Source organism: Lithobates pipiens, unplaced genomic scaffold (genome assembly GCF_037356315.1).
Source record: "Lithobates pipiens isolate NorthernLeopardFrog02 unplaced genomic scaffold, aLitPip1_a1.2 Scaffold_30, whole genome shotgun sequence".
In the NCBI taxonomy this organism is placed as follows: Eukaryota; Metazoa; Chordata; class Amphibia; order Anura; family Ranidae; genus Lithobates; species Lithobates pipiens.
The window spans coordinates 20,061,815-20,205,993 of record NW_027507791.1 but is presented as its reverse complement, the minus strand read 5'-3'; the positions used below and the strand labels follow the sequence as shown (position 1 = coordinate 20,205,993).

Here is a 144,179-nt window from a genome sequence, read left to right as displayed (position 1 = left end):
TGGGGTCACTGGAAGCACTCCTGCATCTGAGCACCACAAACCAAAAACACTATTTAATTAATTTTAATATGCAAAGCAAACTCCCTCATCCATCCATGTCACACTTTATTTCGTTGAGAAATCACCTTGATACCCCCTCTAGCATTTTTGGCCATTACTAGCTTGTGTAGGGGCAGATGATTCATGCAAAATTGACTTCTTGGAATCCATCTGCCCTTATCTCAGCCATGCTGGCAGGAGGGTGTGTTTACCTGAGATTACCCCTCTTCCCCCCCTCCCTCCTGAAGACTCTTGGGATGTATGACATCATTTTGCCTAAGCATGGAAACCAGAAAGTAACTGAAGAAATCTCATGCAAAATGTTTAAAACAAGTAAATCTGATCCACTTTCCTATCTATTTACTAATGCTAGCAGCATAAGGAGTACAAATAGTGTGGGGGTTGATTTACTAAAGGCAAAAATACTCTGCAGTTGCTCCAGAGCTTAGTAAATTAGGTAAAGCTTCACTTTGCGAAGAGTACCCAATCACGTGCAAGGAAAATAAAAAGACAGCATTTTTGCTTGCACATGATTGGATGATGGAAGTCAGCAGAGCCTCTACTCATTTACTAATTTCTGGAGCATATGCTCTTGCAGAGTGCACAGTCTATTTGACTTTAGTAAATCAACCCCATATGTTTATTTAGAGAATAACATTCCACTTTAAGTCACGGATATACAATTGTTGCGTCGCGTCTGATGGCGTCACGTCTGAGGATATCACTATGTATTGCTAGACTGTAGACAGATTATATTGTGAAGGTTTTGCCTTCCCATGTGTCGCGGTAGTCTCGTTCTTCATTGGTTAGAGACGGAAAATTTCCCGCACCCTCTGATAAGCCTAATAAGAATTTCAATTACCGAGCACTTTACTCCATCAGGGAGATGGCAGATACGGCAGGACTTATAATCGCACACATTTTAACACCTGAATTGTGTTTCGGCACGACTCATAAAAATACTGGAGGCATGAGCTGGCGGTCCTTATCTGCGTTCCGCCTCGTAACAAGTAAATATGCCACTGATATCTGCTGGCACGGCTTCAGCTTCAGCTTCAGCTTCCGCCGCCACACACATTAAGCGTCGGACAAACACTTTAGATCAATTTACTGGGGACAGCGTCACGGCTCTCCACTGAATATTTCATACATAGTTCAGCTCATAGCAACATGGAATATTATCCAAATATTTCATTTGAGGACATTTGTGTTGCAATGGATTGAGGTCGGATCACGGAGCGCGGCTGATTAGTTCTCAGCGTTTCTCTACTGAGGTGCCATTTGGGTTCATCTAGGGGGCCACTGATATGGACTCGGTTTGTCTCATATTTCTGCACTGCTTAATGGGCTGCCACAGGAGGGCCAGCAACCAATGATGGGGCCAAGGCGCATGGCATCATTTATCGCTATGGCGCTGTTAGCTGGCCTATCCGCACTAGGGCAACGCGTGTTACTAATCAGGGGCAAAGGAGAGGACAGAAGTGCACCTGCATCCAGACCTGCTCCAGCTCCACCCTCTGCCATGCATCTGCGGCTGCAAAGTGGAGCTCTGATGGTAAAAGGGGGCTCTGGAATGGGGGAGGGGGACTTTGTCATAGAGGTCTTTTTGATGGCTGGTCTCTGAAGTGATGGGGGAGGGGTCTTTGTGAATAGGGGGACACGTATGTGATGGGGAGGGATTCTATGAAGTGGGGTTCTCACATATAGGGAAATGCTGTCATGATAAAAGGCTCTGATATGATGGGGGGGGGGGCTTCTGTTGTGATGGGGGGACTCTGATTTGATGTTGGGTGGGCTTTGATGTGATTGGGGGAATCTCTGATGTGATTGAGGGGGGCTTTCATGTAAGGGGGGGGGCTTTGGGATTGGGGAGAAACTCTATTGGGAGAGATTTTATGAAGGAGGGCTCTTGTGTATAAAAGACTCTGATGTGTTTGGGGGAGGGGGGGGGTCAGACTTGACTGGGGCATCCTGTGATGTGTTGAGGGGATCCTCTGATTGGTGTGGACTCTGATGTGATTAGGGGAATCTCTGATGTGATGATCATGTAATGGGGGGGGGGGGCTTTGCAATTGGGGGATGCCTATGTGATGGGGGAGACTTTATGAAGGGAGGCTTTCATGTATAAGGGGCTCTAATGTGATTTGGGGGGGGGTTCTGATTTGACGGGGACATCCTCTCATGTAATGAATGGATCCTCTGGGGGAATCTCTGATGTGATTGGGGGGGGGGGGTCTCTGATTTGACAGGGGTGTCCTCTGATGTGATGAGGGGATCCTCTGATTGGGGAAATCCCTGATGTGATTTTATATGATGGGGACTCTGACTGGTTAATGTACCTTGTTCTATAATTATCAAAGATATTAGGATTCGTATTGGAGTTCAATGACCATGAACTGAGGTCAACTCTATATCAGCACCAAAAGCCCAATCCCAACTGTGAAGCATAGTGGAGAGATTATAACAGAGAATTATCTTTATAGTGGGGGGTATCAAGATGATATGGTGGTATATATTTTGATGACTGATCACAATCGAACATTGGGCAGTGGCGGTATATAAGGAATTTAGAAAAGTGTCAGTTGTAGAAGACATATTGATCATACGATTCCCTGCTTGCCCGGAAAAGGCTGTTTTTTTTTTTTTTTTTTCCATGATTTTTTTTTTCCATGGAATGTTATCGATATGTTTTTTGGAGTATGAGGCAATTAAAGTCTGCAAGTGTGTGCATTTTTTTTATGTTTTAACCGATTATCCCAAGTTTGTATAAGTAGGATCAAATGATTAAAAAACATTTTTCTTTTTGTCTATTGAGGGACGCAGAAATTCAGATACTGTTGGGTTACGCTGATCCCCACTGGAGCACTGGACACTGACAAACAGAGAAATTGTGGGCTTGTCCAGGAAAACCTTCCTCTACCCAGCATGCTTCTCTTTTTATTTTTATTTTTTGTGGAGAGGTCTTGGTCTCATCCTTCTCAATGTTAGGTGTTGGTCCTCATTGAGCTCCTTAAAGGACCAACACCTGACATTGAAAAGGATGAGGCCAAGTCCTTTCCACAACAGTCCCTAGTTCTGTTTTTTTTTTTTTTTTTTTTATCTTGGGTCCAATGGCTGTTGTTTGCTTTGTTGCCCAATTGTCAGTTGAACTGCTGTTGGGGTGACCCATGGTAAAAGACTTAATGTTCTTTAATGGACAGGAATGAAAATCGGACTGTAAAATTATTTTCTTGGACCCCTTTGAAGGACACAGCTCCTGGTATGATAATGCTCTTGGTAGGGCTTTGCTACACATGCTGGATAGAGGAGGGTTATCATGGACTGGTCTATAAGTTTTCTCTTTGCCGGTGTCCATTTCTCCTTCTAGGCGGAAGTATAACCCATCAGTATCGGCGTTCTTGTGTCCCTCAATGGACTCCAAAAAAAGGATTGTATGGGGAGTACAAAATCTTCTCATTACTTCACTTGTGATTATGCCTAACAAGAATTTGAATGATAATTGAAATATCGGACATGAATGGGCCACTGAAATGTTACCAGTTTCTTGTCTCCTTATGCTGAAGGTGATAATCTTGTTCCTTCCCCCATATTCTAGGTACGTTTTTGCAGTTTTCTGGGAAGGGGTTTGCTGGCTATTTAAGGTTCTCTCTTTGTATGTTGCAGTTCCTCCTGGTGTGATTCAGAATGGAACCCGCATGCTGAACAGAGGGATCTTCCAAGGAGTCAGACCTCTACCCATCAATCCCATCGGCACCATGGCCATGAGGTATGCCGCACACGGTGATGATGGCAATGTGGCTCTGGATAAAACTGGAGTGTTTTGGCACTTACAGAGGAAATGGAATGAGGTCATTGTAAATAGTATGCACTGCCTGTTTACCTTGTGTACAGGCTCGTGAAGTACCCACCATTGGGCAGAATGTGTCAGGAACTAGGCAGAAGGGATGGCCAAATCTGTGTGGCTATACTTAGGAAACTGAGACCAGACCAGTTATATTTAAAGTAAGATTTATTTAGATATAAAATAGCCAGTGTGTGTAATGCATGAATGTCTCTCTGTCCCTATGTGTATATTAGAATCCAGAACAAGAGTGCACAAGGGACTTTGAGAGACACAATAAAAAAAAAAAAAAATTATATATATATATATATATATATATATATATATATATATATATATATAATTTTTATTCAGATACAATATCTAAAAGATTTTTTCACATTTAAAATCTGCAGACAATTTTCCAGATATGTACACATAAGATATCCATAGTTACGTAAATTATGACATGACTGGTAATCCAAGGATTCAATTAAATATTTCCTCAAAATTCTACAAATAATACCCCATCATGACAATGTGTTAGAAGTTTGTTTGAAATATTTGCAAATTTATTAAAAATAAAAATGAAAAAACAATCCCATGTACAAAAGTATTCACAACCTTTGCTCAATACTTTGGTGGCAGCAATTACAGCCTCAAGTCTTATAATCAAGTATGATGCTACAAGCTTGGCATACCTATTATTGGCCAGTTTCTCCCATTCTTTTTTGCAGGACCTCTCAAGCTCCATCAGATTGGATGGGGAGTGTCGGTGCACAGCCATTTTCACATCTCTCCAGAGATATTCAATCGGGTTCAAGTCTGGGCTCTGGCTGGGCTACTCAAGTACATTCACAAAGTTGTCCCATAGCCACTCCTTTGTTATACTGGCTGTGCGCTTAGGGTCGTTGTCCTATTGAAAGATGAACCTTTGCCCTAGTCTGAGGTCCACAGCACTCTGGAGCAGGTTTTCATTAAGGATGTCTCTGTACATTGCTGCAATTATCTTTCCCTCAATCCTGACTAGTCTCCCAGTTCCTGCTGCTGAAAAACATCCACACAGCATGATGCTGCCACCACCGTGCTTCACTGTAGGGATGGTATTGCCAAGGTGACGAGCGGTGCCTGGTTTCCTCCAGACATGACTCTTGTCATTCAGGCCAAAGAGTTCAATCTTTGTTTCATCAGACCAGAGAATGTTGTTTCTCATGGTCTGAGAGTCCTTCAGGTGCCTTTTGGCAAACTCCATGTGGGCTGTCATGTGCCTTTTACTGAGGAGTGGTTTCTGTCTGGCCCCTCTACCATATAGGCCTGATTGGACTGCTGCAGAGATGGTTATTCTTCTGGAAAATTCTCCTCTTTCCACAGAGAAATATTTGAGCTCTGTCAGAGTGACCATCGGGTTCTTGGTCACCTCCCTGACTAAGACCCTTCTCCCTGATCGCTCAGTTTGGCAGCCTGCCCAGAGTCCTGGTGGTTCCAAACTGCTTCCATTTACAAATGATTGAGGCCACTACTGTGCTCATTGGGACCTTTAATGCTGCAGAAATATTTCTGTACCCTTCCCCCGATCTGTGCCTCCATACAATCCTGTCTCGGGGGTCTACAGAAAATTCCTTGGACTTCATGGCTTGGTTTGTGCTCTGACATGCACTGTTAACTGTGGGACCTTTATATAGACAGGTGTGTGCCTTTCCAGATCATGTCCAATCAACAGGTGGACTCCAATCAAGTTGTAGAAACATCTCCAGGATGATCAGTGGAAACAGGATGCACCTGAGCTCAATATTGAGTGTCATGGCAAAGGCTGTGACTGCTTATGTACATGGGATTTTTTTCATCTTTTTTTATTTTTAATAAAGTTGCAAAGATTTCAAACAAACTTCTTTCATGTTGGCATTATGGGGCATTGTTTGTAGAATTCTGAGGAAAATCATGAATTTAATCCATCTTGGAATAAGGCTGTAACTTAACAAAATAAGGAAAAAGTGAAGCGCTGTGAATACTTTCCAGATGCACTTTTTTTTTCTCTTTGCCTGTCCAAACAATGGCTATGTATTTATTTTTTTATTTAACTTCTAACAACCTGGTCTCTGCTTTCATTTAAGTGTATTTAATTGTTTTAATTGTGTCTCTCAAAGTCCCTTGGGCACTCTTATTCTGTATTTAAGCTTTATTTACAGCGAAACCAAAATCCATCCAAACACCAGCAAGCGGGAAACACCGCAAGATACAAGTAAACCATAACCCAGGAACAAACTACCTAACAAACAACCTAACTAACAGAAATCTTTACTAGCAAGTCAACTAACTATATACAAATTGGGGAACACAGAGAAACAGGGCAATACCAGAGATAAAAGGAGGGGTGGGAGAGGCAGGACTAGAATCCGTAACAAAGAGAGCAGGTACAATTAGTCCCAGGACAAGGTAATCCAGTGCCCAGGGCAAAGATGCCAAACTGCCCCCCCCCCCCCCCCCCCCCACACACACACACACACCCACCCTGTTCATGATGTGCAAGCTTGGGGGATCCTATGCCCAGCAGTCTGTCGCTTGTCAAAATCACTACTCCAGTTGGCCTTGTAACAGAAAGAAGGCACCAATCCCTACAGTTGCCCTTCCGGCCCACCCCTTGTCCTGGCCCTGGGTACAAGACAGTAGGATGCAAGATGTAGGTGCAAGGCAGGATCAGGCTCAGGATTTAACAGCAAGCATGCATCTTGCTGGCAGGCAAAACACTGAAGCAATGTGTTATAGTAGAGGAGGGACTAAATACCCTCCCAGCAGCCATCATCAGGTGAAGACACCTGGAGGACACAGGAACTACAACCTCATGCTCTGGGAAGTACAGTGCCACCAGTGACCCAGGTCCTGACAGAATGTTTTATAAATTTCACATGTAGATAGTAATCCTACAGAAATTCTATGTAGCACTCCGTAGACTTCTGCGGACAGCCAAAGATCATCATGGCAAGCATTTCAATTTTCTTCCTTTTTAAAGTAGTGGTTGGTTGTCAACTTAGAAGGTATAGAGGGGGGTTCAAATGTGCCCCCTAATATCTCCATTGGGCTGCATATGTAATTCAACAGGATTCATAGATGATCATAGACTGAAGATAACTGAGACAGCTGATCTCATTAGGGGAATCCCGAATGGCTGGCGCGATAGGGTTAAAGAGGAACTTTTTTTTTTTTTTTTTTTCTACGGAAAGTCACCACGTGAATTGGCAATGTCGATTTGGGCTCTCATTTTAATTATGGGTCTGCTTTATATTAAACCCATCAATGTTAAATTTCCATACACCTTTGCGGAAATAGTTGAAGAAAAGTATATTTTGGATTGCTTCTAAATATGTCTATTACAACCTTCTCTTTAGGTCCCGGAGTTTGTTACAAAGTAATAATTATTTGCCTGGTATAATTGCCAAAGTTGGGTCAAAAATGTTATTTCTGTTTCATGATTTCATTTTCTCTCCAGTTGTTCTACACTTTAAAGAGGAATTAAACCCTGATGAGTTTACTTCCTCTTTCATTCCCTGCAAAGACAAAGCATAATGGACTACTATGCATCGCATAGTAGTCCATTATGTGTCACTTACCTGACACAGGAGCCAGCGAAGTCGCCGCTGTCCCCTGTAGTCCGCCGCATGCATTTTCTTGGTGGGGTCTCGCAGCTCCGCCGCTGTCATTCGGCGAAGCCGCGATGACGTCACTTCCGCGCATGCGCACGGGAGCCGACACACGCGGCAGCTCCGTCGTTGAGAATGCTGCGCTCAGTGCGCCTGCGCGCCGCTATCTACGGCGCATGCGCCGTAGACAACGGTGCCTGTTTTCGGGCAAATATCTTCTAAACCATATAGGTTTAGGAGATATTTCTTGGACCTACAGGTAAGCCTTAATCTAGGCTTACCTGTAGGTCAAAGTGGTTTGTAAGGGTTTACAACCATTTTAAATTCAGAATAAAATAAGACAATAGCCTACATAAATGTCAGGAAAAAAGTAATTTGTATATATATATATATATATATATATATATGTGTGTGTGTGTTGTATTTCTATACCGTATCTAATTTTTTTATTTTTTTTTTGCAACATTTGTCAGCACATGCCTATATAATAATATTCCCCCCCCCCCCCCCAAATGTCTTTAATGATTTACTACAAAGCCTCCATGTATCATCACACTGCCTGTTGGTGATGTTTATTAGTGGCTCTGGGTGACACAGGACCATCTTCCTGGTGTTTGGATGGGCCAAGGTCACTCCACATAATGATCACCCATTAATTGTGAGTGTCATTTCTCTGACCCTGCCAAGTCCTCCATGTTATTTGTTGGTTCATAAATCTCTGACTGTAAATCTATGTAAAGAGACAATGTCCCACCAGGCTTTAACCCTTTCAGTGATGCGCCCACCACATATATTAATGTCTTATTTTCTGGCTGACTACCTGTAGTATATATGAGGGGATGTTTCTATAATGCAGCCTACATGCAGCCCTCTTCTGTCACTAGGTGTTGCGTGTTTAGGCTTCAAGTGGTTCTGCAAACAGAATGCATTCTTCTATAGACAGAAGGATTTAATTTTAATGCAGTCCCTGCATTCAGGTTAAAAAAAAACTTCTGTAAGCAGCCCCCTCTAAATACTTACCTGAGCCCGATTGTGATCCAGCGATGTGCACAAGGGCAATGGCTCTCTCCCTCCTCATTGGCTCAGACACAACAGCAGGAGCTATTGGCTCCTATTGCTGTCAATCACTGCCAGTGTGGTGGGGGGGCAGGGCCGAGACAGGCTCTGTGTCTTGGCCCTGAGACACAGAGCGTGTGACACACCCACGAGTGCCCGCATAGCAAGCCACATAAAAGGTGCAGAAAAGGTTAACGTGTAAAAAAAAAAAAAAAAAAAAAAAAAAACACATCTGCTCCCCATTCACACCTGAGACCTCATAGCACTAATGAGTCATGATACCGGGGAGGGAAAATGGCAAATTTTGCCCAATTTGCACATTTTCAGTTAGGGGTGTGCTCACTTTTGTTGCCAGCGGTTTAGACATTAATGGCTGTGTGTTGAGAAAAGATTAAAATATTTAAAAAATGTGAGGGGTGTACTCACTTTTGTGAGATACTGTATGTTGCCCTCCAATGCTCCTCGCTGCAAAGGCCAGTGGCTAAATTTTTTTTCCGTGTAACCTTGGTTGGGAATGACTGCTTTGACCATTTTCAGAGTCTATATACAATATTTTGGGATGTGGCTCTTTTGTATAATTGGAGTTAATGAGTGCCCATAGTGCCAGCCAATGCCTCCTCGATTGATCTGTTTCTAATCCTGTGCTTTGCATGAACAGTCCAGATTTTCACCCCCCTCCAATTTTGTCTTTTTTCAGGAATGGGATTGTCAACTGCCGAATGCGGACGGAGAGCGAACCGTCTTGTGGCTCCCCGGTAGTCAGCAGTGACCCCAAGGAGGACCACAACTACAGCAGTGCCAAGTCTGCCAACAAGCGGAGCTCGTCATCTGCCAGCGACTCCGTGTCCTCTTCCTCCGCCGACGACCACTACGAGTTCACGGCCAAGGTCTGCCACGACGGTAGCGACGTCAGCTTCCAGAGCCACGAAAGCCACAGTGAGACAGAGGAGGAGGACAAAAAACAGAAGAAAGAAGCCAAGGATATGTTAGCCGACAGCGGCTACTCCTTGCAACACAAGAAAAAGCAGCACTTGTTGAAAGTTCGGCGGATCCCCAGCGACACCCTGCCGCTGAAAAAGAGACGCACAGAAAAGCCACCAGAAAGCGACGACGAGGAAATGAAAGAGGCGGCGGGTTCACTTCTGCACTTAGCAGGAATCCGATCATGTTTGAATAACATCACCAATCGGACGGCAAAGGGGCAGAAAGAGCAAAAGGACAAAGAAACCACAAAAAATTAGAGCAAATCTTCTTTTTTTTTTTTTTTGATTTGTTTGAACTCGGAACAGTGTCTTTACGCACGTCAGGTGAACTTAAAAAAAAAAAAAAAAAAAAGAAAGAAAAAAAAAAGATTTTGTGGCAATATCAACCATTTTCTTCTTTCCCCTTTTCTTATTTTATTTTTTTATTTCTATTTTCTTTGGGGGTGGGGGGACCCTTAAAGTGTTTATTTTATAAAGGATATTGAAGCCATAGAACTTAGCCAACTCGCAAATGCTTTTTTTTCATTTGCCGACTTAAAATAAAAATATATATATATTTCAAAAGCCAAAATCACCCACTCACTCTGCAACATACATCAGGATGTTGAGATGACATTGGGATGATCCTGGGATGGATATTGGTGCCACCTAAAAAGTTACAGAAGGTTTCCGACCTTCCGCCAACGTTCATTTGTGCAATTTACAACCCTTTAGTTTGGTTGAAAGCGGTTGTACAACTCGCCTAATATCACGAAGAGTCACTATGATACAAGAAAAGCGTGTGCCATAATTCTCACAAGGTCTCCTTCCGATGGGCCTACACCCAAGTGATGGAAGGGAAACTCTACAATTTTCCTGTTTTGCAACCCTTAGGAGTCAGCAGCACAAACCTGGAATGGCCAAGTAGATGACAGATTACTCCTTTCTTTCAAAAATACTTCAACTGCCATTTTGAAAAGGATCGTTTGACCAACCACACCTAGCACGTCTTTCTGGAAAAAAAAAAACAGAAAAGGAAAAAAAACAACATTCACAGCGCTACATAACCTGCCACAAGTTTTATGCATAGAAACACACAAGTAAAATAATTAAAAGGAAAAAAAAAAGTCACCGTATTAATCACTTGGAGCGGTGTATGGGTTCAAAATGAAACACAAGTTTTTTCGGGTCTTTTTTTTGTTTTGTTTTTTGTTTTTAATTCACCATCAGTTTCTTGTAAATTAAAAAAATAATAATAATGTATTTAGCATGGAGCATGAATTATTTTCATATAAATATAGAAAATAGAGAAAAAAGGCACCGCCTCTAATTGGAAGGCCAAGGGCCTGGACTTCATTTCCCCCCTCTTTAATTTTATTTTATTTTTGTTTTGTTTTTTTTTGTTTTGTTTTTGGAAGCAGGTTTTTAAGGTCTAACCTTCTTCAGGGACAAACATTTGACTGTTGGGGAACTTTTTCTCTCTCGCTCTGCAATATTCTGATGATTACAATTGCCATTCTCTGGTAGGGCCCCTGGGTGGTGGAAATGTGCACCATCCTGGCCCCCCCCCCCCCCTCCCGCACCCTTACTGTGCTTCTCTGTTAATATATAGAAAAGAGTTTGTCTTTCTCCTGTCTACTTGGCTAACACGAGGCAATAATTTTGTTGGTGAACGGAGTAGAGATCGTGGTTGGCGGACGTTGAACGTATTCACTGGGTCATAGAGTCTGCAGTAAATACTGTAGCCTCTTCATGTGGGACATGTTATGTACTTTGGATATAAAATACTCTTCTGTTTGCCCTTAACCCACCACAATACTGCCATTTTGCATTGATTAGGATTTACGTCTTTTTGCAGATTTTTGTTATTTATAATTATTTTTTTTTATTTTTTAGGGTTGTTAAAGGGTAATTCCACTTTTGCTAAAATGAAAAAAAAAAAAAAAAAAAAAAAATATATATATATATATATATATATATATATATATATATATAATGCTATTGATATAAAAATATATCAAATAAAGAAAATGTATATATAAATATATACTTTTTTTTGTAGCCAAAAAAATCTTTATTCGATATAACTTTTATATAAGTAATATTACTTTTTTTTTTTTTTTTTTTTGCTGAACAGACATTTTATGTTATCAAATTGGCAGCTGTTTTACCTGTTAAAAAAAATAAATAAATAAATAAAAACCTTGCCAGCTGTAAAGGTCAGCAGGTGGGACTGTGCATTAAAGTTTGGTAACCTCTATACAATATGTATAAGGGTTTGTTTTTCTCAGCAAAAGTGGAATTAAACTTTGAAATACCTGGGGAAAAAAATGTGTATGTATGGATGTGTATGTATGTATGTATATATATATATATATATATATATATATATATATATATATATATATATATATATATATATATAAAAATTAATTTGGTTTTGCTATTGACTGTGATATATATAAAATCAGTCAATAGCAAAACCATATGGATAAATGAAAAACATATACACACAGTGTATGTGTGTATATATATATATATATATATATATGTATGTGTATATATTTTTGACTTAATATCCTATATCTGCTGCTCATATGCTCACTTTACTGCCATCAAGTCACTGCCCAAGTCCCTTACAAAGTGCAATATAAATACACTGCCAGAAGAGGGAACTCTGCTGGGAAAATTATTTTTATTTAAGGTGGTGCCAAGGTTGTGAACTGAACAAAGAAGATCACTGCCCGGGACTTTGTTGTAAGGTGCCCACTGCAAAAAAAAGACTGACGGCAGTTATTTCTAATCATTTGGGAAGGTGGGCAGTAAATTCTGAAAGTCTTCCTAATTTTCTGTTAAGAGAGCTTTAATTTCTGCATCTTTCACTACATTGTTTTTTTCTGACAGTTTTCTGGACTTTTCAGCAATGTGTTGGCGTCATCGGGCACAGCCGTGTATAATAACCCCCCCCCCTCTCTATCGCCCTCTGCTGTCTACATTGTTTTGTACCTAGAAAGCAGCTTTGTGATCTCTTCCACAGCAGCATTAATAAACCAATGCGAATGTGAAAAGCTCAGAATGATACAGAAGTTTTGCAGCAATTTACAAAATAAAGCTTTAGAGGGAGGAGGGGGAGGGGGTAGAATTTTAAAAGCGTGAGTCATTTTTTTGAAATAAAATGTCTGTCCTAAATGCATTAAAAATGCAATAAGAGTTGCAAGTTTCATAGTTTTATTTTCCAGATCACTGCTCGCTCCTCATTGCTCCCCGTCTGATTATTGTGATTGTGAATAGGGATCCTCCAGGGTGGTTAGAGAATGGATATGTAGTGCTGAAACCATAGGAGGGTCCTGTTGGTGTTTCTGCTCCAGTGTTTGTAGTCTTTCTGAATTCTGGACTGGCAGCCTCTACATGGCAAAGGATCACCAGTGTTTGTTTTTTTAGTTTTTTTGGTTTCTGATGCAAATAAAATAACCTGAGTATATAAAGATCCACACCATAGGATAATAAATAGTCCAGATATACATTTATTCCAATGTAAGATCAAGATGAACACTTTATGAAGAAGCCTGTGCTTATCAAGGGCCAAAATATCCCCCTATTTCAGGGCTGTAACAATATAACAAAATATATATATATATAAATAAGCCTAGTGTCTGATATAACATTGAAAATATATAAATGCAATCAATAAATGGAAAAAATAATCTCAATGCTTTAACTAACTATTAATGAGTAACAATCAATAAAGTAATTGATGATCGTTCCTTTATGCATTGATTGCTTTATGAATAAGTTCAATGTGATACCGCACACTAGATTTGGTATATATCCCTTTTTGTTATATTGTTATAGCCCTGATGAAGGGATGCATTCTAGCCACTGTAGCATGTTGGCTCTTTTCTACTTTCATTGGAATACATATACTGTATATCTTGGATTATTAACCACTTAAGCCCCCCGGACCAATTTTCAGCTAAAGGACCAGGCCCCTTTTTGCGATTCGGCACTGCGTCGCTTTAACTGACAATTGCGCAGTTTGGCGACGTGGCTCCCAAACAAAATTGGCACCCTTTTTTTTCCCCATAAATGGAGCTTTCTTTTGGTGGTATTTGATCACCTCTGCGCTTTTTATTTTTTGCGTTATAAACAAAAATAGAGCGACAATTTTGAAAAAAAATTAATATTTTTTTTACTTTTTGTTCTAATAAATATCCCCAAAAAATATATAAAAACATGTTTTCCCTCAGTTTAGGCCGATACGTATTCTACATATTTTTGGTAAAAAAAATCACAATAAGTCTTTATTGATTGGTTTGCGCAAAAGTTATATCGTCTACAAAATGGGATTATGCCATTTTTATTAATATTTTTTTTTTTTACTAGTAATGGTGGTGATCAGCAATTTTTATTGTGACTACGACATTATGGCGGACAAGTCGGACAATTTTGACACGTTTTTGGGACCATTGTCATTAATACAGCGATCAGTGCGATTAAAATGCATTGATCACTGTAAAAATGTCACTGGCAGTGAAGGGGTTAACACTATGGGGACAGTGTAGGGGTTAAGTGTGACCTAATGTGTGTTTTTTTTATTGTAGGGGGCGTGGCTTGGTGTGTGACATCACTAATCGTCGTTCCCTATGACAGGGAACAGACGATCAGTGACAAGCTCACTCGGAAGCACGGGAAGAGGTTTGTTTACACTTGCCTTTCCCCGTTCTTCAGCTCTGTGACCCGATCGGGTCCGCGGGTCCCGCGGCCACGGAGCTCAGGACCGGGTTACGAGTTCGCCAGCAGCGGCTCGCGCACGACCCACGGCTCAGCTCTTACAGGGCAACGTACCTTTACGTTTTTGTGCCCAGCCGTGCCATCCTGCCGACGTATATCTATGTGAGGCGGTCCTTAAGTGGTTAAAGGAGTTGTTCTCTGCATTAACATAAAAAGCATTCTGTGTGTAGCAGCCTCCTCAGTACCCCCTAATTACTTACCTGAGCCCCTTCTCTCTCCAGCGATGTCCACGAGTGTCTTAGACATCTGAGACACAGCAGTGGCGCCATTGGCTCCCGTGGCTGTCAGACATTTAGCCAATCAAAAAGCGAGGGGATGGGGTCGGGGCTCCGTGTCTGAATGGACACAGGGAGCTTTGACTCGGCTCAGGTGCCCCCCATAGCAAGCTGTGTGCTGTGGGGGCACTAGACAGGAAAGAGGGGCCGAGAGCAGGGAAGAGGGACCCGAGAAGAGGAGGATCCAGGCTGCGCTGTGTAAAACCAACTGCAACTTGTTTTTGTTTTGTTTTTTTATTGAGACTTTACAATCACCTTATCCTGTGTTGTGGCTCTTCAGTCTTAGATCCTTTTGTTTGACTACAGGAAGGTGATCTAGCCATCTAGGTGATGGTCACCAGTGGCCCTCGTACCAGGGGATTGTGGGTAGTGAGCCTCCAGTGAGGTGACCTGGCCATGGTGCTTATCTGGAGTGCTTCTTGCAGATAGTTACCTTGTGGCCCTCTTCTTAGCAAAGGATTATGGGTAGTGAGCCAGGAAGGTGACCTAGCTGTTCTACTGATCTGATGCGCTGCTTTGATCGTTAGCAGTGACCCTCGTACTGCCCAGCAGGAGATTGTAACTAGTGACCCCCCCTAGGAAGGCGACCTGTCATGCTACTGGCAGATGGAGTCACCCATGGCCCTCATAATACCTTCCCATCTACAATTAGTGCAGATAAATAAAAAAAAAACACACACACATACTGCCAAAACTTGGGGCGAATACCTAAAGAGCACTCCAAATGTTGCTGCTGTTTATAAACCTGTAAATCCCGAAGCGGAATCCTCTTCTCATACCATGTTGCTGCTTCTTGGCCGTGGCGTTTACTTGGATTCAATTAATGTTTTTGTTTACATTTTATGTTTCTGTAAACAGAATTTTAATCACTGCCAACATCCCGATGTGATGGGTCCCGTGCCAGCGCCGCTTCCTCAAAACACATGGTTGTAGCTCTATCGGTTAGGCTAGGCCAAGACGCAGAAATTATATTCCTAAATTCGCTGTAGAGCTCCCATTCTCAACCAGGGTTCCTAAAGAGGTGTCCATAGGGTACACAAGCCAAAGCTGATTGACCTCCCATCTCATGGGGCCTGCATAGTCCCAGGGCCAATGACACCTAGCAGAGCCAGCGACAGGACACCAATGATCTTTTTTAGCCATCTGGCCACAAATGTGAGGAGCATTCTTCCCAGTGTTAGGTTATTCTTCCCTTTGACCACCAATGTAAGGATCATTCTTCTCACTGACCACCAATGTAAGGAACATTCTTCTCACTGACCACCAATGTAAGGAACATTCTTCTCACTGATCACCAATGTAAGGAACATTCTTCCCACTGATCACCAATGTAAGGAGCATTCCTCCCATTAACAACCAATGTAATGGGCATGCTTCCCAGTGTTAGGTGATTCTACCCTTTGACCACCAATGTGTAAGGAGCATTCTTCCAAAAACATCAATGTAAGGATTATTCTGACCACTAGTGAATGGAACATTCTTACTACTGACCACCAATATAAGGAATATTTTTCCCACTGACCACCAATTTAAAGTGCATTCTTCCCAGTGTTAGGTGATGCTTCCCTTTTGACCACCAATGTAGGGGGCATTCTTTCAAAAAACATCAATGTAAAGAGCATTCATCAAATTGACCACCAATATAAGGAGCATTCTTCCCAATGACCACCAATGGAAGGTGTTCCACTGACCACCAATATAAGGAGTATTCTTCCCAATGACCACCAATGGTAGATTATTCCACTGGCCACCAATATAAGGAGTATTCTTCCCAATGACCACCAATGGTAGGTTATTCCACTGACCACCAATATAAGGCACCATTATTTTTAGCAGGGGTTCCCTGAAACCTATTTTAAGGGTCCCTCTGGGTTAAGAAGGTTGGGAATGGCTACTATAGAGAAATCATTTGGGTCTGAGTGTACTGCTGGAGTCTCTTCTTATGGAGGGGCTCCATGTTTTTCATCCTTATCCCCAATGGATGTCAGATCTCAATGTTTATTGACTGTGTGATGGTAAAGCTAAACTCCAGAAAGGTTTACATCTGTTTAATGCAGTTGTTTCCCTTACAGACAAAAACAAAGTGTTTTTAATGCAGCTAATAGAAGTACATTGATGTATATACCAGCTATCCTCGGCACAACAGGAAGGCTGAGCATTGAGCCATTGCATTGCACAGGGCTCTCAGCCCCTTTATTTTCTATGTAACAGGCTGGTAGCCAGGCTTGTACCCCAGCCTCTTACATAGAAAATAAAGGGGCTGAGAGCCCTCTGTAATTCATTACAGTAGAGGAAAGTGAGGTCACCAGCTTGGCAGCGTTGCCTGGACTTCATCTTTTTAAATATTGCTGTCTCGTCCTAACCATTTGCATAATTACGTTTCTTGCTGAAGATCGAATGACAGAATTTTTACAGAATTCTTAATTGTGATTCCCAGTTTCTGGCGGGCCATTACTGCTGTCCGGCGCTCCAGTAAAGAAATTTGGTCTCGCCATGAAAACGGTGTTGCCGATTGTCTACTTTTTGTCTGGGAACTGTTGTCTCCTGAACGAAAGGGGCCTACTTTATAAAATCTTCCTTGGAGCAATGCACAATCATGCAGGCTGAACAAATTTTCCCCATATTTTATGTAATAGATTAATTTATATTATCGTCGGCGCCATCTAGTGGCCAAAATGTAGTATTTTTCCTCATTGAGGTCGTTCAAAAGAACTAAGTTGCATTTTGGCCACTAGATGAAGCTAATGATAAGAATTTATTACACAAAATAAAGATAAAATGTGTCCATTCTACTCAAATTTGTGTAGCATTCATCCAACAAATGTTTTACTAATGATTTTTCCAGTGGAGATAGCCAAAGGCCTCCTAGGAGGTACCTTAGTGCCTGCAGACAAATGTTCATTGTTTGTTCTGTTCTGGGGTAACAACGCTCTGTCCCTGATTACCAATTGTGCTCCTGCGTTGTCACCCTATCACAGGGGCCTCCAAACTTTCTAAGTAAAGGGACAGTTTACTTTCAGACTTTAAAGGGGCTGGAGTGTGGTAAGTGGGAGCAAAAAATACCCCAGCGTTGGTGGGAGGAGAACTTTCCCTAATTACTGGTATTAGTGGAAGGAGTAGTGCCTCATCATTTGTGTCCGTAGGAGAAATAGTGTCCCATCATTGGTGTCAGTAGGAGAAATGATGCCCCATTGTTGGTGTCAGTGGAAGGAATAGTGCCCCATCATTGGTGTCATTAGGAGGGATAGTGTTCCATTGTTCTATATCCGTAGGAGAAATGATGCCCCAATGTTGGGATCAGTGGGAGGAATAGTGCCCCATCATTGGTGTCATTAGGAGGGATAGTGGTCCATTGTTCTATATCCGTAGGAGAAATGATGCCCCATGGTTGGGGTCAGTGGGAGGAATAGTGACCCTTCATTGGTGTCAGTGGGAGGAATAGTGCCCCATCATTGGTGTCATTAGGAGGGATAGTGTTACATTGTTCTATATTTGTAGGAGCAATGATGCCCCAATGTTGGTGTCAGTGGAAGCAATCGTGCCCCGTCATTGGTGTCATTAGGAGGAACAGTGTTCCATTTTCATGGACTCTGTCATTGGAGAAAATATACCACAATGTTGCTATACTTGGAGGAATATTGCCCCATCGTTGGTGTCAGTGGAAGGAATATTGCCCCATCATTGGTGTCAGTGGGAAGAATAGTGCCCTATAATTGGTGTCATTAGGAGGAATAGTGTTTCATTGTTCTATATCAGTAGGATAAATTATGCCCCCATGATGGTGTCAGTGAAATGAATGGTGCCCCCTTAATTGGTGTCATTGAGAGGAACAGTACCTCATATAAGAGGGAGGAAAAGTGTCCAAGACCCAGATAAAGGCAAGCAAAGTTTGGGGACCACTGCCCTATCACATACAACTTTGGTAGGCCACAAGCACACACACTGCTAGATATGTATTGCTCAGGCATGGTCCACCATTGTCTCCATCAGGCAGCCGGTCCAGAGCAATGATGTGTTTGAGTGCATGTAGAGAGGAAGTGGCTCAAAGGGGCTGCAGGAAATTAGCAGCACCAATCATGGGGAGAAAAGATTCAAAAGTAAAAAAATATTTAAAAACAGATTCTCCAGGACCGTCCCACATCCTGATGATGCTGTGTCCTGGGATCAGAGTGTACCCCCTATTTGGCATTCATTATCAGGGGCAGTGAATGGGCGGTCCTTGCACAATTCAGGAGTGAAGTGTGGGTGGGCAACCCAGTCACTGGGCGGGCCTGAAGTAGGCTGGGTGAACTGCATCTCCGGGACCGAGACTGAATAGGTTGGTTTCCCTCATGCTGTTAAAATGCGAAAGTACGCATGCTGGAATTATTTTATTTTTTTTTCATTTCTAATTTAGTATCCAAATGTTTTTATGTAATTAAAAAAAATTGTTGATATTATAGGAGAAATTTCTGCGTCTGCGCCTAGCATCAACCCCCCCCCCCCCTTCCCCCCCAACCACTGCCACTACTGCATTATTCCTTCAGCCATGTATAATCATCTATAAAAAAATAAATACGTTACAACAACTCCGCCCAACCACGCTCGCTGCTCCGCCATGTTCTGATATAAACAAACTTGTTTGTGAAAAAAAAATAATGTGTGTCTTTATTATGAAAAGCATTTTAAAACTTGTAGATTTTTTTTGTTTGTTTTTTTTTATGGATTCTGTAACATTTCTAAGAAAATATATTTTATTTTGTTAAGTGATGAATCGTTTAAAGAAAAAAAAAAAAAAAAAAAGTTTTTGTTAACCTCTTCGCTGCCAGAGAGACCCGCAGCAAATTGAAACCTGCGGCATCATTGGGACGCTTTCTCGCCTCCCGGTGGAGGGATGAGGCATTGCTCTGCAGCCTTTTTTTTTTGTTCTGGGGCTCCCTGCACAGCGAAAGGGTTAATTTAAAAATAAAATTGAATAAATTGTCGGGTGGTCGCACCCAGACAGGCCAAGAAAAAAAAAAAAAAGTGCAGTGGGGAAAAAAATGCAATATATATATATATATATTTTTTTTTTCTGTACTTTGTGTGTAGCTGCCAATGTCCTGAACTCGATTTAACTGTGACTGTGGTTTCCGTTTCGGGGTGAAGCAGTCGGATGGGAATAATGTGAGCGGCCTGCGCAGACGGTGGGCGGAAGTACAATTAGTTTTTTTGTTTTTTTAACGCATCCTTTTTCTGCATTTCACATTTTCTTGATGTGTAATCATACTGCCAAAGAAACAGTTTCATGGAATTATTGTAAATATAACACTTCCCCCTCCCGGATCTACCATAAAACACGTTTCTGTGATGTTTTTTGTCTTCCAGTTGCAATAAAAATTTACCGAGTTGCATCAATTTCTTGAGTCGCTGTCAGAGCTTTTTTTATGTTCTGTTTCTTTTTTTTTTTTTTTTTTTTTTTTTTTTTGCTGACAGACCACACAGGTTCCATAGAAAGTAATGGAATCGTGTGTGTTGTCTCAAGTTTCAGGTTTAAAGTGGACCTGTCATTCTTCGTGCCACATGCTTGTCAATAGGTAAGGTCAGTGCAACACTTCCAAGCTGAAGCCTCTTGCCTTGTAAATTACTACAAAGTTACAATTGAAGTCTGATCACTGGGGGGAGGAGAGGAGACTGAGAAAAGGCTTCCACCTGCCTGCAGCAGACTGATGACATCATCTCAGCCTAGGTGGAGTCACCGACTGGAAGTCAAGAACTGCTTTTTAATGATAAAAGGTTGAGCTTTTCTGAAAAAAAATGATCCTCCTGGTGTATATTGTGTCATGTCAGGATTCATGCAGCTATCCAAGTTCCTGAGTTCTGCTTTTAGGGGGGAGATGATCACTAGATCAGCAGGAAAATATTCGATAACGGGGGGGATGGGAAGGGCACAAATCTTATTAAAAAAAAGTTGCTTTAAAGCGGAGTTCCAGGGGAAAAAAAAATAATTAATTTTTTTTGCATCCTAGCATTATTGCAATTAAATATCAAAAAGACAATAGAATGATCAATATCACATTTTAAATGATATAATTATCTTACTTTTATCTTTTATGCTCCAGTTTGTGGTCGTTTCCATCCTTAGAGGTGTTCCCATTATAAAAAAAAAAGCTGTGGCTTCAATTTTTCAGTTTTTTTTATTTTTTGTTTAGGCACATTAATGCATTTTAGTGCTTCACATGCCCACTTTAATGTGGGCATGTGAAGCCCAATCTAGATTGCTTCCTGGAATACCTTGGGAGAGTTGCATGCTGGGTAACCAGCATGCACCTCCGATCTCGCGCATGTGCAATTCAACAGCGATCATGGCGCCGAGCACAGTACTGCTTACAGACTTCTGGGAAATTATGTGTCTACGTTTCCCAGGAGCACGGGCGAGGGAGGAAGTCTCGAGCTCTGCAGACCAGGAAGTGGCACTTTACCAGGACTACATAGCAACAGGCCCTTTCTGGTAAGTATAAAAAAAAAAGTTTTCCTCCAAATGATTTTTTCTAGGTTAAAGGGAGTCTTTTAATGTAAAAAAAAGTTTTTTTAGGGTGGAACTCCGGTTTAATTCACATCCTATGTAGATTGAAGCTCGTCCCTTTTGACCTGCAAATGAATGCATACAAAAGTAAAAGTGTTACTTTGCATCTCTTTATCTCCTGTCTGATTGATGTTTATAAACAACATTACTTTGTATCTCTCTATCCCCTGTCTGATCAGTGTTTATAAACAATGTTACTAAGACATCCAAAAGTTTGTATAAAATATAACAACTTTTTTTTCAGATCTTAAAAAAAAAAAACATAATAGCTAAAAATGCATAAATAAATTAAATTTGATCTATTTATACTTTTTTAGCTATTAAATGTTTAAGATCTGAAATAAAAGTTGTTCTATTTTATACAAACCTTTGTATGTCTTGGTGCTAAAAAGTCCGTTGTCGTTTTACTTCACAAGGTTTAAATTTGAGAGGATGTGACTTTTTTTTTTCTATTGGTTTATACAGTACATTCACAGTACCACCCTTTGACAATGTAACACATCCATTTATAAATAATGTTACTTTTGTATGTCTCAATCTCATGGCTGAAGAATGTTTTACAACCAATGTTACTTTGTATCTCTATCTCCTATCTGATCAGTGTTTATAAACTGTTACTTTGTATATCACTATCTCATGTCTGAACGATGTTTATAAACAATGTTACTTTGTGTGTGTCTCTCTCTCCCTCTCTCCCTCCCTCTCTCCCTCTCCCTCTCCCTCCCTCCTCTGTCCGATCAATGTTTATAAACCATGTCACATTGTAGATCTCAATCTCATGTCTGAACAATGCTTATAAATGCTGTGGCAGACAGCCACAGTTTTTTTTTTTTTGACAGGAGCAGCTTCTTTGTTCAAGCCCCGTTGGCCCCTTGAATCTGAGTACAATCTCAGCGGTAAGCAGGGGGGGTGTGCTTATGGTGGTGGAACACTGGATTTACATCTTGGATTGCTGGCACTTGTGGTTCACATTACAATATCTGTATTTTTTGCTAGAAAATTACTTAGAACCCCCAAACATGTATATTTTTTTTTTTAGCAGAGAATCTAGAGAATAAAATGGCGATTGTTGCAATATTTTATGTCACACGGTATTTGTGCAGCGGTCTTATAAACGCAACTTTTTGGAGAAAAAGACACTTTAATGAATTTAAAAAAACGAAACCGTAAAGTTAGCCCAATTTTTTTGTATCATGTGAAAGATATTACGTTGAGTAAATAGATACCAAACATGTTGCGCTTTAAAATTGCGCACAATCGTGGAATGGCGACAAACTACGGTACCTAAAAATCTCCATAGGCGACATTTAAAAAAATAAAAATAACAGTTACCAGGGGAAGTCTAGTGCTAGAATTATTGCTCTCGCTCTGGCGTTCGCGGCGATACCTCACAGGTGTGATTTGAACACCATTTACATATGCGGGCGCGACTTCCGTATGCATTTTTTTTTTTTTTTGCTGCATGAGCTCGCGGAGATGGGGGCGCTTAAACATTTTTTTCATTTTTATTTTTTTACATTGTGTTTTAAAAAAAAAAAAAAAAATGTGATTACATTCCTTGTGACAGCAATAAAAGTGAACATCCCTTGTGACAGTAATAGGTGGTGACAGGTACTCTTTATGGAGGGATCGGGGATCTAAAAGACCCCCGATCCCTCCTTTACACTTCAATGTATTCAGATCACTGAAAACGGCTATTCTGAATAATGTATATTTTTTTAAAAACTGGCGCCATTGGCGTTATGATGTCACTTCCGTGTTTACAGAGAAGACTGGAATGAAGCGGTTTCCGGCTTCGTGCAAGGCTGTCTCTAGCCGCTGGAAGTGGTGGATCGAGGTGGGGATGGGAGGCCTGGTAAGAGCGGCAGGAGGGGGCCATGTGCCCTCCTGCTCCTCCGGGATAACAACTGAGTGGCTTTTAGCCGCATCAGTTGTTATCCCTGGGAAGCCGATCGCTCGCGCTAAAAAACGGTACAGCTGCAGGCATCATCTCGATATAACCCCCTAAACCTGAGGCCGCATGTGTGCGTGCGCTCGGTGGGAAGGAGTTAACAACTCATGAGTTGGCTGTCAGCGGGGTACCCTACTGACAGCTGAATGAAAAAAAAAAATTGCTCGGAAAAAAAAAAAAGCATGGGCCGTGTGTGTGTGTGTGTGTGTGTGTATATATATATATATATATATATATATAAATATTTATTAGGGCTGTAAAGATTAATTCCTCTATTAATTTTTTTGATCGATCAATATTCTTTTGATCGGTACTCATCTCTCCGCCGGCTTCAGGGAGTTCTGTCGGAGATCCGGTGACGTCATGGACATCGACATCACTGGACTCCTCCCCCCCCCTTCCCCAAGTGCCTCTGTCTGCTAACGAAGGGAAGGGGGAGGAGTCCAGTGACATCAAAGTTCTGATTGAGCGTAACGCGTACGGGGGAGGAGCTACGCATGACGTCACCCGCTGCTGCCCTACAGAACTAACACGATTGGCGGCTTTACATGCTGTGTTTTTATCATCTTTATGTGAGTAGTTTGTGATGAACACAAAAATGTAAATCTTATACTTAAGCGGTGAGCACTTAGAACTTTTCTTTCTACCCATGACCTGCCGTCCTTGCTGAGATCTAAGGAGACGTGAGAGAAGTTTATGGTCCATGTTAACCCTTTTGATACCCGCTTGCATGACCACCTGTTTGTACAGGGGCTCATGCCATAAGGTGAGAGTGATTAGTGAGACCGCAGGTGGAGGGATTGTCACGCTACTGTGGAAAAAAAAATTGCTTGCGTCAGTGCTACAGTTTGAATTTAAAACATATTTGTGTGAACTGTGAAGTTAAGTCATGGATTGTGGAAACTAACTAGTGTCGGGTGATTGTATATAGTGTATACCATATTTACCACTGACTAATGCAGAGTTGCAATGCAAGGAGATCAGCTAAAAGTATGTATCTGTATGTGCGTTATAATTAATCGAAATTTGTTGATTAATCTATAAAAAAAAAAAAAAACTGATCAAACACAAATTTTAATCAGTAACAGCCCTAATATATATATTATATAAAATTTATTTTATTTTAACCACTTCCGGAACACCAATATACGTTCTCACTTTGAGGACGGATATCATTGTTATGGCAGCAGCTAGTTGCCATAAGCCCAGTAGTCTCATGTTTCGGCCAGTGGCTCGCTACAAGATAAAAGTGATCTCTGCAGCGGTGGCGGGAGAGGACCCGCCGTGCTCCAGTGCCCTCCGCCCCAGCTTACTGGAGCCGTTGGCAGTGGCGGAGGCGATCCGGACTTCTCTGTGGCTGTGAATGGAGGCTGTGCAATGTCATCACCATGACATTGCAGGGCGGAAGCGACGTCAAAACTTCACTTCCGCCCATAGCTCTTAAAGGGACATTTTTTTAAAATCATTTTTCTAAATGACAAATTTTTTTCATTTTTTTTTTTTTTTTTTTTTTTTTAGTGCAAATATGAGATCTGATGTCTATGTGACCCCAGATGTCATATTTAAGAGGTCCTGTCATGCTTTTTTTTACCATTACAAGGGATGTTTACATTCCTTGTAATAGTAATAAAAGTGACACTTTTTTTTTTTTTTTAAACAGTGTAAAAATAAAAGGTAAAATAAATAAGAAAAACATTTTTCCTGACGCCTTCATGGCAGCACACACTGTCAGCAAAAACAGATACTAAATGGGCATTCCACCCACTGGTAATCCAATTTTTAAGAGCCTATCTAAAGATTAAGCCCTCCAGGAGACCAGTCTTTCCATCATGGGACCTTTCAGTAGTTCTCCATGCTCTCTCTTCTCCTCCATTTATTCCAATTGAAACCATCTCTCTATGGGACTTGACTTTAAAACTGTGTTTTCTCATTGCAGTTACATCAGCTAGGAGAGTGTCAGAGATCCAAGCATTAATGGTTTCGGAGCCCCACTTAGTTCTCTTTCCCGACAAGGTAACCCTAAGGCCTTCAGAACACTTCATACCCAAAGTGGCAACTACCTTCCATTACAACCAGGATATCATACTTCCATCCTTCACGGACGATCAGGGTAATCCTCATCCACTAGATGTCAAGACAACCATCATAAACTACTTAGCTGCTACCACTTCCTTTAGGAAGACGGACTCTCTTTTGATCATTCCCCATGGAACCAGGCGCGGACAGGCAGCCTCCTCACGCACTATTGCATCCTGGTTGATCAGAACCATTAGGAAAGCTTACTCCACCCAGCATATGGCAATTCCCGAAGACATCAGGGCTCATTCAACTAGGGCAGTGGCTACCTCCTGGGCAGCGTATTGCAGAGTCTCACCAGAGACAATATGCAGGGCAGCAACGTGGTCCTCCAGAAACACCTTTATTTCACACTACAAAGTGGATTCTGCTCATTTATCCATGGCGGACTTTGGCAGATCAGTCATTAGAGCCAATTCTTCAGCATTATAGGAATAAATATTTTACTTGCACCCACCCGACTGGCGAGTTATTTCCCAGTGTGTGCTGCCATGAAGGCGCCAGGAAAACGGAAAATTGTATACTCACCTTTCCGTAATTTTCCTTTCCTGACGCATCTTCATGGCAGCACACAGTCGCCCTCCCTGTTTCTTTTGTGATGATATTTACAGAGAATGCAGCGGGGGGTCTCCCCTTCAAATTTATAGTTAATCCAATCCTGTCAGGTTGTGGGGGCGGAGTCACAACCCAGTGTGTGCTGCCATGAAGATGCGTCAGGAAAGGAAAATTATGGAAAGGTCAGTATACAATTTTCCGTTTTTAAACGCACCTCGTCCTGCCGAGCTCTCGTGCAGAAGCAATTGCATTTGGAAGTAGCGCCCGCATATGAAAACTGTGTTAAAAACACACATGTGAGGTATCGCCACAATCGGTAGAGTGAGAGCAATAATTCTAGCCCTGGACCTCCTGTCTACCTCAAAACATGCAACCTGTAGAATTTTTTTTTTTAATGTCGGCTATGGAGATTTTTAAGGGTAAAAGTTTGTCCTCAATCCATGAGCGGGTGCAATTTTGAAGCGTAACATGTTGGGTATCAATTTACTCAGCATAACATTATCTTTCACAATAAAAATTGGGCTAACTTTACTGTTGTATTATTTTTTAATTCAAAAAAGTGTATTTTTTTTCAAAAAATGGTGTGACAGAAAGTATTGCTGCCATTTTATTCTCTAGGGTGTTAGAAAAAAATGCATAATGTTTGGGGGTTCTAAGTAATTTTATAGCAAAAAAAACAGTTTTAACTTGTAAAAAACACATCTAAAAAAGAGGCCTGGTCCTTAAGTGGTTAATAGTACAAACATAGGTTAAAAAGTTTTGTTTATTATACAAACATAAACATCAAATACAACCTGTCTTATGGTGTGCCGTCAAGGAGGAAGTGGTCTTGTCACGTAAGAGGTGACAATTAGATGGTTATGACATGTTTCTCCACTGTGGGCTTCCTCGGGGGATATAATTGTGACAAGAAGTATATCACTACATAGAAAATGAAATATATTTTAAGACAACTATAATAACGATTCATAACAAAAATGAAACAGAATTCTAAATATCGGTTGCCATGTTAAATATGATTTAAAATGGCAACTGATATTTAAAATTCTGTTTCATTTTTGTTATGAATTGTTATTATAGTTGTCTTAAAATATATATTTCATTTTCTATGTAGTGATATACTTCTTGTCACAATTATATCCCCTGAGGAAGCCCACAGTGGCGAAACATGTCATAACCATCTAATTGTCACCTCTTACGTGGCGAGATTCTCCTTAATGGCACACCATAAGACAACTTGTATTTGATGTTCTTGTTTGTATATTAAACTTTTTAACCTATTTTTGTACGATTAAAATAAAATAATTTCAGATACTGTATATATTCCTGTTTTCAATGTCTTGTTGGCACCTTAAAAATGCCCCAAAAAAACCTCCCTGTGTCTATTGAAATTTCAGGGATGTTGGTGTCTTTTTGAACCTGTCACAAATCCATATCACGTGCCCTCTCATAAAGAAAGGAGTGTTACAGGAAAAAAAGGTAATAAACAAAATACTTTTATTGCCGGTATCAACCCCTCTGCAGTTACCAGAATAAAATATTTCTTACCATAGTAGTCATTTAAACCCTAATGAAGGGGGGGGGGGGGGGGGGCCTCTGGAAGGAGTTGGCTGTTTTTGAATAATTATTTTAATGAATACATTTTATATGGACTGCCAACATTTTGCATCTTCTGCAAACTTTGACCAATCACATTCAAGCTTTACACATTTGGCTTCTGTGGCAGAGCAGTGTGATTTACAGGACCGCCTGAACAGAGCTGAAAAATCTAATTTTCAGGCACTGAATAGCCGGCCACATACTTGTATGAACTGCACGTAGATGGAGTTCTGCTTTAACTGGTTGCAGTCAAGTTTTCAATTAACTGCATATGTGCAGCTAATTATTAACAAGTACGGATCCGAGTTTTCACAGGCGTATGGCAACGAGCGCCGGAAGACGCGGTGCAGTTCCACAGACGGGCAGAATGTTTATTTACTGAGAGTCGGTGAAGAAACCGCACCATCTGTGCCGCTCCCATATGCCTCCCGCCAGTATCCCCTCACCAAATTAATTAGAGGGAACAGGGAAAAAAAAAAACTGTTAATTGCACCGCCATGAAATGTGTTGGCGAATATCATCTTGCAGTAATCTGAGCCAGGCTGGCGTCGTCTTCTGCCGCAAAACATCCAGAGAGGACGCGCCAATCTGTCCCGCTTCCAAGCTGTGTACGTTAAACCTACTAATTATCAATTTACAGTATAGAGCCTCCCGACTCTTCCTCCCCCGTAATCATTGTGTATGATTGGCTGTTTCACATGATGTAGAAAAATGCGACATCATCCGACCCTCGCAGTGGTAGCAATGAGAATTAAAATCTCAAAGTCCACCAGGGGTCTCAGAATGTTATCATTTACAATGTATCGATCACAGGAGACTTGGATTATCATTTACGATGTATCAATTACAGATGACTCAGTCTGTTATTCACAATGCATTAATCACAGGAGACTCAGATTATCATTTAGAACAAGGATATGCAATTAGCGGACCTCCAGCTGTTGCAGAACTACAAGTCCCATGAGGCATAGCAAGACTCTGACAGACACAAGCATGAGACCCAGAGGCAGAGCATGATGGGACTTGTAGTTTTGCAACAGCTGAAGGTCCGCTAATTGCATATCCCTGATTTAGAATGTATCAGTCACGGGTGATTGTTATAATTTACAATGTATCAATCACAGGAGACTCGGAATATCATTTACAATGTACTAATCACAAGAATCTCAGATTGTTATCATTTACAATGTATCAATCGCAGGACACTTGGCTTATCATTTACAATGTATCAGTCATGGGTGACTTGGATTGTTATCTTTTACAATGTATCAATCACAGCAATCTCAAATTGTTATCATTTACAATGCATTAATCACAGGAGACTCGGATTATCATTTACAATGTACCAATCCAAGGAGTCTCAGATTGTTATAATTTAAATGGGCCCCATAATCTTTCTGTGATGCGACACGTGGCCACCAGTGGCAGCCCATCCATTAGGGGTGCCCGGGTGCTGCCCCCTCTCTTCAGGCCACCCCCTATATGGTAATGGATAGATTCATGTAAAGCATGAATCTATCCATGGCAACCATGGCCACCCCCTATTCATGCATATGGTCCCTTTCGGGTCACCGGGCGCATGTATTACAGCGGCAGGGAATTTTTTTAAAACACCTGATTAGAGCTATAGGCTCTAATAGGCTTCAAAATAGGATGGGCTCGGTTTACAGAGCATGCGACCTGGACCCCACCCAGGTGTGTTACAACAGCAAATGAACAGGGTGAGGGTGGCATACAGTTTGCTGCCCCCCCCCCTCCCAAAAATGCTTCCACCGGCCGCCACTGATGGCCACCTATGTAACACATGCTGCGTGTGCGACAGAAAAGGATGCTCTTCAACACCCACAGCCAATGTTTATGTGGTCAGAGTGTGTCACTGCAGCTCCCAGCACAGGGACTAACTATCAATAGCCAATGGGACCGCCTTCTGATCAAGTGGTCACCCTGATTGCCAATCCTCCCTGCCCCCCCCTCCCCCCGCAAACAGACCCTATTAAAGGGAGAGGGCTGGGCAGGAAGGGGTTAAAAGCAGATTCCAACAATTTCTTCTGGTGCGACAAAAGAACGAAGATCGCAGCTTGTTAATCAGAAGCTAGAAAATTGCTATTCGTATCATGCCTTCTGAATGTCGCAGTAGAATAAGTCAGGCAGTAGGTGGCGCTGGACTGTGGTCCCTGTGACATAATAGATAATTTGATGCAATTTGCGACGCAATTTTTCTGTCAGAATTTCTTGCTGGGTTCAATAATGTTTCAACCACAGATCAGCAGAACACGCCAACGGGACAGGAATTCATAGCCATCCTCGCACTGCCATCTGTCGGGGGACCCCATATAATGTGTTCTTAGCGGCGATGCGTTCTGCTATTTCAGATGAATAAGGGGTCTTCGGATAAATGCCTCTGTTGATTTCTCCGTTCTCGTTTACGACTCTGTGAATATTCATGTCGAGGAGATTGAAATGCTTCGCTCGTAGTCATTTAGAGGAACCATAAATCCAGCCGGTACTGAAGAGGCTCATTCACCACACGGTGGCACAAAAACCCGGTGTCAGGGCCAGATATACGGAGAGGCCCGAGTCCTGCCAGGAAGTGGCCACTTCTCACGACTCTATAGAAATGGCCCCATAAATCCAAGTAATGGCCCAGCGATGAACCAAATCCTGACTCTGTTCTCAGGAGCATGAGAGGCGCAGGCGGGGCCGCCACTCTATAGGCAGGGAGATGTATGGCCTGTCAGTGGACCAAGCTGAACCATCGTCACACACAGGGCACATTCACACTCAATTCTGCCATGTCGGGGACAACCTTCGTATGTCGCTGACCCATACCAGAGTGGAGTGTCCCAAGTTTTATTTATTACGCGTTTAAAGTCTTATGTTTTTTTGTTCTGTGTTGAGCAGGGGAAGGGTGAGAACTTCTCTTAGGAATTTATTGCGGTCTGGGAAAATTTCTCTTCTGTCCCAGTGACCACACGGGAAGTGAGCCAAATCTACTCAGCGGGGACACACCCGGTAATACAATCCTAAGGATGACCTGTAGGTGGAGCAATAGACAATATGTACAGAATAATGTGCAGATGTTGTTACAGACAGAGGTCTGCATTCACAGGCAGAGGGACAGTCCAGAAGATGCAGTAGGGTACCTGGTGTCAGGTAGCACTGGGGTCACAAAATAGTATGCTCTGGGGACACAGGATGCTGTGGAGTAAGTGAAAGTCACAGGGTACTGAGAGATCATTGGGGACACAGGATTGTAGAAGGGTCACCAGAGACGGGGAAGACACAAAGGACACTGAAGGCACAAGGGTCACAGGAGCTCACAGGGGTTACTGGATGCACAAGGGTCACTTCTGTGCCCAGGGATCACTAGAGACACACAAGCTCACAGGGGTCACTGATCACTGGATGCACAAGGGTCACTAGAGACACAGGAGCTCACAGTGGTTACTGGAGGCACAAGGGTCACTAGAGACACGGGAGCTCACAGGGGTTACTGGATGCACAAGGGTCACTACAGACACAGGAGCACACAGGGGTTACTGGTTTCACAAGGGTCACTACAGACACAGGGGTCACTGGAGGCACAAGTGTCACTAGAGACACAGCTCATGGGTCACTGGAGGCACAAGGGTCACTAGAGACACAGGAGCTCATATGGGTTACTGGATGCACAAGGGTCACTAGAGACACAGGAGGTCACTGGGTGCACAAGGGTCACTAGAGACACAGGAGCTCACAGGGGTCACTGGATGCACAAGGTTCACTAGAGACACAGGAGTCACTGGGTGCACAAGGGTCACTAGAGACACAGGAGGTCACAGGGGTCACTGGAGGCACAAGGGTCACTAGAGACACAGGAGCTCACAGGGGTCACTGGAGGCACAAGAGTCACTAGACTAGAGAGACAGGCGCACACAGGAGTCACTGGGTGCACAAGGGTCACTAGAGACACAGGAGCACACAGGAGTCACTGGAGGCACAAGGGTCACTAGAAAACACAACGGAGCTCTCAGGGGTTACTGGATGCACAAGGGTCACTACAGATACAAGGGTCACTGGGTGCACAAGGGTCACTAGAGACACAGGAGCTCACATGGGTTACTGGATGCACAAGGGTCACTAGAGACACAGGAGCTCACAGGGGTCACTGGATGCACAAGGGTCACTAGAGACACAGGAGTCACTGGGTGCACAAGGGTCACTAGAGACACAGGAGGTCACTGGGTGCACAAGGGTCACTAGAGACACAGGAGCTCACAGGGGTCACTGGATGCACAAGGGTCACTAGAGACACAGGAGTCACTGGGTGCACAAAGGTCACTAGAGACACAGGAGTCACTGGAGGCACAAGGGTCACTAGAGACACAACGGAGCTCTCAGGGGTTACTGGATGCACAAGGGTCATTACAGATAAAAGGGTCACTGGGTGCACAAGGGTCACTAGAGAGACAGGGGTCACTGGGTGCACAAGGATCACTAGAGACACAGGGGTCACTGGATGCACAAGGGTCACTAGAGACACAGGAGCTCACAGGGGTCACTGGGTGCACAAGGGTCACTAGAGACACAGGAGGTCACTGGGTGCACAAGGGTCACTAGAGAGACAGGGGTCACTGGGTGCACAAGGGTCACTAGAGACACAGGAGGTCACTGGGTGCACAAGGGTCACTAGAGACACAGGAGTCACTGGAGGCACAAGGGTCACTAGAGACACAACGGAGCTCTCAGGGGTTACTGGATGCACAAGGGTCATTACAGATAAAAGGGTCACTGGGTGCACAAGGGTCACTAGAGACACAGGAGCTCACAGGGGTCGCTGGAGGCACAAGGGTCACTAGAGACACCGGAGCTCTCAGGGGTTACTTAATGCACAAGGGTCACTAGAGACACCAGAGCTCTCAGGGGTTACTGGATGCACAAGGGTCACTAGAGACACCAGAGCTCTCAGGGGTTACTGGATGCACAAGGGTTACTACAGATACAGGGGTCACTGGAGGCACAGGAGCACACAGGGGTCACTGGAGGCACAAGGGTCACTAGAGACACAGAGATCACCAGAAACATGGGAGACACAGAAGTGCGGTGGCAGGGGGGGGGTTGGGGGTAGCTGAGAACACAATAAAGTCACTAGAGACAAAGAGGTTGTTGCAGTCACTGGAGGCACAGGCATGCAAGAGTCATTTAGAATACATGCTTGTGCAGTGGAAAACAGTTAAGACTTAGTATAGCAGAGAGGCCAGTGGGAACACTGGAGGCTCGGGGAAGCTGATGTCACTGGAGTGCACAGAAGTCATAGTCACTGAAATACACAGTGGTCACAGTATCTAATGGGAAAAGGAGCACTAGGGTCACTGGAGTGCACAGGGGTCACAGTCAATAGAGGTGCAGAAGCACTGGGGTCACTGTATTGCACAGAGTGGTGTTAAAGATTAAGGCGATCAGGGGGGTCACTGGAAGCACAGGGAAAACAGTAGGGGAGCAGGGAGGTGGAGGTCACTGAAAAATGGAGGGATCACAGACTCATTGGATGTACAGGAGCCCCAGGATCATTAGAGTGCACAGAAGTCAGTCATTGCTGTTAACAGGCAAGTAGTAGTAAAGAGAGACCACAAAGTCACTGGAGGTACAGGAGCCCTAGGGTCACTGGAGTGCAAAGGGGTCACAGTGTTGTTGGAAAACAAGGAGGCGAGAAGGGTCACTGGAAGCACAAGGATGCTGAAGTCACTGGAGTGCAGCGGGGCCACAGTCACTGACGAGAACAGGAGCCCTGGAGTGCATGGGGGGGTCACGGACAAGAACAGGAGCTTTGGGGGTCCTGGAAGCACAGGGGTCACAGTGGCATTGGAGACTATGAAGATCAGAGGGGTCACTGGAAACGCAGGGGAGATGAGGTCACTGGGGTGCACAGAGGTCACTGTAGTTCAAGGGGGCCATGAAGTCCCTGGCGGTACAAGAGTGCCGGGGTCACTGGAGTGCAAAGGGGTCACAGCGGTGTTGGAGACTAAGGAGGCGGGGGGGGGGGGGTCACTGGAAGCACAGGGGGCCGCTCAGCTTAGGCATAGTGGGGTGTTGCTCGAATGCCAAGCTGCATGTCATTTCACCCTTTGAAGATGAAGAACTTCGGATACATTGATTACAAACATGAATTCTGTTATTCATTTTGATATTCTGCCTTCATAAAAAGCAACAAGCTGTAAATTGCCCCCACTGGTATCTTTGTAATGTTGTCCAGCACAGAAACGCTGGGAGGGTCACAGGGATCACAGTACTCCGCTTGGCATCTGCTTTCCTCTCCGGTAGGGAGGTGCCATCTTTGCTCAGGCATCATTCAGGGTCGCCATCTACTTCCTGGACTGAGATGATGACAGTCCTAAAACTCCTGTTGGGGTTCATGGCTGTGTTGACAAATGTCTGACACAGATCAGTCCTTACTGTAGCCTTTCACCTTGTGACTTCCTACAAAGTTACAATATTGCAGTCTGATCACTGGGGGAGGGGAGACTGAGGAAATGGTTCCTCCTACCTGCAGTAGATTGATGACATCCATAGCACCCAGCTGTCCCTGATTTGGAACAATGTCCCTCTGTTCCTCTTTCCCCCTCATTTATGTCTGATCTATATAGTTGTATATAAAATGCACTTTTTATCTTTCAAAAAAGTGTTTCCCAGCGCTAAACCTTTCATCTGATTTTAAATTGCTGCATTTGTAAATTTCAAGGAATAGTAGTGGTTAAAAAAATAAAAAATAAATCTGTTTAACAATCGGGTTTAACAATATTTTTGTATAATTCTCCTTTAAGGGGCGTGGTAGGGGGTGTGTCCTATGCCTACATACTTTTGCTAATGGGTGTCCCTCGTTCCCATCTCAGAAAGTTGGGAGGTAAGTACATCATCTCAGCCCAGGCAAAGTCACTGACTGGAGCTCAGGGATGAATGTTTATGTATACTGCTGTGACATGTCAGGAATTTACTGTCAGGCAGTGGCAGGACATGCATTGTTGGCGCAGGGGCGCCACCCCTTCCCCTTTACACTATTCATATGCCTGGCCCCTTTCAGGATGCCGGACACATGAAATACTATGGCGGGGATAGGCAGGGGCTGTGTATTTTGAAGCACGTGATTAGAGCCAGAGGCTCTAATAGGCTTCAAAATAGGGTGGGCTTGGGGCGCAGCGTATGTCCCGATCCCACCCTTTTGTGTGATATAGCAAATACATTTTTGCTATTTTCACATGCCAATCAGGAGGCAGGTCACTAAGACCTGTCTCCTGATTAGCCAAAGCAAGCGATCCTATTGGATGCCTAATGCTTTGGCAGAAGAGGAGATACGGTGGAGCAAGCCTAATGAGCCGAGCGGACACCGGAGCTGCCGCTTTCCGCCACTGCAGAGGAGGTGGAGGAGAGCTCTGTCACTCCAGGAGTGGGAAGTGTCACGGGGGAGGGGGTGCGGGGGTGGGTGAAGTGAGAGCCAAAGGATGTGCCTGGCTGTATTTGGTGGGGCACGGTGGCCGCATTTGGTGGGGCACGGTGGCCGCATTTGGTGGGGCACGGTGGCCGCATTTGGTGGGGCACGGTGGCCGCATTTGGTGGGGCACGGTGGCCGCATTTGGTGGGGCACGGTGGCCGCATTTGGTGGGGAACGGTGGCCGCATTTGGTGGGGCACGGTGGCCGCATTTGGTGGGGCACGGTGGCCGCATTTGGTGGGGAACGGTGGCAGCATTTGGTGGGGCACGGTGGCCGCATTTGGTGGGGCACGGTGGTCGCATTTGGTGGGGCACGGTGGTCGCATTTGGTGGGGCACGGTGGTCGCATTTGGTGGGGCACGGTGGTCGCATTTGGTGGGGCACGGTGGTCGCATTTGGTGGGGCACGGTGGTCGCATTTGGTGGGGCACGGTGGCCGCATTTGGTGGGGCACGGTGGCCGCATTTGGTGGGGCACGGTGGCCGCATTTGGTGGGGCACGGTGGCCGCATTTGGTGGGGCACGGTGGTCGCATTTGGTGGGGCACGGTGGTCGCATTTGGTGGGGCACGGTGGCCGCATTTGCGCATTTGGTGGGGCACGGTGGCCGCATTTGGTGGGGCACGGTGGTCGCATTTGGTGGGGCACGGTGGCCGCATTTGGTGGGGCACGGTGGCCGCATTTGGTGGGGCACGGTGGCCGCATTTGGTGGGGCACGGTGGCCGCATTTGATAGGCATAGGGAGGCTACAATTGATGTGTTTTTTTTGTTTTTAGTACTTTTCAGAATTTTTTTCAAAAACTTTTCAGTTTGTTTTGAGCACCAGCCGCAACTGCGGACAGGTCCACTTTAATGATGTGACACACCAATATAAATTAATTTCCACTTCTCAGATTTTGGTGAGTATTTTGGTCACCATCATGTCCATTCCACAGGAGGATATGGGCCGCCATGTCTTCACCCCCCCCCCCCCACCCTAAATCCCCTGCTTTGGGGGGCACCGTGCTGCTGATAGTTTTTCTAAACACGGCTCGGTGGCAGAAGATGTTAAGTGATTGGTTTTATGTCTGAGTTGTGAATAAAGGCTGATCAGGGAGAGAAAACATCCTCCCACACAGCGGCACAGCGCTCCGAGCGTCGCTCATCCCGCCATCGTCTCAGCGCAGATTTCCATCATGGAGACAGCGAGTTATTTCCAGCAAACGGTGAGCAATTTAACCCGTTCATTGCTGCAGCGCTGTCAGAGACGGCGTAAGGACACCCGACTGCCCTACAGAAAGGACGACAGTCCGTCATTTCCCGATAGGTCCGGATTATGTTTGGGATTTACCGGCAGGACACAATCTGGTGACTGCTAAATATTCCATCCCCCAGCTGTGTTCAGTTCTAAATTTTAAAGAATCTTTTTATTTATTTCTCCTTTTAAAGTGGAACTTTACTTGTATATAAAAAATAACATTCTTTAGTAAGGAATATACATTCCACATTAAGGTGATTGTAAGGTTTTTTTTTTTTAAGAACAAACATGTTTTACTTACCCATTTTCTGGGGTGCCCTGTTGGCACCCCTGGCTCCTCCTCTTCGAGTGCCCCCACGGAGAGCCGCTTTCCATGGGGCCTGGGTCCATTGACACAGAAAGCAGGGCTCTGCCTCGCCCCCCACGTCACTTGATTTGATTGACTATTCTCCAATGAGGACATGAGACAGCATCTGGAGCCACTGGGCTTGTGCTCATCACTGGAATGATCGGGTTCAGGTAAGAAAAAAAGGCGGGGGGGGGGGGGGCAGCTGAAGCACTGACGGTTTTATACCTTAATGCATAGAATGCATTAAGGTGAAAAACCATGAGACTTTACAACCCCTTTAATAATTATGCTACCGAAATTAGTGTGTGCTGTAAATTTCTGGAGGCCGCCATTTTGCTGAAGCCCAGAACCCCTGAACAGCAGTACATCATAAAGCAGAACTAATCCTATTGACTTAGGCTGCTTTCACACTGGGGCGGTATTCAGGTTACAGCGCTAAAAATAGCGCCTGTGTAGCGCCTGAAAAAAAACGGCCCCTTTCACTCCAGTGTGAAAGCCGGAGGGCTTTCACACTGGAGCGATGCGCTGGCAGGACAGTGAAAAAAGTCCTGCTAGCCGCATCTTTGGAGCGGTGAAGGAGCGGTGTATTCACCGCTCCTAAACCGCTCCTACCCATTGAAATCAATGGGACAGCGCGGCAATACCGCCGGCAAAGCGCCGCTGCAGCGGCGCTTTGCGGGCGGGTTTAACCCTTTTCCGGCCGCTAGCGGGGGTTAAAACCACCCCGCTAGCGCCCGCAGACCACCGCTAAAACGACGGTAAAGCGCCGCTAAAAATAGCAGCGCTTTACTGCCGACGCCCACACCGCCCCAGTGTGAAAGCAGCCTTAACGGTTTAAAAAAAGTTACATTCCTGGAATGCCGGGATTGCTAACTGTCACATATGCTTGTTTCCTCAGCCAAACTGTCAAACCATCAAATGGCTGTTGTCATAACTTATCACGTGCAGCATCTTGGCAGTTGCAGATCAAACAGAAGCAGCTTCCTTGTCTGTAATGGATAGGAGGGTTTAATTCCTCTTTAAGAATGTGAGCAGACCAGCCTCTACAAACTCAGCAGTGCCTAAAAATAGAGAGAAACTGAGCATGTGCAGAGCAGGGTGAGATATTACTGGATTTTAAACAGTATAGACCAGTGATGGCGAACCTTGGCACCCCAGATGTTTTGGAACTACATTTCCCATGATGCTCACCTACACTGTAGAATGCATGCGCATCATGGGAAGTAGTAGCTGGAACATGAAGGGTGAGAACCTCTGTCAGCTTTAAATTGCTATTTCTGTCCCCATTGGGAGATCTGCTTTCACTTCCTGTGTGGTCACTGAGACAGGAAGTGAAAGAACACCTCTTAGTAATTAAACTTGACAAGTTCTCACCCTCTCCAACACTGAGAGAAAAAAAACGTTTTGACTGAAGTTGCACATTATTTGTAGCTCTTTCAGGATAAATAAATATCATCTAAATACATTGTTCATGTATCCCCTTCCCTATACCCCCTTATCCCCTCCCCCCTTTTTTCCCTATACCCCCTTATCCCCTCCCCCCTTTTTTTTTCTTTTTTCTCAGCCAACATGTGGTGTGTACAGCTGCCTGTCTGACAGAAGATGGTCTCACAACTGGATTCTGTTGAACAGGCATGCTGGAAAACCAGCATTTGATCAGCGCTTGCAGCCAATGGCTGCGAGTTCTGACCAGTGTGCAGTCTGGTGGGGGGGGGGGGGGGGGGGCGCATGTCCCCCTTATCCCCCGGGTTAAACAGAAAAAAAAAACGCTGAGTGTGTACCCAGCTTAAGGATAGTTGATGAGCAGAAAAAAGTTGGGTTAATTTAAAAAAAGGTGTACCTGGGAATGGGAGGGTAGATGAATATTGGGGTGTGCTAATGAGATCAGACGGTCAACTCCTTCCTGTGTCATGACCTAAAGTCTGATCAGGAAGAAGACTTAACTATTGGAAACGTCTGGAAAAATGGATTCGGACAAGAAAAGTAAGTGGCTGTAGATTTAATGGAAAGTTTTGATATTTTTGCAAAAAAAAGGACATGAATGCTATATTGGTGCATAGGGGAGCTGGAATGTAGAAAAAAAGTGTACAAAGGTGAACTTTTTTTTTTGATTTTTTTTTTTTTTTTTTCTTTTACATCCAATCTCTTTATATATAGAACAGACTGGCATAGTTTGGAAGATTTTGTTTCCCTTTTCCGTCCACACTTTGGTTTTAAAAGATTTATTTCCAATAGCTCAATGAGCGTTTGGTGACTTATCACAGGCGGTAATGTGTTGTCGCTGGTCTCCGTCTCTCCAATCAGATTCTGTGGCTCTTTCAATTTGCCGGCTGTGTATTGCGGCATTCCACAGTCCTGATTTCAATCTCGCAGACAATTGTTCCTCCGCCTCCGCCCAGAATTGGTTGTCCACAGACATTAGCGTTTAGGTTGTGGGTTTCAGCTCAGAAAAACATCAGACACGGAGCTCAGTGACTGCAATTCCTTTTCTTAAAGGTAGAGAAGATTTAAAAATAAAGTGTAAGACCATCCCAGCTACACCCACCAACCATAATAGGGCATATAACCCTTGCTATGGCATGTTTACACCCCTGGCCACTGCAGCTAAAGGGGATGCAGTTGGGGCAGGGGTGGTTAAAAACACGCCTTGACTATAGGGTTTTACCATCCCCAGATATATATATATATATATATATATATATCCCTTTCATGACTAAGCCTATTTTTGGAATTTGGTGTTTACAAGTTAAAATCCATATTTTTTGCTAGAAAATTACTTAAAACCCCCAAACATTGTATATATTTTTTAGCAGAGACTCCAGAGAATAAAACGGCGATTGTTGCAATATTTTATGTCACACAGTATTTGCGCAGCGGTGTTTTAAACGCAACTTTTTGGGAAAAGGGACACTTTCATGAATAAAAAAAAAAACAAAACAGTAAAATTAGCCCAATTTTTTTACGTAATGTAAAAGATAATGTTACGCCGAGTAAATAGATACCAAACATGTCACACTTTATAATTGCGTGCACTTGTGGATTGACGACAAAGTACGGTACTTAAAAATCTCAATAGACGACACTTTAAAATTTTTTTACAGTTACCAGGTTAGCGTTAGAGGAGGTCTAGTGCTAGAATTATTGCTCTCGCTCTGACGATCGCGGCGATACCTCACATGTGTGATTTGAACACAGTTTACATACGCGGGCGCGACTTCCGTATGCGTTTTCTTTGCTTCGCGAGCTCGGGGGGACGGCAAGCACTTTAAAAAAAAAAAAATGTATTTTTTTATTTTATTTATTTTCATATGACTAAATTGTTTAAAAAAAAAAAAATGGATCACTTTTATTGCTGTCACAAGGAATGTAAACATCCCTTGTGACAGTAATGGGTGGTGACAGGTACTCTTTATGGAGGGATCGGGGGTCTAAAAGACCCCCCCACCCCTCCTTTACACTTCAATGTATTCAGATCGCCGAAAATGGCGATTCTGAATACCGGATATTTTTTTAAAACCGGCGCCATTGGCAGCCGAGTAAACGGGAAGTAACGTCATGACGTCGCTTCCGTGTTTACGATGAGGAGACTGGAACGAAGCCGATTACGGCTTCATTCCAGTCCCTGCCCAGCAGCCGGAGGCAGCGGAATTTGAATCGGTGCTCCCGATCGAGCGGGAGCACTGGTAACAGCGGCGGGAGGCGGCGGGAGGGGGGACGTCCCCTCCGGCTCCTCCGGCATAATAGCCGAGCGGCTTTTAGCCGCATCGGTTGTTATGCCTGGATAGCCAATCTCCCGCTGAAAAAAACTGTACCGGGATGATGCCTGCAGGTGTGGGCATCATCCCGGTATACCCCCCGGAAGCCGAGTACGCACATCTGCGTACGCTCGGCGGGAAGGGGTTATATATATATATATATATATATATATATATATATATATATATAATGTATATATATATGTATGTATGTATGTGTATATATATGTATGTATATATATATATATATATATATACATATAATATATATATATATATATATATATATTAACCCTTACTATTCTGAGCCCCCTATAAGGCTGCTTTTACACTGATGTGCTGTGGTTTAACTGCACCACGGGTGCAGCAGAGTGCATCTGTGACCTTCCTGGGTTAGCAGCGCTTTGCCAAAGACTTCTATTAGATTGTGTAGGGGTGATGCATTTAGAAAGTGCACCAAACCCGCAACATATAATATAAATCGCTGGCAAAGCGCAGGATAGCTGCAGGTGCACTGCACCCATGGTGTGGGTAAAGAAAAGGGAAGGGGGCAAAAATGGGCAGCGGGACTTTATATGAAACAAAATACTTGGGGTAAATTATACTATCTCTTCCTGGTGATTTCAATCATTCAATCATTAATTCATTTTATTGGTCATAACTGTATACACACCTTGGAATGTACTGTCCGTTTACTGTCTCTTTTTCCATGTTTAATAATATCGTCGTATCATGAATTTTATTGTGTTATGTGATAATTATACTAATTCTGTATATTATATATTTTATTATTATTAATATACCCACTGTACTACCTCTTGATGTGTTTCCAATAAATTAGTAATTTAATATATTATATTGATTGAATTAATTTACCCCAAGAATTTTGTTTCATATAAAGTCCCGCTGCCAATTTTTGCCCCCTTCCCTTTTCTTTATCAAATATCGGGGATGGAGTCTTGTGTACTGGATGGTCACGGCTCATATAAAGTCCCAATTCCTTTTATTTTTATTTTTTCATGGTGTGGGTAAACCGCAGCATATCAGTGTGTTAGCAGCCCTATAGTATTATGCCCGGTGTATTGCTTCCCACTGACCTGAGGATCTTATCTTTTCCTGCTGCTGGCACCATTCTGGAGGCTGCTAGTAAGAATAAGAGGGTGGAGTGCAGGTGGTATGAGACGTGTGGTTCGTTTAATTCCGAATTGAAAGTCAGACAAATTTTTGTTATTCGGAAATTCAGGTTGAATCTGAATTACAATAGTACCAAAGTCAAACTAAACTAAATAACAGCAAAAAATTTGGACGGAATTTGCATTGTTTTCGAATTTAGAAAAGTTGAAAAATTTGAATAGTTTTCGAATTCCAATCGTTTTTGAATTTCCAAAGAGAATAAAATAGAATAGAAAATAACAGAAAATAAAAGAATAATATATAATAGAGGAAACCAGAACAAAATTGACTGGAATATAATAGAAACAAATGATTAACATAGAATATAACCATCTTCTGAAATTCAAATAGAATACATTTGAAATTGAATACATATGAATAGAATAGAATAGAAAAGAATAAAAAAAAATGGTTATATTCTTTCTATTCTATTTCCCAAAATTCAAATAGAATAAATTTGAATAGAAAAGAATAGATTAGAATAGAAAATAACAGAATAGGAAAAAAAAAACTAAATAGAATATAACCATCATTCAAATTTCGAATTGAATACATTTTAATAAAATAGAAAATAATAAAATAAACAAATAGAAAAACAATTCAATTAAACAATAGAATAGAAAGTATATAACAATTTCCCAAAATTCAAATAGAATCAATTTGAATAGAAAAGAATAGATTCAAATAGGAAGTTATATTCATCCTATTTTATACTATTGTGTTATGTTCTATTTTATTCAAATTTGAATTGATTCTATTTGAATTTTGGAAAATTGTTATATTTCTATTCTATTGTCTTTTTAATAAAAAATTTTCCTATTCTATTTGAATTTCAGAAGATGGTTATAGTCTATTTAACACCTATTCTTTTTTTTTCATTATTTTATTACTTTCTATTCTGTTCTTTTATTTTCTATCCAATTTAGTTCTGTTTTACTCTATATTCTATTATATTCTTTTATTTTCTGTTATATTTTTTTCTACTCTATTTTATTCTCTGAGGGTTGGGACTTTAGATGAAGCACGCAGGTGTAGAAAATTAAAATTTATTGGAAATCAATAATATGATACATGAGGGTAATCATCATGAGTAGACATAGATAACCAATGCAATTCATTCAATACATATGCAGTACACACAGTAATTACAAATTACTATAATTTAATTAGACATAAAAAAAAAAGATTATTTCGTAGGTAATTTTACCTCCTACTTATGCCGTCTTAATTTCTTTTCCTTGACAGGGTCAGACCATATAGATATTATTTTTATTATTATGCTACAGTATTCATTTATCCACATGCGTGCTCCTGAAGAGCGGATGAATCCACAAAATGCATAGAGCTATTATATGCCGTGTTTTTATACCTAATTATATGTTTTACCTGACCAAATCATTACTTGTATTATGCGATTTCATTTGTATTACCAAGTGGCAATTTGTAATTACTGTATGTACTGTATATCTACTGAATGAATTGCATTGGTTATCTACCCGGTTTCCCCCGAAAATAAGACCTAGCGTGATTGCCGGTGAGGGCTGCAATATAAGCCCTACCCTTTTTCCCCAGAAAATAAGCCCTACCCTGAATATAAAACAAGGATTATTTGGGGGGTAGGGCTTATATTGCAGCCATCACCGACAATCACGCTAGGTCTTATTTTTGGGGAAACAGGGTATGTCTACTCATGATTACATTCATGTAACATATTATTGATTTCCAATCAATTAAAATTTTCTATACCTTAGTGCTTCATCTAAAATCCCAACCCTCCTGTTTGTCTCATTTAGATAGGAATGGAGGCAATTGATCTTACCAGGTCACCGCCTCATTTAAACTCCCAGTGTTCTCTTTACTAATTTATTCTCTGTTGAAATTTGAAAAACTATTGGAATTGAAAAATGATTCGAAAACTATTCGAAATTGGATTTGAAAACTCTTCGAATTGATCTAAATTCAAATCGATTCAAATCTGGAAAAAAAAAAATTTGGAAAACAAATTAAATATAAAATAATTAACCACTTAAGGACAGAGCCTCGTTTTGAGATTTGGTGTTTACAAGTTAAAATATTTATTTTTTTGCTAGAAAACTACTTAGAACCCCCAAATATTTAATATCTCTATATCTATATCTATATCTATATATATATATATATATATATATATATATATATATATAATTTTTTTTTTCTAACGCTCTAGAGAATAAAATGGCGGTCGTTTTTAATACTTTCCGTCACACGGTATTTGCGCAGCAATTTTACAAGCGCACTTTTTTTGGAAAAAAATACACTTATTTGAATTAAAAAATAAGACAACTGTAAAGTTAGCCCAATTTTTTTTTATATTGTGAAAGATAATGTTACACGAGTAAATTGATACCCGTGTCACCCTTTAAAATTGCGCCTGCTCGTGGAATGGCGACAAACATTTACACTTAAAAATCTCCATAGGCGTCGTTTAATAAATTCTACTGGTTGCTTGTTTTGAGTTAAAGAGGAGGTCTAGGGCGAGAATTATTGCTCTGACTCTACCGATCGCTCTGATACCTCACGTGTGGTTCGAACACCGTTTTCCTATGCGTTCACTTCTGCATGCGAGCTCGGTGGGACAGGGAGCATTAAAAATGTATTTTTTTTTTCCTTATTTATTTTTTTAATGTCACTTTTATTCCTATTACAAGGAATATAATCCCTTGTAATAGAAAAAAAAAAAAAAAACATGAGGACCGCTTTAATATGAGATCTGGGGTCAAAAAGACCTCAGATCTTATCATTTACACTATGAAATGCAATAAAAAAAAAAAAGTTTCTGGGAGGATGTCCATGGACGCCCTCCCAGAATAACCCGACTGCGCTGTAGCCGTCTTTCGGCTATGGCCCGGTGGGCAAGTGGTTAAGAGCTATGGGTGGAAGTGACGGGGTTATGGCAGCTAGCTGCTGCCATAACAAAGATATTCCACTTTAAACAGCTGAAATATAACGATGACGGCGGGCGTTCGACAAATGGTTAACCACTTGCTGACCGCTGTCAGCATATATAAGTCGGCAGAATGGCATGGCTGGGCAAAGTAATGTACCTGTACGTTACTTTGAATTTCCCGCCATGCACACGCCTGCCATAAGCTCCGTGCCCGTGGACTTGATCGCCGCTGGGATACCCGCGATCGTGTCAGGGAGCAGAAGAACGGGGAGATGCCAATGTAAACCGCATCTCCCTGTTCTGCCTAGTGACAGGACACTGATCGTCTACTCCCTGTCATCAGGAGCAGCGATCAGGGTTGTGTCACTGCTAGCCCATCCCGCAGACAGTCAGAATCACTCCCTAGGACACACTTAACTCCTCCCCGCCCCCTAGTGGTTAATCCCTTCACTGCCAGTGACGTTTTTACAGTAATCAATGCAATTTTATAGCCATGCCAATGGTCCCAAAAATGTGTCAAAATTGTCCGAATGTGTCCACAATAATGTTCAAGTCATGCTAAAAATTGCAGATCGCCGCCATTACAATAAAAAAAAAAAAATTATTAATAAAAATGCCATAAAACTATCCCATAGTTTGTAGACACTATAATTTTGTGCAAACCAATCAATAAACTCTTATTGCGACTTTTTTTTTTTTTTTTTTTTACAAAAAAAATGAAGAATACGTATTGGCCTAAACCTGAGGAAAAAAAGTTTTTTATTTATTTTTGGGGGATATTTATTATCGCAAATACCATCAAAACAAAACTCTATTTGTGGGGGAAAAAAAAGATGTCAATTTTGTTTGGGAGCCATGTCGCACAACCGTGCAATTGTCAGTTAAAGCGACGCAGTGCAGAATTGCAAAAAGTACTCTGGTCAGGAAGGGGGTAAATCCTTCCAGGGCTGAAGTGGTTAAATTAATTTATGTAAATAACAAATTGAAACAAAACATATTTCTTTTCTTACATCGGGGACATCGAGCCATAGTAATTACTATGTGGGTTAAATCGGACTGACAGGTGCTGGACACTGGCACGCCCCTAAGGCATGTACTCCCCTATATAACCCCTCCCATTACTGGGAGTCCTCAGTTTTTTTGCCAGGGTCTAAGGTGTCGGTCACGAGTAAAGATGTGCTGTGCTGAGCTCCACTGGTAGCAATCCTTGATGAGGGCTAGCCATGCTGTCTTTTCCCTTGCTGGGGATCAGGCAGATCTTCCCAAAGATTGGGAAGATACTGGTTTATCCTCTTCTGAGGATCCTAATATAGAAGGAGTAACATCACAAGACAGCTTGCTTGTGCACTCTCTTACTAAGTTGGTTACGTTCAACTTTTTTGCTACCTGCAGCGCAGGCTCTTGATGATCCCACCTCTAAGTTACGATCATTAAAACCTCCTCCGTCTGGGGATGCCCTTCCTATTTATGCATGGCTAAGGAAGCTTATGTATGCTGAATGGGAACATCCGGATGAACAATATTATCCGCCTAAGAGATTCTCCACACTGTATCCTATGGAAGAAGATTTCTATAAGAAATGGGAGGTTCCAGCGGTTGATGCTGCGATTGCCTCAGTGAATAAGAATCTCACATGTCCGGTTGATAATGCGATCATGTTAAAGGATACAGCAGATAAAAAGTTGGAGCTTCTTTCTAAAAACCATATGGTTTTAGTAAGTTCAGCAGCGCAGCCGGTTCTTGCCGCAATTGGCGTATCCCAGTCCATTAAGGAACAGTTTGAGGAGATGCTTAAATTTCTGCCTGAACAGGCCCAACATTGTGCTGATTTATCAGACGCACTGTGTAGACACTATGAGAGATGCTGTCATTCATTCTCGCAGAATTCTTTGGCTGAAAAGTTTCCCTTTTCATGGTGAACGCCTATTTGGAGATGATTTGGATAAATACCTACAAAAAGGTCTTTAATGGCAAAAGCTCTCATTTACAAGTAAAGAAGAAATTCAGACATTTCTCCTTTAAGCGGGCTTCTTCTCCTGTACCAGGGACATCAGCCTCTAGGCAGTCTCGACAGCCTCAAGTTCAAGGGAAAACCCCAAGGGCAGAGCCAAGATCAGAAGAGATCTTGGGGCAGAAAGCCCACAAAACAGAGTGCTAAAGCCTCCTTATGAAGGGTCGCCCCGCTCGCTCGGGTGGGGGGAAGGCTCCTGCAATTCTCAAGGATCTGGCAGGAGCAATGTCAAGACAGATGGGTGGCTTCTGCAGTTTCTCTAGGTTACAAACTAGAGTTCCGAGTTTTTCCGCCGCCTCAGTTTCTAAGGTCAAATGTTCCCAAGGATCCAGAGAAGAAGGCTCTCCTTCTAGCACTGGATCATCTATTCTCCAAATCAGTGATATCAGAAGTTCCCTTAGAGGAACGAGGCACAGGTTTTTATTCAAGCCTCTTTACGGTTCCAAAGCCAAACGGGGAAGTAAGACCTATTCTAGATCTCAGAGATCTGAATCGGCACTTGAACATCTGATCCTTTCGCATGGAATCAATCCGGTCGGTTGTAGCCATCCTCCAAGGAGCGGAATTATTGGCTTCTATCAATATCAAAGATGCATATCTCCATGTGCCAATATTTCCTGCTCACCAGAAATGTCTGCGCTTCAAAGTAGAAAATCAATTTGTGCCCCTGCCATTCGGTCTAGCCACAGCACCACGAGTGTTCTCAAAAATTCTGGCGCCTCCTTTAGCCAGATTAAGGGCTCTGGGCATAACGGTTCTAGACTACCTAGACGATCTACTTTTAATAGATCATTCAGTTTCAGTTCTAAACCACAGTCTGGTCACAACGGTAAACTAACTGGAATCTCTAGGCTGGATTCTCAACCTAGAAAAATCCTCCTCAAAACCATCAAGGAGATTACAGTACCTGGGTCTGGTCATAGATACCATACAGGAAAATGTAATTCTACCCCAGAAAATAATCAGTTCCATTATAGAACTAATTCAACTCCTCAAGGCAAAGAAAAAGCCTTCCATTTGGTTGTCCCTTACACGCAGTTTCATTCAAGATTGCTACAAAACGCAATCCTGGCATCCTGGAACAAGAAGGTTCAGGCCTTAGATTTTCCAATTCGTCTGGCTCCCAATGTGCGTCAGAGCCAAAATGGTGGTTGATATCCAGCAACCTCCAAAAGGGAAAATCGTTTCTACCAGTCTCTTGGAAAGTGGTGACTACGGATGCCAGTCTTCTAGGCTGGGGAGCAGTCCTAGAAGAGGATTCTGTCCAGGGGAAGTGGTCCAAGTTGGAAAGGACCTTGCCTATCGACATTTTGGAGATTCAGGCAGTTTGTCTGGCTCTAAAGTACTGGGCGGTCAGACTAAGGGACTGTCCTGTCAGGATGCAGGCCGACAATGCCACGGCTGTGGTTTAGATCAATCACCAGGGGGGCACGAGGAGTCATGCAGCCAAAAAAGAGGTGAATCAGGTTCTAGCTTGGGCAGAACACAACGTCCCTTGCCTATCAGCAGTTTTCATTCCCGGGATAGAAAATTGGCAGACGAACTACTTGAGTCGCCAACAATTATTTCCAGGAGAATGGGTCTCTTCACCCTGACATCTTCCTAGCGATATGTGAGAGATGGGGTACTCCGGATGTAGAGCTATTTGCGTCCAGATTCAACAAGGTCGACAACTTTGTGTTGAACAAAGGATCTGCTAGCTTGCGGAACAGACACATTAGTCTTCCCATGGGAAACGGTTTTCTCTGATCTATGCATTTCCTCCAGTTCTGCTTCTTCCGCGTCTTCTTCGCAGGATCAAGCAGGAACAAAAGGAGGTGATTCTGGTGCCCGCAGCATTGCCCAGAAGATCTTGGTTTGCCAAGATCATAAAGATGGCAGTAGGAATCCCTTGGACTATGCCATTACGGCCAGACCTTCTCGCGCAAGGTCCGGTATTCCATCGTACCTTACAGACGCTAAATTTAACGGTCTGGCTATTGAAACCCGCATTCTAAAGGATCGTGGGTTGTCTCCTTTGGTAATATCTACCTTGATTAATGCCAGAAAGCCAGCTTTCAGGCTCATTTACTATAGAGTCTGGAAGGCATATGTTTCCTGGTGTGGATCCAGGGGTTGGCACCCCAGGAAATATGTCATAGGTAGGATCCTTGATTTCCTGCAAATGGGATTAGAAATTAAGCTGGTCTGGAATACTATCAAGGGCCAGATCTCGGCCTTGTCAATATTTTTCAACAGCCTCTGGCTTCTCACTCTTTAGTGCGTAGTTTTGGTCAGGGGGTAACACGGCTCAATCCCCCTATCAAGGCACCTCTAAATCCTTGGGATTTGAATTTGGTCTTGTCGACTTTTCAGAAACAGCCTTTTGAACCTTTACGTGAAATTCTCTTGGTTCTTTTAACTAGAAGGATAGTCTGTTTGTAATTTCTTCTGCTAGAAGGGTATCGGAACGGCTCTGTCTTGTAAAGAGCCATATCTGATCATGCATAAGGATAAGGTGGTATTACGTCCTCATCCTGAATTCCTGCCAAAAGGTGGTGACAGGTTTTCACTTAAACCAAGATATTGTTCTTCCTTCTTTCTTCCCAGAGCCTCGATGTAGGGAAGAAAATGCACTACATTCCCTTGATGTAGTGAGAGCGGTCAGACTGTATTTAAAGGCGACCGCTCAGGTTCCTAAAACAGATGTTTATTTTTACTACCAGATGGTCCAAAGAGAGGAAAGGCAGCTTCAAAATTCACTATTTCCAAGTGGATTCGTCAAGTCATTATTCAGGCTTATGGTTTAAAAAAGAAAATGTCCTCCTTTTCATGTTAAAGCACACTCAACCAGGGCGATTAATGCCTCTTGGGGGGTGCATCATCAGGCCTCTATGGCTCAGCTCTGTAAGGCCGCGACTTAGTCTTCAGTTCATGCGTTCACCATATTTTATCAAATCGATGTTAAGGGTCAGGAGGATTCTGCCTTTGGGCGCAGTGTACTGCAGGCTGCAGTACAAGTCCTCTGACTTCTTTTTGTTGTGTCTCCCCCCCTTCAATTGCCATTGCTATGGGACATCCCATATAGTAATTACTATGGCTCTGTGTCCCCTGATGCAAAAAAATAAAATAGGATTTTTTAATCAGCTTACCTGTAAAATCCTTTTCTTTAATGTACATGAGGGGACACAGAGGTCCTTCCCTTCTTCTCCTTTATACACTTTTATTGCTTGGCTACAAAACTGAGGACTCCCGGTAATGGGAGGGGTTATATAGGGGAGTACACGCCTCAGGGGCGTGCCAGTGTCCAGCATCTGTCGGTCCGATATAACCCACATAGTAATTACTATGACTCTGTGTCCCCTGATGTACAAAGACATTTTTACAGGTAAGCTGTTTTAAAAATCCTATTTTTTTCATTCTGCACCTGTCTAGTTGGTGTCACTCCGCATGGGACAGGAGCCGGCCCTACAGAGGAGGGATCTCTTCCTCCTTACTACAGCTCCAAATTTCCAAGTAGTCCCTCAGTATTGCGCTTTGCTTGATGCTCTGGGATGGCGGCTCAGCAAGCCCAGACTGGGATTTATAGGTTTCTGACCCCCCTGGGTTAACTGATGCTGGATGTCCTCCAGCCAGTAAGTGATGCGGGCTCAGCCTGACTTGCCACAGCTTCTAATGCATATTGAGAGAATTGCAGTGAAATCAAAGTAAGCGGTTTCAGTCCAGGAACGGGGCTGGTACAACTGTGTAAGACTGAAGGGAAGGCCAGAGTTATGCCATAAGATTTACAGCGTTTTTTTTATATCCTCTGACTGGGTTTTATTGCCATTTGGCAGGCGGACAGGAGGAAGAATGGACTTATTTAATCTGCGCTTAGTTCAGCGATGGGTATTGTTGGAGCCGCCTCTCTGCTGATAAGCTCAGTCCATTGCCCATTGCCAAGCAACGGCGTAACGGCCACCACAATCGCAGCCGGAGCTCATCGCCTGGCACTGATTGCCATCCAAAGGGCTCATTAGCATTCTGAAGTCAGATAATTGTGTGTCTGTATTATTGGTCATTACAGCACCAAGGGAATGGACGCCGTCCAGCCCTGAACATGGATTATACAGACAGGACGAGAAAAAGTATTAAACCCAAAACCATAAATGTAATATATTTCAGCTTATCAATCATTAGATGTGGTGGCTGCATTCGTTTTTTGATATTTTTGTTTTTTTCCCTTGGCTTTCACCTAGTAAACTGGCCAGTAACTCCTCTATTAGAGTGCCCCCACTCTGGATGAAGGAGTACAGGGGCACAGCAAACATGAGCATTGTCAGCAGTGGCAGCTGGTGTTTTTTTTGTTGGGGGGGGCGGCAAACAATCACCCCTTCACCTCAAACAACCCCCTCACCCCCATCTGCCGGTCCACTGGCACTTACCCCATCTAGGCGGTGGGCACATTCGGCAGGCAGTTCCGGGGGACTGGGCATCATCAGGCAGTGCCGGCGATTGGGCAGCGGCGGGCATCGGCTCCTGTGTCTTCTCACTTCTGCTGTGCTAATCCTCCCCTCCTCCTAGGCTTCCAATAGGATCGCCTGTCCTTTCAGTCGGGTGACGGGTATCAGACCTGCTTCCCCACTGGTCGGGAGGAGGATCAATGTTGCAACAATGAATATTCATTCGCTGTTGCAACACAACTGGGTGGGCTCCAGACGCAATGCTCTGCACCCTGAGCCAACCCTATTTTGAAGCCTATTAGAGCTTATGGCTCTAATCAGGTGCTTCAAAAAAACACCCCCCCCCCCCCCCGCCATAGGAATTAATGCGCCTGTTGTCCTGAAAGGGGCCGGACGCATGGATAGGGAGGGTGGCGAAAGTGGATGGGGGAGGCTGCACCCACAATGGAGGGGCCGCCTCTGATTGTCAGTTTGGGGTGGGAGTGGGGTTGGGGGGGGGGTGTTAGATGTACTAACATCCTCAAGCTAGCTGGGGCTTACAGAAGATTGATGCAGAAACAACTCCCTCTAATGGAGAAGATGGGAAGAGGATCTCATGGATCCACATGACCAGCCAGAAGACATCTAGTATAGGTTATGTATATTGGCAGGGGAAGGGTCATCAGGTGGTGGAGGAGCAGCCCAGCTTAAAATGTGTGTAAACCTCAGACATGAAATCTGAACAAAGAATATCCATCTACAGCAGGGGTACCCAACCTTTTTTGAGCAAGGGCCACTTAAGCCTTGTTAACCGGTGTCTGGCCACAATGAGCAGAGCGGGTGGTTGACGGGTCTGTGCCTGCTCTACTTTATGGGCCCTCCTATCCACCCAGATGGAAGGGGACAGATCTTCTGGTTTTTTTTTTTTTTTTTTTTTTTTTTTTTTTTTTTTTTAGTGGATCGAATTGTAGGTAGGCGGACACAAAAGGGCACTTCTATGTACGTCTGCCGCTCCATAGAGGTAATTTGAGGGTCCGATTGGGTCAGCCCAGTTGTGTGAAAGGGGCCTAAGGCTGCTTTCACACTGATGCGTTATGGTTTAAGCCACACTGTGTTTGTTGATGGAGCCGGAGCGAGCCTGCATGAGTACCCCCATAACAATCGGCTTGATATTGTGGGCATTTAGCCGAGAAGAGGATCGGGGCTGGTCTGTGCAAAACAGAGCCCCCCCCCCCATCAGTGCCGGGACAAGGTCATCTAGAGCCCAGGGCAACCATGTCAGGTTGTGCCCCCTCCCCCAAAGATGTAGGAACATTATGTGTCAGCAAAATTCCCTCCACAAAAACACTGAGCACTGATCTGAATACTTACCCACTAAGCATAAATCCCCCTTTCTGCCAGTACAGATCTACCACCCTGCTAAAATCCCCCACTCAGCACAAATCGTTGCCATCCATTGCAGCCACTGTATACATCAATTGCAGCCACTGTGGCCCCCCGGTAGCGTTTAACCAGCAAAAAATGCTTAAAGCCACATAATGCACATGCGATTGTGTGTGTGTGTAGTGAGTTTCATGCATTGTACTAGCCACAATATTAATTTATTCTGGCCATTGGAATGCATCAACACGCACACTTTACATGTCTATCGTTAATGCGTGTTTAGACGCACATTTTTTTCTGCTCTTCAACTTCTCTCAAAAACACACTTTTGGTAGTGCCTGTAAATGCTCCTCTTTTAAAACGATTGTAAATACCTGTGTATATGTGGATACATAAGCTTACACAGAGGTGCTTTTTACAGGCTGAATAAAACGCTCAACACTTGTATAACTGGCATTTTTGTGCATGGCGCCTTAGGGGCAGTTGTCGCAACAATTTCTGCGTTCCACATGTGTTTCTGCATGCACGATTTTGATGCATTCTGCAATTTTTTTTTTCTTCATCTCCATTGAAGGACATGCATGTTCCAGTGCATTTTGCTGCGTTCCATACAGAAAAAAACTTTGTGTACCCAATTACTAAAGCACTGCTATGTAAAATTGCTATCTTTATAACACTTAGAACAGCTGCAACATTTAAACAGTGATCTTACACTAACATGAATAACAATTAAAGGAGAAGTGCGCTAATTCCACTTGTGCATAAATCAAGATACTACCGTATACTGCTACTACCAATATCATACACAATATAAATATTAAAATACAGTGAAAAAAATGACAAAATATATGTATATCACACAATAGTGATGAATAGTTTTAAATAAAAAATTGTCCCACATAATGAGTTTTTTGTGGTTTTTTTTTCCCCCTTGAAGTCATGTGATCAATGACGCAACGTGTTGGGAAAGAGTCATTGTCGTCCCTTCCTGTGTCGAAGGAACCCAAAAGTGGTGAGGAGGAGGTTTGGCTGTACACAAAGTGATAGCTATGTGAGTGGGCAATTTTTAGGCTAAATAAAATACTTTATTTAAATAATTTTGCGCAATGAAAGCTTTCTTTATGCTCTGAGCCACTCCAGAGAAGCGGGCTTTCCAGCGCATTTGAGGAGACTTGGAGACCAAGGCACAATGGCGGTTTCCCTTCAGGAATATCAAAGACACATTACCCAAAAGGTGTGATCAGACCTTGAGGGGTCGCTCCCTAAGGTGAGCGGACAATTCACCTGCCGGTGGAGGTGGTAGTTTTATATCACTGAATTATATCACTAGGAGGCACATATTGAAGCACAAAGTCTAAAGGAGGATCCTAAACTCATTGTTATTATTATTATGTGGGACAATTATATTTCAAATTATTCATCACTTATCACTACTGTGTGATATACATATATTTTGTCACGTTTTTCACTGTATTTTAATATTTATTATTTATATTGTGTATGATATTGGTAGTGGCAGTATACTGTTACAGTACTATCTTGATTTATGCACAAGTGGAATTAGTGCACTACTCCTTAAATTGTCATACAGAAAAATGCAGCATATTCGGCTTTTCTTGACTGCACTGGAATGAACTGGGGCCATTGGAATCCATGTTAACAGCTTGACAACCACCCTATAGCAAGTTTACTGCTACAAGGTGGCGGTTCTGTGCAGAAGCATGCATATATATATATATATATATATATATATATATATATATATATATATATATATATATATATACACATACAGGGCTTTTTTTTCTCAGGGAATAGGTACAGGAACTCCACCCTTCCAAATTACCCTTAGTCTCCGCCCCCTACCTGCCTTTCAGTACCATCCTTTGGTTCCACCACCTACACACCTCCCAGTACAGCACCTTACAGAGAATACAGAACCAAGTATTTTGTGCTGCTCAGTAATTTCTACGAAATTGTTAATGAAAACAAGAAAGGTAGTAAAACAGATCCCATGCAATGAGCAACAATAGACCCCCCCCCCACCCCACCAACAATAGACCCCCCCCCCCCCCCACCCCACCACAGCAACAATAGACTCCACCCCAGAAACAAAGGACGCCCCCAGCAACAACAACAGATTCCCCACGCAATAAATTACTTTCCCCCAGCAACAATGGACCCCCCACAACAAAATACCACCCCGGCTACAATAGACCTCTCCCTCAACAGTAGATTTCACCCAGCAACAATTTGCACCCCCCACCAGCAACAGTAGACTTAGCCAGCAACAATAGGCCCACCACACAAAAACAGATCCCCACCAGTGACAATAGATACCCCAGCAGCCAGCAACAATAGATACCCCAGCACCCCTTGCCAGTACATACATTCAGTGCTGGAGGTGCCGGAACTACGTTCACCCGCGTTCCCGCTGAAAGAAAAGCCCTCTCTCTCTCTCTCTCTCTCTGTCTCTCTCTCTGTCTCTCTCTCTCCTCTCTCTCTCTCTCTCTCTCTGTCTCTCTCTCTCTGTCTCTCTCTCTCTCTCTCTCTCTCTCTCTCCCCCCCCCCCCCCCCACAAAAACACTGAGAATTAATCTGCTTTGTACACATTTTCTCTCCCTACCTTCAAATCCCCCCCCCCCCAGTAGAACTGCCCCCTCATAGCATTAATCTTCTTCCCCTCATCCCCCCTCCCAACACAAATGGCCCTAAATCACCACTCTTAGCACCCCCTCATAGAATGATACTTATCCCCTGCCCCCCCCCCCCAAATCCCCCCCCCCTAATCTCTTTCAGGTTTCCCCCCACCTTACATGATATCACAGTGCCCAGGGCAGCCGTCTCTCCTGCCCACCCCTTGTCCCGTCCCTGGTGTGAATGCAGCCAAAGTGTCAGATTCCCTGCTGCAATATGGCAGTCCCGCTATAAGTCGCTGATCGCCACCATTACTAGTATATAAAAAAAAATTCCAGTTTATAGCCCATAGTTTGTAGACGCTATAACTTTTGCGCAAACCAATCAATATACGCTTATTGGGAATTTTTTTTACCAAAAATATGTAGCAGAATGCATATTGCCCTAAATCTATGAAGAAATTTGTTTTTTTTTGGCAGAAGTAAAAAATATTGTTTTTTTTTTTAATTGTTAGTGTTATTTAGTTTTTTGCTCAAAAAATAAAAAACGCAGTGGTGACCAAAAGAAAGCTCTATTTATGTGGGTGGACAAAAATGATAGAATTTCCATTTATGTACAGCGTTGCAAGACCATGCAATTGCCAGTAACGCAGTGCCATATAGCAAAAAATGGCCTGGTAATGAAGGGGGGGGGGGGGTACATTTTCTGGAGGTCAAGTGATTAAACACTGTGCCTGCCTTTTTAAAACAGAATTGTAAATATGTCTCTTATAAATAATACATGTTTGCATCAAGCAGCAACATAGCAACGGAAACAATTACTTTGTTGCAGTTTGACTTGGATTGTCTGCAGAAGGTGGTAGAACAGCGACATCTTGTGGTCAAAAATCAATACTAGAATATGGTTGTATGAAGGCAGAATAGGTTTCAAAAGTGGAGCTATAGATGTGTGTATGTGTGTATATGTGTATATATATATATATATATATATATCTAATGGATATATACAGAGAGAGAGATAGTCATGGCCAAAATTGTTGGCACCCCAGACATTTTTCCAGAAAATCAAGTATTTCTCACAGAAAAGTATTGCAGTAACACGTTTTGCTATACACATGTTTATTCCCTTTGTGTGTATTGGAACAGAAAAGGGTGGGGAAAAAAAAGAAAATTGGACATAATGTCACACAAAACTCCAAAAATGGGCTGGTCAAAATTCTTAGCACCCTTTCAAAATTGTGAATAAATATGTTTCAAGCATGTGATGCTCCTTTAAACTCACCTGGGGCAAGTAACAGGTGTGGGCAATGTAAAAATCACACCTGAAAGCAGATAAAAAGGAGAGAAGTTCACTTAGTCTTTGCATTGTGTGTCTGTGTGTGCCACACTAAGCACGGACAACAGAAAGAGGAGACGAGAACTGTCTGAGGACTTGAGAACCAAAATTGTGGAAAAATATCAACAATCTGAAGGTCACAAGTCCATCTCCAGAGATCTAGATTTGCCTTTGTCTACAGTGCGCAAAATTATCAAGAAGTTTGCAACCCATGACACTGTAGCTAATCTCTCTGGGCGTGGATGGAAGAGAAAAAATTGATGAAAGGTTGCAACCCGGGATAGTCCAGATGGTGGATAAGCAGCCCCAAACAAGTTCCAAAGAAATGCAAGCTGTCCTGCAGGCTCAGGGAACATCAGTGTCAGCGCCAACTATCCGTCGACATTTAAATTAAATGAAACGCTATGGCAGGAGACCCAGGAGGAAGGACCCCACTGTTGACACAGAGACATAAAAAAGACTACAGTTTGCCAAAATGTACTTGAGTAAGCCAAAATCCTTCTGGGAAAACGTCTTGGGGTCAGACGAGACCAAGATAGAGCTTTATGGTAAAGCACGTCATTCTACTGTTTACCAAAAATGGAATGAGGCCTACAAAGACAAGAACACACTACCTACAGTGAAATATGGTGGAGGTTCAATTATGTTTTGGGGTCGTTTTGCTGTCTCTGGCACTGGGTGCCTTGAATGTGTGCAAGGCATCATGAAATCTGAGGATTACCAAAGGATTTTGGGTCGCACCAGTGTCAGAAAGCTGGGTTTGCGTCAGAGATCTTGGGTCTTCCAGCAGGACAATGACCCCAAACATACGTCAAAAAGCACCCAGAAATGGATGGCAACAAAGTGCTGGAGAGTTCTAAAGTGGCCAGCAATGAGTCCAGATCTAAATCCCATTGAACACCTGTGGAGAGATCTTAAAATTGCTGTTGGGAAAAGGCGCCCTTCCAATAAGAGAGACCTGGAGCAGTTTGCAAAGGAAGAGTGGTCCAAAATTCCAGGTGAGAGGTGTAAGAAGCTTATTGATGGTTACAGGAAGCGACTGATTTCAGTTTTTTTCCAAAGGGTTTGCAACCAAATATTAAGTTAAGGGCGCCAAGAATTTTGACCGACCCATTTTTGGAGTTTTGTGTAACATTATGTCCAATTTCCTTTTTTTTCCCTCCTTTTTTTGTTCTGTTCCAATACACACAAAGGGAATAAACATGTGTATAGCAAAACATCTGCAAAACTTTTCTGTAAGAAATACTTGATTTTCTGGAAACATTTCTGAGGTGCCAACAATTTTGCCCATGACTGTATCTATATATATATATATATCGCTCTCTATCTATCGCTCTCTCGCACTCTCTCTCTCTATAGATAGAGATATATTATTATTATTTATTATAATAAAAATTATATTTATATATATATATATATATATATATATATATATATATATATATATATATATAAATATATATAAATTTTTTCTTTTTTTAATATGAGTTTTTTGTTCTGTTTTTTTCTTTTTTTAATATGAGTTTTTTGTTTTGTTTTTTTCTTTAGATTGGCTTCTAGTAATTAAAGCTGAACTCCAGACTTGAACTGTATTGCAAAGTTACATTGGTCTAGCTTGGCACAGTGTAAGTATACCAATCTCATACCTGATGAGCCAGTAGGGATGCCAACAATGACTGTAGTAGTTAGTGTTACTACAGTGATAGTCACGATCTTCCCGCCGCTGTGCTGAGCGGCTTCTCCTCTGCTCACTTAGCACTACCGCCATTCACAGAACGCCAATGTGAGCTGCCACAGAAGTGAGTGTTTTCCACTTGGACCCTATTGGACTATTTTTCCCAGGATTTCCCTTTCCATATAACTGTGGGCAATGTGCTCGCTTAGAACCCCAGTTCGTGGCTATCCCTGTAGTAGCAGTGATTGTCAGTTTCGCCTATAACCTCTCAGGTATGAGGTTATATGCAGGGGCTGCTCAGTTAACATGTTACACACTAAATATGGATGTAACATGTTACTAAAGCCGAATCTATCCTTTAAGGATGGGATGTGCAATTAGCAGACCGCCAGCTGTTGCAGAACTACAAGTCCCATGAGGCATAGCAAGACTCTGACAGCCACAAGCATGACACCCAGGCAGAGGCATGATGGGACTTCTAGTTTTGCAACAGCTGGAGGTCCTCTAATTGCATATTCCTGCTTTAAGGGGAGTCTTGTGACACCTCTAAGAAACTCTTTTTATTTTTGGCTCCAGCTGCTTGTGCATATTGAGCAGGGAGGAGAAATGTTTGTGAAACTGATTTTGCCTTCAGTAAAATTGTGACAAAATGTGCCTTCAGTTGACTACAATGCTTTTCACTAAATATCATTGTTCAGAGAGAAAATGCTCCTCCTTTGATCCCTAAAACGATGACCTGTTTAATTTTGCCAAATTATGTATATTGACACGGTGACATGCATTGGAGTCAATGATAGGGCAAAATTTGAAAGTGTTTTATCCTCATATTTTTCCCGATGCATTTTACCTATAGAAAAGTCTACATTTTTCACAAAAAAGTTTTGGCAAAATCCAGTCAATGGGAGAGTGGATTTTTGCAGATCACCTCTAGTCCCAAAGTTACCTAAACCTTGATGTCGGTAAATAGTTGCTCTACGTTGTAATGAAATATAAAAATGAGGCATTGATATTTGAAATAATTTTTTTTTTTTTTTTTTTTACAAAGCCACTGAATTATTGAGTTATTACAACTGACAAATCCATTTTTGAGGGAACTTTAAAAAAAAAAGTCATTATAAAATCATATTGATGATGTACAGTAGATTCTAAGCTCTCTTGAGTTCTTTGATGACGTTTTCCGGGGTTTCAGAGTACAGTCAACATTGTCTCGGCATCTAGGAGAAAAATGTTCATTCCTTGAATAATCCCCTAGAACAGTGGTCTCCAAACTGCAGCCTGACCCCAACCATGGGGCACTCTTCTTCCCACTGACCCCAACCATGGGGCACTCTTCTTTCCACTGACCCCCACTATGGCGTACTGTTCTTCCCACTGACCCCAACCATGGGGCACTGGGGTTTATGTACTAGAGTGCAAAATCTGATGCAGCTGTGCATAGAAACCAATCAGCTTCCAGTTTTTTTTTTTTTGTTAAATCTTGACTGAACAAGCTGAAATTGGAAGCTAATTGGCTACCCCATGCAGAGCTGCACCAGATTTTGCACTGTCCAGTTTTAGTAAATCATTGTTTACTCCCACTGATGCTGTGACATTTTCTATTTCCACTGGCCATGCCCCCCCCCCCCCCTTACACTCTGAACCACAATAAACTGGCCCTTTGTTTAACAAGTTTGGAGACCCCTGCCCTAGAAGGGAGGGCAAATACATTTTTTGCCAAATTTATGTATCTCTTCCTTGGGCACAATTTTGGTGCCAGTCAATAGGAGAGAAAATTTTGGCAAAATTTCTCCTCCAGACTCCAATGCATTTCTCCAAATTTTTGCCCAAAGAGAAATTTCAATTTTTCACCAAAGGTTTTGGCAAAAATTGAGTGGAACCAATGGAAGAGTGAATTTAGGAGCTCATTCCTAGAGCTGAAGTTGCCTAAAACAGTGAAGTAGGTGAAAAAAAAAAAAGTTTGCTGAAAGGTCACTGTAATAACATAAAAATGAGGCACTGAGCTTTGAAATGTGACTGTGTTTTTAGCATGTATAATGACTGTTTTTGGCGTGTATAAGCGCTAAAGCGTGACTGTACTGCTAATTTGTAATCATTTTGATGCGATTTTCCGGGGTGTCAGAGTGCAGACAACGCCATCTCGGGGTCTCAGCGTCCCTGTGTCCATGATCTCAAAGGACTGCCCTTCAACCAAGTTAAACTCAAACCTCTGCAGCAGTTTACTCAGCACCACTTTGGCCTCCAGCTGTAGGAAGAACAGGGAGAAAATTAGGAGAGAGAAGACACTAAACCCACATCATAAAAAAACGCTCAATAACTGGTGTATTCCATGCTGTTCATACTCGGGTCAAAACCCGGTTGATCCTGCTGCTCTCTATCTCCCCCTGCTATCCATGTCACCAATTCAGCTAGGGATTTTGCAGCTGAAGTGGCGATAGACGTCCAATTTGTTTTCGGTCCGATTGCTACTTCGGACAGATTTTTGGTTATTCGGATGTATTCGGCCAAATTATTAAGTAACACATTTCCTAAAATTCATTTAATTTCCTTTTGGTTTATTCCTTTTCTAACGAATTCCACATTTTCGGAACAATTTGGATCAGTCGAAAAATGATAGACTGAATCAAATTCTGTGTGAAGAATAGCTGGTTGTTAATCTCTTGCTGACCAGCCACAGTCGTTATATGGCGGCAGGTTGGCACGGCTTCTCAAACCGCCATAGGTGTACACTGGACGCTTTGAGAGGCATAGGGGGTACGCGCCTGCGACGATGTCCGCCGGCCACCTGTGATCGCTCCACAGAGAGCCAGAACCTGATCCTGACAGGGGAGGAGAGAGATCTGCTGTTCCCAGTTAGAAACACCTCCCTGGGGAACACTTAACCCCTTGATCGCCCCCTAGTGTTAACCCCTTCCCTGCCAGTGACATTAATACAGTAATCAGTGGCTATTTTTTAGCTCTGATCACTGTAATAATGTCACTGGTCCCAAAAAGTGTCAAAAGTGTCTGATCTGCTTGCTGCAGTGTTGCAGTCCCGCTAAAAATTGATGATCACTGCCATTACTAGAAGAAAAAAAAAATGCCATAAATAAATCCCCTATTTTGTAGATGTGATAACTTTTGTGCAAACCAATTTAATATAAGCTGGTTGCGATTTTTATATATTTTTTTTAACCAAATATATGTAGAAGAATACATATTGTCATAATCTGATGAAGACATTTTGTATTTTTTTGTGGGGGGGGGGGGGGGATATATTATAGCAAAAAGTAAAAAGTATTGGTGTTTTTTTTTTTTTTTTTCAATTGTCACTTTTTTTTTGGTTATAGTGCAAAAATAAAAAACGCAGCGGTGATCAAATGGCAGGACCGCCCAATTGTCAGTTACAGCAGAAAGTAAAAAATATTATTATTATTTTTTTTTTTAAATGTCGGTCTACTTTTGTTTATAGCACAAAAAAAATGGCCTGGTCATTAAGGGGGCAAATCCTTCAGAGGCAGAAGTGGTTAAGGAGCGGGTCAGGAAGCCAGCTGCCACATCCTTAACTGATGACTCATCAGCTGTCAGCCGGGTTTCCCGCTGACAGCTGAAATGTAAAAAAAGGAATGCTGGCAATGAAAAATTCAGAAAAAAAACAGTTTGGGTCCCCCCTCCAAATCCACGGCAGGCCCTTATCTAAGCATACAGTCTGGCAGGTCAAGGAATGGGGAAAGAGCATGCCCCCCCCCCCCGAATCCTACCAGGCCCCATGCCCACAACATAGGGGGGTGCTTTGGGGTAAGGGGAGGCAGGGTGGAGCTCTGCAGGTGGGGGGCTTATCGGAATCTGAAAGAGCCCTTTAACAAGGGCCCTCAGATCCCACCCCCCCCCCATGTGAATGAGTATGGGGTACATAGACCCCTCTGCCCCAAAGTAACCCCCATGTTGAGGGCATGGTATGGTTCAAGAGAGAGGGCCACTCACTCTCCTCCCCCCCCCCCCCCCGCCTTTCCTGACCTGCATGCTCAGATAAGAGTCTGGTATGGATTTGGGGGGGGCCCCATGCGGTTTTAAAACAAAATTCTATTTGCCAGCATTCTTTTGTTTACATTTCAGCTCTCACTGGCGAAGCCCGCTGACAGCTGATGAGTGTTCGGTTAAGTGCTAAGGAGCGGACTATCGCATCCTTAACAACCAGCTATTCTTCACACAGAATTCGGCTTGGTCGATCATTTTCGACCGCTGCTGAATCCAAAAGTTTGGAATCGTTAGAAAATGAATAAAAGAAAACAAAATGAAACAAAACTAATTATGAAACGAATCGACGGAAAAAAAAATTGTAACGAAACTATTCAAAACTATTTTTTTCCGTTTTGCAAATGCTCAGTTTTCAGTGAGTTTATATGATGAGCATTTCCTCCTTGTCACATCTGAGCAGCCCAGGTGACACAGTGGTAAATGACAGCCCAATCCCTCCTTCCTCCTCCATGCCTACTAACCAGCTAAGTACAAAGGGGGTGGGAAATGACATGTAGTTTAATGAAGGCTTCACCTCCCTCTTATTCTAAGACACAGGCTGGAGGGACGTCATGAAAAAAAGATTTGATTTTAAATATATTTATGACAAATTAAAACAGTTTATTGATATTAATTATTTTTACTCTGTATTCCAAAGGCTTTTTTTTTTGTTACGTGTGACCAGCAGCAGAGGACTAGAAGCTCCTCCTGCTTTTGTTTCCCTGCAGACGAGCTGGGAGAGAGCTGTATATCTGTTAGGAAAACGGTACTTGTGTAGATGTTTTTAAAATAATTACAGCGCCATCGTCCACATACAGAAATAGAAGGGACAACGTCAATTAAACAGTGTGTGTTTAGTGTCACTTTAACCACTTGCCGACCGCTGCACGCCGATGGACATCGGCACAATGGCAGTGGTGGGCAAATGGTTGTACCCGTATGTCCCCTTTAAGAGGTGGTGATAGCAGGCGTGCACCCGCCGTGTACATAGTGACCGTGCCCGCGGGACCGGCGATCGTGTCACGGAGCCTCCGAACGGGAAAGTGCCTATGAAAACAAGGCATTTCCCCGTTCTGCCTTGTCATGGCAGAGATCACAGTTCTCTGTCATCAAGAGCAGTGATCGCTGTCATGTGAGGTGTAGCCCACCCCCCGCCCCGCAGGTAGAATCACTCCCTAGGACACACTTAACCCCTTGAATGAATGAAATACTTGTATAGAGCACAATGCAAACTGAATCGCCTCAAGGCGCTGTGGCGAGCTTTGATTATCAGCAAGAAGAGGAAGGTCTTGAGTTTTTTCCTAAAAGCCCCGTGTTTTTTTTTTTCCAGGTGGATGTTGATTGGTAGAGCATTCCATAGCCGAGGCCCTTGAACAGCGAATCTCCGATCCCCCTTGGATTTATACCTGGCTTTGGGCACGAGGAGGAGGTTTTTGTTGGCTGATCGAAGACTGCGGTTTGGTGTGTAATGATTTATTTTTTCCATTAGGTATTGCGGAGCTTCTCTATGCACGCATTTGTGGGTGAGGCAAAGGGTCTTGAACGTGATCCGATTTTTTACGGTTAGCCAATGTAAGCTCCTCAGCGAAGGAGAGATGGATTCCCAGGGTTTTTTTCTGTTATCAGCCTTGCCGCCGTGTTTTGGATCAGTTATAATCGCGCAAGTTGATATTGTGGTAATCCTATGTAAAGCGAGTTTGCGTAGTCCAGTCGTGAATTAATGATTGTTCCAACTACCACTGCTTTGTCATTCTTTGGGATAAAAGGGATGAGTCTGCGAAGCATGCGCAGCAGATGGTGAGATCCACTGACTACAGATCCTATTTGCACATCCATTGACATTTGTGCGTCTAAAATAACTCCGAGACTCTTCGCTTTGGTCTTTGGGGAGATAGTCTGCCCAAAGACGGTTGGTGGAGACCAGGAGGTTTTGGTTGCGGGATTATGATTTGGGTGTAAGATAAGAAGCTCTGTCTTGTTGAGTTGGAGGGAGTTAGTGGTCATCCAGTCCTCTATTGATTTGAGGCAGTTTTCAAGTTGTTGTTGGTGATCTTTTTTTTCCATTGATCCGGAAATAAAGTTGCGTGTCGTCAGCATAAGAGTGGAAGCAGAGATCTGAGCATCTGATGATTTGAAGGAGTGGGCGAATGTAAATGTTGAAGAGAACGGGTGACAACGGAGAGCCTTGAGGGACTCCGCAGGTGACTGCCTGAGTTTCGGAGAGGAATTTTCCTAGTTTCACTGTCTGTGACCGATTTCCTAGGAAGGACGCGAACCATTGGAGATCTATGTCTTGGACTCCGGCTACTTCTGTGAGGCGGACGAGTAGAGTATTGTGATCTACTGTATCAAACGCTGCACTTAGGTCTAACAGTACGAGGAGACACGGCTCTCCGTCATCTGCTGCTTCGAGGGCGTCGTCCCAGATCTTAAGAAGTGCTGTTTCTGTTCCATGATCCGGGCGGAAGCCTGATTGCAGCGGGTCCAGGAGTTTGTGAGTATCCAGGTGGAGTTGTAGCTGATATACTACAGCTTTCTCCATGATCTTCGAAATGGTGTTGAGGCTTGTAATTGGCCTACAGTTGTTTGGGTCCTGAGGGTCCAGGTTTGGTTTCTTGAGTAGAGGTTTGAGGATGCTGGGAACAATCCCTTCTTGGAATGATCGGTTTATGAGGTGGGTTATGGTTGGTTGGAGCATTCTTTCAGTAGTTTTGTGGGGATGATGTCAATTGGTGAGGTACTATCATGAAAGTTTATTAATGATGTTTTCTGTGGGGTCTGCGGTAATTGGGGTTAGTGAACATTTTGGCGGTTGCGGTATGTTGGTGCAGACATCCTCTTTGTGTATTTGCTGGCTGAGGTTGGATGTTTTCTTCTGACAAATTGATTCCCTGATGGTTTTGACCTTCATCGCCCCCTAGTGGTTAACCTCTTCCCTGCCAGTGTCATTTACACAGTAATCAGTGTATAGCACTGATCGCTGTATAAATGACAATGGTGTCAAAAGTGTCCGATGTGTCTGCTATAATGCCGCAGTCCCGATAAAAATCGCATATCGCCGCCATTACTAATGGAAAAAAAAATGCCATAAAACTATCCCCTATTTTGTAGATGCTATATCCTTTGCACAAATCAATATACGCTTATTACATTTTTTTTTTACCAAAAATTTGTAGAAAAATGCATATCGGCCTAAATATTTATTATAGCGAAAAGTAAAAAAATTTTTTTTTTTTAAATTGTTGCTTTTTTTTTGGTTTATAACGCAAAAAATAAAAACTGCAGAGGTGATCAAATACCATCAAAAGAAAGCTCTATTTGTGGGGAAAAAAGGACGTCAATTTTGTTTGGGAGCCACGTCGCACGACCGCGGAATTGTCAGTTAAAGCGACGCAGTGCCGAATCGCAAGAAGTGCTCTGGTCAGGAAGGGGGTAAAATCTTCCGGGGGTGAAGTGGTTAAGGTTAAAATACTTTTCTGTAGCTCCACCCCTCTTTAATATACCTGTTGTTTTGTTGGTATTTGTAAATAAGCCCCATACTCAATTTTATACAATAATATTTCTCCCATCTCATTCTAATTACAACAGTGTGCAAATCAGATTTAACTACTCTCAGATTTAGATTTGTCTGAATCTTGGCACAATGACACAGCGGGTAAAATAAGTATTGAATACATCACCATTTTTCTAGGTAAATATTTTTCTAAAGGTTCCTTTTGACATGAAATGTTCACCACACTATATTCTCCCAGTATTTCACAGGCTTGTCTAAATGTTGTGCAGCGAATTAAACGATCCAGGTCTTTCTGGAGCTCTCCACAAGTGGTCCTTGGCTCTTGGACAACTCTTCTGATAATTCTTTTTACGCTTCTGCCAGGAATTTTGTGAGGAGCACCTGGTTGTGTCCGGTTTATGGTGAAATGATGTTCTTTCCACTCCTGGATTATGGCCCCAACAGTGCTCACTGGAACATTCAGAAGTTTAGAAATCCTTCTGCAATCAATGCCATCAGAATGTTTTGCTACAATAAGGTTGTGAAGGTCTTGAGAGAGCTCTTTGCTTTTTGCTTTTTGCTTTTACCCATCATGAGCAATCCTTGTGTGACACCTTGGTAATGAGACACCTTTTTATAGGCCATCAGTTGAGACCGAACCAGTAGATATTAATTTGCAATGACAAGGGGCAGGATTGCTTTCTAATTACTGATAGATTTCATCTGGTGTCTTGGCTTTCCATGCCTTTTTGCACCTTCCTTTCTTCATGCGTTCAGTACTTTTTCCCTGTGATTTTCCATTTTATTACACAGAACTTCATTTCAGAACGTATTTGTTTTGGTTTCAAAGTATGTATGGATTGTATGAGTTGTTAACGACCTGTGGTGTAAACTGTATGTCAATCACGCCTTTAGAAATACATTTACCGAGAAAAATGTTGACGTGTTCAATATTTATTTCACCCGCTTTCTTTCTAGAATTGGACAATTCTAGAATCATGGCGATTGAGATTTATGAGCTGTACAAGGCAAAAAAACTTTCCATAATATCGACATCTCTATTTGACTTACCTGAGAAAACACCTGACCCAGACAGGAGCGCGGACCCAGAGCAAAGGGGAAGTAACAGTAGTATGGCCTGCAACAGAAACACAACAGGCTTGAACAACATCCAGCATCATCTAGTCCTTTTATACCTAGCCTGACTGTCTTTTGTCCACCCCTTTTCATTCATTGGATTACATTTTTTTTTTTCAAATTATGGAGGCTCACAAATCCCTAGTAAAAAGGCTTGCTTTAAATCATAATTTTTAAAGAGCAACTGTCATCTTTGTCCTGCAGGCTGTCCTCCTCTGACCCGCTGTTGACTCACCGACAGTCCCATTCACTTTAATGGGACTGCTGGTGATGTGGCAGTGACACAAGGTGAGGGATGTGGCGCCAGGTGAGCGGATGCCCACTAACAGGCGCTGCCATGATGGATCTGAAATGACAGGTGCTCTTTAACCACTTGAGACCCGCGCTATAGCCGAATGACGGCTACAGCGCGGATCTCCTTTGCCCCTGAGGGGCGCGCATGGCGCGATCGGCGAGTCTGAGACTCGCCTGATCACCGATCCGAGCAAGGGGTCGATCCCGACCCCTTATCACATGATCAGCTGTCAGCCAATGACAGCTGATCATGTGATACAACGGAGCCGGTAATCGGCTATTATTCCTCCTCGCGCTGACAGCGCGAGGAGAAAAAAAAAGAGCCTTTCACCGGCGGCCGTGATCGGGACATCAGTCCCGATCTCGGCCAGCCCTGCCAGTGCCCACCTGCCCCCTGCCAGTGCCCACCTGCCCCCTGCTTTGCCACATGAATAAAAAATGTGTCCCCCCCCCTGTCAGTGCCACCCAGCAGTGCCCACAGTGCCACCCAGCAGTGCCCACAATCTGCCTCAACATAGGTGCTGCACCCCAGTGCCACATATCCGTGCCCAGCAGTGCCACCTATCAGAGCCACCTATCAGTGCCCATCAGTCCCATCTATCAGTGGTACCCATCAGTGCCCCTTAGTGCCACCCATCCGTGCCACCCATCCGTGCCATCTTATCTGTGCCCATCTTTGCCCATCAGTGCCCACCAGTGCAGCCTATCAGTGCCCACCAGTGCAGCCTATCAGTGCCCATTAGTGCCGTCTTAACTATGCCTATCAGTGCCCACCAGTGCAGCCTATCAGTGCCCACCAGTGCAGCCTATCAGTGCCCACCAATGCAGCTTATCAGTGCCCACCAGTGCAGCCTATCAGTGCCCACCAGTGCAGCCTATCAGTGCCGCCTCATCAGCGCACTTCAATGAAGGAGAAAAATGACCTGTTTGCACAATTTTATAACAAACTATTAAACATGATTTTTTTTTTTTGTTTAGCAAAAAATAAAACTCCCAGCTGTAATTAAATACCACCAAAAGAAAGCTCTATTTGTGGGAAAAAAATGATAAAAATTTCATTTGGGTACAGTGTTGTATGCCCGCGTAATTGTCATTCAAAGTGCATCAGCGCTGAAAGCTGAAAATTGGTCTGGGCAGGAGGGGGGTTTAAGTGCCCAGTAAGCAAGTGGTTAAATGTAAGGACTCATTCTTGCTGGTAGTTAGAATCTTTAATATTTGCAAACAAAATGAAGGTTTGCTGATTAAAATAATAAGCTGTCAGGTTAGTAAAACAGCGATATCAGAAACCAATTAAATCATACAGTTTGTAGTGTACATAGATTTGCAAAACAATGAGATAAAGGAATATTCCTGAACTTTGTTTTATCTCATGGATACTGTGACATTGGGGGTTATTTACTAAAGGAAAATCCACTTTGCACTGAAAGTGCACTTGGAAGTAAAGTCACTGTAGATCCGAGGGGGACATGCAAGGAAAATAAAAATAAAAAACAGCATTTTAGCTTGCACATGATTGGATGATAAAATCAGCAGATCTACCCCTCAGATTGAGAGCAACTGCACTTTCAGTTAAAGTGGATTTACCTTTTGTAAATAACCCCCAGTGTGTGAATGCATCAATGCAGTGCATATCATCTCCGCTTGCAGAGCTTAGATTCATTGAATGAGTTTACCAAAAATGTAAATATTGCAGAATATACAGTGCCTTGCAAAAGTGTTCACCTCCTGGCTTTTTATATATTTTGTTACATTACAACCTTTAGTTCAATGTTTTATTAACCTGAATTATATGTGAAGGGTCAGAACACAATAGTCTAAGTTGGTGAAGTAAAATTAGAAGAATATATACATAAAACAATTTTTCATAAATAAAAAGATAATTGGCATGTGCGTATGTATTCACCCCCTTTGTCATGAAGCCCATAAAAAGCTCTGCCGCAACCAATTACCTTCAGAAGTCACATAATTAGTGAAATGATGTCCACCTGTGTGCAATCGAAGTGTCACATGATCTGTCCTGACATATACATACCTTATTAAAAAGGCCCCAGAGGCTGCAACACTTAAGCAAGAGGCACCACTAACCAAACACTGCCATGAAGACCAAGGAACTCTCCAAACAAGTAAGGGACAATGTTTTAGAGAAGTACAAGTCAGGGTTAGGATATAAAAAAAATATCCAAATCTTTGATGATCCCTAGGAGCACCATCAAATCTATCATAACCAAATGGGAAGAACATGGCACAACAGCAAACCTGCCAAGAGACGGCCGCACACCAAACCTCACAGACTGGACAAGGAGGGCATTAACTGCTTGCCGACCATCAAATGACGGCCAGGCGGCACGGCTCTTGTGGCGGAAGGGCGTCATATAACGTCCTCCCATTTAAACAATGAATGCACGCGATCGTGCCCACGCATCCCTGTTCCTTTCGGCGGTGGCATGTCACGGAGACACCGCTCGCCACCGAGGGGGGTGAACAGCCATTGGGTATGCTTGTTTACCACGCGATCGGCCGTGATGAAGTCACAGCCGATCACAGATGGTTACACCCCCCCCCCCCGTGCGCGCGTCGGCGGCATGTTCCCGGGAACGCTGCTAGTCACCGACGCTGGTAAACAGCCATTGGCCGGCTGTTTACCCACATGATTGGCTGTGATCGTTTCACAGCCGATCACTAAATGTAAGCAAACCGCGGTAACGAGATGTTACCGGATTCTCCTCCTCACACACCAATCGTGTGTGAGGAGGAGTTTATCAGTGAATACTTTTGCAAGGCACTGTACATCCTCATGCTACATAACTAAGCTCCATTTAATGCTGATAAATTAAATTATTAACCACTTCAGATCCGCGCTATTGCCAAATGACGGCATTAGCGCGGACCTACATTTTCAGGACTACGTCTATTGACGTCGTCCTGGTTACGAGCGGCCTGCGCGCCCCCTGAGGGGCGCTCGCGGCGCGCTCTGTGATCGGCGAGTCCGTGAGACTCGCCTGATCACCGATCCGTGTAAGGGGTCGATCCCGACCCCTTATCACGTGATCAGCTGTCAGCCAATGACAGCTGATCATGTGATAGAACGGAGCCGGTAATCGGCTATTATTCCTAAAAAAAAAGCCGATCACCGGCGGCCGTGATCGGGACATCAGTCCCGATCACGGCCATCAATACAAGGGACCACCTGCCACCTGCCTGTGCCCACCTGCCTCCCGCAGTGCCATCCTGAAAAAAAATAAAAGAAAAAGTAAGTGCCCCCCGTCAGTGCCCCCTGTCAGTGCCCATAGTGCCCACAGTGCCACCCACAGTGCCACCCACAGTGCCACCCCACAGTGCCACCCACAGTGCCACCCAATCTGCCTCAAAGGTGCTGCACCCCAGTGCCGCCCATCAGTGCCCAGCAGTGCCGCCCATCAGTGCCCAGCAGTGCCGCCCATCAGTGCCCAGCAGTGCCACCTATCAGAGCCACCTATCAGTGCCCATCAGTCCCATCTATCTGTGGTACCTATCAGTGCCCATCCGTGCCACCCATCCGTGCCACTTATCCGTGCCACCCATCCGTGCCATCTTATCTGTGCCCATCTTTGCCCATCAGTGCCGCCTTATCTGTGCCCATCGGTGCCGCCTTATCTGTGCCTATTAGTGCCGCCTTAACTATGCCTATCAGTGCCCACCAGTGCAGCCCATCAGTGCCCACCAATGCAGCCCATCAGTGCCCACCAATGCAGCCCATCAGTGCCCACCAATGCAGCCTATCAGTGCCGCCTAATCAGCGCACTTCAATGAAGGAGAAAAATGACCCGTTTGCAAAATTTTATAACAAACTATTAAAACATGATTTTTTTTTTTTTTTTTTTTTGCATCTTTTTTTGTTTGTTTAGCAAAAAATAAAACTCCGAGCTGTAACTAAATACCACCAAAAGAAAGCTCTATTTGTGGGAAAAAAATGATAAAAATTTCATTTGGGTACAGTGTTGTATGCCCGCGCAATTGTCATTCAAAGTGCATCAGCGCTGAAAGCTGAAAATTGGTCTGGGACTGAGGGGGGTTTAAGTGCCCAGTAAGCAAGTGGTTAATGTATTTTAAATAGAAAACTATCTTTAGATTGATTTTTACGGCAGAAGCATTTTATTCAAATAAATTTGATTTAAAAAAATAGATTTTAAATAAAAATAAATAAATAAATAAAATCAGAATTTTTAATTTTTTTTTAATTAAAAAAAATCAGCTTTTTTTTGATAAAAAATGAAAAAAAATAATCTATTTATATCCACCCAGGTTTTTTTCCCTATTGCAGTAGTTATTAATTTGGAACCGCTAATCAATAGCAGTTATCTGTCTATAAATATGAATTTCCAGAACAAGTGCCAAACGACAGTACTTAAAAATCTCCATAGGTGAAGCTTTAAAAATTTCTACAGGTTACCAGTTTAGAGGAGGTCTATAGCTCTAGAATTATTGCTCTGACGTTTGCGGCAATACCTCACATATGTGGTTTGAACACAGTTTACATATTGGCATGACCTATGTATGTGTTCGCCACTGTGCAGGAGCATGTTGGGGGGGGGGGGGGTGGTGCTTTAAAAATAATTGCTTATTTATTTTATTGCTTTTTTTTTACACTTTTCCTTACATTTTTTTATTTTATTTTTTTAACTCTTATTGCTTATTGACTTTTGATCACTCGTATTGACTGGTCCTGGTCTTTTTATGTGGAGATCATAAGACCCCCATAAGACCCCAGATCTCTCCTCTACCTTTTTAAAAGCAAAAAAACTAAAAAAAAAAAAAAACTTTTTTTTCCTTAAAGCAAAAGATCAAGACATGTTTCCATGGCCTGAGAAACAGAAGTGCAATTCCGCGCAATTGTCATTCTAAGTGTGTCGGTGCTGAAAATCGGTCTGGGCGGGAGGGGGGTTTAAGTGCCCAGTAAGCAAGGGGTTAAATACCTCTTTATTATCTGTTACTCACTTTTCAGCAGAGGGACTGAATCTTTCCGGGTCAAACGTAAAAGGATTTGGGAAGAATTTTTCCATCCGACCCATCACGTACGTGTCGAACTGGAAGAGAGAGGTGAGATTTGGTCAGTGGTGATGTCATAAATAAGCAGCAATAACGTCATCTTAGCTATGGAGCCCAATAAGAGGAAAATGGTAGGAAAACGGATATAAATTCTACATTTCTAAATGTGATTTCACCAAATAATAAAACCTTATTACTACCCAATCTGGCTGCTTGCAGCAAAAGCTTTAAAGGAAACTCATAAAGATTGGTCTAATACAAAAAAAAAAAAAAAATGTTTTTAATTAAAGGGGGACTCTGAGTAAAATAAAAATTGACAGATATGATGTAATCATTCAGTAGCATTTAAGCCTAACTCCATAGTTCATGTCCCTTTAACTGCTTATCGACTGGCTCACGTAGGAGTACGGCGGCAGAGCGTCTCTTCTGTGCCGGATCACGTATCTAATACATGAGCCAGCTCTTCTGGATAGGGAATGCGCCCACAAGCTGATCAGCGGGTCCTGCCCAATGACTGCTGTCTGGGACCCATCAATCGGTGAAGTGGATGACAGGACAGAGCTCTGTGAATGTAAACATCAGAGTTCTGTCCTGTCAGCAGGGATGTGCAGGTTTTTGTTTCTCTGCAAATGCACATAGACTGTATTACCAAAAGTATTGGGACACCTGCCTATCATATATATATATATATATATATATATATATATATATATATATATATATACACACACGCGAACTTTAATGGTGTCTAAGTTGGGGTTCAATATTGAGTTGGGCCACCCTGTGCAGCTTTAACTCTTCTGGGAAGGTTGTCCACAAGGTTTAGGAGCGTGTCTATGGGAATGTTTGACCATTCTTCCAGAAGCGCATTTGTAAGGTCAGGCTTTGATGTTGGATGAGAAGGCCTGGCTCGCAGTCTCCGCTCTAATTCATTCGAAAGGTGTTCTATCAAGTTGAGGCAGGGCCGAAACTAAGGGGAACATGCCCCGGGTGACGTATCTAGGACGCCACTGCCCCTACCTGCACTGTAAACTGCTGCTCTAAGGGTGTCATGCAACAGTAGCAGCATCTTCTGTAATGCTTTTCTATAGGATGGCTGGCCAGGAGGAGCGGAGTGATTCAGGGCTAGTGCGCCTGTACGGTCTCCCTCCTATTTGATTCTCTGGTATTTGGCAAACTATGCAGCGGGTGCTGCTTGTCCATTACACTTGAACCAGCGGCAGTGACACCCTAGAGCAGAGGCACATGGTGTGAGTGGCATCCCTGGGGATTGCAGAGGAGGCCCTGTACTGGGGGTGCAGAGGAGGCCTTAGGCTGGAAGGGTGGTGCAGAGGAGGCCCTAGGCTGGAAGGGTGGTGCAGAGGAGGCCCTAGGCTGGAAGGGTGGTGCAGAGGAGGCCCTAGGCTGGAAGGGTGGTGCAGAGGAGGCCCTAGGCTGGAAGGGGGTGCAGAAGAGGCCCTGGACTAGAAAATCGTTGATGTGGCAAAGACCCAGGATTAGCAGAGGGGGCCCTGACTAGGAGGGGAGTGCGGAGGAGGCCCTGGACTAAGAGGGGAGTACACCAGTGGCAGTGCGTTCATAAGGGCACACGGGAGCTGCCCCCTCTCTCCCGCCACCCCCCCTCTAGCACCAATAGATACATGCATTGCATGAATCTATCTATCTATGGCCACCTCCTACTCAGACGCCCAGCCCTTTTTTGGGCAAAGGGCACTTGATTTACAGCGGCTGGGGGGTGGTTTTGAAGCACCTGATTAGAGCCATTGGCTCTAATATGCTTCAAAAAAGGTGTACTCACTCAGCTGTGCTAGAAAAGCGAATGAATATTTGCTTTCCTAACACTAAACCGTCTCTCCGCCAATCAGGTACTCGGGTCTGTTACCCGACGCCTGATACGACAGGCACTGTGATTGGACGCAAGGTGTCCAATCATAGCAGAGGACAGGAAGAGAGGACGGGAGAAGACATTGAGAAGCTGTCCCACGAGACAGGTAAGTGTAGATGGCGGGCCGGCAGGGGGGTACACTGGCAGCAATCTATGGGGCACAGTGGTGGCAATCGATGGGGCACAGTGGCGGCAATCGATGGGGCACAGTGGCGGCAATCGATGGGGCACAGTGAGGCTGCAGTTGATGGGGGGTTTTTTTTCAGAATTTTTCAGTTTGTTTGCGCCCATCCTGGAGCACAGATCAGAGAGCCAGAGATCGACAGTCACCGTCTCTACGCCAATCAGGTACTCGGGTCTGTTACCCGTCGCCTGATACGACAGCAAGGTGTCCAATCATAGCACAGTGGGGGCAATCGATGGGGCACAGTGGCGGCAATTGATGGGGGGTTTTTTTCAGAATTTTTCAGTTTGTTTGCACCCACCCTGGAGCACAGATCAGAGAGCCAGAGATCGACAGTCACCAGCTCTCTACTCAGGGAGCCATGAGAACTGAGTGACCGTCTGTGTTTGATTCTCAGCCTTAGAACTGGCAGGGGACAGATGCAGCATCCCCCTAGGTAAGTATAATTGAAAAAAAAAAAAATCCCCATACTTCTTTTTTTTTTTTTTTTTAATTACCAACATCTCCTCCTTTTTGCAATTTGGTCCACATGATAATTAGGCCTCATTCATTATGGTGCATATGCATCCATGCCCAGCATAATGGCTGCGTGTGAGCATGCATGGTGTTCTGTGTATGCCTGTGCAGGCAGTCCAGTTAATGTCAATTGGAACACAACAGCTGCATGGACATAGTCGAATGTCAAAATCTGACATGCAGATAGGAAGGGACATACATGTATCCGAATGCACAGTGTCTGCATTCGGATTTGTGCACCCACTTCTATAGGTGAAGCTCTCTGGTGGATGCAGATGCAGCATAAAGTGTTTCTACATACAGGACCTGTCTCAGTGCCTGTCTGAATGAGCCCTTAGGGGAATTTATCAAAACAAGAGCAGATAGAATCTGGAACAGCTGTGCATGGCAACTAATCAGCTCGTAGCTTTTATTTTCAAAGCTGAGCAAGCTAAAGCTAGAACCGGATTGGTTGCCATGCACAGCTGTTTAAGATTCTAACTGCACCAGCTGTAATACATTTTATTAAAATGAGTGTACTGAGGATTGTACTGTGTTACATAGGTGACCACAGGTGGTGACATCATTTCCCACCAGCCACTTCCGGTTTTACATGAGTGGATTACCTGGAATTTTGGATTTTATACAATAAATATACAGAATTACGCTTTATAGCTGTTTTTGCCATTTGTACCCATCCCTGGAGGTTCGTTGAGGTCAACACCTTTTGTAGCTGGAGTTAGAGCCTGTGGGATCACAGAGCCCAGCAATCCTAACGTTTTCACAATTCTTAATGAAAATTCTGGGATTTCTGATGGCTCATGAGGACAATGCAAGCCCTAGTGATACAGCCAGTGGGACTACTAAGCTCAGCCACCCTCTCAAAGCGCAATCAACTTCTGTTATGGGAGTCTAGGATCTCTGGTGAGTGAGAGGGCACACAGGGGGAGCACGAATTTTGCACTGATGTTTGTCTTGGCACTTATTGCACATCCGTCAACTAAGTTGACGTTACACGGGAAATCCTACTTGGATTCACAGGAACCTTATATATTTATTTATTCACTGGAATTTATGGACTTTATATATTGTTATTCTATATTTGATATGAGTTTTTATGATTTGGTATATATTATTATAGTATTTGGCAGTGAAAGTTCACTCTGTCTGTTACATACTCGCTTGTGGAACAGTCATTAAAGCATATGACCCTATAAGCCCCTCCCATTGTTGATGCACTCTGACCACACCCATATTTCTGGCGTGGCCCCGCTATATTGCCACATACCCAAAAATTGGTGCCAGATGTGCTAGCTACGCCACTGGGTTGAAGTCAGGACTCGGCGCAGGCCAGTCAAGTTCCTCCACCCAAAACTCGCTCACCCATGTCTTTATGGACCTTGCTTTGTGCACTGGTGCGCAGTCATTTTGGAACAGGAAGGGGCCGTCCCCAAACTGTTTCCACAAAGTTGTTCAAAATGTCTTGGTATGCGGATGCCTTAAGAGTTCCCTTCACTGGAACTAAGGGGCCAAGCTCAACCCCTGAAAAACAACCCCACACCATAATCCCCCCTCCACACAATGGTTTGGACCAGTGCACAAAGCAAAGTCCATAAAGACATGGATGAGAGACTTCGGTGCGGAGGAACTTGACTGGCCTGCGGTTGAGAGGTGGGTTATTACATTAGGGATAATACATCGGCAGTGTTAATTTAGTCGACAAAAATATTTCTGCCTACGAAACAAACACTATTTTAGTTAACTAAAATATGACAACAATTGCCGATGACTAAAACTAAAATGGCATTTTAGTCAAAAGCAGTCAGTCAGTCATCTCGCCCCGCACTTACCCCAGCTAGGTTCTGGGCGGGTGTCTCCTCCTCTGCATCACGGCGGCTTCCACCGTGCATCTCCTCCCTCCTCCTCCTAGGCATCCAATAGGATCGCTTGTCCTTTCAGCTAGTTGGGTGACGGGGATCTCAGGACCAGCATCCTCATTGCATGGAAGGAGGATCAGTGTGAGAATAGTGAATATTCATTCTCTATTCTCACACAACTGGGGTGGATTTGGAGCGCAGTGCTCTGTGCCCGAGCCCACCCTGTTTTGAAGCCTATTAAAGCCTCTGGCTCAAATTGTGTGCTTCAAAAAAAAATAAAAAAACCGTCCATTGTAATCCATGCGTCCGGCGCCCTGGATGTAGATCAGGGGCCGGATGCATGGATGGGGGGGGGGGTGCCCCCCTAATTGATGGGGCGACACTGGTCAAAAGTCCATGAGTAAAACTAGGTTGACATTTGACATCAAAATTAACACTGTACATCGGAGGGGAGGGTTGCCTCTATGTGAGCACACCATGCTTCCTATATCTAGCTGGAGATGTGTTTTAGTGTGTTGAAGTATATAATTAGCAGAAAATAAAGTGCAGAAGGAGCCCTGATATTTTGCAGTGCTGGATGTATAAAGGGCCTCTGCTGGGCTTCATGTATGAGGGGCTAAAGTTCTACAGCAGCCAGTCTCTACAGAGAGTTCTTCCTACATCCACTGGTTACCAACGTCCTGGTTATACTCACCATTATCGGTACTCCACCTGGAATGCGGATTCCAGCGATCTCTGCGTCATTTTTGATGTAACGGGATGTTCCTGGACCCGGCGGGTAAAGACGCAGAGATTCTTTCAGAACCTAAAAAAGACGAGACACAGTTCACGTAAGTCTCTCCTCCACCACACTCGCACACTATTGTTATAATTATATAGCTTTGACATATACCGCAGTGCTGCACATGTCCCGCGATTGTGGCCGCATCCATCTTCACCCCTCTTCCTTCCGGGGATGTGGACTCTGGCTCTGTGACTGGTCGGAGTCCCGTGGCATCACTCCCACGCATGTGCATGGGAGCCGCCGGTCATAGCGCAGGCCCTTCAGAAACAGAACGATCGTGACCTTTCTTCAGTGCACATGAGAAGCTCACAGTGTGCAGTGAAAGCAGAGGAAGCCATTTCAGTTGAGGAGAGGAGCCGGTACAACTGTGCAAATTTTATTTTGTATAGAATATTTTTATATAATATATTCTGTTGAGTGTATCTATAAACTGATGAATTTTAATGCATCGTCATCGTACAATGCAAATGTAACCAATTCAAAATATTTATTTATGTGGATTTGCTATCAATTGATTATTGTGGGTTCTGATTAGACATGTGCACCGTCAATAAATTCGTTTTGTATCGTTCTGTTACATTTCGTTTTAGTCATTAATTTGTATTTTGTAATTCGTGTCCGAAATTCAATTTGGATTCGTATGAAATGCAAATTTTCGTTAGGTTCGTTAACGTTTCGTAACAATTACGAACGTTCGTTATGATGAATTTGAGAAGCAAAAAGGACCTCTCTCAATATGGCAGTCATCGACTCATTATGAGGGGCCCCCACCATCCCTGTGCTGTGCTGACTTCCTGGGTTTTTAACTTCATCATAACGAATAATCGTAATAATTATTTTGTCCGATTCTGAACCTCCCATCGACTACCAGTCTCCCACTCCCATATTAAAAAAGGTCATTTTCCCAACCCTTACTCAGCAGCAGAAGAAAACCTCTGATTGGTCAACAAAACACCAGTCGCGTTTCCGTTGTAACGGAATTTGGATCCGAAATTCGTCAACGAAATTTTGTATTTCGTATACAATTTGGAAGCATAGAAATTCGTATTTCGGATGCTTCCGAATGTACACATTTTCAGAAATTTTTGATTCATTCTAAACAAACCGCACAAGGCACTTCTGATTGAATTATTCCTCGCAGCTTGAGAAGCCTTGATTAAAATTATTTTCTGAAAGTGAGCCTTGAACAGCTCGTGGAGTGCAGCGTGGAAGGGATGACGTTGATGGTGGTGCGGGGGATGGTCAGGGATCTCCAAACTACGGCCCCCCAGCTTTTGCAGAACTACACGACCCATGGGGCATTGTAAAACTCTGACATTCACAGACATGACTAGGCATGATGGGAATTGTAGTTCCTGAACAAATGGAGGGCCGTAATTTGGAGACCCCTGATCTATGTGGACAACTTTTCCCCCGGATGACTACATGCTTAGATGTGCCTCTTTTAACCACTTGACCACTGGGCACTTAAACACCCTTAATAACCAGACCAATTTTCAGCTTTCGGTGCTCTCACATTTTGACATTCAACACTGGACCTATATGAAATTGTTGTCCTTTTTTTCACACAAATGGAGCTTTCTTTTGGTGGTATTTAATCACCGCTCGGTTTTTTATTTTTTGTGCTATAAAAGAAAAAATAAAGAAAAATTCATTTTTTTACAGAATTTTCTGTGTTTCTGTTATAAAATTTAGCAGATTAGTAATTTTTTCTTCATACGTTTTGGCCAAAATTTATACTACTACATATCTTTGGTAAAATTAAGTACAAATTGGTGGATATTATTTGGTCTTTGTGAAAGTTATAGAGTCCACAAGCAGGGGCGTAACTAGAAATCACAGGGCCCCATAGCAAAATGTTGTATGGGCCCCCCCCCCCCATCCAGATTCTAGTCTCGGGAGGGGCACTGATAGAAAATACTTTTATGGGGGGCAATTTATTGGGGTAATGGCTGATGTTGGCGCTTCAATTATCACGGCACCATTTGTGTTATGGTGTAAGGATGATTGAAACACATTATTTCTATTAATACATTGTTATAGAAAATTAAATAGTTCAACTCATCATAATGCAGAATCAGTGGGAGCCCCAAGTGTGTCACCTGCCACCAGATACAGATTGTCACTTGTCACAAGTTGCAGATTGTCCACCTGCCACCCATTGCGGATTGTCCACTTGTCACGTCACCTGTCACACATTGCAAATCGTTCACTTTCCACGTCACCTGCCACCCATTGTGGATTGTCCACTTGCCACGTGACCTGCCACACATTGCGGATTGTCCACTTGCCACGTGACCTGCTACACATTGCGGATTGTCCACTTGCCACATGACCTGCCACCCATTGTGGATTGTCCACTTGCCACATCACCTGCCACTCATTTCAGATTGTCCACTTGCCACAAGTTGCAGATTGTCACTTGCCACACATTGCAAATTGTCCACTTGCCATGTCACCTGCCACCCATTGTGGATTGTCCATTTGCCACGTCACCTGCCACCCACTGCGGATTGTCCATTTGCCACATCACCTGCCACCCATTGCGGTTTGTCCACTTGCCACGTGACCTGCCACACATTGCGGATCGTCCACTTGCTACGTGACCTGTCACACATTGCGGATTGTCCACTTGCCACGCCACCTGACACCCATTGTGGATTGTCCACTTGCCACGTCACCTGCCACACATTGCGGATTGTCCACTTGCCATGTCACCTGCCACCCATTGCGGATTGTCCATTTGCCACGTCACCTGCCACAAGTTTCAGATTGTCCACTTGCCACGTCACCTGCCACACATTGCAGATTGTCCACTTGCCACATCACCTGCCACAAATTGCGGATTGTCACTTTCCTGCTAAGGTGGGGAATGGGATTGTCACTCTGTTTGCCAGTCTGAGTCAGGCAGCAGAGAGATGATGTAAACTCTCTGCTGCCTGCACAGTGAGTGAGGGCGGAGCTGGCAGTTTGCAGGGCGGGCGGGCGGTGGGAGAGGATGTCATCTCTCTGCCCTGCCACCCGCTGATTGGCCACCCACTAAGCCTCCCCACTGGCAGCTTCCCCGACAACCCCCCGCCGCCGCCGAGTCACCTGGCTGTGTCCACTCATACAGTCAGTGTGACTGTACGAGCACCGTGCGGACAGGCAGCTCGGCGGCTCACCCGCCGTCCGTTTACCGGGCCCTCCTCAGCTGCGGGCCCCATAGCGACCGCACGGGTCGCTATGGCGGTAGTTCCGCCACTGTCCACAAGCTATGGTGCCAATATCTGAAAATTGATCACACCTGAAGTACTGGCGGCCTATTTCAATTCTTGAGACCCTAACATGCCAGAAAAGTACAAATACCCCCCAAATGACCCCTTTTTGGAAAGAAGACATTCCAAGGTATTTATTAAGAGGCATGATGAGTTTTTTAAAGTTGTAATTTTTTCCCACAATTCTTTGCAAAATCAAGATTTTTTTTTACTTTTTTTTTTTTTCACAAAATTGCCATTATCAGTTTATTTCTCACACACAGCATATGCATACCACAAATTACACCCCAAAACACATTCTGCTATTACTCCCGAGTACGGCGATACCACATGTGTGAGACTTACACAGTGTGGCCACATACAGAGGCCCAACATGCAGGGAGCGACATCAGGCGTTCTGGAGCACCCAGGACAATTCTAACATTTCTCTCCTACATGTAAAAATCATCATTTATTTGCTAGAAAATTACATAGAACCCCAAAACATTATATATGTTTTTTTAGCAAACACCCTAGAGAATACAATGGTGGTCATTGCAACTTTTTATCTCGCACGGTATTTGCGCAGCAATTTTTTGAATGCTTTTTTTAGAAAAAAAACAGTTTTGTGCTTAAAAAAAAAAAAAAAAAAAAAAACTGTAAACTTAGCCCAATGTTTGCATAATGTGAAAGATGAAGTTACACTGAGTAAATAGATACCTAACATGTCACTCTTCAAAATTGTACACGCTCGTGGAATGGCGCCAAACGTCGCTACTTAAAAATCCCCAAAGGCGACGATTTAATTTTTTTTTACTGGTTATAGGTTTTGAGTTACAGAGGAAGTCTAGGGCTAGAAATATTGCTCTCGCTCTAACGTTCGCAGCGATACCTCACATGTGTGGTTTGAACACCGTTTTCATATGTGGGCGGGACTTACGTATGCGTTCGCTTCTGCATGCGAGCACATGGGGACAGGGGCGCTTTAAAAAAAAAATTTTTTTTTTTTATTGTTCATTTTACTTTATTTATTTTAGTTTGACATTTTTTTACCCAAAAATGAATTTTTTGATCACTTTTATTCCTATTACAAGGAATGTAAACATCCCTTGTAATAGGAATATGGCATGACAGGTCCTCTTTACAGTGAGATATGGGGTCAATAAGACCCCGCATCTCACCTCTAAGCTGGGAAGTCTGAAAGAAAAAAAAAAAAAAAAGATTCTGGCTTTGATCGCATTGGCGAGTCGGTAGAAGCACCGGAGGGGGGTGTCTATGGCTGGGTATTGCAGGGTATCACCGAGTATGGCTGGGTATCTCAGAGTATGGCGTTGCAGAGTATTGCGTTGCAGAGCATTGCAGGGTATTGGCGGGTGTTACAGAGCATTGCAGAGTGTTGCAGGGTATTGGCGGGTGTTACAGAGCATTGCAGAGTGTTGCAGGGTATTGGCGGGTGTTGCAGAGCATTGCAGAGTGTTGCAGGGTATTGGTGGGTGTTGCCGAGTGTTTTGCCGAGTGTTTTGCCGAGTGTTTTGCCGAGTGTTTTGCAGAGTTTTTTGCCGAGTTTTTTGCCGAGTGTTTTGCCGAGTGTTTTGCAGAGTGTTTTGCAGAGTGTTTTGCAGAGTGTTTCAGGGTATTAGCTGGCATTGCAGAGTATTAGCTGGCATTGCAGAGTATTAGCTGGCATTGCAGAGTATTAGCTGGCATTGCAGAGTATTGCAGAGTATTAGCTGGCATTGCAGAGTATTGCAGAGTATTGGCAGGGAATTGAGGGGTTCATTTTCGGTGAGCAGCAATGTGGGCACTGCAGATGCAGCCCATAGCGCTGCTGACACCGATCTCTTCCCCCTCCGCTGTACCGATCCGTACAGAGAGGGAGAGGGAGGAACCGGCGTCATGTTTGTTTACAAGTGATCACTCCGTCATTTGACGGAGCGATCACGTGGTAAACGGCCGCAATGAGCGGCCGTTTACCGTGATCCGTGATGCGCCGGTTCCTGTGGACCCGGCGGTCACGGATGCTCTCGAGTGCGCGCCCCAGGGGGGCGCGCGAGAGCGGAATTCTGGGAGGACGTCATATGACGTCCTCCCAGAGTTAAACAACCGCCCTGTAGCCGTCATTCGGCTATGGGCCGGTTGTTAAGCGGTTAATCATCAACCATGCAAGTTGCTAAATGTTGTACCTTCATTAAATGTAACCATAATTGATACACTTAGAGGCGTCTCTCTTCTCTTTTATACTCAGTTGTGACATGACGCTACTTGTATATCAAGACATCGCTTGTATGTCAAGTCAAAATTTATTTAAAAATTTTGCTTGTCTTGCAAAATGTTCTCAAACCAAGGTTTTACTGTATATCACTTTTTATGTTTATTTAGCCTGACTGATGATTGCATTTTGTTATGCTTTATTTTTAGGTTGATACATTTGTAAAAATGTATTTTTTCACACTTTATTGTTGGATCTTAAAGTGGAGTTCCACCCAAAACTTCCACTTATACGCTTCCTCCAGTGCCACATTTGGCACCTTTCAGGGTGGGTGGCAGGGGGACCCGTTTTTGACAGGCCCACTTCCGGAGACAGGGTCACAGCCTGATCTCCCAGAAGTTCAGCCCCCCCCTCCTCCTGCCCCCACCGCCGGGCCAATTAAAAAAAAAGTCAAGCTTTGTGCATGCAGAGTAGGGACCCAGCTGTAAAGTCAAAAGGTTGCCGGTGTCCTATCATATACTGTCCCCCATCGGATAGTGTCCGCTGCGTACTGCGCATGCACAGTACACAGCACACACAGATTCCAAAAATACCCGAAGATGAACGGCGCCTGCGCCATGAGTCCAGGTTCTATCCCCACCATCCAAGTGGACATAGAGTTGGAATATAAAAGAGCTGAGTGCAGCGAGGCCGAGCCCGAAGCGTGGCGAGCGAAGCGAGCCCGTGAGGGGCCCTCTAATTTTCCCAACCCTATGTCCGCTTGGATAGTGGGGCTACCACCTCCACTCATGGCGCAGGCGCCGTTCATCTTCGGGGCGGACACTATATGATGGCAGGACACTATCTGCCAGAAAACCGGGTTTCCTTACCAGAAATGGCGGCGGCAACACCCGGGAGTCAATCTGAAGATTGGCAGGGGGTGCTGAGATTGCTGGCTCCCTGGCCAGGTAAGTGCACTAATATTTTTACTTTTCATTTTTTTTCACCCAGGCTGGACCTCCTCTTTAACCACTTCCCGCCCGGCCTATAGCAGATTGAGGGCCAGGCGGTGGTTCCGTTATCCTGACTGGGCGTCATATGACAGCCGCTGCACGCCCGATGCAGTGTTTCAGTCTGACAGATGCGAGTAGAGGAGAGCCCTCCTGACAGGGGGGTCTGCGCTGATTGTTTATCAGCGCAGCCCCCTCCCCCGATGCCCACACTAGACCACCAGGGAAGCCCCCAACATGTGGATGGCCAGGTACATCCCCCATGGCCATCCACATGTGCCCAATGTTCCCTGTCTGTGCCAATCAGTGCCCACAAATGGGCACTGACTGGCACCTCTAAGACATTAGAATAATGTCAATCAGTGCTTCCCATCAGTGCCACCAATCAGTGCCCATTGATGCCACCTCATCTGTGCCACCTCATCAGTGCCTATCAATGCAGCCATATCCGTGCCCGTCATTGAAGAAGAAAACTTACTTATTTACAAAAAAAATTAACAGACGTAAAGAAAAACTCTTTTTTTTTATTTGTTGCGCAAAAAGAAAAAAATCGCACAGGTGATCAAATTCCACCAAAAGAAAGCTCTATTTGTGGGAACAAAATGATAAAAATATTGTTTGGGTACAGTGTAACATGACCGCGCAATTGTCATTCAGATTGAGACAGCTCTGAAAGCTGAAAATTGTCTTGGGCGGGAAGGTGCCTAAGTGCCCGGTATTGAAGTGGTTAAAATAGCAGACAGTGCAATCCTTTTAATCTATTTCTTATCCTACATTTGGAATTTTAAACATGCGGCAGTCTGTTTTTTTTTTTTTAATGCAAGCCTAAAAGGGAGGGCTGGAGGTCAGATTTAACATTATCTTGGTCTATCATTTAAAGAGGTTGTAAACCGCCCTATGTAAGTTGTACCTATAGGTAAGCATAGAATAAGCATTATCTATAGGTACTGTAAATATCTCCTAAACGGCGCACGGTAAATTACGGTATACTGGCAGATGTCCCTGGAGCATGTGCTGTGAAGGAATGGCAGCCTGTAGCGTTTCTTCAGGAGTGAGTGCCGCGACGTCATGTGGCTCCAGCCAGTCACACAGCCGGAGTCCGTGGCCCCCGGAAGGAAGAGAGGCAAAGATGGATGCGGCCTCCAACGGGGACGATGCAGGCTCTGTTTGCAGGTAAGTGTCACAGAATGTGCTAGTATGCGATGCATACTAGCACATTATGCCTTTACTTTGCAGGGATTTATTTTTATTTTTTTACGAGCAGAGTCTACTTCCCCTTTAAAATGAGCCCAGAACTTAACCTGCCCCCCTTCCACCTATATGCTAACCCTTGAAATCTGAGCTCAGAATGCTGAGAGTCCGATATCTATCCCACACCAACATCTGCACCAAAATTTTAGAGATGGATTTCCTGCGCCCGTCCCCTGTATCGGCTGAGGCTCCTACCTGTGTCGTGTAGCTGAGGTTTGAGATGTCTTCAAAGCTGATTTCACGTTTAAAGCCGATGATGTCATCAATTTCTTCCCGCAGCCTGAAAACACCAGTATGTTGTGAGAATCAGGTAACTCGAGATGGGAGCCCCAACGGTGCAACAGTTCCCCAAAACATTGTGCAAATTTGCCACTTTACAACCCATATCAACAATGTATACAGCTTCACCTACTCCGCTAAATACAGCATTGTCCGTCACTTCAGAATATTGTGCGAGTCTGTGAGAATCAGATGATCTGAGACTCACATATTCAGGAGAGTCCGTCATATATGTGACCGTTGCAGTGGCGGCCCGTCCATTAGGGGCGCCGCCAAAATCCCTGCATTGAGCCGGACGCATGGATTCCAATAGGGTATTTTTTTTTTTACGCACGTGATTACAGCCAGAGGCCCTAATAGATTTTAAAAAAAGGGTGGGCGCAGAGCACTGCGCGGAGCCCTCCCAGTTGTGTGGCAATAGCAAATTAATTTTCATTATTGTCTTCCTGATTGTCCTCCCAGGCAATCAGGAAGCCGGTCCTGAGACCTGATTGGCCAGGGTGGTGTAGGACTTTGGTCGGGAGCAGAAGCAACGCCTGCCTCTTCCCAGGAGTCTGCAAGCTGAAGTATCGGCCTCCTACGGTGAGGCCACTGATTGTCACTCTTCTTCTCCCATGGGTGGGAGGTCAGGTTTGTTTGCCACCCCACAAAATTCTGAGCACCGGACAGTAAAGCCTCGTGCACACGGTCCGATTTTCCGCAGACAAAACCTCAGACTTTTCTCCGAAGGCGTGTGCCTGGATTTTGTCTTGCATACAAATGGCAAGGAATTGTCGGCCAACAAACACAAACATAGTGACATACTGCGTGGTTTTTTGGGCCATCCTTTGGGATCCTTCTGCTAATTTCATGTTAGTAGAAGTTTGGCGAGTGTTGATTCGCGCTTTTCAGTTTTTTTCTGAATGGCCGTTCGTCAACCAGACATGTTGCGGAATCGTCAGGGATAACGCGTTATTTATTATTGGTCTTGGAATTATTGGTTTGACCCAAGTCCAGTCCAGGAACAGGAGGAGGAGGAGCTCTTGGACCAAAAATTGGTTGCTTTATTAATTGTGACCAATTATGTCATATGCCTTTGCTGCGGGAGATCCAGGAGAATAATCCAGATGATTTCTGGCATTATCTCTGGATGAAGGACCCCTGCTTTCACCAACTTTTGGCATTGGTGACCCCCTATATTAAGAAGCAGGGCACATGCATAAGGCTTTTATTTTTTGGCTGAATAATGATTTCATTTGTTATATTTTCTGGATGCATAGAATGCACTTTTTTGTCAAGTTCTACTGGCAGATAGCATGTCTAATTTTATTTAATGCACAAAATTGTGTAGAATAATATTTGCAAATGTGTTTTACTTCAAATTACTCTCGATCTGCACCCTCTTCACTCTCTGCTGTGTGCACCCCCAAATACACCACCATATACCTTCCGCTTGAGTCACAGGAATTATTTTCCGATCCATCACAAGACATTTCCGATGCGCAGCCATTCTTGCCATTGGATCAGGAAGAGGAGGTAGCAACAACTGCCACTCAGCAGTCTGACGACAGTACCCAGATCAGCCCAAGGAGGAGGTTGGTCCCCGCTGTTGCTGCCTACTCCGAGGTCTCTAATTATAGCGGTGGGGAAGGTGACGTCAATGATGACGTGTCTAGTGAGGTCACGTGGGTGCCCACAAGAGAGGAAGAGGAGGGGAGTTCAGAGGGAGGTATAGATAGGGAGGAGAAGCAGGCGGAACTTAGATTGCACAGGAGGGACAAAGCAGACTGCAAATGTATCAGGAGCGAGGCATCAACCATGTACGGTCACATCTGGCGCTGCCAGGACGCCGGCACATGGCTCCGCAGTGTGGGCTTTTTTTAACGTGTCCGCTGCTGACAATAGTGTTGCCATCTGCAATCTTTGCACTCAACGCATAAGTCGCGGTAAGCCCAACACTCACCTAGGGACGACCACCTTAAGAAGGCACATGAGCAGCCATCACCGAGCCCAGTGGGAGCAACGGAACCCACAAAGCCACACTCCAGGCTCTCACCGTCCAGCCTCATCTTCTACTTCTCCTTCTCCTCACAATTGTCCTCTACTCCACCTTCCATCATGCCGTCCTCACGTTTTTATGCATGGCACGTGCGTAATTTTGTCCTGTTTCAATGTGCTAAGCAGATTGGCACCGTTGTCACACACCACTTTACCAACTGTCAAATTGAGCAGTGTTAGCCACTGATCTGCCTGTGAATGCAAAGCTGAAATGAGTGCAGGGCCAGTGTGGCTCTTGGCTTCCAGGCACAACAGACGCAGCACAGCATGGCAACGTCTCACCTGGCATGTCGAATAGATTCTGGGGATCTTGGGTGGTGCGGTGGAAGAGACGCTAGCAGCGGAAAAGGAGGAGTCAGCCGAGGAGGAGAGGGAGGAGAATGGAGTAGGAGGAGGAGGAGAAGAAGAGGCAGGCCTGTATGCAATCTGTGGCGGTAAAACCAAATCTACACGGGTGCCACGGGTTACATGCTTGACGGCCAGGACCAGTCAAGTCAATGGGGTCCGCCACGAACTTTGCGGTTTGCAAACTTTTGGCCACGTTCGTGGTTCGCGTTACGTCCTGTCGGAAGTTTGTCCATCACTAGTGGTAACTTGCACAAATATAAAAAAAAAAAAGCATAATAAATATAATTCCTGATATCACTAGAAAGAAAAAGCCTTTGAAAATTTGTTTGCAATGACTCCATCAATATCACCAGCAAAACAGCTTCATTATTATCCCACTAAAGAAGAAGAAAATTGTGCGCTGCATTAGGAGATTTTGTAATTTGCCACGTCACGAATGTTAATTCTCCATTACGAACACTAGTTTACAAGACCACTCGATTCCGCCTTGTCCTTGCTTCTGAGCATGCGTGTTTGTACTTTGGACTTTTGTCCGACGGACTTGTGTACACACAATCGGAAAATCCGACAACACACATTTGTCTGGGGAAAGTTTTAAAACCTGCCACCCAACATTTGTTCATGGAAAATCCGACAGCAATTGTCCGATAGAGCGTACACAAGGTCGAATGAAAAATCGCCTTCAGTGTGAAAGGGTTCTTAGGGGGAAGAAGCAAGCAGAGGTGCAGGACTTTATGGAAAATGCACATCCCTGGCTAGAGAATGGTGTCCATTTTTCTCTTCTGCATATTGATACAAAAGGATCAGCATGAAAGCCAGATGCCAATGTATTTTTCAGGAGGACAACAGCAATGTTTGTTTGTCACATAACAAAAGGACACCTGGGCCAAGAGAAATACAAATATCTGCCATCGGCTGGAATATAACACAAAAACAACTGCAGAACCATATTGCTTACATTGATGTGATCAGCTTGGTAGCAGGACTCACCTCTGTGTTATCTCTGGTTGTCTGCTCAGCTCCATCACAGTGAAGGACAGCTGGTTGGCCGTGGTCTCTTGGCCTGTGTGTAAGATATACAAATCTCTGATTATTACACATTATAGGAGGAGGTCAGTTCCTGAGAAATACGCTATATTGTCAAAAGTATTGGGACACCTGTGTGACAGACCTGGCAGTGGCTTTTGGAGAGGACTGAATGCTAGCCTCTTGCATTCCGATTATGGGCCATGGATTTTAAGGGAACAATACTCTTTGCAAGGTGTATGCCTGGGGACCTTGAAGTAATGTTACTTTGGATTCTGGTCCATGTCCCCCCAAAACACACAGACTCTGGGAACCCTGTATATGCCATATTATAATGACAGCTTCATAATGTTGAGGCTCATAGAAGGTGCTGATGTCATCAATTCCAGCCACCTGTCTGTTGTCTGCTAGAATGTGTTTATTGTAAATAAGTATAGTATGGAATCTAAGAGTCATTAGATCCCCATTGTTGTTTGTGTTAATTAACTCTGCTATTGTGTGAAGGAGTTCTGTGTTAATTTGTGATAATGTTGATTGTGGCTTCTGAGTTACAAGACGGCAAGTCTAGCCTAAAAGGTCATGTCTCTGAGTCATCTAGGCTGTCTAAAGGGATTAGTTAATTAGGTTTCTGATCACAGGTATATTGTCAGAGTAATAAGCAGGAGGTATGCATCTCCCTCTTTTACTGTAGAAGACTTGTACTCTTTTCAATAAAGTCAGATTCCTGCTTGACCCTCAACACAGAGCCTCGTCTCGTACTTGGGGGAGAATTATTCGTATGGGGTTCTTTTTCGTCTTATTGGAGCGTTCAGTAGCTGCCTTTGTGTACTGGAATGGAATGTCCTCAATGACTTTTACCCCCTTTCATACACTGGGTGTCGTTACAGCCTTTACATGCACATGAACTTTAATGGCATCCCAGTCTTAGTCCATAGGGTTCAATATTGAGTTGGCCCACCCTTTGCAGCTATAACAGCTTCAACTCTTCTGGGAAGGCTGTCCACAAGGTTTAGGAGTGTGTCTATGGGAATGTTTGACTGTTCTTCCAGAAGCGCATTTGTCAGCTCAGGCACTGATGTTGGACGAGAAGGCCTGGCTTGCAGTCTCCAATCTAATTTATCCCAAAGGTGATCTATCGGGTTGAGGTAACGTAAAATCCATAAATTTCAGATAAATTCGTATTAGTTACGTACACCAACAGCTAAATTTGAAAGGAAATTCCAACACCTATAATTTAATACTTAATCAGATTTTCGAGTTTTCGAATTTACGAAAAATTCATTAAACAGGTTTTGTCGAAATTCGTTAAAAAAACAAAAAAAACAAAACAAAAGGAATTCAGAACTAAACGAATTGCACATGTCTAGAATCTCATTTATCAATGTCTGAAATAAGAATTGATCTGCTCACACCAACGACTAAAACTGGTTCTTCCAAGGTCTCACCCATACTAGAAAAGAAACGACAAAGGCAGACAACACAAGGACGGCATTTCATAGTGATAAATGAGGCTCTCTGTATACTAGAATGGTATGAGGCAGATTGGCTTACACCTTCCTCTACTTACCGGCAATGAAGAATGTGATGAAATTGTCCAGCATTAACTCATCATCTAGGCCCTCCTCCTGCTCTGAATACAAAGGAGAAGATGAAGACGTTACACAACCCATCATATCATATAAAGGCTGCATTCAGAATACAGAGAATTCTTCCTACCAATGATGGTTTTTATATAAACTAACCAGATTTAACCCCTTGCCCTCCAGAAGGTTTACCCCCTTCATAACCAGGCCTTCTTTTGCACCATGTTACTTTGTCCACTTAACCACTTGCCAACCAGCCACCGCAGTTGTACTGCAGCAGAATGGCACAGCTGGGTGAATTGACATTATGTAATGTCGCATCGCCTTGTGGCCACTAGGGGTGTGTGCCCCCTGCTCGCCCATGGAGCCGATGCGAGTGCCTGGTGTAGGCGATCACCGCCGGGCTCCCACATTCTCTCGGGCACACAGAGAACTGGTATCTATGTGTGTAAACACAAACTTACCGGTTCTCTGAGGGGAGAAGTGACAGATCGTCTGGCATCTCTAATGGGCACTGATTGGTGGCACTTGTGGGCAGTGGTGGGCACTGATTGCTTCCACTGGTGGGCAATGAATTGTAATCAGGGCACTGATGATCAGAGTCCTAGCATACCTAGCTATCCCCTGTGAGGAGATGCCTCTGATCGGCTCTCCTCTCTTCACACCCTGTCAGTGTGAGGCGAGGAGCACCGATTACCGGCATCTCAGTGTTTACATGTGACCGGCTGTGAATTGTTCTCCCATATAGAGGAGTATAGCTCCCATGGTTCAAAGAAGCAGGATCTCCTAGTCTATGGATAGTGTAGGACCCACTAATCATGGGGTACTTTGTCGCAGTAAGTGGGCTTAAGCACCGTATAGCAATATGGTGTGACCAAATCCCCATATTTTTTGATAATGTTTTTTGAAAATGTCTAGGTATTTTTAAAAAGCCTTGCTGGAGGTAAATGTTAGTTTTGCATGTGTGTGCTGTAATATTTTTGTTCGGCTGTGAATTGGACTCAACCGATCACATGGTTAAAGAGCCAAATTGCAATTTATGATGGAAAATAAGTATTTTGTCAATATCAAAAGTTAATCTCAATACTTTGTTATATATCCTTTGTTGTCAATGACAGAGGTCAAACGTTTTCTGTAAGTCTTCACAAGGTTGCCACACACTGTTGCTGGCATGTCGGCCCATTCCTCCATGCAGATCTCCTCTAGAGCAGTGATGTTTTGGGGCTGTCGCTGGACAACATGGACTTTCAACTCCCTCCAAAGGTTTTCTATGGGGTTGAGATCTGGAGACTGGCTAGGCTACTCCAGGACCTTGAAATGCGTATTACGAAGCAACTCCTTCGTTGCCTGGGCGGTTTGTTTGGGATCATTGTCTTGCTGAAAGACTGAGCCACGTTTCATCTTCAATGCCCTTGCTGATGGGAGGAGGTTTGCACTCAAAATCTTACGATAGATGGCCCGATTCATTCTTTCATGTACACGGATCAGTCGTCCGGTTCCCTTTGCAGAGAAACAGCCCCACCCCCAGTTGCCACCCCCATGCTTCACAGTAGGTATGGTGTTCCTTGGTTGCAAGTCAGCATTCTCTCTCCTCCTGTGTTTCTACCAAACAGTTCTACTTTGGTTTCATCTGACCATATGACATTCTCCCAATCCTCTTCTGGATCATCCAAATGCTCTCTAGCAAACCTCAGATGGGCCCGCACATGTACTGGCTTAAGCAGGGGGACAAGCCTGGCACTGCAGGATCTGAGTCCCTGGAGGCGTAGTGTTTCTGATGGTAGCCTCTGTTACGTTGGTCCCAGCTCTCTGCGGGTCTTTCACTAGGCCCCCCCCCCCCCCCCCCCGTGTGGTTCTGGGATTTTTGCTCACCGTTCTTGTGATCATTTTGACCCCATGGGGTGAGACCTTGCGTGGAGCCCCAGATCGAGGGAGATTATCAGCAGTCTTGTATGACTTCCATTTTCTAATTATTGCTCCCAGAGTTGATTTCTTCACACCAAGCTGCTTGCCTATTGCAGATTCAGTCTTCCCAGCCTGGTACAGATCTACAATTTTGTTTCTGGTGTCCATAGAAATCTCTTTGGTCTTCACCATAGTGGAGTTTGGAGTGCGACTGTTTGAACTTGTTATCAGTATAAAAGACACCTGTCCACAACCTCAAACAGGTGCCATGAATACAGGTAATGAGTGGAGGACAGATGAGCCTCTTAACCCCTTCCTGCCGAGCGTACGCAGATGTGCATACTCGGCTTCCGGGGGGGGGGGGGGGGGGGGTATACCGGGATGATGCCCACACCTGCAGGCATCATCCCGGTATCGTTTTTTACAGCGGGTTATTGGCTATCCAGCCATAACAACCGAAGCGGCTGAAAGCCGCTCGGCTGTTATGCCGGAGGAGCGGGAGGGGACGCCCCCCCCCCCCACCCGCCGCTGTTACCGTTGCTCCCGTTCAAATCGGGAGCACCGATTCACGGTCCGATGCCTCCGACTGCTGGGGAGGAACTGTAACGAAGCCGTAATCGGCTTAATTCCAGTCTCCTAATAGTAAACCTCGTAGTAAATAGTCATGACGTGCCCTTCCCGTTTAGTCGGCTGCCAATGGGGCCGGTTTTAAAAAAAATATACAGTATTCAGAATCGCAGTTTTCGGCAATCTGAATACTTTGAAGTGTAAAGGAGGGGTGGGGGGTCTTTTAGACCCCCCGATCCCTCCATAAAGAGTACCTGTCACCACCTATTACTGTCACAAGGGATGTTTACATTCCTTCTGACAGCAATAAAAGTGATCAAATTTTTATTTATTTTTTTAAAACAATTTATTTATTTTAAAATAAATAATAAAAAAAAAATTTTTAAAGCGCCTGCCGTCCCCGCGAAGCAAAGAAAATGCATACGGAAGTCGCGCCCGCATATGTAAACGGTGTTCAAATCACACATGTGAGGTATCGCCGCAATCGTCAGAGCGAGAGCAATAATTCTAGCACTAGACCTCCTCTGTAACGCTAACCTGGTAACCGTAAAAAAAATTTAAAGCGTCGCTTATTGAGATTTTTAGGTACCGTACTTTGTCGTCATTCCACGAGTGCGTGCAATTATAAAGTTGACATGTTTGTTATCTATTTACTCAGCGTAACATTATCTTTCACGTTATGCAATTTTACTGTTTCATTTTTTTTAAATTCATGAAAGTGTCCCTTTTCCCAAAAAGTTGCATTTAAAACACCACTGCGCAAATACCGTGTGACATAAAATATTGCAACAATCGCCATTTTATTTTCTAGAGTCTCTGCTAAAAAAATATATATAATGTTTGGGGGTTCCAAGTAATTTTCTAGCAAAAAATATGGATTTTAACTTGTAAACACCAAAAATAGGCTTAGTCATGAAAGGGTTGATACAGGTCTGCAAGAGCCAGAAATCTTGCTTGTTTGTAGGTGACCAAATACTTATTTTCCACCATAATTTGCAAATAAATTCTTTCAAAAATCAGACAATGTGATTGTCTGGATTTGTTTACACATTTTGTCTCCTATAGTTGAGGTATACCTATGATGACAATTACAGGCCTCTCTCATCTTTTTAAGTGGGAGAACTTGCACAATTGGTGGCTGACTAAATACTTTTTTTGCCCCACTGTATGAGGGGCTCCCACCATCCCTGTGCTGTGTTCATTATGAGGGGCTCCCATCATCCCTGTGCTGTGCTCATTATGAGGGGCTCCCACCATCCCTGTGCTGTGCTCATTATGAGGGGCTCCCACCATCCCTGTGCTGTGCTCATTATGAGGGGCTCCCACCATCCCTGTGCTGTGCTCATTATGAGGGGCTCCCACCATCCCTGTGCTGTGCTCATTATGAGGGGCTCCCACCATCCCTGTGCTGTGCTGACTTCCTGGGTTTTTAACTTCATCATAACGAATAATCCTAATTAATGAAAATTCTTATTTTGTCCAATTCTGAATCTCTCATAGACTACCAGTACCAGTCTCCCACTCCCATATTAAAAAAGGTCATTTTCCCAACCCTCACTCAGCAGCAGAAGAAAACCTCTGAATGATCAACAAAACACCAGTCACGTTTCCGTTGTAACAAATTTCGTATACAATTCTGAAGCATAGCAATTCGTATTTTGGATCCTCCCGAATGTACAAATTTACGGAAATTCATACGAATTTTCGATTCGTACGAAACTAATCGCACATGTCTTTCAATTGCCTGACTTCATATACTGCCTTTCAAGCCCTAAGAATCCATAACATTACCAAATAACTGTCCAGTAATTTATTAATATTCGTTATAGGTAATGCTGGCATTTTTCCTTTCCTTACAGGAGGACGTTTTCTTAATTTCATGATAATTATTTGTCACATACCAGCAACTTGTAAGATTTTGGTGAGGATATCCTTGGGGAGCTCCTCTCCATTCAGCATGGCTTGTTTCCTCTGCATGATACATTCCTGCCCGACCTTCCGCAGCAGATCCGCACTCTTCTGAACTTTCTCAACGAAGGCCCAATGCTGGGGCATGTACTGCGGGCAGAGAGGGTCCACAATTTCACTATGCATATGACGTTCATATGCCTTCTATGTCTCCATGTAATCCCAGACAGACTTCATGGATGTTGAGATCAGGGCTCTGTGGGGGTCAAACCATCACTTCGCTGAAGATGGTTCTTAACCGCTTCCAAACCTCCCCACGTACAATTACCGCGGCAGGATGCACAAAACCACGTACCTGTATGCGATTTCGTGCACGCGGTTTAGGAGGTGTGCGTGCGTCCGCTCCCACTGTGTCCAATCACCAATCAGTGGGTCCGGCAGCAGCCGCGACCCTCCAACTGTTCACAGGAGAGACACGCACACCACTGATCTGTCAGGGCGGAAAAGTGAGGGATCCTGTTTCAGCTTAGCTGAATCACGATCTCGCTTTTCATCCAGTGAATCCATTCCCCCCTCCCCAGAGTCAGAAACACCTCCCAGGGAACACATTTAACCCCTTGATCGCCCCCTGGTGTTAACTCCTTCCCCGCCAGTGTAATTTATACAGGGGTCAGTGCATTTTTATAGCTCTGATCTGGTGTCACTGGTCCCCAAAAAGTGTCACTTAATGTCAGGTTTGTCCTCTGCAATGTTGCAGTTCTGCTAAAAATTGCAGATTGCCGCCATTGCCAGTAAAAAAAAAATAAAAAAAAATTGAAAAGTTCCTAAATCTATTCCGTAGTTTGTTGATGCTATAATTTTTGTGAAAACCAATCAATATACGCTTATTGCAATTTTATTTTTACCAAAAATATGTAGTAGAATACATATTGGCCTAAATTTATAAAGACATTTTTTTTGGAGTGCGGCTGTCCAGAATTTTTGCTCAAATTTCTTTACATAAAACTCTGCAGACAGAATTTCCTACCTGCATGAATGGGTTCTGTAGATAACGAATCATCCCTTGTAGAACCATGGAAATGGCCTCTGGAAATGCGGTCTTGTTTCCCTCCACCAAACCGAGTTCCATGCCGAAAGCCACCTATTCAGGAAGGGATTATCGGGGTTATGGTGTGGTCATAAAAAAAGTATAATCTCATGTGAAAAACAACGTATTATGAAAACAACTCAACTTGCACCTTAAAGGGCCAGTGTTTTGTCACATTCGGCGACCCATCGCATTTATCTACGGAAATGACATTCCGCTGAGAAATTTCGCACTGCACATGCGTAACTTGCCCATATGATTCATCAGGTTAAGCGACCCGTCAGAATGTGTAACGGAAGTTATCTTTAGTCGACGCCATCTTGCTACACCCCGCGCTGCTCTACAGTAAGGATACAATGACAAGGGGGAAAGCAGACATCTTGTTACCCCCAGTGGAGTTTTCCGTTTTACACTTATTTTTACCAGTAGTGAGTTTATATAGTGAAATACAGTACTTAGAACTCCATCTGACTGGTTAGATGTTGAATTTTAAAAGCAGCGAACTTCTGTCAGATCAGCAAACCTGTGAGGTGAGCAGGTGTTTCGTCACATATGGCAACCCATCACAGTTGGCTACCTGCTGGACTGCACATGTGTGACGATGCCGTATGCGTTCCACCCGAGTCCAAGTTCAAGCCCCACCATCCAAGCTCCCTCTCCATACTAAAGCAAGAACGCGGAAAGAACATGGAGAAGAAATCCCACCGAGGAAAACCTATTTAACTACAAAGGTCTCACAGAGAATTATCGGAAAGCAATCTTCAATGCCAAAAAGGACCACTTCTCATATACAATCTCAATGGCCGCAAACCAACCACGGGAACTGTTTAAACTGGTTAATCAATCAATGAATCCGGTGTGCCTAGAACCCCCAGAAAGCGAATCCCAGGATTACTGAGATTTTTTCATCGATAAAGTCAAAACCATCAGGGAAACAATTTGTCAGAAGAAAACATCCAACCTCAGCCAGCAAATACATAGAGGATGTCTGCACCAACATACCGCAACCGCCAAAATTTTCACTATCCCCAATTACCGTAGACACCGCAAAAAACATCATTAATAAACTGTGTGACAGTACCTCACCTATTGACATCATCCCCACAAAACTACTGAAAGAATGCTCCGACATCGTGGCTCCAACCATAGCCCACCTCATAAACCGATCATTCCACGAAGGGATTGTTCCCAGCATCCTCAAACAAGGCATCGTCAAACCTCTACTCAAGAAACCAAACCTGGACCCTCAGGATCCAAACAACCGTAGGCCAATTACAAGCCTCAACACCATTTCTAAGATCATGGAGAAAGCTGTAGTACATCAGCTACAACTTCACCTGGATACTCACAAACTCCTGGACCCGCTGCAATCAGGCTTCCGCCCGGGTCATGGAACAGAAACAGCTCTCCTCAAGATTTGGGATGACGCCCTCGAAGCAGCAGATGACGGAGAGCCGTGTCTCCTCGTACTGCTAGACCTAAGTGCAGCGTTTGATACAGTAGATCACAATACTCTACTCGTCCGCCTCACAGAAGTAGCCGGAGTCCAAGACATAGATCTCCAATGGTTCGCGTCCTTCCTAGGAAATCGGTCACAGACAGTGAAACTAGGAAAATTCCTCTCCGAAACTCAGGCAGCCACCTGCGGAGTCCCTCAAGGCTCTCTGTTGTCACCCGTTCTCTTCAACATTTACATTCGCCCACTCCTTCAAATCATCAGATGCTCAGATCTCTGCTTCCACTCTTACGCTGACGACACGCAACTTTATTTCCGGATCAATGGAAAAAAAGATCACCAACAACAACTTGAAAACTGCCTCAAATCAATAGAGGACTGGATGACCACCAACTCCCTCCAGCTGAACAAATCAAAGACAGAGCTTCTTATCTTACACCCAAATCATAAGCCCGCAACCAAAACCTCCTGGTCTCCACCAACCGTCTTTGGGCAGACCATCTCCCCAAAGGCCAAAGCCAAGAGTCTCTGGGTTATTTTAGACGCACAAATGTCAATGGATGCGCAAATAGGATCTGTAGTCAGTCGATCTCACCATCTGCTGCGCATGCTTCGCAGACTCATCCCTTTTATCCCAAAGAATGACAAAGCAGTGGTAGTTGGAACAATCATTAATTCACGACTGGACTACGCAAACTCGCTTTACATAGGATTACCACAATATCAACTTGCGCGATTACAACTGATCCAAAACACGGCGGCAAGGCTGATAACAGGAAAAAAAACCCTGGGAATCCATATCTCCTTCACTGAGGAGCTTACATTGGCTAACCGTAAAAAATCGGATCACGTTCAAGACCCTGTGCCTCATCCACAAATGCGTGCATAGAGAAGCTCCGCAATACCTAATGGAAAAAAATAAATCATTACACACCAAACCGCAGTCTTCGATCAGCCAACAAAAACCTCCTCCTCGTGCCCAAAGCCCGGTATAAATCCAAGGGTGATCGGAGATTCGCTGTCCAAGGGCCTCGGCTATGGAATGCTCTACCAATCAACATCCGCCAGGAAGAAAATCACCTGGCTTTTAGGAAAAAACTCAAGACCTTCCTCTTTTAGCAGATGATCAAAGCTCGCCACAGCGCCTAGAGGCGATTCAGTTCGCATTGTGCGCTATACAAGTATTTCATTCATTCATTCATTCATTCAAGTGGATATAGAGTTTGATTATATTTATGCTGAGTGAAGCTCTCTGTTGGAACGCGTATGGCGGCGTCGCGCATGCGCACTCCAGCAGGTAGCAAAATGTAATGGGTAGCCGAATGTGACATGACACAGGCTCGTTCAACATCTAACCAGTCAGACGGAGTTCTAAGTACTGTATTTGACTATATAAACTCACTTTACTGTTAAAAATAAGTATAAAATGCACAACTCCAGTGGGTGTAACAAGATGTCCGCTTTCCCCTTCTCAGTGAATGCTTACTGTAGAGAAGTGCAAGGTGTAGCAAGATGGCAGTGACAGAACGTCACCTCTGTTGCACATTGTGATGGCTCGGGGATTCTGTCGTCGTGCATGCGCACTCCAGCGGGCAGCCAAATGTGACAGGTCACCATATGTGATGAAACACCACGTCTATAATAAGAGGCGGGAAAAGGATCCAGATTTTCAGTCATTTTCAGAAGAGAGCGTATGAAGCCAACTAGATTGGCGTTTCTCAACCTCTTATCTTGGAGGAATCCTTTAAATGGTGGCCAGATCTCTGAGAACCACTGCTACAAATACATCTTACGATTAGAAATACAGTTGGTGTTCAGAAAAAAGCTAAATTTCTCAAAACATGGCAGATTGAAAAGCAAGAACTAAAAATCTGTGATGTACAAGAGCACTAAATTTAGTGCAAAAAAAAAAAAAGTACTATGAGCTACACAGAGTGCATAATTATTTGTGCATATGTAGCCTCTACTTAGGTAGGTGCTAGAATAGATTTTTTGTTCTGTAGAGTAGATAAATTTAGGCAGGACTGTCTGGCAGCCAGGACTGTTTGTTTTGGTTTGTGTGGGCTGGGAGTGGCTCAGAGCAGCAGCTGGTGACTCTCAGGTAGCGTCACTGAGACATCCCCTCTTTCTTCTAGAGGATTCTAGAAGGAGAGGAGAGTTGGAGCTGCCTGGGGTGTTCTAAGGAGCCCTGACCAACCCCCAACTTGGATTGGCAGGGGGCAGGCCTCCTTAAATACCCAGCTAGGTGGGAGTTATCGGGTGGAGGAGATGGAGTACTAGGCTGTCAGGGCCTTTGAGGGAGCTCCCCAGTCTTGGGTGGGGGGGGGGGGGGGGTGACCTTGGGCCTGGCGCTCAGGTGCAGGACAGGGCCTCACAAAACAACGTGAAGGTCCTGGACAGGAGGCACAGGAGAAGCAAGAGGGCAGCAGGAGCTAGTACTGCCGGGCAAGTCTTCAGGAGGCAACCACTGGTTGCAGTCTGGAGGGCTGGTGAGTGACATGCACAGTTGGGAGGACTGGGGAGGCACGCCCGAGAGGACTGGGAGCATGCAGTCAGAGATGGGTGCAGAGCCAGTGGAGAGGAATGCAATGATGTGGGCAGCGAGTTGGGCGGCTGCAGCTAGGAGGGCTGGCAGGGCCTGAAGAGGGCTGACTGGGAACACTAGGCCATCTGTAGGACAGCTAGCACTATAGACTTTGCATTTCTTGCTACACTATAGGGACCTACGGTCCCTGCCTGCAAAAGGGCAGTTGCTAAGGCCTGGCTGAGCCAGTGTCAGGCCTAACTTTATATGTGCTAGCTGCTCCTGAGAAATAAGAGTTGTGCAGGAGGAAGGGAGAGGAATAGTCTGAAAGCAAGGGAAGTGCTGGAGGAGACTGAAGTAGTAAGATGTACAGGGAGTCCCTATTGATTGATATACAATTCACTGGGCATCCCATATTTCCCTTACCCCATCAAAGTTAAATTTCTTCGATAAAATAAACAAAAAACAAGCACACCGGTCCAGCTTGGGAAGGGGGAAAGATGTGTTGGTGAATGTCTGAATTGAAGGGGGTCATGCTTTGATTTCATGACAATTCAGAAATACATTTATCTTACTTTTCTTGTCATCTTTATCCATTTCTGTTGTGGAGTTGGTGGTGAATAATCAAGTATCGATGGCATAGGTTCTTAGATCATTTACCAGTGGCTGGTAAAGAGATACTCCCCTCTAAGATATACCCCTCCCTCTATGGCGGCTTTACCGGATGATCAGTCTGTTCATATCCCCATGATTTTGGAGCAATTACTCTTATGCAAATAGTTTTTGAATACACAGTGCTTGTTGTGCCTGATACCAATTATATTCTCCTGAAGAAGCTAATTTTCAAGGTGAAACATGTAGAGATGAAATCAGTCAGCACATGTATTCGTACTATAACATTAACATTTATTCTTTGTATGTTTGTTTTTATTGTTTGAAAAAAAAATCGACTTTTACGAAATGATTTGGTTCTATGGGGCAGCACAGTGGTGTAGTGGTTAGCACTTTCACCTAGCAGCAATAGGGTTGCTGGTTCAAATCCTGACCACGACACCATCTGCCTGGAGTTTGTATGTTCTCCCTGTGCCTGCGTGGGTTTCCTCCAGGTACTCCGGTTTCCTCCCACACTCCAAAGACATGCTGGTAGGTTAATTAGACCCTGTCCAAAAAAAATTGGCCATAATATGTGTATGTCAATGTTGTATGTGTTAAGTGTGTTGGGACCCTACAGGTTAAAGGACCGCATAAAAAAAAAAAAAAAAAAAAAAAGCTGCAGATGGACACCGGTGGCAAGAAAGCGCCCTGAGGCGATTCAGTTTGCATAGGCAGCGCTAGACAAGTCACTTACTCATTCTAATTTGGCACCTTAAAAATCCCATTTATACTTTTCAAATTTCTTTATATTTTCCAAGGGATATTTTCTAGTTGATAAGCAAAATACCTTTTCTCCCAAGCACATGGACTGTTCATTGTGTTAGAGTGACTGAGAATTGAATGCCAGGCTGGGCAGGGTGACTGGTGGACCACAACATTCAGCGGCTCCTACAGGGGGCACCTCTACACATAGAAGTAATTATGCACATATTGTATAATTACATGTGGGCATTTTTTTTATACATTGTTCAAATAGAAAACTGATATTTCAGAAAAAGAGCTGGTTTATTGTTTACAAAGTATTGTTACCAAAATGACATGGAGAATGCCAGCCAAAATGGTGGCTGGGCAAGGTGCATTTAAAGATCCTTCAGATCACCCCAGACCTCATAAGAGCCTATATAGGGCTATGGTGGACTTCCAGACTTCTGAACAGCACATCCAGATTTTTTTTTTCCAATACTTTGATTCAAGACAACACATGGTAAAGTACAGAATTCACAGCTCCAGTAGTTCTGGAGTGAAACATTGAGAATTCAACATATCTAACACCATTGCATACATAAAGATGCAGATAAGTCTCTTATCTGGGAGTCTCTGAACCCCGCGTGACATGTTATAAAGAAGAAGAAAAGGAATGACCCAAGGTTCACGCAAAATGTAAGGATAGCTTAGAAGGGAAAGAAGAGGGGGGGGGTTAAAGAGCCAGACATACTGCCAGCACATCGGGAGTCTGGGGATTCACAATCATAGTGTCCAGTAAGGGAGATTTGATTCATCAGCTCCTTCCACACCTCAGGGTAGACAAATTTGTGCCAGTAGAACCATTTTTGAAAGCCTTTCTCCGTGGCCACTAAGTTTTCCATCTCCTCGATTTCCGCATTTTTTTTCAAACAAACGGCTATGGAGGGCGCTGTAAACAGCAGAGGTAAAATAGATTGCCTGTAGACCTTACTTGAGAACCGATGGTGGTGTAGAAGGAAAAACGAAGGGTCTTTCAAGAGCACACGGTCAGTGCATTTTTGGATGATATGTTGGCCCTCTGTCCAAATATGACTGTAGAAGGTGGCAAGACCAGAAAAAGAGAACCGGATTCCTCTCCACATCTCCAAGATTCGAGCACTGGGGGAACATCCTTTGGAGCTTAAATCGGTGTATGGCACCACCGGGACAACACTTTGAGCCCAGATTCCTGGTATTTAGAACAAATAGAGGTTTTGTAAGAAAACAGAAGAATTCTCTCCACCTGTTTATCTGTGAAGTTCAAACCCAGGTTCTCACCTGTTGATATGGGGGGGGGGGGGTCTGAAGTCTGAGCACACACAGATTTTGACACCATTAACATGAACAGTGCTGATCTAGAGCCTAATACGGTGGAACCTTGGATTATGAGTAAAGCAGTTAAAGATAGTTTTGAAAGCAAAACGAGCAACCTTTTTTTTTTTTTGATCCTCACTGTTTGCTAGTGTTTTCTCGCAAAACAAGCAGGATTCAAGCCAATGGGATGTGCAGTACCGCATTTGGCCAGAGGTGTGGGGGCACCATTCGGTATACTCGGAATCACTTGGAAATACTCTGTTCCCAAGTTCAGTCTCCCCCCCCCCCACCTCTGGCCGCTTGCAGTATTGAATGCAATAGAAGTCAATGCAGAACAAATTATCTTTGTTTTCATTGACTTCTGTGGGAAATGCTTTGGATTACAAGCATTCTCCTGGAACGGATTATGCTCATAATCCAAGGTTCAACTTTAAATAGAACACGTAGGTATTTGAGCAACACTACTCATTATACACTAGCATGTGCATTGTGGCACATTTTAAATAAAATGTGGTATGCCCAGAATATTTCATGCCCAGAATATTTCACACCCAGAGCAGATCAGTAATAAACACAAAACGAAATAATAAATTGCCAGAAAAGTGAAAAGCGTGTACTTTAATAGGTGAACAAGGCTGTTCCCCAAATTGGTGATCATTTGGGAAGCACATCCTTGCAGTGGTGGTCAGTATAGAAGTCCTTCCTCCTTACAAGCCCCCTCTACCCCTTAGATTGGTAGTCAGTATAGGGCCCCTGTTAAACTGACAGTCAGTAGAGCAGTTCTCCTTTTCATTGGCAGGTAAAGTAGAAGTGACCCCTAACATCGGCAGTGAGAGTGCAGACGTTCCTTTACATTTTCAATCGATACAAATGTGACCCCCTGCATTGTTAGAGCCCATTCACACAGGGGCAACTCTTGATCCGACTTCAGGTCGCCCCTAGTCGCCTCAGGTCGCCTCAGGTCGGACAACATTTAAAAAGCAATGTAAGTGAATGAGAGCCGTCTTAATGCACACTACTAAAGTCGCTCCGACTTCAGAAAAGGTTCCTGTACTACTTCTATCCGACTTGTAGGCGACCGGTACCCATTTATTTCAATGGAGATCGCCTCCAAGTCGGATCTCCGTCTATACGGAGGCGACTTTGACAGAATTATTAGCTCTGAAGGGGGAACTCCACTGCAAATTTCTGAAAAAAATTTGGCGTGGGTTCCCCCTCCGAGAGCATACCAGGCCCTTAGGTCTGGTATGGATTCCAAGGGGAACCCCCTACGCCGAAAAAAACGGCGTGGGGGTCCCCCCCAGATCCACACCAGACCCTTATCCGAGCACGCTACCCGGCCGGCCAGGAAAGGGGGTGGGGACGAGCGGGCGGCCCCCCCCCCTCCTGAGCCGTACCAGGCCGCGTGCCCTCAACATGGGGGGGGTGCCTTGGGGGAGGGGGGGCGTGCGGCCCCCCCACCCCAAAGCACCTTGTCCCCATGTCGATGAGGACAAGGGCCTCTTCCCGACAACCCTGGCCATTGGTTGTCGAGGTCTGCGGGCGGGGGGCTTATCGGAATCCGGGAGCCCCCTTTAATAAGGGGGCCCCCGGATACCGGCCCCCCACCCTATGTGAATGAGTATGGGGTACAATGTACCCCTACCCATTCACCTGTGGAAAAAAAGTACAAAAAAAAAACACAACACAGGGAAAAAATATTTTATTGCACAGCTCCGGGGGTCTTCCGTCTTCGGGGGTCTTCTCGCCGGACTCCTCCGCTATCTTCTTGTAGCTCTTTTACTAGCGGAGGAGCCCGGCATTCTTCCTCCCCGCCGCCGGCCTCTTCTCCCGACTTCGGGGGTCTTGTCCCCCTCTTCGGTTCTTCTGCCGGGCCACCGCGCCTTCTTATAGCTCTTTTACAGGCGGTGGCCCAGTCTTCTGTCGCCGCCGCCGCCGCCGCCGCCTTCCGTTCTTCTTCTTCTTCTTCTTCTCCAGGAGATGTTGACACGACGCTCTCTCCGGCCACAATGCCAGGGACGCGCTCCGCTGCCACTTATATAGGGACAATGGGGCGGTGTCACATGGGTTGATGTCACATGGGTTGGTCACATGGGTTGATGTCACATGGTGACCCCGCCCCCTTACCATGTGACATCAACCCATGTGACCAACCCATGTGACATCAACCCATGTGACACCGCCCCATTGTCCCTATATAAGTGGCAGCGGAGCGCGTCCCTGGCATTGTGGCCGGAGAGAGCGTCGTGTCAACATCTCCTGGAGAAGAAGAAGAAGAAGAACGGAAGGCGGCGGCGGCGGCGGCGGCGACAGAAGACCGGGCCACCGCCTGTAAAAGAGCTATAAGAAGGCGCGGTGGCCCGGCAGAAGAACCGAAGAGGGGGACAAGACCCCCGAAGTCGGGAGAAGAGGCCGGCGGCGGGGAGGAAGAATGCCGGGCTCCTCCGCTAGTAAAAGAGCTACAAGAAGATAGCGGAGGAGTCCGGCGAGAAGACCCCCGAAGACGGAAGACCCCCGGAGCTGTGCAATAAAATATTTTTTCCCTGTGTTGTGTTTTTTTTTTGTACTTTTTTTCCACAGGTGAATGGGTAGGGGTACATTGTACCCCATACTCATTCACATAGGGTGGGGGGCCGGTATCCGGGGGCCCCCTTATTAAAGGGGGCTCCCGGATTCCGATAAGCCCCCCGCCCGCAGACCCCGACAACCAACGGCCAGGGTTGTCGGGAAGAGGCCCTTGTCCTCATCGACATGGGGACAAGGTGCTTTGGGGTGGGGGGGCCGCACGCCCCCCCTCCCCCAAGGCACCCCCCCCATGTTGAGGGCACGCGGCCTGGTACGGCTCAGGAGGGGGGGGGCCGCCCGCTCGTCCCCACCCCCTTTCCTGGCCGGCCGGGTAGCGTGCTCGGATAAGGGTCTGGTGTGGATCTGGGGGGGACCCCCACGCCGTTTTTTCGGCGTAGGGGGTTCCCCTTGGAATCCATACCAGACCTAAGGGCCTGGTATGCTCTCGGAGGGGGAACCCACGCCAAATTTTTTTCAGAAATTTGCCGTGGAGTTCCCCCTTGAGCTCATTCTCTGCTTGGCATCGGCAAAAGTCGCCTGGCCTGGGGCGACTTGTAAGTCGTCCCAAGTCGGGCTTGAAGTCATCACAAGTCGTTTTGAAGTCGTCCCAAGTCGCGCTGTGATCTTAACTCAAGTCGTGTCCAAGTTGCCTGACTCAAGTCGCCTACAAGTCGTGTTGCCCCTGTGTGAATGGGCTCTCAGTCAAAGTTGAAGTGACCCCTTACATTGGTGGTCAGAGAAGGGACCTATTTAGCGTTTTGCTTTTGCTGTAAAGTAATTCTTTGTTTGAGAGCAGATTTTGCTATATTTATTTACATTGTTATGTAAATATGTACATACTTATGTATATTATATATGTATTGATTTTATGCTTATTGATTGCAAGACTTTAACACCCCTTTCACACCAGGGCGTTTTGCAGGCGCTATAGCGTTAGAAATAGCGCCTGCAATCCGCCCTAAAGAAGCTGCACCATTGTGTGCAGTGTGAAAGCCCCGAGGGCTTTCACACTACAGCGGTGCGCTGGCAGGACGTCAGAAAAAAGTCCTGCCAGCAGCTTTTTTGGAGCGGTGAAGGAGCGGTGAAGGAGCGGTGTGTTTACCGCTCCTCCACCGCTGCTCCCCATTGAAATCAATGGGGCAGCGCTGTAATGCCGCCGGCAAAACACCGCTATTGCGGCGTATTGCCGGCGGTTTTTAACCCTTTCGCGGCCGCTAGCGGGGGGGTAAAAGCGCCCCGCTAGCGGCCAAAATGCGCCGCAAATCCGGCCGTAAAACGCCTCTAGAAATAGCGGCGTTTTACCGCCGACGCTATCAGCGGTGTGGTGTGAAAGGGGGTTTAGTAAAGAAAAATTGGAAGAAGTGACAACTTACATTGGTGGTCTGGGGAGAAGTGACCCCTTACATTGGTGGTCATAGTTGAAGTGACCCCTGTAACATGGGGGACCATTAGCTCTAGCAGTAGATTTGTTTTCAGGTGACTCACAGCAGTCAGGAACCATGTTAGAGGGCATGGCAGCCCATATTTATTGAAAATGGCAAAAGCAAAGTAAAAGTCCAACATATAATGTTTCCCTCACAGGGGTTCTCTTTTGGTGATATGCACAACTGAAAATACTAGTCCACCTTGCTCTTTATGCTGGTCCTCAGACCATAGGTTCTTCAAAGCCAACAGCTTCACTCTAGCCTTAGTCCTCAGGCCGTTACCTGTCTCTTGCAAACACACACGTCCTCTCGCTGCCACCTGCAGCCTCTGACTCCTGGAGACTTCCTGTCTCCCTTGGGTGGAGTAGTATCCATCTGGGAGCTCTGAGATATTCCTATACCTTCATTATAAGGGCTGTGCTCACCTGAGCACACACCCTGCTGATCCTCCACAAAACCTGGGACACAGGGTTGGAGATTCCGTCCCACCCAAGACACTATGGTGGTCAGTGGAGAAGAGACCTCTTGGATTGGTGGTCAGTGGAGAAGTGACCTCTTAACAATGGCCACAGTAACACTAGAACAGAATGAAGTGAAGGGGGCTCAGATAAATGGTTGGGTGATCTATGCCCTTTCAGCTGTTAAAAGCATGCCGAGATGTGTAGTTCCTCAGGAGATGAAGGAGGCAGATCATATCTACCCAGAGAGATGGCCTCTGGTATTTGAACTTACCTTAGTGATGACGTCCAGGGTGACACAGTTGATCAATGCATGCATGCTCACTTGCTGCTTCCCATCCGCCTTCTCTTCCAGTTTTTCCATCAGCTGCTCAGCTTTTTCATTAAACACTCCTACCATCTGCATTAGATACCTGAGAGGAAAAAAAAAAATCAAAAAATCTGACATTCTGTATAAATATCCCAATTTTCGTTACTGGCCCCAGGAACAATGTACTGGTGATTTCAGGGACGTGCGGTGAGGTCAGTGACCGTTGAGGCACTGGATAGTATTGGAGCCAGATACACACAGGTTACATATTCACAAGTTACGTATTCAATTCTCATGTAAGTGAATAGAACCCAAACCATTCTCTGATTATATATTGCACCTTCATTAGTTCTCAAAGGGGGTTATTTACTAAAGGCAAATCTACTTTTCACTACATATGCACTTGAAAGTGCACTCGCTGTAGATCTGAGGGGGGCATGCAAGGATAATAAAAAAAACAGCATTTTTGCTTGCACATGATTGAATGATAAAATCAGCAGAGTTTCCCCTCATTTCAGAACTTTCCTTCAGATCTACAGCGACTGCACTAACAAGTGCACTTGTATTGCAAAGTGGATTTGCCTTTAGTAAATAACCCCCATAGTTTACGAATTTAACCAGCATAAGGACTTTATTTAGCATATGTAAATGGCGTTCAAATCACACATGTGAGGTATCACCATGAACGTTAGAATGAGAGCAATAATTCTAGCACTAGACCTCTGTAACTCCAAACATGTAACCTGTAAAAAAAAAAAATAATTAAAGTGTCGCCTATGGAGATTTTTAAGTATTGATTTTTGGCACCATTCGAAAAGTGTGCGTAATTTTCAAGTTTGGCATGTTGGGTATCTAGATAAAAAATTTGAATGAAAAGGCTATGAGGGGCTCCCACCATTCCTGTGCTATGCTGACTTACTGGGTTTTTAACTTCATTATAACGAATAATCGTAATTATTATGACAATGATAAAACGACATTAACAAACATCCTTATTTTGTTCGATTCTGAATCTCCCATCGACTACCAGTACCAATCTCCCACTCCCATATTAAAAAAAGGTCATTTTCCCAACCCTCACTCAGCAGCAGAAGAAAACCTCTGATTGGTACAATTTGGAAGCATAGAAATTCGTATTTCGGATGCTTCCGAATGTACAAATTTTCGGACTGCACATGTCTACTTGGGATTTCAAGCCTAGTAACTATTTAATGGGGTTTTATTTCCATATAGGAGCTCTGTTTGCCTCGTAAGGAACTGCTACCCTGTACACAAGTGGAAAATCTATTATTGACTTTTGCTCTGATAGCATTGGTTATATGCCTATAGTGAGTATACCTGGTTATTTATTTCCCCCCCCCCCCTTTTCCCCTCTTCTATTTTGAGTGATGTTATTACTGACTCAGGAAGTGAGGGGACAGTAGTTAGCACTTCCGCCTAGCAGCACTAGGGTTGTTGGTTCAAATAACAAACATGGCACTACCTGCATGGAGTTTGCATGTGCTCCCTGTGCCAGCGTAGGTTTCCTCTGGGTACTCTGGTTTCCTCCCATGCTCAAAAGACATGCTTGGAGGTAAATTGGCCCTATGTGTATGTATAATGTGAGTTGGGGGCTGTCATGGACACTAGCTGCGGGAAACTTTTCTGTCCCCATTTACCCTGTTATTTGTTATTTTTTCCTTTTTGTTACATTTTGAAGGACATTTTGAAGGACTGTTTTCCTGTATGAACTACATAAGTACCTTTAATAAATAAGAAAAAAAGTTTTGGCTGGATATAAGATTTAATACAAGGACTATATTTTCAATTTAAATAGTTTTTATTTAAATAGTGTTAACTTTCTCGTGGCATAAACCTCTTTAAAGCTGTAAAAGTCACTGATTAACCAGCTATAGGGATTTATTTCTGGTGTATCAAGTGTATCTATGTAAGATAATAAGTTGATTTCTCAGCAGTTTACGGTGTCTGGAAAGAAGGTAGAAAAGGCCGTTCTCAGCATGAGTAGCCTGCACACCAACACACAGGAGAAATGTGAAGGCCAGAAGGACTATAACAAGTGATGGCATGAAAACCTGGGACTCTTGGATTATTACAGAGAAGATGTTGTATAGATTTACAGAAAAAGTAAACATTTTTTTAGGAACAAATAAAATTCTACATCAACACTCATCTTTGTCCTGTGGAATTTATAGGCCCTCCATTTGATTAGACTCACGTGTGGCTGAATGCAGGGTTCATGATACGTCGCTGTTTATACCAGTGCTGGTGGTCTGGATCGGTCAGCAGCCCTTTGCCCAGGAACCTGCAGAGCAGAGAGAACACATATGTACCTCAGCATTTGTAATAGCATAACACATACATACCAACTGTCCTGCACTGGCCATAAAGTATGTATCCCAAGGCATGTCCTGGGATCACATAATCAACCTTATTCGATGTACTACACGTTTAGTAACCTAAAAGCCATTAAAAGGCCCAGATCAAGGCCCCAAGTGGACAACCTCCCACATGCTTAGAGGCAGTGTCTGGGTGGGACCAACCCATAAAGTGGGCCTGATGAGTAGTCACTGCATATTTAGGGACAGGGTCTGGATGGGACCAACCCATAAAGTGGGGATGATTTAGGCACACCCACACGGAAAGTGGTCAGACAAAACACGGACCTTGGACATTAACAGTGTCCCAGGTTTTGCTGCCAAAAGGTTGGTAAATACGCAAACGTGACACTGTCATCAGTCATAGTAGTTGGTGTTTCCTATGTTGTAGTCACATACAATTTTTCAGGACAAGCTTTCGGGGTATGTCCCCTTCTTCAAGGTCCAAGCAGTACTGAAGGAGGGCCCCGCCCCGCCCCCCCGAAAGCTTGTCCTGAAAAATTGTATGTTCGTGCAAATAAAAAAAGTATCATGGACAGTACTCATTTTTCTCTGTCACAATTGCACTAATATGGCTACAATCACCTCAACGATGTTGTATTAAGAACCAACTCTTCAGGATACCTGAGGGGTTTTTATACTCCCCATTTCACCTTTACCTATCATAGCCCCAGCACCAGCTGGAACTAAATGCATATTCGTCCATTCCAATGCAATTTTCTAAGATACATTCCCCAAGAAAAAGCACCCACAGGCATAGAATGAACATTAACTGATCTTGATGGTGTTTGGCTGGATTGTATGACCATTTTATGCCTATGCTTCAGCAGACTGTCCATGGGGGGGGTACAATAGGTAGTTTCCCCACAGGTAAGTCTCAGCTCCCTCCTCTGTTGACATAAACTTGTACATGAAGCTCCAGCTAGTTTTTTTTTGTTTTGTATTTTTTGCAATCTTCACATGCTGGTGATTGGATAATGCCTGCACATCCAACCACCCTCTAATATCAAATGCCCAGCCATAAGAGGTCTATAGATTAACAATATAAAAAAGGAATTCTGCTGTTTTAAGCATTGTTTGCAGTAATCAAGCTACATGGAAAATCAGTAGCTTTTACATGTAAAACGTCATTGAATAGGCCAGTGTTCCTCAACCTTTTTTTCAATTGCAGCAACCCTTCAAAGTATGCAAAATATTGAGGCAACCCAGTCTAAAATGTAAATGCTACTTCTCAACAGGAAACCCAAGTCTGGGACGATGCACACAACCTCATTAATGACCCTAACATCAGAAGCTCTTTTTCACATCAGAGACTTCCCTGTACATGGGAGCCCACCATCGTATCAGAGTCCTCCAAACACAAAGCCCACTAAACACACAGTCCTTAATCATAAAGCCCAGCAATTACACAATTGCTCCATCATAGAGACACCCAGTCACACAGTACCCCCTGCACATCAGATCCCCACCTTTTGGCTGCTCCATCAGAGTCCCCCAGTCACACCGACATCGCACAGTTCCCTTTGCACATCAGATCCCTACCCTTTGGCCCCCACAACATGGTAGAGGGGGGGGGGGGGAGGTGGAGCAGATCTGGAGGAGGTGGACTTCTGCCTTATCTTGAATGCTATAAGGGAAGCCTGAATACCACCTGCCCTGATCAGCAGGGGGACAGGCCAGCCACTAACACAATAGCAACAAATTATGCTATTTATCCCGGCCCTATATCGCCATTTGTTGTAATTATGTTGGAGACTGGCCTGCCAGCACCATGGCAACTGATGGCACTAATCCACAGCAAAGCGAGTTGGGTCCTCGCAGGACCCTGGGAGAGTGCAAATGGCACCCCATGGTGCTGGAGTGGAATAGAGGAACAAGAATTGAGCTTTCACCACACATGTGTGGGCAAGTTGGGAGAAAGATACAAGTCTCAGGAATACACAAATTTATCTACAAGTTGGATACATCTCTGACTGTCAGTCATTCTCTGGGAGATACTTGGGAATGTGGATAAGAGGTGCCGAAAACCTGAGGACCCTGTACATCAGGGGTAGGCAACCAGGGGCCCTCCAGCTGTTGCAGAACTACAAGTCCCGTTATTCCCCTGGGAGTAATTGTAACTGCCAGCCTTGCAATTCCTTATGGGAAGTGTAATTCCACAACAGCTGGAGGGCCTCAGGTTGCCTACCCCTGTCATATACGTGTTCTTTATACTATTGTTGGCATCCAATAGTACAGCAATATTTTAAATGTACAGAATCTGAATATTGGGCTGGTGGCTTCTTCATACTGAAGGGCTTCCATGATGACTTTGGGTTTTGTTAGAGAAAAGTGAATTTAGAATTGAAGTAGCCCACTGTATTATTCAAGTCCAAATACAAGTTCATTCCAATGACAAATTGTTTGCAAATCAAACAAAGTTTGGGATATGTATTCCCGACCCCTTCCTCAGGGTTTGGGAAAAAATGGACTAATGAAATTGTGTATGTGGACTCAACGGCCATTTCAGATAACATCCAACTATAGATGATTATTGAATCCACCTACACGGTTTCATTATTTCCAAGGCCTGATGAACAGGTGGAGTTATAGTCTCCAAAATGTGTTGACTTTGCAAACAACTTATCATTGAAATAAATTTGGACTTGAATATTAGGTTGTAGTACCTTGCAAATTTCAACCAAAACTAAGCAGCAATCTAGAGTGGACAGTATATTGTTGGATACTGTCCACTCTAGATTGCTGCTCAGTTTTGGTTGAAATTTGCAAGGTACTACAACCTAATATTCAAGTCCAAATTTATTCCAATGATAAGTTGTTTGCAAAATCAACACATTTTGTAGGCTGTAACTCCACCTGTTCATCAGGCCTTGGAAATAATGAAACCGTGTAGGTGGATTCAATAATCATGAACATCAAACTGCCAGGTTATCTTGAAAATATTCTAACTATAAGATCATTGGGGAATTTATGAAAATAGAGGAAAATATTTTATGTACACTATATGGCCAAATGTTTGTCCATCACACCTATTTGAAGTTGTTGGACATCCCATTCCAAAACCATAGCCATAAATATGGGATTTTCCGCCTTCATCTTTTGAAGCTATAACATCCTCTTTTCTTCTGGAAAGGCTTTCCACAAGATTTTGAAATATCTTTTGGAATCTGTGCTCATTTGTGGGAAGTACTGATGTTAGACGTGAAGACCTGGCTCGCCCTCAGCATTCCAATTCACCCCAAAGGTGCTCAGTAGGGTTGAGGTCAGGACTTGTACATATGGTTGCCACCTCATCCCTTTAAACCCGAACACACATTAATTACACAGGTTCTGTGGCTGATTAAGGTGGTAATTAAACTCGGTGCCTTAGCTGCATTCAATTTGCCCCAGAACCTGTGTAATTCAAAGGTGTTCGGGTTTAAAGGGATGAGGTGGCAACTCTACTTGTACAGGACAACTGAGTTCCTCCATACCAAACTGGTCACACCATGTCTTTATGGAGCTGGCTTTGTACACAGGGCCACAGTCATGCTGGAACAGAAAAAGGACTTCAAACTTACCATGAGGAATGAAGAGCACAATTGTCTACAATGTCTTTGTATGATGTAATATTAACAGTACCCTTCACTGGACACAACTAAACTCCACCATTTGGAGAGGGATCTCCATAGTTTTCTATCTATGTCTCTAGTGTGTTATGCACTATTGTGCAATGCTGACTTACCTCTTATTGAAAAGATAAAAAAGACGATCGTAGGTGTTTGGGTCTTTGGGGTAATCCGGTGACATCAGATACTCCTGCACAGAGATTACAGTGAATTATTCCCGAAAAAGAGACTCCAGTTATATATTGATCAGATGAAGTCTATTACTCTGGACAAAATCATGTCAAGAAGAGAAAATGGGAAGTAGCTAAGCCTGGATATAACTTGGAAAGGAAGTGCATGTGGGTGGAAAACTGACTATAAGCGCACAAAGGGGGTTATTTACTAAAGAAAAATGCACTTTGCACTGAAAGTGCACTTGGAAGTAAAGTCACTGTAGATCCGAGGGGGACATGCAAGGACAATAAAAAACAGCATTTTAGCTTGCACATGATTGGATGATAAAATCAGCAGAGCTTCCACTCATTTCAGATCTGCCCCTTAGATTTAGAGCGACTGCACTTGCAGTGCAAAGTCTATTTGCCTTTCGTAAATAACCCCCAAAGTGTCACAGTTTAAAGAATAAAGTGTGGCATATCTCAAATCAGGACTGTGAACAAAGAAGGCATTCAGAATCCCTCTAAATGTGAAATCAACTTTTTGCAATTGCCTATCTGGGCTTTGCTAAACTTGTGTAGAAACTGTCAGTTTGCAACAGTTTGTGTTCTCTTCCTCTAGTAATTACATGAGTGCACTGCAATACAGAAATCCCCCTTAATGGCTCTTGGTAGTGGAGACAGAGGTAGGTGCTATTTACCTTTGACTGCCAGTCAGTGCCATCAGGCTTAACAACTTCAATTTATACACCCTTCCTTCCCAGACCAATTTTTAGCTTTCAGTGCTCTCACACTTTGAATGCCAATTACTCAGTCATGCAACACTGTACCCAAACAAAATGTTTATAATTTTTTTCATACATATAGAGATTTCTTTTGGTGGTATTTAATCACCACTGGGTTTTTTATTTTTTGCGGCATAAGTGAAAAAAGAGCAAAAAAAAAAAAAAAAAACGAAAAACTTTTTTTTAGTTTCTATGATAAAATTTTGCAAATAAGTCATTTTTGTTCATAAATTTTGGCCAAAATTTATATGGCTACATCTCTTTGGTAAAAATAACCCAAATTAGTGGAGATTATTTAGTCTCTGTGAAAGTTATAGAGTCTACCAACTATGGTGCAAATCACTGAAAATTGAATACACCTGATGCACTGACGGCCTTTGCAGTAGGGCTCGTTGCTGCGCTCAACTACAATATCTGTGAGGGTTTGCAGTGTTGTGGCACCAGCGGCTAAGGCCCAATTTTTGCAGCCCCTGTTTAACAGGTGCATGTAATTAAAATTTTTGATCCAATACTTTGCAGCAGGACTCATTCCTGCTCTTCAACTAGAGTTTCTGTGAGGTGTTGCAGTGTTGTGGCGCCAGTGCCTAAGGCCCAATTTTTGTGCCCCTGTTCAACAGGTGCATGTAATTACAATTCTTGATATAATATTTCACAGCAGGGCCCATTTCAGCGCCCACCAAGAGTAACTGTAAGGACTTAGTGTTATGGCGCCAGCACCACCACCACCAAAGGCCCAATTTTTCTACCACTGTTCAACAATGGCGTGCAATTACAATTCTTGATATAATAGTTCACAGCAGGGCGCTCCAGCGCCCACAAAGAGTCACATTGAGGGCTTGCAGTGTTGTGGCAACACCTTAGGCCCAAATTTCTGCAGCACATATAGGACAGGCCCCTACTTTCAAACATCCAATTTACAAATGTCTCCTACTTGCAAATGGAAGGAGACAACAGGAAGCAAGATGAAATCTACCCCTAGGAAGGGAAATTCTCTCCTGTAAGATTTGATATGGGAAAAACATGTGTCCTCTCCACTGATGCTTTATCCCAATCCTTGTTTTACTAAAAAACCCACATTTTCTAAAAACATTGGTCATTGGGACAGAAAGGGAGGTGAAATCTTCTGAAGAGGTGCACAGACGGAAAAAAAAGTTACAGGGGTGATGACACTTCCCTATGTTTTCCAAAAGCTTAAAAATAGATTTTTTGACTGGAGCTACACTTTAAAAATTTACCAGTTCAAAATTACAAACAGAGTCTACTTAACAACAAACCTACACAGTCCCTGTCTTGTTTGTACCGCCTGTATACTGCTGTCCTGAGTATATAGGGCCTGGGGGCCCCACGCTTTTCCTTTTTTTTATTTGGGTACAGGGTTCCCCTTAATATCTGTACAAGACCCAAAGGGGCTGGTAATGGGCGGTGGGGTACCCATGCCGTTTTTCTCAATGATTTTCATCCATATTGCCGGGACCAGACATTACATTAAAAACGCAAGCAGTTTTGAATGACTTTTTTTTCTGTTAGAAATGTCATTTTGTGCAGGGACTGTTCTAAACACGGAAAGCACGTGCCACTTCACAGGCATACTATAGACACCCCCCAGGCACGATATTTTTTCACTTTAAGAGTCATTAAAATCAGTGTTCCTTGATACATGTCCCCTGGGGCAGGAGCAGGGTCCTCAAACCCTTTTTAGGACAACAACTTGCATATTAGCCTTTAAAATTAGCACTTTTGATTTTGAACGTTCGAGGCCCATAGACTTTAATGGGGTTCTAATGTTTGCGTTAATTTTCGGTCCGTTCGCAGGTTCTGGTGCGAACCAAACCGGGGGGGGGTGTTCGGCTCATCCCTAATGTTAAACTTACCTGCTTTCTTGTGGTGGATTTGCACAGAGCAGCCCAGATCCTCTTCTGTGCTCCTGGCCCCTCCCTCCTATTCAGTGCCCCAACAGCAAGCAGCTTGCTATGGGGGGGGGGCACCCGAGCCGAGTCGCAACTCCCTGTGTCTATTTAGACACGGAGCCCTGACCCGGCCCCGCCCTCTCTATCCCCAGGTTGGCTAGCTGACTTTGATTGACAGCAGTGGCAGCCAATGTTGCTGCTGCTATGTCACAGCCAATCAGGAGGGACAATCCCGAACAGCTCAGACACTCGTGGACATCGCTGGACAGAGAAGGACCGCAGGTAAGTGTTAGGGGGGCTGCTGCACACACAAGGCTTTTCATCTAAAAAACCTTCTGCCTTACAACCCCTTTAAAGAAGAAGAACTCAAGCTTTTCCTCCCCCAAAATCACAGATGCATGGTGTGTGCAAATGAAGCACAACCCCACCGTCGGTTTATGTGTAACTTACCTCCTTTAGCTGTATACAGCAGGTTTCTGTGTCTGATGTCACACCTCCTCCTGGCAGAATTTCTAAGTTCTCTGACCTTCTGTTTGCTTCTTTTCCAGCCCTGATATTACATGGCTCATGATGCTTTGAGCCTTCAGGGTGGGCTATGGGATTCTCTTGTACCAGCTGTGGGAGCTGATGTGGGTGCATCCTAGTGTTACTGTGGGTGTTTTTTGGGCCTTCATGTGGGTGGTGAAAGGTGTAAATGTGTCATACCTCCTCCTGTGTCCTGTCTTGCAGCATGCCAAAGAATAATGGCCTTCTGCAAGACTGCAGGGGAAGGGCTATGGGAGGTTAGTCTGAAGGTGTTGCCTTCATATGTAAATGAATTAATTTCACAGAGAGCGTGATCTAAGTGGTGGGACCCTCTTTGTACACACTTGTCAGCATATTTCACTGGGCAGGATTGGATATCAATTGTGAACCATTTAATCCTACCCAGCAGCAGCACAGCTAGCTTTCAGAACAGGCTGTGTATGAAGGCGTTTCCTTCTTGAATAATGCTGTGACCTGTGAGGCGGGACTTGGGAGGTTTGGATTCCTCCTGTAGGTATGACTGGTTGGGATTGAATGATAATTAGGATGTATTCAATCCCACCCACCAGCAAAGCTGTGAAGGAAGTTACATCATTTACAGAGTCTGAAAGACTACAAAAGGGAAGTATCGCATGATACAAAGCCACAACTAAAACCAGAATATCAGGGGATCTGCAGACAAAAGAGCAACATGAGGTATGATTTATGCTGGGATTGATGATTCCATTTAGCAATATTTACTGTGACCCGAACCCGAGATTATGGCTCTCAATACACAGGAAAAAAAAAAAAAGAAAGAAAGTCATTGTGCATTTCCTTGTTAGATGAAGAAGGGCAGCTGACTTCTCACCTTCACAGATTCGGGATCCGTAGAGAAGATCGCCACGCGGTGCAAAAAGTTTAGTCGACAAACCGGCCCATATTCCTCTGCCCTACAATAAAAGAGAAGGGAAAATTGCATAGCTGAAAAGTTCCTTTCTTAAATAACCTAAAATTGACTACTACGGGCTTGTGTTCACTCCAGGCCTACTTTTCTCCCCTTGCAAGTGGGAAGGACAAAGGATGTGTCACCGAGGAGCCGAAATGCAAGAAATCATATCTAAAAATTCCACTCTTGGAGGTGGCCCTGTAGCCTGGAGGGTATGCAGCTTAGGATGAAAATACCACAAGTCGAAGACCCCTTGCAGATAAATCCGCCCAAGCAGATCACCTTGCTCAGCAGGGGATCTCTCAGTTGATCCCTGATGAGCAGGCAGATAACAGGTCCGTGTCCACTCCTCTATGCAGTGTGGACATGGACACGGACATAGCCCGCTGTTCTATAGGGGGCAGCTGAATGGAACCAGGCTGCCTGTCCATTTCCATCCGATCTGCCAGATGGATGGGGGAACGAATCCCCAACCATCGGTTTTTAGCCGACTGGATTGGATCGGATGCTAGCGGGTGAAAGCAGACATGTCTGCAAACATCTGCCGCCCCATAAAGAATAATGGGTGGTCTGATGGGGTCCCGTCTGAAAAACAAACAGGTGGACCCAATTGATCTTCTGGTGTGAAAGGGGTCTTAGGGGTGTATTTATAGAAAAAAATAAAAATAAATAGCAGTTATCTATTGAAACTGCATGTAAATGAATTCTGTGCAAGGAGCAAAATAGAATGTTCTTAGGCTGCAGATGAATGTTATGCATTGAAAAATACAGCGTGAAATGGGGGAAATAGCACAGTATGGCCACTAGATGGTGTGGTGTATCATGGAAATAAGTAAGCTCCTCAGTCCATCTTTTAGCCATATTGCAGTGTTATCCTCATTCACATCGTTTTTTTTTTCAATGAACATTTAGGCCTCATGCACACGAGACGCAGATGAAACCTCTGTTAAAAAAAAGCTGAAACGCGCGTTTAGAAACGCGCGTTTTGCCACGTTTGCATGCCGCGTTTAGACGCGTTTAGACGCGTTTGCGTTTAAACGCGTTTATAAAGATAACATCATGTAGACCCTCCCCAAGCTCTCAAAGCATTTTTTTTAACTATTTCTGCTATTTTGATCAGAGTGAGCAGCAGCAGCATAGAGAGCAGTTGTACACTTGCATTTGCCGTGTCACTTGCCACGGCACCTGCCACAAGTTGTGGATTGTCCACTTGCCACGTCACTTGCCACAAGTTGGGGATTGTCCACTTGCCACATCACCTGCCACGTCACCTGCCACAAATTGTGGATTGTCCACTTGCCACGTCACTTGCCACATCACCTGCCACGTCACTTGCCACGAGATGTGAATTGTCCACTTTCCACGTCATCTGCCATGCCACCTGCCACAAGCTGTGGATTGTCCACTTGCCACGTCACCAGTCACATCACCTGCCACAAGTTGTGGATTGTCCACTTGCCACGTCCCTTGCCACGTCCCCTGCCACGTCACCTGCCACAAGTGGATTGTCCACTTGCCACATCACTTGCCACATCACCTGCCACAAGTTGTGGATTGTCCACTTGCCACGTCACCTGCCACAAGTTGTGGATTGTTCACTTGCCACGTCACCTGCCACGTCACCTGCCACAAGTTGTGGATTGTCCACTTGCCACGTCACTTGCCACAAGCTGTGGATTGTCCACTTGCCACATCACTTGCCACGTCACCTGCCACGTCACCTGCCACGTCACTTGCCACGTCACCTGCCACAAGTTTTGGATTGTCCACTTGCCACGTCACTTGCCACGTCAGCTGCCACGTCACTTGCCACAAGATGTGGATTGTCCACTTTCCACGTCATCTGCCATGCCACCTGCCACAAGCTGTGGATTGTCCACTTGCCACGTCACCAGCCACATCACCTGCCACAAGTTGTGGATTGTCCACTTGCCACGTGACTTGCCACATCACCTGCCACGTCACTTGCCACATCACCTGCCACAAGTTGTGGATTGTCTACTTGCCGCGTCACTTGCCACTTCACCTGCCACGTCACCTGCCACAAGTTGTGGATTGTTCACTTGCCACGTCACCTGCCACGTCACCTGCCACAAGTTGTGGATTGTCCACTTGCCACGTCACTTGCCACAAGCTGTGGATTGTCCACTTGCCACATCACTTGCCACGTCACCTGCCACGTCACTTGCCACGTCACCTGCCACAAGTTTTGGATTGTCCACTTGCCACGTCACTTGCCACGTCAGCTGCCACGTCACTTGTCACATCACCTGCCACGTCACCTGCCACAAGTTGTGGATTGTCCACTTTCCACGTCACTTGCCACATCACTTGCCACATCACCTGCCACGTCACTTGCCACGAGATGTGGATTGTCCACTTGCCATGTCACTTGCCACTTCACCTGCCACGTCACTTGCCACGTCAGCTGCCACGTCACTTGCCACAAGATGTGGATTGTCCACTTGCCATGTCACTTGCCACGTCACCTGCCACGTCACTTGCCACGTCAGCTGCCACGTCACTTGCTACAAGATGTGGATTGTCCACTTGTCACATCACCTGCCACATCACTTGCCACATCACCTGCCACGTCACCTGCCACAAGTTGTGGACTGTCCACTTGCCACGTCACTTGCCACATCACCTGCCACGTCACTTGCCACAAGATGTGGATTGTCCACTTTCCACGTCACCTGCCATGCCATCTGCCACAAGTTGTGGATTGTCCACTTGCCACACCACTTTCCACGTCACCTGCCACGTCACCTGCCACAAGATGTGGATTGTCCACTTGCCACGTCACCAGCCACATCACCTGCCACAAGTTGTGGATTGTCCACTTGCCACGTCCCTTGCCACGTCCCCTGCCACGTCACCTGCCACAAGTGGATTGTCCACTTGTCACATCACCTGCCACATCACTTGCCACATCACCTGCCACGTCACCTGCCACAAGTTGTGGACTGTCCACTTGCCACGTCACTTGCCACATCACCTGCCACGTCACTTGCCACAAGATGTGGATTGTCCACTTTCCACGTCACCTGCCATGCCATCTGCCACAAGTTGTGGATTGTCCACTTGCCACACCACTTTCCACGTCACCTGCCACGTCACCTGCCACAAGATGTGGATTGTCCACTTGCCACGTCACCAGCCACATCACCTGCCACAAGTTGTGGATTGTCCACTTGCCACGTCCCTTGCCACGTCCCCTGCCACGTCACCTGCCACAAGTGGATTGTCCACTTGTCACATCACCTGCCACATCACTTGCCACATCACCTGCCACGTCACCTGCCACAAGTTGTGGACTGTCCACTTGCCACGTCACTTGCCACATCACCTGCCACGTCACTTGCCACAAGATGTGGATTGTCCACTTTCCACGTCACCTGCCATGCCATCTGCCACAAGTTGTGGATTGTCCACTTGCCACACCACTTTCCACGTCACCTGCCACGTCACCTGCCACAAGATGTGGATTGTCCACTTGCCACGTCACCAGCCACATCACCTGCCACAAGTTGTGGATTGTCCACTTGCCACGTCCCTTGCCACGTCCCCTGCCACGTCACCTGCCACAAGTGGATTGTCCACTTGCCACATCACTTGCCACATCACCTGCCACAAGTTGTGGATTGTCCACTTGCCACGTCACCTGACACAAGTTGTGGATTGTCCACTCGCCACGTCACTTGCCACATCCCCTGCCACAAGTGGATTGTCCACTTGCCACATCACTTGCCCCATCACCTGCCACAAGTTGTGGATTGTCCACTTGCCACGTCACCTGACACAAGTTGTGGATTGTCCACTCGCCACGTCACTTGCCACATCACCTGCCACAAGTGGATTGTCCACTTGCCACGTCACTTGCCACATCCCCTGCCACAAGTGGATTGTCCACTTGCCACGTCACTTGCCACGTCACCTGCCACAAGTTATGGATTGTCCACTTGCCACGTCACATGCCAGTCACCTGCCACAAGTTGTTGATTTTCCACTTGCCACGTCACCTGCCAAGTCACTTGCCGCGTCACCTGCCAGGTCACTTGCCACGTCACCTGCCACAAGTTGTCTATTGTCCACTTTCCACGTCACTTGCCACTTCTCCTGCCACGTCACTTGCCACAAGTTGTGGATTGTCCACTTGCCACATCACTTGCCACCTGCCATGTCACTTGCCACAAGTTGTGGATTGTCCACTTGCCACGTCACTTGCCACAAGTTGTGGATTGTCCACTTGCAATTGCAATTGTTTAAAATATTTTTCTAATGGTTTTTCATCATTTGCAATCATTTTTGAGATTTTTAATGTAAAAAAAAAAAAAAAAAGGTGTACTCGCGCATTGACAATATTTTTTTAGATCACCACCATCTCCAACTTCTGCAGTCCGCACATATAGGTACAGCCACTATATCTGACCATGCGCCGGTATCAATGTGCCTGACCATGCCCTCCTTAGCACAACGCTCCAATAATTGGAAGCTCAATGACTCTCTCCTCTCTACCGAGGCTGACGTTTCTGAGTTAGTCTCACACATGAAACAGTATTTCGCAGAAAATACTTCTCCTGAGTCCCCCCCCTCGGTTGTGTGGGAAGCTCACAAGGCTGCCATGCGGGGACGACTCATCGAACTGGGCTCTAGGAAGAAGAGGGAGCGTGGTTGGCAGATTGAGCAGGTCATTGGTCAGATTGCAGAGTTGGACAAGCAGCATAAACTTACCCTACACATGGCTCATTTACAAGCCCTCACCCTGAAACGGGAGGAATTGAAAACCCTCCTTGACCTAGACACAAACAGGAAATTCCGACGCCTCGCTCAGTCTATGTATGAGTGGGGAAATAAACCCGGGAGGAGACTGGCAAGATCCCTCAAGGCGACACAAACCAGGTCTTTCATCCCCAAACTAAAACTTCCCAATGGCACTTTGGTGCATGCTACTCCCCACATAGCCGCGGCGTTTCGCGATTACTATGCTGATTTGTATAATGTACAGGGCTCAACGGCCTCGCACGCTCCGGGGGAAAAACGCAATCGCATACAGGCATATTTAAGAGAGGCCAATCTGCCCGTGTTACCTGCTTCCGCACTTCAGGCCCTAGAAGAGGACCTTACGGTAGAGGAATTCCGGGCGGCTCTGAAGTCGTCCCCCACGGGAAAGGCCCCTGGTCCTGATGGGTACACTGTCTGCTATTACAACACGTTTCGTGATATCCTACTCCCCCATCTCACGGCTTACGCCAATTCTATATCTCGCAACTCCTGTCTGCGCACGGAATCTCTCGCGGCCCACATAACAGTCATACCTAAACCAGGTAAAGACCCCACAGCATGCAGCAGCTACCGGCCGATCTCCCTCCTTAATGTGGATGTCAAGCTATACTCCAAGGTCCTGGCTAATCGGCTACTTCCCCTAATACCTAGCTGGATTTCCAAGGATCAGACTGGCTTCATACCTGGTAGAGAAGCCAGGGATAATTCCCTCCGGACAATTTCCCTGATTCAGTATGTCCGACGGTGCTCCCAGCCCACCCTACTTGTTTCTACGGATGCAGAAAAGGCATTCGATAGGGTGGACTGGGATTACCTCAAGACGACCCTGCATCACCTAGGTCTTGGCCCTAAAATGTTCTACCGCATAACCTCACTTTACTCCACTCCTACAGCGCGTGTCCGCATAAATGGCTCTCTGAGTGACTCATTCTCTCTGCACAATGGGACCAGACAGGGCTGCCCCCTATCCCCGCTCCTATTTGCTCTCACCCTCGAACCCTTCCTGTCCACAATTAGGCATAACATTAATATCCATGGGGTTCAGGTAGGTCCCACGACCCATAAATATGCAGCGTATGCTGACGATATTTTATTTTTTGTCCAGAAGCCCCATATTTCCCTGCCTAATCTGATGTCGGCCCTCTCTACCTACCAAACCCTCTCCAATTTTAAAATTAACTTTTCGAAATCGGAAATTCTAAACATTAATCTCCCCAGACGGGAAGCAGATCTACTGCGGCCCCTCTTCCCTTTTACATGGGTTCAGCGTCATATGAAATATCTAGGAATCAACCTTACACCAAATATTCACTCCCTTTTTCGATATAACTACCTCCCACTACTCAACAATATCAGAGAGGACCTGAGAAAATGGAAGAACCTTTCACACTCCTGGCTAGGGAGGGTTAACGTTGTTAAAATGAACATATTGCCCAGAGTCTTATTCCTATTCCAAATGATCCCCATGGGGGTACCCATAGGTTTTTTTACAACACTACAGACCATGATCTCCCGCTATGTTTGGAGGAACAGCCATCCCAGGGTATCTAGGGACGTTTTATACCGTGCCAAAGATGCTGGGGGCCTGGCTCTACCGAACTTTAGGATGTATTACCATGCAATTATACTCACCAGGATAGCAAATTGGAAGTACGCGGTTAACACCAAGCTGTGGGTGGCCATGGAACACTTTTTATCTGGGGCAGACCTCAGAGTTGCACCGTGGATCCCTCGTGTTCACAGACATCTTGGTACTGAAACCTCCTCACTCACTTCCTCCACCTTTGCTGTTTGGGACTACTTACACAAGCGGTTCTCCTGGTCTTACAACTCCCCTCTAATGCCACTTCTCCACCAACGATATTTTCTACCGGGTCTACTAGATCCAGGCTTTCATGCCTGGTCCTCGGATGGGTCCCTGATGCTGCACCAGGTCCTCCGGAACAATGCCCCTAAACCTTTGTCAGAAATACTCGGCACCAAGCCGATTACATTCCTGGACAAGTGGAGGTACGTTCAATTACAGTGTTTCCTGCGGGCCCTGCCCCGACCACTGAGAGACTCCGAGACTTTAAATGAAATTGAGGTGGTGTTTTACCCCAAGGATCCTCCCTTGCATTGCATTTCTTTGTTCTATAAGGCCCTCAATAGTCTCCTCCACAACTCATTCCCGTCCTTTCTGGCCTCATGGGAGAAAGATTTAGGTACCAACCTCACTGACCTACAAAAACGGAAGGTGCTACAACTAACCCAGGTCTCATCCATCGCCTCACAAATAGCTGAGGTTAACTACAAATTGCTCACCAGATGGCACTACACCCCTGTGAAGTTACACAGGATGTTTCCTGACAACTCCCCGTTATGCTGGAGGAATTGTGGGTTCCGGGCCACTCATGCACACATATGGTGGTCATGCCCCGTTATCAAGCCGTTCTGGTCGAATGTCATCCAGATTATTCAACGTATTTCTGGCACCCTCCTCCCCGATGAACCCTGGGCCATTCTCTTCCATGCTACTATAGACCCTGTGGGCCGATACAAACGCTCTATCATCCCACACCTGCTGAACACAGCTAAGGCACTGATACCTGCCCTGTGGGGCCAATCAAAGACTCCGTCACTGAAAAGTTGGATGCGTAAAATCGAGGCAGTTTACCTCATGGAGGACATCACTCATGCCAATAAGAATTCCTCGCAAAAAACCCTCTTGACTTGGTCTTGTTGGAAAGAATTTACCTCCACTACATTTTACGCAGATATCTTAGCGCAGCCCCACTGAGCAGCGCAAACTAAGTTTCTACATGCCACCACGCGAGCCACCGTACCCCCACCCTCTTTCTCCCCTCCTTGACCCTCCTCTCCTTCTCTTCCCCCCCCCCCCCCCCTTTTTACACTCTCTTGCCTTTTTCTGTTATCTCTCAGTTTCTGTGATAGACAACATGATACCTGGTCCTTGAATCAGAGCTGTGTACTTTGCTCATTATCTCTTGAATGCTTTTCGGTTTTGTTTTTGTGTTTTTTTTTGTTTGTTTTTCTTCACTGGCACTTCCGTTATTGCTTTACTGTGTTTGCCCTAAGATGCTCTGATGCTAATTACTAATCCTGTCCCCTGGTTTATGGGACTGGGTGCTGTATGTGGATTTAACAGTATATGTTTGTTGTTTATCTTTAATAAACATTTATTAAACAAAAAAAAAAAAAAAAAGGTCACCTTTAAAAACGCATATAAACGCAAACGCGGCTAAACGCGGTAGCGGCGTTTTGCCGCGTTTTACCGCGTTTTGCCGCGTTTTGCGTCTGAAACGCAGAAATTTTTGTTTCTGAATGCATTTTTTTGCTTCTGGAAAAACGAGATTAAACGCAACTGCATATAAACGGAAAAAAACGAGACTGTGTGCATGGACACATAGGATAACATTGAATGAGTTCAGGTGCAGTTGAAAAAACTGTCCAACTGCATCTGAACGCGCGTTTAACTGCGTCTCGTGTGCATGAGGCCTTATCCTGCAGAGGGTATAGTCTGAGAACATTTTAGCAATCACACAAAATTAATTTACACGCAGCTTCAATAAATGAAAAGCTACGCAATTTAATTTTTTAAAAACAAACTGAATCTTGCGAGCTACCATGTGAAAATACAAATGATAACAAATTAAATTTTTACTCTAATACATCCCTTAGAATAAGTCTAGAAAAACTTATTTTTAAATGACAAGCAGAAGAAAAAGCCAACACGTTTGCGGGACTCAAAACACCCCCTTCATCAGGGTTTATGCGGTCAGTGATGGGGAAGAACACTGAAGAGTAACTGCAACAATCATTGCAAGAACAGAATAGAATAATTGATCCAGGTTGCCAATCTGACAGACTGGCAAGTTTAACCAGCATTATACTATTCTTCATTTCTTTCAGTTATTGTCTGGTATTGTCACCCATCACTGCCAGCATAAGCCCTGATGAAGGAATTGTGCGCCCCTGAAACACGCTAGACCCATCATGAAAAAAGTTGTGACTTGCTAAGACTTGTGGTGCTCTCATCTTTGGCATACAGTCCAAGCCAACAGGAATAGGATAGAGGTTGGAAGTAGGTTGATGTGGTCATATTCACCTATGAAGCATCTCTGACATCTAAAAGCATACTTAATTTGCCCATTGAGAAAAGTCCTTAGAATGTAGTAGCTACCAATAGGTCTCAGGGGGTCATAAAAAGTCTCCATTAGGGGTCAGCTGGTCACCTGGTCAGGTCAAGGTAGCCTGTTTGATAGGGGGATATCATGGTCCTCCAATGATCAGACCAACTTTATCTTAGTACAGATTTGTTTTAAAGTATTTGTAAATCCAATGGCTAATATTTCATATCTTTACCCACATCCAGTTCGGGCCTTTTCTGGCACTTTTTGTTCACATGTAATAATTGGTATTTATTGCTAGAAAATTATTTATAACCCACAAACATTTTATATGTGTGTATATATTTTATATATATATATTTTTTTTTTTTCTTTAGCCCTAGAGCAGGGGTGTCCAAACTTTTTTCAAAGAGGGCCAGATTTGATGAAGTGAACATGAGTTAGGGCCGACCATTTTGCTCGACATTCCGTAAACCATTAAAATTCGGTCTAAGTGTGTTAGTCCGAGCACTAATTCCCGGTAGGCAAGTTGTTACTGAATAATAATAATATATATGCCAATTTTTTTTATTTTTACATAGTTTCTTAAAAAAAAAAAAAAAAATTCTGATTACTTTTGTTGCTACAGAAAGGATTTTTTTTTGATCTTTTACGTTAAAAAAAAAAAAATTATAAAAAATTGGGACAGAAAATAACATCATGACATTGCTCCAGTCTTCCTAGGCCAGGGATATGCAATTAGCGGACCTCCAGCTGTTGCAAAACTACAAGTCTCATCATGCCTCTGCCCGTGGGTGTCATGCTTGTGGCTGTCAGAGTCTTGCTATGCATCATGGGACTTGTAGTTCTGCAACAGCTGGAGGTCCGCTAATTGCATATTCCTGTCCTAGGCCATAGGGATGATCAGAGGCCATTTTTCCTTCGCTTATCTCTGTGCTCAGCCACCCCCAGTGCTGGATCAGTTCCTGGAGTTACCGACTGCCCAGGTAAGACCAAGAATGGATGGGGGGAGAACGATTATATATAAGTGATCCACTTTTATACAAAATAAAAACGAAGGAAAAAGAATGGGACTTTAAATGAGACCTATAGCTGCAATACTGTACCCAAACAAAATTTGCGTCCTTTTTTCCCCACAAAGAGAGCTTTGTTTTGGTGTCATTTCATCACCTCTTTGGTTTTTATTTGAAATTATATATATAATATATATATATATATTTTTTTTTTTTTTACTTTTTGGTATAATAAATATCCCCAAAAATGTTTTAAAAAAAAACTATTTCTTCATCAGTTTAGGCTGATATGTATTCTTCTACATATTTTTGGTAAAATAAAAAAAAATAAAAGAAAAACGCAATAAGCGTATATCGATTGGTTTGCACAAAAGTTATAGCGTCTACAGACTATGTGAAAGATTTATGCCATTTTTACTATTTTTATTTTTTTGGCGCGGATTTGCGATTTCTAGTGGTATTGTGACATTACAGCAGACAGATCGGACTCTTGTCACTTTTTTTTGGGACCAGTGACATTTATACAGTGTAAATGTCACTGGCAGGGAAGGGGTTAACACTGGGGGCGATCAAGGGGTTAAATGTGTGTTCCATCAGTGTGTGTTCTTACTGTATGGGGATAGGACTGAGTAGGAGAGGAGACATATCGCTGTTCCTACTTAGTAGGAACAAACTGCAAGTCTCCTCTCTGACAGCACAGGGATTTTTGCGTTTACACACCCAAATCCCCGCGCTGGCGCTCATGCGATCGCACATTGGCAGGCGGTGATGGCGCGCATCGGGGCACTGACCGTGCAGCGGGTGTGTGCCCTCAGGCGGCTCTTAAATTAAACCCCGTACTGGGTTTCGTGCAGGTGTGCCATTCTGCCCCCCCGTAAATAGACGTGAGCCGGCCGGGTACTGGTTAGAGTCCCATTCTTTTTCGCTTGTTTTTATTCTATATAGCCAGGGATTGAGGCCTTTTACAGTGGACAAGGCCGGGTCACACTTCTCTCTTTTATCCAAAAAGACTGGTGCCTGAGGAAAAAAAATTATTCCAGGGTTATAGCATCTAGCAGCAGCCATAACCCCGGTATTAAACGTCAAAGCAATGACGTATTTTCCCAGTTAGGCGGTCAGCATGTGGATATGAAGAGTTCAGTCATTATCAGCCTGGAAAATTCCATTGCCTCCTGCCAAAGTGGACTTGGCTATCTTTCTTCACTTTGAATTGCACAGGACTATGAACAGTACATGGGTGTGTCCACCTTTATCAGTGAATTACTCTGCACAAAGAAACTGGCATCAGTTCAATGTAAAGCAAACTTTGAGGGGCGAAATAAACGGTCTTGCATAAAAAGTAACATTAAGGCACATTGCAAAAAACAAACAAAAAAAACAAAAACGTAATCAGAGTATAGAAGAGTATAAAAAGCGTGTATGTAGCATTTTGTGTTCTTCTCCCTGGCTGTTGCTCCCCATCCCCCTTCCCCCGGACTTGCTGGCTTTTCTGAACTGTCAAAAGGACAGCACAGAAGTTGCTGTGTATTAAAGCTGTGCCAGAAGTAGTATGCAGCCTGCTAACAGAGTAGGTAGACCTTGTTACAGGTCTTTCTAACCAGCCTGTGCAGTTTCTGTTTCAGAGGGCAACAGACATTAGCTCAAGTCTGCACTTGATTAACCACTTCCGCCCTGGAAGGTTTTACCCCCTTCACGACCAGGCTATTTTTTACAATACGCCACTTTAAGTGCCAATTGTGCGGTCAAATGAACCTGATGTCCTTTTTTTTACCCCCCCCACAAACAGAGCTTTCTTTTGGTGGTATTTGATCACCTCTGCGGTTTTTATTTTTTGCGCCATTTACAAAAAAGTCATACAATTATGAAAAAATAATAAATTATATTTTTTACTTTCAGCTCTAAATCACATCCAATAAAAAAAAAAAAAAAAATGTAAAACAAAAAAAAAATCTAAATTTCTTCATCAATTTAGGCCAATATGCATTCCGCTACATATTTTTGGTTAAAAACAACAAAACAAAAACAAATAAGTGTATATTGATTGTTTTGCGCAAAAGTTGTAACATCTACAAACTATGCTATATATATATATTTTTTTTTTTACTAGTAATGGCGGCGATCAGCGGGACTGCAATATTGTTGGCAGACAAATTGGACACCTGACACTTTTTGGGGACCAGTGACAGTAATACAGTGAGCAGTGCTAACAAATATGCACTGTTTCTGTACTAAAGACACTGGCTGGGAAGGGTTAAATGTGTTCCCTGGGTGTGCCTACTCACTGTGGGGGAGGTGCTTTGACTGGGGCAATGTAAAGATCCGTGTTTCTGCTTGGCAGGAATACAGGATCAGCACAACGGCGATCTGCCTGGTTTACATAGGCAGACCGTAGGTCTGCCTTTCTCAAGAATGATCGGCGGGTTCCAGCAGATGAAATGATTTGCTCCTGCTGTGTCCAATCACAGTGGGAGCAGGTCACCGGCAGCACACGTGCGCTCCCCAGACCTGGAAGTGTCAGATCACATACCAAGTGCTCTGGCACAGAGTGGCCTCCCTACCACAGTATGTCTACGGTGGACGGTCTCTAACTGGTTAACAAAGGTAATACGGCAGTTTTCCTTATAACTATATAGCTGTAGATTCTCACCAGATGCGATCATTCTTTGCGATACGGCACTGCGTTACTTTAACCGACAATTATGCAGTCATGCAACGCTGTACCCAAAAATAAAATTATGTAAAATTTCCCCCACAAATAGAGCTTTCTTTTGATGGTATTTGATCGCCACTGCGTTTTTTTTGTTTTGTTTTTAGCACTATAAAACAAAAAAAGACCTACAATTTTGAAAAAAATATATATTTTTTACTACTTTCTGCTATAAAATATCCAATAAAGTTTAAAAAAAAAAACGAATTTCTTCATAAATTCTGCTACATATGTTTGTAAGCTTAAGCTTAGATTGATTGGTTTGTGCAAAAGTTATATAAACTAGGTCTACAAACTATGGTATATATACACTGGAATTTAGTAATGGCGGTGATCTGCGACTTCTAGCAGGACTGTGATATTGTGGCGGACAATCATAAACTGACACTTATGGGAACCAGTGACACCAATACATTGACCAGAGCTAAACATATGCACTGTCACTGTACTAATCACACTGGCTGGGAAGGGATTAAACACCTAGGGTGATCAAAGGGTTAAATGTGTGCCTAACCAGTGTTTTTGTGTACTGTGTGTGGTGCTTTCACTAAGGGATGTGATGGATTCTGCAGGGAAAGAAAATCTATCACTTCCTCTCTGTCAGAACAGAGCTCTACCTTGTTTACATAGTCAGAGCTTCATCCTGTGTGCCTTCCTGACGATGGGCAGGTGCCAGCGGACATTATATAATGATTCTGTACAGAAGGGCCGCCCTGTACCAGTAAGTCTGCTATAGGGTGGTCATTAATTGGATAGTTACCATAGTAGGTAAGGTCAAAAAAAGACACAAGTCTATCAAGTCCAACTTATGTGTGTGATATGTCAGTATTACAGTGTATATCCCTGTATGTTGCGGTCGTTCAGGTGCTTCTCTAATAGTTTCTTGAAACTATCGATGGCCCCCCACTGAGAACATTGCCTGTGGAAGGGAATTCCATATCCCTGCCGCTCTTACACTAGAACCCTCTACGTAGTTTAAGGTTAAACCTCTTTTCTTCTAATATTAATGAGTGGCCACGTGTCTTGTTAAACTCCCTTCTGTGAAAAAGTTGTATCCCTCTTGTGGGGTCACCAGTACGGTATTCATATATTGAAATCATATCCCCTCTCAAGCGCCTCTTCACCAGAGAGAATAAGTTCAGTGCTCGCAACCTTTCCTTATAACTAATATCCTCCAGACCCTTTATTAGCTTTGTTGCCCTTTTTTGTACTCGCTCCATTTCCAGTACATCCTGCCTGAGGACTGGCGACCAGAACTGGACAGCATATTCCAGGTGCGGCTGGACCAGATTCTTGTAGAATGAGAATTACCGTTTTACCATGGAGGTGCTTCCTGTGATGTGTCACGAGGATAAACACTGCAGTTTTGGTTAAATTTGTGAAGACTGAGGAGAAAAATAAATTCAATACCTTCGCCATCTCCCCAGCCTTTGTAACCAGATGTCCTTTCTCATTTTTTATGGGGCCAATATGGTCTGTCCTCCCCTTTTTTTTACTGTTTACATACTTAAAGAATTTCTTGGGATTTTTTTTTTGCTCTCCTCCGCTGTGTGTCTTTCATGTTCTATCTTAGCCGTCCTTATTGCACCCTTACATTTCCTGTTGCATTCTTTATAAAGTCTGAATGCTGATGATGATCCCTCAACCTTGGATTTTTTGAAGGCCTTCTCCCTTGCGTTTATATGCATTTTTACATTGGAGTTCAGCCATACAGGACTTTTGTTTTGAACGTTGGAGTCCCATAGACTTTAATAGGGTTCTAAAGTTCACACAAAGTATGCTATATACTAGCTCCGTCGAATCTTCTTTATACATTCGACAGACACCATAAGCCTTCAAAGACAGATTCGACAGTAATTCATGTGTAATTCAGTAATTCATTCCAACTATGAAACTATAACTATGAAACTATGTGGATTTTCGGACGAATGCAATTTTTGAACGAAAAACTAAATTAATAAAAACGAATTTCGGGAGTAACTAAATAAATGTATTTTTTGGACGAAAACTAAACTCCGAAACAAAATATTTCACTCTGCACATGTCTACTGAGCGGAGCCAGCAGTGGCCGAGCTCTCAAACACTGGCTCCCAATCATGTGACCAGAGTGACAGCCAATCACTGTGGTCACATGATCAGGCAGAGTGTTATAGCACAGAGTTGAGTAATGAATTAGGCCCCTTTCACACTGCCGGCACCCGGGCACCAGGGGTAAAGCGGTGCTATTTTTACCATCGTTTTAGCAGCGCTATTCAGCCGCTAGTGGGGTAGTTTTAACCCCCTCTAGCGGCCGAGAAAGGGTTAAAAACCACCGCAAAGTGCTGCTACAACAGTGCTATGCCAGTGGTATAGCCGCGCTGCCCCATTCATTTCAATGGGCAGGAATGGTTTAGGAGCGGTGTATACACCGCTCCAAAGATTCTGCTAGTGGGACTTTTTTTTTGTGAACTGCCAACACACCACTCCAGTGTGAAAGCCCTCGGGGGGGGGGGATGTACAAGTGTGAGAGATGAAGTGGTTAACAAAGGATTTTGACTTTTACCAACTGTGGCAGCACGCAGGTAAAATCACCTGGTTGTATTCAGGATGGGAAATATGTGTGTCCTAGATTCAGGCTTTATGCAGACTTTTACAATTAGAGGGGAAGAGTTAATGAGCTCAGCTGAAGTAAGTGGGCTCATTAAGACCTCTACAAAAAACCCCAGCATGCTTAGGGAGATGCTCCATCCTGGAACCAGTTTTGTGTGTATAGACTGGGGAGTCTGAGATCTGTTCTGTGCGGTGAGTTAACGCCTGTGTGGCAAACCCCTACAATACAGACAGGGACTGGGGCAGCACAAGGCTGCACTCAGTTGTTAGACAGGGAGTCTACGTGTGTAGTTAGAGGTCAAGCTGACCAGGATTTATTTTCTTGTTTTATTTTGTTTGGCTGTTATATGTATCACTGCATGTAGCCTAAATAAACCGGACCTTTTGTTTTTTTGCACCTACACCGCTGTCTGCTGTGCCTGACTTTGTGTTGTGAACCCATCCAGGGGGTCACACACACCCGCTACCGAGCGAACCCCCTCACACAACTCTTTCCAAAGCGGTTTAGAAAATAAAACTTTTGGCCATATACATACTTAAAATTATGTCAAAGGGTTCAATATCCTGTCATGTGGATTCTGTGCTATGCAGCCTATGAACCACAGGGGGCAGTGCTGGAACCAGGGCACTAACTAGTCTGCATTACCAAACCATTCAACAATGGAGGTTTAACCTATGTGCCATCCAAACACACACAATAGCTTCCGACATGAAAATAAAATTCACCTTGGGGGGATATATTGTGTCCCCTAAATCGGACGTTAAAATATTTATATTGGCCAGGTAAGTGAAACATAACCTGTAAATACCCCACACCCATCTTATGAGACGTACCATTGTAAGAGAACATCATGCGACACCTTGTGGTCCTCCGTCGCTTTAAAGCTCGCTGTATGCCCGAAGATGAAACTGGTTGGAGCAGAATGAGAAGAGGGTTATACCATCTGCAAAATGCTACCGGTTTACATAAATTCTGTAGTTTACTTCTTTTTTTTTTTCCAAAATATTTTATTATAGCTTCAAATACAGAACAAAGGAGGGTACAAAAGTTCACATAATACGTTAGGTTAAGCAGTGCAAAGCATTATCAGAACACATAAGAACACACGCACGTCCACACAATCAGGTCTCTGGATGCATGCTGCCCTGAACATTAGTACCAATCAGTGCACCATACAGCCTCAGCAGCTTTCAGAGTTTTACAGGTTGCTGGTAGCATATACAGTGCCTTGAAAAAATATTCATACCCCTTGACATTTTTCACATTTTGCTGATGAGAAAAAGGAATTTGGCACTCTACATTTACTAAAATAATTGCATTTCCATGTTCTGTGTACTGTGCAAGATCAGATATACCGTGCCTTGAAAAAGTATTCACACCCCTTGAAAATTTTCCAAATTTTGTCATGTTACAACAAAAAACGAAAATTTAATTAATTGGGATTTTATGTGATAGATCAACACAAAGTGGCACATAATTGTGAAGTGGAAGGAAAATGATAAATGTTTTTCAACATTTATTACAAATAAATGTGTGAAAAGTGTGGGGTACATTTGTATGGCGCCCCCCTGGGTCAATACTTTGTAGAACCTCCTTTCACTGCAATTACAGTTGCAATATCTCTACCAGCTTTGCACATCTAGAGAGGGACATTTTTTTGGCCATTTTTCTTTGCAAAATATCTCAAGCTCTGTCAGATTGGATGGAGAGCATCTGAACAGCAACTTTGCAAGTCTTGCCACAGATTCTCAATTGGATTTAGGTCTGGACTTTGACTGGGCCATTCTAAAACATGAATACGCTTTGATCAAAACCATTCCATTGTAGCTCTGGCTGTATGTTTAGGGTCATTGTCCTGCTAGAAGGAGAACCTCCACCCCAGTCTCAAGTCTTTTGCAGACTCCAACAGGTTTTCTTCTAAGATTGCCCTGTATTTGACTCCATCCATCTTCCCATCAACTCTGACCAGCTTCCCTGTCCCTGCTTGACATGTGCGCCGTCAATAAATTTGTTTAATTTTGTTCAGTTTTGTATTAGCCATTAATTCGTATTTCGTAATTCGTGTCCGAAATTAAATTTGGATTCATGCGAAGTACAAATTTTCGTTAGGTTCGTTAACTTTTCATAACAATTCTGAACGTTCGTGATGATGAATTTAAAAAGCAAAAAATACCTATCAATATGACAGTCATCGAATCATTATGTGGGGCTCCCACCATCCCTGTGCCGACTTCCTCCTGGGGCTGTACCCCTGCTGTGCTCATTATGAGGGGCTCCCACCATCCCTGTGCTGTGCGCATTATGAGGGGCTCCCACCATCCCTGTGCTGTGCTCATTATGAGGGGCTCCCACCATCCCTGTGCTGTGCTTATTATGAGGGGCTCCCACCATCCCTGTGCTGTGCTCATTTATGAGGGGCTCCCACCATCCCTGTGCTGTGCTCATTATGAGGGGATCCCACCATCCCTGTGCTGTGCTGACTTCCTGAGTTTTTAACTTCATCATAACGAATAATCATAATTATTATGAAAATAATAAAACGATATTAACAAACATTCTTAATTTCTCCGATTCTGAATCTCCCATCGACTACCAGTACCAGTCTCCCACTCCCATATTAAAAAAGATAATTTTCCCAACCCTCACTCCGAAATTCGTCAACGAAATTTCGCATACAATTCGGAAGCAAAGAATTTCATATTTTGGATGCTTCCGAATGTACAAATTTCGGAAATTCGTACGAATTTTTGATTTGTACAAAACGAACCGCACATGTCTAGTCCCTGCTGAAGAAAAGATGAAGAAAATGATGGTGTGTTCAGGGCGATGTGCAGTGTTAGTTTTCCAACACATATAGCATTTTGCTTTAAGGCCAAAAAGTTCACTTTTGGTCTCATCTGACCAGAGCACCTTCTTCCACATGTTTGCTGTGTCCCCCACATGGCTTCTCACAAACTGCAAACAGGACTTCTTATGGCTTTCTTTCAACAATGGCTTTCTTCTTGTCACTCTTCCATAAAAGGTGAGATTTGTGGAGAGCACGACTAATAGTTGTCCTGTGGACAGATTCTCCCACCTGAGCTGTGGATCTCTGCAGCTCCTCCAGAGTTACCATGGACCTCTTGGCTCTTCTCTGATGAATGTTCTCCTTGCCCGGCCTGTCACTTTAGATCTTGGTAGGTTTGCAGTTGTGCCATACTCTTTCCATTTTCAAATGATGGATTGAACAGAGCTCCGTGAGATGTTCAAAGCTTGGGATATTTTTTCATAACCTAACCGCTTTAAACTTCTCCACAACTTTATCCCTGACCTGTCTGGTGTGTTCCTTGGCCTTCATGATGCTGTTTGTTCGCTAAGGTTCTCTAACAAACCTGTGAGGGCTTCACAGAACAACTGTATTTATACTGAAGTTAAATTACACACAGGTGGATTCTATTTACCAATTAGGTGACTTCTAAAGGCAATTGGTTCCACTAGATTTTAGTTAGGGGTATCGGAGTAAGGAGTAAAAGGGGGGCTGAATACAAATGCCCCCCATACTTTTCAGATATTTATTTGTAAAAAATTAGGAAAACCATTTATCATTTTCCTTCCACTTCACAATTATGTGCCACTTTGTGTTGGTCTATCACATAAAATCCCAATAAAATACATTTACGTTTTTTGTTGTAACATGACAAAATGTGGAAAATTTCAAGGGGTATAAGTACTTTTTCAAGGCACTGTATGCACCTACTGCTCACACCTAAATGTTGGAGCCTCGTGCAACGGGGCTAAACACCCAGTTAACCACCTCCTGACGGGCTCACGTACATATACGTTGGCAGCCCTGCGCAAAACGACGTACAGGTAAAATCGTCTCATTTAGGAGCCATAGCAGGCGGCGCGCATGCCTTCTGCACAGCGGGGGACCTGATGCGTGTTCCAATTGGAACCAGTGTTCAATGGTTCCAAAAAAAGTGTCCAATCTGTCCACCGCAATCCCGATAAAAAAAAAAATAAATAAATCCCTGATCGCCACTAGGGATGAGCTTCGTGTTCGAGTCGAACGTACGTTCAACTCGAACATTGGCTGTTCGGGCGTTCGGCGAAATCCGAACTCTTGGTCCGTTCGCGTCAAAATTCGTGTGGCGCGCGCGGACCACAATGCACTGCGGTGGCGCAGTGCATTGCTGGCTCGTGATTGGTCAAGCATGCACTGTGACCCCGCATGCTTGGCCAATCGCAGCGCCAGCAGCGAGGAGAGCCATGATTGGCCACAGGCATCCTGCCTGTGGCCAATCATAGCTCAGGCTATGTAGTGCACGCCCCACACTATATAAGGCTGCCTTTGAGGCGGCCTCGTGTAGTGTGTTGGCATCTGAAGCAGTGGGTGTTCTGTGTACCTTCAACACAGTTACACACCAATCATTTTTGGCTGATTTCCTATCTTGCTCTTGTGTAGTGGTTATTGTCTGTGCCCTGACCGCAGTATACACCACTATATTCACCTCACCTATATAGCTAGTGATCTATCTTTAATAATAGAGCTTGCAGTCAGTAGTGTTAGGAGATAGTGCGTGCTGTCTGCGTGCTCTGTACCCAGTACATACCGCTATAATCCACCTACATAGCTGTTCTCTATTTGAGCCCAATTGCCATCTGCAGGAGTTATTGGAAGTTGTGTGTGCTTCCAGCACAGCACAGTATACATCTGTATATACCCCTTTAACTCTGCTGTTTTCTGGTTATTGTCTGCGTGCCCTGACCGCAGTATACACCGTGATATTCACCTCACCTATATAGCTAGTGGTCCATCTTTAATAATAGAGCTTGCAGTCAGTAGTGTCAGGAGATAGTGCGTGCTGTCTGCGTGCTCTGTACCCAGTAAATACCGCTATAATCCACCTACATAGCTGTTCTCTATTTGGGCCCAATTGCCATCTGCAGGAGTTATTGGAAGTTGTGTGTGCTTCCAGCACAGCACAGTATACATCTGTATATACCCCTTTATCTCTGCTGTTCTATAAAAAAGGCATCTGCAGGAGTTAGTGGGTGTTGTGTGCCTCCAGCACAATATAAACTACCCAACTACTGTTTTACCCAACTCCCTTCAGGCCATTACCATGTCTGGAAGGCCAGCAAGGAGAGGCAGACAGGCGCGAGCCGATAAAAGAGGGCAAGCAGGCTCTGTGTCTAGAGACAACAGTGCTGGTCGTGGACGCGGTGCATTGTCATCAGCACGTGGCCATGGGACATGCTTGTCCTTCTTTTCTGCAGCTGGACATGTTGAACCGCAACATGCCAATGACTTGGTAGAGTGGATGACCAAGCCCTCTTCATCCTCCTCATCCTCTCTCACCCAGTCTCAGGGTAGTAGCAAAGCAGCTGCCAACACATCGTCTTCCCTCCTCTCAATGTCATCATCAGTGACTCCTTCCCTAGACCCACCACGTCCTCCTGAGGAGTCTCCTGAACTCTTTGAGCACAGTGTTGGGTACATGCTCCAGGAGGATGCCCAGTGTTTGGTGGGCTCTGATGATGACACTCAGCTAGAGGAAGGCAGTAGCGTGAGCGCAGAGAGAGGGGATGCTCAAGAAGGACAGCAATCTGGCAGTCATGTTCCACAAGCTGCAGCATACTGCCAGGTTTGCTACAGCGATGAAGAGGGAGGGGATGATGAAGGCACTGACTCCACGTGGGTGCCTGGAAGGAGGGAGGAGGAGGAGGAGGCACATGTCCAACGAGGCAGGATGCCCTCCGGGGGCCAGCTTAGGGGCAGCACACCGACTGAATCACACCGCAGAGCTCCGCCTGCGCAGAGCGCTTCCTCTGCGCGTTATTCTAAAAGTTCTTTGGTGTGGGCCTTTTTTGAGACGAGTGCATCAGATCGCACCGCTGCTATTTGCAACATATGTCTCAAGCGTATCTCACGTGGCCAAAACATCAGCCGCTTGGGCACCACATGCTTGACCAGACATATGTTGACCTGCCATGCAGCTCGTTGGCAAGCGTACCTCAAAGACCCACACCAAAGAACAAAGCGGACCTCTCCTTGCTCCTCATCAGATGGCATCTCCAACCCCACTAGACCTTCAGTCCTCTCTGAAACCTGCTCTGAGAGGAATGAAGGTGTAGAATTAGGTGTGTCACAGCCAAGTGCTTCCGGGAACTCTGCTAGTGGTACATCCACATCCGATTATAGCAGGCAAATGTCCCTGCCCCAGCTGCTGGACCGGCGGAAGAAGTTTACTCCCAGCCATCCACATGCCCAGCGGTTGAATGCTAGCTTGGCTAAATTGCTAGCACTTCAACTGCTGCCTTTTCAGTTGGTAGACTCGGCCCCTTTCCGTGAGTTTGTACAATGTGCGGTTCCTCAGTGGCAGGTCCCCAAACTCCACTTTTTCTCACGGAAGGCGATTCCGGCTCTCTACCGGCATGTGGAAGGCAATGTCCTTACCTCGCTGGACAGGGCGGTCAGCGGTAAGGTGCATATTACCGCTGACTCATGGTCCAGCAGGCATGGACAGGGATGTTACCTGTCTTTCACGGCCCATTGGGTCACTCTTCTGGCTGCTGGGAAGGATGCAGGACAAGGTGCAGTAGTGTTGGAGGTTGTTCCGCCACCACGCCTCCAAAATGCTACTATTGGTTGTGACACACCTCTCTCCTCCACCCCCTCCTCTTCTTCTTCCTCCATGGCCTCTTCCAGTGCTCTGTCCTCAGAACCAGCGGTGCTCCGTAGGCGTTCCAGGGGCTACGCAAGTACGCAGGCAAAACTATGCCATGCCGTGCTTGCGCTGGTTTGTTTGGGGGACAGGAGCCACACTGGGGCGGATGTTTTGTCAGCTCTGCAGGGGCAGGCCGAGAGGTGGTTGACGCCACGCCAGCTTAAGCCAGGAATGGTGGTTTGCAACAATGGCACCAACCTCCTCTCCGCCCTCCGACAGGGACAACTGACCCATGTGCCCTGTGTAGCTCACGTCCTTAACCTGGTGGTGCAGCGGTTCTTGGGCAGGTACCCCGGCTTACATGATGTCCTGAAGCAGGCCAGGAAAGTCTGTGTGCATTTCCGCCGATCATTTAATGCCTGTGCTCGGCTGGCTGAGCTCCAAAAGGAGTTGAACCTGCCCAAGAACCGCCTTATATGTGACATGCCCACCAGATGGAACTCAACATTGGCCATGCTGCAGCGGCTGCACACGCAGCAGAGGGCCATCAATGAGTACCTGTGCGACTACGGCACCAGGACAGGGTCAGGGGAGCTTGGTTTTTTCTCACCACGCCAGTGGGGCATGATCAGGGATGCATGCACTGTCCTGTCACCGTTTGAGGAGGCCACAAGGATGGTGAGCAGTGACAGTGCATGCATCAGTGACACTGTACCTCTTGTCCACCTCTTGGAGCATACGCTGCGTGGAATAATGGACAGGGCACTTGAGGCAGAACAGAGGCAGGAAGAGGAGGACTTCCTTGCCTCTCAAGGCCCCCTTTATCCAGACAGTGTTCCTGCTGTGCCACCCATCACACAAGAAGAGGGTGAGGAGGAGGAAGAGGAGGAGGAGGATGATTGTGTCAGCATGGAGGTGGAGGCTGGCACTCCGCATCAGCAGCAGCAGTCTTATAGGGATGATTTACAGTCCCAAGAAACAGGTGGACTTGTACGTGGCTGGGAGGAGGTAGCTGCGGATCATGTTGTCCTTAGTGACCCAGAGGACTCCGGACCGAATGCCTCAGCTAACCTACGCTGCATGGCCTCCCTGATCCTGCAAAGCCTGCGGAAGGATCCTCGTATTCTTCGGATCAAGGAGAGGGACCATTACTGGCTGGCCACTCTCCTTGATCCACGGTACAAGGGTAAGGTTGCCGACCTTATCTTGCCATCGCAGAGGGAGCAGAGGATGAGACATCTCCGGGAGGCCTTGCAGAAAGCTCTGTGCAACGCGTTCCCAGAGACTGGGAGGTCACAAACTCCTGGTCCTGGACAACGTGTTGCTGAGGCATCAGTCAGAAGGAGCGGTGGAGAAGGTGGCCGTCTGACTGATGCTTTCAGACAATTTTTTAGTCCGCAGCCCCAAGGTATGATTGGTTCCAGCACCCATCGCCAGCGTCTAATTTACATGGTGCAGGAATACCTAGGGGCAAGGTCAGACTTGGACACCTTTCCCACCGAAAATCCTCTGGCTTACTGGGTCTTGAGGATGGATCACTGGCCAGAGCTTGCACAGTATGCAATTGAGCTACTGGCCTGTCCTGCATCCAGCGTTCTTTCGGAACGCACCTTCAGTGCTGCTGGTGGCTTTGTTACCGATCACAGGGTGCGCCTGTCCACCGAATCAGTTGATCGACTGACCTTCATCAAGATGAATCAGTCTTGGATCACCCACAGCTACCAAGCACCTGAAGCTGATGTAACCGACTAATTTTTTTTGAAATACCACATCCCTTCAAGACTGCCTATGCTGATGCTGAGTGACTGTCCTGTTATGTTGATTGTCTATCCTCTTCCTCCTCCGCTGATATGTTGGAAGAACATTTTTGGTTCTGGGTGATGCCAGCAGCCCAATTTTTCTGCCCCTGTTTAACAGGGGCGTTTAATTACAATTTTTGATGCAATGCTTTGCAGCAGGGCTAATTCCTGCAATAAAACTAGAGTATATGGCAGAGGTTGGAGTGTGGTGGCACCAGCACCAGTGCCTAAGGCCCAATTTTTTTGCCCCTGTTTAACAGGGGTGTTTAAGTACAATTTTTGATGGAATGCTTTGCAGCAGGGCTAATTCCTGCAATAAAACTAGAGTATATGGGAGAGGTTGCAGTGTCGTAACACCAGTGCCAGCGGCCCAATTTTTCTGCCCCTGTTTAACAGGGACATGCAATTACAATTCTTGATATAATATTTCACAGGAAGGCCCGCTCCTGTGCCCACCCAGAGTAATTGTGAGGACTTATAGTGTTGTGGCACCAGCACCACAACCACCAAAGGTCAATTTTTCTACCACTGTTCAACAATGGCATGTAATTACAATTCTTGATATAATCGTTCACAGCAGGGCGCTCCAGCGCCCACCAAGAGTAACTTTGAGGGCTTACAATGTTGTGGCAAAACCAACACCTTGTTCCGCCATTTCTGCAGAGCATATAGGGCAGGCCCCTACTTTCAAACATCCAATTTACAAACATCTCCTACTTGCAAAGGGAAGGAGACAACAGCAAGTGAGATGAAAAAAGATGGACGACAAAACAAATTATACAGGGGTGATAACCCTTCCCTATGTTTTCCAAAAAGCTTAAAGATAGTTTTTTTGACTGGAGCTACACTTTAAAAATGTACCGGTTGAAAATGACAAACAGATTCAACTTAACACAACAAACCTACACAGTCCCTGTCTTGTTTGCACCGCCTGTATACTGCTGTTCTGAGTATATAGGGCCTGGGGGCCACACGCATTTCCTTTTTTTAATATGGGTACGGGGTTCCCCTTAATATGCGTACAAGACCCAAATAGGCTGGTAATGGGCAGGGAGGGCTACCCATGCCATGTTTCTCAATGATTTTCAACCATATTGCAGGAACCAGATATAACATTAAAACCGCAAGCAGTTTTAAATGGTGTTATTTCCGTTTAATGTCATTTTGTGCAGGGACTGTTCTAAACACGGGAAACACGTGGCACTTCACAGGCATACTACAGACACCCCCCAGGCACCATATTTAAAGGAATATTTCACTTTTTTTTTTTTCACTTTAATCGTCATTAAAATCAGTGCTCCCGCAAAAACTGCCATTTTTAAAAACATTTTAGGCATTGACCCATGTCCCCTGGGGCAGGAGCCAGGTCCCCAAACCCTTTTTAGGACAGTATCTTGCATATTAGCCGTTAAAATTAGCACTTTCCATTTCGAACGTTCGAGTCCCATAGACTTCAATGGGGTTCTAACGTTCGTAACGAACGTGGGGTCCGTTCGAAAGTTCTGGTGCGAACCGAACCGGGGGGTGTTCGGCTCATCCCTAATCGCCACCATTACTAGTAAATAAAATAAAAAATAATAATAAAAATGCCATAAATCTATCCCCTATTTTGTAGGTGAAACTTTTGCACAAACCAATCAATATATGCTTAAAAAAAGGACGTCAATTTTGTTTGGGTACAACGTCGCATGACCGCACAATTGTCAGAGCCGCATCGCAAAAAATGGCCTGGTCAGGAAGGGCGCAAACCCTTCCGGGGGCCGAAGTGGTTAAAACCAGCGGTCCGAGCCTATCCACTGTAGATTGCTCTTCAGAATGCCTGTGTAAACCAGCCCTTACGGTTTGCTGATTAGATGGTGTGGCCACCATTCCGGAAACAGCCTACCTAATGGCCCCCCTCCTACCCTAGCACAGCCACATGGGTTGCTATGTCTATTGTCGTGTCCCTGGTTTAAAAGCCTTCTCAACGTCTTTCTCAACTAAACATTTTAGGTGGAATTGCACTTTAATGCACAAAGAAAAAAATATATATAATAAAGTATGAAGCATTGAAACATTGTAACCATCAGATCAATAAAAGCTCCCATGACCCAGTTGGCTGCCCTGTTGTAGTTCTGTAGAGCTGATAATACAGTTTGAGAGGTTACTGACCTGTCTCTGGGGGGTCCGGGGATGTGGTCATACTTCATGTGTATGTACTGTACATAGCCGCAGTAGAGCAGAAAGGCGAGGAGGACCCCAGCACCTAGGAAGAGGAGCAGATAACAAAACCAGCAGAAACACAGAGACAGGACGGAGCTGAACATTGTATCTCTAGACTGACTTCAACTTCTCAGTCCAGAGGAATCAGTGTTGCCGGATGTAGAAATAGACCAAGAGGCCCCACCCACACAATGATTGCAGACCTCACACTGCCCCCTGCTGACCACATTGTCTCGTTACTTAAAGTGGTTTTAAAGGCTGAATTATTATTATTTTTTTTACCTTAAAACACTTTTTCTGGGCAAAGTTGAAATCATTATTGTTTTGCTAGAAAATTACTTCTAACACTCAAAAATTATATATATATATATATATATATATATATATATATATATATATATATATATATTATTTATTTTTTTTTTTTTTGTAGCAGAGACCCTAGGGAATAAAATGGCGACAGTTTTTTGCAAGGTTTTTTTTTTTTGAAAAAGCACACCTTCAAAACCACTTCAGCTACAAAAAGGTTTTACCCCCTTCCTGACCAGGCCATTTTTTGCAATACGGCACTGCAACGCTTTAACTGACAATTACGTGGTCGTGCAACACTGTACCCAAATAAAACGAATGTTCCTTTCTTCCCCACAAATAGTGCTTTCTTTTGGTGGTATTTGATCACCTCTGCGTTTTTTATTTTTTGTGCTATAAACAAAAAAAGAGCGACAATTTTGAAAATAAAATATATATATATATTTTACTTTTTGCTATAATAAATATCCCCAAAAACATTTTTAACCCCTTCCTGACCAGGCCATTTTTGTGCGATACGGCACTGTCGCTTTAACTGACAATTGCACGGTCATGCGACACTGTACACAAATAAAATGAATGTCCCTTTTTTTCCCCACAAATAGAGATTTATTTTAGTGGTATTTGATCACCTCTGCATTTTTTTATTTTTTGCACTATAAACAATAAAGAACTGACAATTAAAAAAAAAAAAAAATTATATTATATATTATATATATATATATATATATATATATATATACACATACATTTATTTTTTTTTTTAATAAGATTTCTTCATAAGTTTAGGCAAATTGGTGTTCTGCTACATATTTTTTTGTAAGGAAAAAATCCCAAAAAGCATATATTGATTGGTTTAAGCAAAAGTTATAGCATGTACAGTACAAACTATGGGATAGAGTTATTTTTTTATTGTTTTTACTAGTAATGGCAGTGATCTGTTAGGCAGGACCACTTTCCCAGTTAGTCGGTCGGCATGTGGATATGAAGAGTTCAGTCATTATCAGCCTGAAAAATTCCATTGCCTCCTGACAAAGTGGGCTTATCTA

General features: G+C 44.3%; 2 protein-coding genes and 1 long non-coding RNA gene across 7 annotated transcripts in view; 2 read left to right on the top strand and 1 right to left on the bottom strand.

Moving 5' to 3' along the window:
- Window positions 1–11,454, top strand: part of FOXN3 (forkhead box N3) — a 267,558-nt gene extending 256,104 nt beyond the window's left edge. For all 5 annotated transcript variants that reach the window (XM_077463748.1, XM_077463745.1, XM_077463749.1 and 2 more), the window contains 2 exons: window positions 3,703–3,805; window positions 9,248–11,454. In XM_077463748.1, the coding sequence (XP_077319874.1) occupies window positions 3,703–3,805; window positions 9,248–9,791 (647 nt within the window). In that variant the 3' untranslated portion in view covers window positions 9,792–11,454. The remainder of the gene's footprint in view (window positions 1–3,702; window positions 3,806–9,247) is intronic.
- A 509-nt stretch (window positions 11,455–11,963) lies between these two features.
- Window positions 11,964–19,954, top strand: LOC143942447 (uncharacterized). Its single transcript, XR_013264778.1, has 2 exons — window positions 11,964–16,256; window positions 16,370–19,954. It is a non-coding gene; the product is annotated as an uncharacterized LOC143942447 (long non-coding RNA).
- A 38,698-nt stretch (window positions 19,955–58,652) lies between these two features.
- On the bottom strand, window positions 58,653–142,993 carry LOC143942446 (cholesterol 24-hydroxylase-like). Its single transcript, XM_077463744.1, has 15 exons — window positions 142,771–142,993; window positions 133,004–133,078; window positions 116,868–116,949; window positions 112,765–112,838; window positions 108,881–108,967; window positions 106,630–106,768; window positions 95,178–95,291; window positions 94,144–94,300; window positions 89,755–89,817; window positions 88,152–88,224; window positions 84,693–84,777; window positions 76,723–76,833; window positions 71,537–71,625; window positions 66,203–66,269; window positions 58,653–59,887 (listed from the first exon to the last, which is right to left on the bottom strand). Exons 1-15 carry the CDS (start codon window positions 142,923–142,925, stop codon window positions 59,735–59,737), a joined length of 1,524 nt encoding a protein of 507 aa, XP_077319870.1. The 5' UTR covers window positions 142,926–142,993; the 3' UTR covers window positions 58,653–59,734.
- Window positions 142,994–144,179: the final 1,186 nt, after the last annotated feature.

Excerpts from the sequence above, each read along its gene's own strand:
- LOC143942446 (XM_077463744.1), bottom strand. The coding sequence starts at position 142,925 with ATGTTCAGCTCCGTCCTGTCTCTGTGTTTCTGCTGGTTTTGTTATCTG. Across the intron at positions 112,839-116,867 it reads CGGATCCCGAATCTGTGAAG|GAGTATCTGATGTCACCGGA; the intron begins GTGAGAAGTCAG and ends ATCTCTGTGCAG. Across the intron at positions 108,968-112,764 it reads TTTTATCTTTTCAATAAGAG|GTTCCTGGGCAAAGGGCTGC; the intron begins GTAAGTCAGCAT and ends TCTGCTCTGCAG.